Consider the following 144,179-nt stretch of genomic DNA (forward strand, 5'->3'; position numbering starts at 1 on the left):
CAAACCCTGAGGAAGACATACAACAAGCGAGTTAACCCTAGGAGTTTCCAACCTGGCGACTTAGTCTTGAAAAAGACTAAGGATGACTCAAAATTGGCACCAACTTGGGAAGACCCTTATATAGTGGAGTGAGTCATTGACAATGGAGCATATTGGATCAAAACCCAAGAGATAGGCACTTTCACGTCCTGGGAATACCTTCTTGTTAAAGAAATTTTATCAATAAAAAATTTCATTTCATGAGTTCTTACTCTGAGTATTTATACATATAGTTTTTATTTTTTGCATCAATGCGCTACAATCTCTCAATGTTGTCAAGTCGACGCACAGCTTGCTCTCTAAGAACAGAACGCGTACTCGAACTAAAATGCTCTCCAAAGCTTAAACGTTCTCTACATTAAAACGCTTACTCGAGCTCAGGGCTACATAGCTCACAGGCTACTTAGCCTTAACACTTCTCGCCAGTTGGAGACCTATATTTCTAGGGTCAACTAAGTGCAGAACGCTCTCTAAGAGCAAAACATTCAAACAAACTTAAACACTTTTCGAAGCTCAAACGTTCTGAATAACTAAACGCTCACTCGAGTTCAGGGCTACATAGCTCACAGGCTACTTAGCCTTAACACTTCTCGCTAGTTGGAGACCTATATTTCTAGGGTCAACTAAGTGCAGAACGCTCTCTAAAAGCAAAACATTCAAACGAAGTTAAACGCTTTCCGAAGCTCAAATGTTCTGAATAACTAAACGCTCACTTGAGCTCACCGGCTACTTAGCCTTAATTCTTCTCGGTAGTTGGAGACATATATTTCTTGGGTCAACTAAGTGCAGAACGCCCTCTAAAAATAACATGCTTACTTAAGCTACAACGCTCACTCAAGCTCAAAACGCTTCATAGTATCCTATGTCTTCCTAAGACAACGGGATTACATTTCTAGGTCAAATTCCCACGAAATTATATGCAACAAGCCTTTCAGACAAAAGTAAGATCATACTTCAAAGTATACATGCATTTCATAATTGCAAATACGAACTGCCTGAACACACTCAACACACTCAGGAAACCAGTTCTTTAAAGCTACCGAACTGCCACTTATGTGGAAACTAGTTCATCCCAACCTCAAAACTAAAGTGATAGATAAGCGAACTGCCCAGGTTTCCCTAGGTTCTCAGCTCTTAATGTATCTGGGCCGAGCCCCAAACATTTCAAGAAGCAAACTGCCCAGGCAGGCCCAGGAAACTAGTTTTATTGTTTTATAACCACTTACAAACTCTAAAATTAGAGAAACATTTAAAGAAACCTCACCAAGGAAGAAAAAATGCGGAAGCAATGGTCAAGCATCAGGAGTAACATGCTTATCTTCAACAAGCACAACAGCTTGATCAACAGGAGCAGTACTGGTAGACGGAGCGTTACTAGCATCTCTAGGTACAACAAGTGCACTCGTACCTAGAGCCCCGCGTTCACGCTCTCCTTTCAATTCAAAGTACGTCTCCTCCAACAACATATAATCTTGGCACACTCTGTCATATGCCTTTACAGCATGTCGAACAATAGACTTGCATTGCTTGGCGTACTCAGTTACTACTCCCAGTCTTTCTTGCACAACAACCATCGAACTAACCACTAACGACCTCTTGGACACAGCGTCCTGATGCAACTTCCGCAATTCAACCAATTCCTTCCTCTCAGCCTCTTGAGCTAGTTGCAAGCTCAATAGGTCCTGCTTTATCTTGCCCACATCATTTTCCATAGTTTCCATAACTCGGGCAGAGTGTTTCAACTTATGATACCCAGTAAGAAACTACAACAAAAACATACATGTTACTTTTGCCAATAAAAGAAAAAGGTATTAGAGAATAGTAAAAGCTTACCAAACAGCAAGCCATATCCATGGTCTCCATAGTCTTATCCAAATCTTGGTCTTCCAACATCTTCTTGTCACCCTCCAAGACAATACATTCTAGTAGACTAATAAGAGCCCAAAACTGTAGTTTTAACCCCTTAACAATATTACTTTTAGACCAATTATGTGATTAATAAATAAGAGTTAGTACTGTTTACGTGTTTTTATGTATTTCAGGCATTAGAGTCAAATATGTGAAGAAATGTATCCCTTTTACGAGATAATGGAGCAAAGGTTGGTTGCTAAGCAGTTCTATGATTAAAGGTCAAGATTCAAGGAGAAAAAGCCAAATCCCGGTCAATGTTGAAAAGTCAAAGTCAACGCAGGCAGAAACAGCGCATAAAAGTCAATAGAACTTTCGCAGGCTGTATCTTTGGACTCAGACCTCAAAATTGGGCCTACCATATGTCAAAACGACCGAATCGGAAAGAGCTTTCTAATGGTCTAAGCCTTAACCCAATCAGAGGAGCAGAAGTGGACGAAAAGGTTGTTGAAGTCATTTCCATCTGAAAACCCCTTTGTGGACTGAAATAATGAAGTTTTGGGCTCGATTTTCCGGCCCAAAATATGGCTCCAAGCCCATCCACGAAATTGTAGACCCAGCCTTTTCTATATAAAGAGGACTAAGGCCAAACTCTTAGGCTCTCCTAGATTAGATTCATAATATAGTTTAGACTTAATTAATTAGTCATTACTTAGTTTTATAATTCAGCAGTTAGTTATAATTCAGTTTTCAATACAGTTGAATCATTAGACTCTTTCCATTTTCAATTATCAATCCAAGTTATTATTCTTCATTATGTCTTCTTCTAAATTCTATATCAATGATAGTCTAATGACTTCTAGCTAAACCTCCATTAGAAGGGTTTGAGAAAGCTTGATGAAGACTTGATTGTGTTAGTATAGATATAGTTGTGATAGTCTATTCCACTCTAGAAAGTAATTATTTCACTATGAGAATAGATTTAATTGCTTCATATGCTAATTATTAGTTGGTAGGAATTTCCATGAATAATTAGGGATTAGAAATACCCAACCTTTATGTGAAAACGTAAAGTTTAGGATTACAACAATTCTATGCTAATTTATTAAGTCGAAATCTAAGTAGAATCAAATCCCCCAAATCTTCTTCTCCATATTCACATCTTGTATTTAATTGCTGTAGTTTAAATTATAACATCTTAATTAGTATTTTCACCATCGTAGTATAATTTTAATCTATTACTCTCATTGACTTTGATAGAACCGATAAACGTAATTAACGTTAATTCTAAAGAACTAGGAGTGGAACGAATTCTCTACTCCACATATTGCATTGATAACCGAGAGTAGATAACTTTGATATCAAGCAGTAAGTAGTTTTAGTTTTACTTATTCTTGAGTTTGATTAGTTAAGAGTAGGTAAAACTATTGTTTTACGTATTATCAAATGGCGCCGCTGCCATCTTAGTTCTGTTTAGAATTGTTTTTATTCGTATTGTTAGTCCTTCCAAAGTCCCATTACACCAACCCACCCTTGTTTGGTTCTAACTGTGATTGTTGGTTCAGAAATTAATTTTTTTTGCAGAAAAAGCCAGAGCACAACACGCACCCTACACAGGCAACTTTAGAGCGCACCCCGTGCTGAAGTGGCTGGACATCGAGTCAGGCAAGAGCACACCCTGCGCCCTTCCAAGGCAAATTCAAAGCGCACCCGTTGAAAGTGCTGGACATCGAAGTCGACAAGAGCACCTAGCGCCCTTTCCTAGGCAATTTCTCGAAAGCACCCGCGTGCCTCCTCGAGCGACCGATTTTCACAGGTTAGTACAAACTTCCATTTCTTCAAGTTATTCAGTGTTTCTAACTTATTAAATACATTGAGCTCGCGTATACAAGACGCTATTCATAAGCGAATCAAGGAGGCATTCAAGTACTTCTTTCTTCCACTCCTCGCATCTCCTGTCAGAGGAGTTTTTTTTCTAGCATATCAGGGTTGTGTTGATTGTTTATCGTGTTTAGTTAATATTAGTCTTAGCCTTGCATGAGATTAAGGTCCAGAAAGAAAAAACCGATTAACGTGATATATAGTAAACGTCAACGTACACACCTATCTAGAATACCACACACTACACCTGCATTAATGGCTGAACAAGCAGAGACTCCTCTCTCTGATTTTTATAAAGCCCTAAACGATAGCACTAAATCATGCATCGTTCTTGCAGACCCAGTGGGAGATTTTCAAATCCCCCCAAATATATTTAATTTGTTACTAGTTTTTCATGGGTTAAACCATGAGAAGCCTTATTAGCATATGCGTAGGATAGAACAAGTTCTTACAACATTTCATCATCCTACCGTAGGCACGGAACAAATTAAACTGAGAGTGTTTCCTTTCACCTTAGCCGATAAAGCGGCATCTTGGTTAACTGCCCAAGCGCCTAATTCTGTGGACTCATGGGCTAAACTTGTTCAATTATTTATGGAGCAGTTTTACCCACCCTTAAAGACAGATGAAATGATATCTAAGATTCATTTCTTCTACCAGAACCCTCATGAATCCTTTTCAGAGGCTTGGAATCATTTCACTGATCTTCTCAATGAGTGTCCACATCATAACCTTGCGAAAGACATGCTAGTTCGTGCCTTTTTTAAAGGGCTTTTACACCACCATAAGGAGGTTCTTGATATTATGAATGGGGGTAGTTTCCTTAGCAAAGGAGCCTCAAAGGCTTATAGGTTTTGAGAAGGATCAATCTAAGCGTAATAATAACTGGGGGGGTAGTAACGATATCCCCCGCTCCGCTAGTTCTTCTTCAACAGTTAAGGCTACCAGTATGTTTGAGGTTAAATCTGATTTAGAGCTTAAAACTTTAATCAAATCTCTCACTAAAAAGGTAGAAGCTATTTCTGTTTAACAAAAGCCTACCCCTGTCATGAATGTCAACTCTATTCCATGTAATTTATGTTTGAGTCCTGAGCTTCCCGACTCCTATTGTCCTCTCGCCTATGAACAACCACCATCACAGCAAGATAATGTTTGTTCCATAAATAGCTATCCTATTCCTAACGCCCCTTGGAGACAAAATCCCAACTTCAGTTGGAGAAATAATCAACAAGTTACACCTCCAGGGTTTAATAATCAAAATGTTAGGCTAGCAAACAATTACAACCAAGCTCCACCACGACAAGGACAAGGTCAGGGTACTTATAATAATTATAATAATAATAGAGGCCTCGTTCCGGTTAATAATAACTATCACAATCCACATGTAAATAATCAACGTGAGATAGTTCCTGTCACACCACCTGTGACTACTACACATCCATAACCGGATTATTTCGATGCCTTTATGCAAACTCAACAACAGATTTTACAGTCTATCTAACAATCCTTACAGCAGTTAACCCAAGAGAAAGTACAACCAAAAGGTGTGTTTCTAGGTCAAGTTATACCTAATCCTAAAACGCCAAACACAACCTTTGAAGTAACCGGTAATCCTAGTAATGATAATATAAATGTATGTGAGTTAAATGTCGTAACCGCTCTCCGTTCTGGCAGAGTGGTTGATAATGCCGTAACTATGCATGTTGTTACGCCACCCGTAGTCATAACAAATGAAAACTTACTAGATACCGAAATAGAATATGAAGATCCTACAACTGTAGTTAGACCACAACCTAAGAAACAAAAGGCCAAGGTTAAACATCCTATTGATCCATATGCTAAATATAGAGATAAACTACCGTTTCTACAAAGACTAGCGATGTTAAATAAGGATTCAAATTTCGACGAGATTAGAGAAGTTTTTAAGAATCTAACGATAAATCTATCTTTTCTTGAAGCTATAAAAAAGTTACCACAACATGCTAAGTTTCTTAAAGAGTTGTGCACCACTAGGCGTAAAATAAATATTCCAAAAGATGCCTTTCTAACTGAACAATTTCCAACTTTATCTGAACATAATGGAACCGTGAAGTACAAGGACCCTGGTCGTCCTACTGTACAATGCACCTTAGGGGATACTCACATGACCACTGCTTTATTAGACCTGGGGGCGAGTGTTAACTTACTCTCGTATTATCTATATAAAGAAATAGGTCTACAAGAGATGCAACCCACTAAAATGATGTTGCAATTAGCTGATTGGTCTATTAAGTATCCAAAGGGTGTGGTTGAAAATGTGATTGTTAAGGTTCAAGATTTTTACTATCCGGATGATTTCATTATTCTCGACACAAAAGTCGCTAACGACTCTGTTCCTATCATCTTAGGGCGTCCTTTCTTAGCAACTGCCAACATGCTTATAAATTATCGTGATGGTTCGATGTCCATGTCTTTTGGCCATCTTTCTGTTGAGGTAAATGTTTTTAAAATGATAAAACAGTTACCAGATTTGTCTATAAATGGGGAGGTTAGCATGATCGAGAGCTTAGCTCAAGACTATTTTAATAATACGTTTCCCAAAAATCAGATGCATAAATTCCTTTCCTTTGGAAGTTCAGATTTCACCGATGACTCATACTTAGAGGAAGTCAATGCCATTTTCGAGTCTACTCCTATCGTAGACCCTTCTGTTGCTCCATCTACTGAGTTTGAAGACCTGTAACCTAAATAAGTCTTCACTACTCAAGATGAGGACCCTCCAGAAGCCTTTATCGACATTCCTCCCACCCTTGTGCTTAAACCTCTTCCTTTTGAGTTGAAGTATATTCAACTTGATCCGGATGGTAGTCATCCGGTGATTGTATCTTCTCAGTTGTCTACTGATGAAGAGGCACATTTGATTAGGGTGATTCGGGAACATCGTTCTGCGATTGGTTGGTCCCTAAACGACATTAAGGGGATTGACCTTAATGTATGCACACATCGTATACATTTGGAGGATAATGCAAAGACTTCTCGCGAACCTCAGCGTTGCTTGAACCTTGCCATGAAAGAGGTGGTTAGGGAAGAAGTCTTATGGTTACTCAATGCGGGTATCATATATCCCATCTCTGATAGTGAATGGGTAAGTCCCATTCACGTAGTTCCTAAGAAATCGGGATTACCATTGTACGTAATGTTGCGGGTGAATATGTTTCCACACGAGTTCCTATGAAATGGAGGATCTATGTTGACTACAGATGCTTAAATGTCATGACACGAAAGGATTACTTTCCTTTACCTTTTATAGATAAGATGCTAGAATGTTTAGCTGGTCATGCTTTTTATTGTTTTTTAGATGGCTATTCTAGCTATTTTCGGATTATTATTGATATTGATGACCAAGAAAAGACTACCTTTACATGTCCTTTTGGAACATACGCTTATAAACGAATGCCTTTCGGCCTTTGTAATGCTCCTGGTACCTTCCAGAGGTGTATGCTTCATGTATTTAGTGACATGGTGGAGCGCTTCATGGAAGTTTTCATGGATAACTTTTCTATCTATGGAGACTCTTTTAGTGACTGCCTGTCTAACTTGTCTAAGGTGTTAACACGGTGTGAGGAGAAAAATCTGGTTTTAAATTGGGAAAAGTGTCATTTTATGGTTAAGAAAGGAATAGTGCTAGGTCATATTATATCTAGTGACGGCATAGAAGTACATAAGGCCAAATTAGATAAGATAGCGTCTCTAGCTATACCACGGACTGTCCATGACATTAGAGCCTTTTTAGGCCATGCAGGTTTCTATAGGCGTTTTATTAAGGATTTTTCGAAAATTGCTAGGCCTTTAACTAATCTGCTTTTAAAAGATGCCATTTTTTATTTCAATTATAACTGTAAACAGGCTTTTGAAACTTTAAAAGCTACTTTAACATTTGCAATGATTATACAACCTCCTGATTGGTCTAAATATTTTGAACTTATGTGTGATGCTAGTGATTATGTTGTTGGTGTTGTGTTAGGTTAGAAACTAGATAATAAGTCCACTGTTATTTATTATGCTACTAAATCTTTAAACGATGCTCAAAGGAATTATATAACTATGGAAAAAGAATTTTTAGCTGTCGTTTATGCTTTAGATAAGTTTCATCCTTATTTGGTTGGTACAAAAACCTTAGTTTATACGGACCATGCAACCTTTAGGTACCTTCTCGCAAAGAAGGATGCTAAACAGAGATTGATCCGATGGATCCTTCTCTTGCAAGAGTTCACCTTAGAAATTAAGGATAAAAGAGGGGTCAAAAATGTTGTTGCCAACCACTTATCTAGGCTGATTCTGAGTCTATACCTGATTCTTTTCCTGATGAGCATCTTTATGTTTTTTTTTTCTGCACCATGGTATGCTGACATTGTGAATTACTTAGCTTCTGATATTATTCCTGATGTTTGGTCAAGAAATGAACGTAAGAAATTTTTGGCCAGGGTTAAGTTATACTACTGGGATGAGCCCTACCTTTTTAAGTATTGTGCGGATCAGATTATTCGTCGTAGTATTCCCCAGTGGGAGTATAATGAGGTTCTATCTTTCTGCCATAACAAAGATTGTGGTGGCCATTTTAGTGGTATGAAAACGACAACTAAAATTCTGCAATGTGGTTTTTATTGGCTTACTCTTTTTAAAGATGCCCAGGTTCACATCAAGACATGTGTCCGCTGCCAACAACTTGGGCGTATCACTAAATGAAATATGATGCCATTAAATCCTATCATGGTAGTAGAAATTTTTGATGTAAGGGGTCATGGGTCCTTTTCCTATTTCCCACGGTTTTATTTATATTCTAGTTATCGTGGACTACGTGTTTAAATGGATAGAGATCATGGCTTGCCGTAGCAATGACCATAAGACAGTTGTGTTTTTTGTTAAGGAATACATTTTATATCGGTTTGGCATTCCTAAAGCCATCATTAGTGATGGAGGAACACATTTTTGCATCAGAGTTGTTGCTTCTCTAGTTAAAAAGTACGGAGTTACCCATAAAGTGGCAACTCCTTATCATCCACAAACTAGTGGCCAAGTAGAAGTCTCTAATAGGGAAATTAAAAATATATTAGAAACAATAGTGAATCCTGATAGGAAATATTGGTCTAAGCGTCTGACTGATACCTTATGGGCATATATGACTGCTTTTAAAACTCCTATAGGTATGTCTCCATTTAGACTTGTCTTTGGAAAACCTTGTCACTTGCCCATTGAGTTGGAGCACCGTGTTATGTGGGCTATAAAAAGCCTTAACTTCAATTTTGATGAGGCAGGTGTCAAACACAAATTGCAATTAAATGAGCTTGAAGAAATCCATAGCGATTCTTATGATCTCGCGAAAGATTATAAAGCTAACATGAAACGTGTTCATGATAAACAAATTTTGCGCAAAGGCAAAAGGTCTTGCTTTACAACTCCCGTTTGCATATTTTCATAGGTAAATTAAAAACTCGTTGGTCTGGTCATTTTCTGGTTACTGAAGTCACCCCTTACGGGGCAATCACCTTGGTAAATCCCAAGGACAACAGTACCTTTCAAGTCAATGGCCAACGGTTAAAACATTTTCATAAGTTAATGTCCCCAGATGTGCAAGATGTCCTTTTACAGGACCCTGTCTATAAGGACTGACCTTTGATGTTTGGTGTACTTCCTTTCATTTCCATATATTGGTAAGTGCACCATTAAGGTAACCGAGCCCTCCATTTGGAGTGTATGGATGTAAGTACCGGATCCTAAGTCCACGTTTAATGTAATTCAGGTTCTCCACTCTTGCGTGTTTTCTCAATTTTTGAGCCATGTTTCTCTATGGAGTGATTTACGTCTTTATTGCTTTATTGTTGTCCCTTATATTAAACATAATTCATAAAAAAAGATATTAAACCATAAAAATAGTAAGCTGGAAAGTCTCGAGAATCTGAATATAAAAGACCCACGTTTAAAACAAATTTTCTAAACTCTGTTGTCTAAAATTTGTTTGGGGGTGGGGTGTTTGGTCTTTCCTTCTTGATCTCTCAACTTTCTATTCTTGTTGTTTATGTCGTTTAGTTGTATTTTGATTCGGGTTAACACTTAAGTCAACCACGGTTATAATAGAGTGTTTTATGAATCATTGGATTGGAAATTCTCTGCTGATCGTTTTCATAGGTCATTCACAAAAATCGGACCATTAACGAATCAAGAATTTCAGTTTTACGTTTGCGCGCATAAGGACAAAATGGGCATTTTTTTCGAATTGTTTGGGCTTGGGGCCAATACCTCGTGGTCATGTGGTTCGCACGTGAGTGTCCAAAACAACCCAAAAACCCTTCGCGAGTTCTTCATCTTCCTCACGCCATCAGCCTCCATTAAACCATCGAAAAAAAAAAAAACGACCACAGTTTTTTTTCCACTCCAATCAAACCATCCACACCAAATTTAACCCTTACACCAATTCATCTCTACCACCTCCATTAAACCACCCAAAACATAAATATAAACCAAATTTTCTCTAAAATCGTACCAATCAAACCAACCAAATCAAACCACATTTCATCCCTTGATCAATTTACTCTCCCTCACCTTACCCTAACCCCATTTTTGAAATAAAAAATAATCAAATGGCCCAAAAACAAAAAATTCTCCCGGAACAAGTTTTCAAATCGGACCATTTTGCACCGTTTTACAATGACGAGATGAAACATAGGAATTGGCAAAGGTTGTGGTATAAGGAGAATGATTTTTACCATGAGGATTTGGTTTTGAATTTTTACAAGAAGTGGGAAATCGAGGGTAGGAAGATTTTAGTGAAGGTGAATGGTGCGAAGAGAGAAGTGAGTGCTTCGATATTGACTCACATTTTGGGGGTAGAGCCATTGATGAGAGAGACCGTGTTGGAAGGACAAGATAACGCGTGAAATCGCGGTCCGACAAAAATCTCGAGAACCAACCACCGGGTCAGAGCTCGATGGGTTGGTAAAAATGTCATTAGAAAAGAGAAGTTTAGTGACATCAGTATGAACTGTCTGCACGTGCTCTGGGTATTACAACGAAAGAGGTATGATTTTTGCATCATCGACTTCTTGTTAACTATGACTAGAGGAGTTGGAGTGAGTACCGCACCCTTTCCTGTTTTGATTACTAAGATTATGTTGTCTTTTGGAGATAAATTGAAATCTGAGCGGATTATGTTGAAGTTGCATGCAAATGCAATTGCTTATTGATAAGAGCCCAAACCTGTAGTTTTAACCTTTAACAATATTGTTTTTGACCAATTATGTGATTAATAAGTAAGAGTTAGTACTGCTATCGCGTTCTTATGTATTTCAGGCATTGGAGTCGAATTTGTCTAGAAATGTGCCCCTTTTGGGAGATAAAGGAGCAAGAGTTGGTTGCTAAGAAGTTTTGTGATTAAAGGCCAAGATTCAAGGAGAAAAAGCCTTTTTAAAGCCCGGTCAAAGCTAAAAAGTCAAAGTTAACGCGGGCAGAAACAGCGCACAAAAGTCAACAGAACTTCCAAAGGCCGTATATATAGACTCAGACCTCGGAATTGGGCCTACCTTATGTCAAAACGACCGGCTCGGAAAGATATTTCCAAAGGTCTAAGCTTTGATCCAATCAGAGGAGCAAAAGTGGACAAAAAGTCCATCGAAGTCAAATCTAGTTGAAAAGGCCTCTGTGGATTGAAGAAATTGGGTTTTGGAATCGATTTTCCGGTCCAAAATATGGCTCCTCAGCCCATGCACGAAAAAGTGGATCTGGTCTCCTCTATTTGTATGGAGAAGACTTAGCTCTTAAGAATACTTAGATCTATATTAGAAAATTAGGTTAGACTCCATTAATTAGTTATAATAGCTTGTTTTAGATCTAGTTTTTATCTTCAATTAATTAGTGTTAGAACAAAGTAGATTATTATTTAGAATCACTATTAGATTTATAATAAAGTATTAGTTTTCATTTCAATTTAGTTATTGATTAAATTCTTATTTAGTTTTAGTTGTTTTAAATTCATAAATTAGGTTGTCTTTATTTTGATTCTTAGACTATTGTTAAAATTAGATTTATAAAGTTTAAATTAGTTGTTAAATTATGACTTGTTATTATTGTTCTTGTGTTGGGAATGATAGTATAATGATATTAGGCTAAAACCTCCATTAGAGGAGGTTAAGGAAGCCATGTGAGGATGATTGCTTGTTAGAATATTTGTTATTTAGAATAGAAATTTCTAATCTCATTACTCTCACCATTGTTCTTTGTATTTGATTAATTGAATTCATTTATGTCTTGCTAGATTAAGAATGGAACGATTCCGTACTCTATATATTGTATGAATACATATGTGAGAGTATGAAATAAAATAATTGATACCGTAAGAAAGAGGTTAGAGTAAATCTAATTGAGTTTTTATGGGTTATCAAATGGCGCCGTTGCCATCTTAATCTCGTTCAAGACAAGAATTCAATTGCTTGAATTCAAGGGGCAATCCCCCATTCTCTACCCACCCTTTTAATTTTTCGTTCTTATTTCTTGAATTTTTGGAACTGTTCACTGTTTTAGGCATAAGGGCTGCGGATTCACAGAGGAAAACACTGAAGTAAAAGTATTTGTAAATTTCGAAAAATTCTGAAAATTTACAGGCGTAATTCTTAAGGTGTTATTGATTTACTGTAATTTTTTCAGATTTTTTCTAATTGTTTTACCTTGTGAACAAATACAATCTTTACAGTGCTGTATTTCAGTTTTCAAACCGTAAGTTCTTGAAAAACAGACGAGTAAGGTTACTAAGATAGTTCCAAAAATTTTAAACTTTTTACAGGAGTATATATCCTAAGTCAGGAGTTTTCAGTAAAAATTTGATGAGTTTTTGATTTGTTTTGACCTCCTAACTAGTGGAGTGTTTCCAGTGTGTTTCTGCTGTTTTGCAAACACTTAATTTCTGGAACAACAGCCGGTAAAGAGGGTTTGTAGAACTCCAATTGCTCTAAACGTTTTACAAGAATAGCCATGATCTATCAGGCGTCTCCAGTAAACTTTTGGAGATTTTTTTCTCTGTTTTGATTGGTTAACCTTTCAGTTGTTTGTATTATGTCCGAAACCTGTTTCACAAACTTTGAAGGGCAGTAGAAGGACTTTCATAGCTCCGATTGATTTGAAATTTTACTGGCTACTTGAAAGACGTCTTAGTAAACTACTATAAAAATTTCAAATTTTTTGGAGTGCGCCCTGCACCCTCGATAGCCTATTTCCAAGCACGCCCCGCGCTGCCTGGACATTGTGTCAAGCACGAGTGCGCCCCGCGCCCTAGATAGCCTATTTTCAAGCGCGCCTCATGCTCAACCGCCTGGTCATTGTGTCAAGCACGAGTGTGACCCGTGCCTTAGGTAGCCTATTTCCAAGCATGCCCCGCGCTCAACCACCTGGAACTTGAGTTAGACAGGAGCGCGACCCGCGCCATACCAAGGCCATTTCTGAGCGCGACCCGCACCCTCTTCTTGAGTAGCCCGATTTTCTCAGGTCAGTCCAAATTTTCATTTCTTCAAGTTATTCAGTGTTTCTAACATCATACAAACACTGAGATCGCGTATACAAGACGCTATTCAAACGCGTAGCAAGGAGGCATTCAGGTACTCCTTCTTCCACTCCTCGCCTCTTCTGTCAGAGGAGTTTTAATTTTAGTATAATCAGGCTTGTTTTTCGTAGACATAAATACCACACGCATATCTAGACTTTCACACACTACACCTGCATCAATGGCTAAAGAACAAGAGACTCCTCTCTCTGATTTTTATAAAGCCCTAAACGATGGCCCTAAGTCGTGCATCGTTCTTGCAGACCTAGTGGGGGATTTTCGAATTCCCCATAATATATTTAACTTGTTACCAGTTTTTCATGGTTTAGACCACGAGAAGCCTTACCATCATATGCGTAGGATAGACCAAGTTCTCACTACATTCCATCATCCTAGCGTAAGTCCGGATCAAGTTAAACTTAGTGTGTTTCCTTTCACCCTAGCCGACAAGGCGACATCTTGGTTAACTGCCAAAATGCCAAACTCTATGGACTCATGGGCTCAACTTGTTCAATTATTCATGGAACAGTTTTACCCACCACTGAAGACAGATGAAACGCTTCAAAAGATTCATTTCTTCCGCCAGAATCCTCATGAATCCTTTTCAGAGGTCTGGAATCGTTTCACTGATCTTCTCATTGAATTCCCGTATCATAATTTTGCGAAAGACACGCTTGTTCGTGCCTTCTTCAAGGGGCTTTTACATCGTCATAAGGAGGTTCTAGATATCATGACTTGGGGTAGTTTTCTTAGGGGAGCCTTGGACGCTTATACATTCTTAGAAGATCAATCTAAGAGGAACAACAATTGGGGAGGTAACAATTTTTTCCGCTCCACTCCTTCTTTTGAGGTTAAACCTAATTCCGAGTTTAAAACTTTTATCGATGCCCTCACTAAAAAGGTAGATGCCATCTCTGTTAAACAACAACCCACTCCTGTCATGAACATTAAATCTACTATTTGTAATGTTTGTTTTAGTCTTGAGAATTCCGACTTCTATTGTCCTCTTGTCTATGCACAACCACCACCACAACCATAAAATTTCTACCAATTAACTCAACATCAAGGACAAGGAAACTCAGGTAATCAGAATAGAGGTTTAGTACCCATGACCCAGAACTATCAACATCAAGACATGAACGCTCAACAAGCCTTAATTCCAGTCCAACCATCTACAGACAAAGTAGTAGTGACCTTGTTGGAGAAACAAAATCAAATTATTCAACAAAACTCCAACTTGATGAAAGATCAGCATGATCAAAACTCTAATATGATGAAACAAACGATGCAAATGATGCAATTTTTTTGCCAAAAGGTTATTGACATGTCTCCTAACCAAAATAATAACCAAACAGGCGTGTTTCCAGGTCAAGCAGTGCCTAATCCTAAGTCAACAAATACCGCTTTCGAAATAAAAAGTATTCAGTGTAATGGTAATATAACCCCAGGGGACCTACAGGCAGTCACTACCCTTCGTTCAGGGAGAGTAGTTGATAACAAAGTAGCTATGCCTAAAGACCACCCGCAAATAGAAACTAAAAATAAAACCACATCGAATACTGTCATAGAAATTGATGATCCTACACCTGTAGAGGTTTCAATATGGACACCTAGATGGAAAATGGCTAGAGATAAAGCAAAGACTAATAATATTGCTAAATATATAGATAAACTACCATATCCCCAGAGATTAGTTATGTCTAAAAAGGACGAAAATTTTGATGAGATTAGGGAAGTGTTTAAAAATCTGACTATAAACCTACCTTTTCTAGATCCTATAAAAAGTCTACCTAGACACGCTAAGTTTCTAAAAGAGTTGTGCACCAAGAAAAGGAAAACCAATATACCCCAAGAAGCATTTTTAACTGAACAATATCCCTCTTTATCTGAACATAATGGAATTATTAAGTACAAGGACCCTGGTCGTCCTACTGTACAATGCACCTTAGGTGATACCTTCATAACAACTGCTTTATTAGACCTGGGAGCGAGTGTTAACTCACTCCCTTTTTATTTATATAAACAACTAGGTCTAACAAAACTTCAACTAACCAAAATGACTTTACAGTTAGCTGATCGTTCTATTAAGTATCCCAAAGGCGTAGTTGAAAACATTCTCGTTAAAGTTCAAGATTTTTACTATCCAGCCGACTTTGTTATTCTCGACACAGAAGTTGCTCATGATTCCATTCCCATCATTTTAGGGCGTCCTTTCTTGGCAACCGCCAATGCCCAAATCAATTGTCGGGATGGCTCAATGACTCTTTTTTTTGGAAATCTTTCTGTTGAAGTTAACATGTTTAGACAAAAGCAGAGACAACTAGGTTTTCCTATAGAAGGTGAAGTTAAGTATATCACATTACTGCTTCCGACAATCTTGTCCCCACACTAGTAGATACTCCTCTTATGGAAGAAGACAAAGATCACAATTTTGACTCTTTGAACATAACTGAACTAGCGAAAGAATTTTCCACCCTACCTTCCGACACTACAAGAGATGGAGTAAATCTCATAATAGACGAGATAGATGAATTCCTCAAAGATGGAGATGAATACCAAAATTATATGGATGCGAACAACCTAGATGAGGAATTCGATGAGTTTCTAAGAGCCTGTGATGATCCACCCTCTCAAGAACTACCTAAAGAGCCACCTGATACCATCATTTTCAGATGTGTGCTAATACCAACCCATGCCACCAATAAGTTTTATGCTAAAACCACGCACTCATTTTTTCCATTCCTTCAATCTAAAACTTATCCACATTCCAAGTATCTTCCACAACCATCTATTTTCTCACGATCATTCACTTGGACATCTTTTCGTTCAAAGAAAAAGAAGAAACTTTATGTTCGATTAGGTTTTAAATCCATCAGAATTCACTCCCATTCTACTAAGCCATGCCATAGGAAATCTTGGTGTTTAATTCTGTTTAATGGTGCATCCCGTATTAACTATTTATGGAAAGATACACAATTATTTAGATTATTGATATATGGGAAACTGTATGTTAATACATATATATCACATTAAGTTTAGAGAATCTGACTTTAAAAGACCCAAGTTTTTGTACAATACCAACTTTCTGGAGTATAGGCCAAACAAAAATTTTCAAACTTAAAAAGAGTTTTCTAACTTTGTTTGGGGGTGGCGTATTTTGGTATTTTATTTCAAATCTTTTTGCCACCCTTTGCTTGTCATGTTTACTCCAGTAGAGTTTGTGTTAGTTCGTACGTAACAGTTTAATTATGCTTCATGTTATCATATCATTTTTACAATATTTCTGTTACAGGTATTGCCAATTTTTGCCACGTTTCTATGATAAATTATTTTCTTATCTTTTTACACTTTGAGGACAAAGCATTCGATTGTTTGGGGGTGGGATAGAAACATTTGCAAAAATTAGGCACTTTTAGGATGTAAATTACACACTTTTCTTTATATAAAAATTTTAAAAAAATTAAAAAATCATAAATATTGTTTATACTAGGCACTTAGTCATAATGGTATTGTTCCCTTCTCCATGATGATATTAGTCTATAAATCTCACGTAGTACTTGAATTAGGATTTAATTTTTGAAACACAGATTAATACGTAGGTAATAGTCATTGCATCTTTTCACGAACATCTTGCATGAGCATCTTTGATTGTACTTGGCAGTATTTTTCTGAGACCTAAGTTAGAGTACTTAATACATATCCTGTGAGCATCTAGCCTAAAAGCTTCATAAGAGTGAAATATCTGAGTGATGACACAAAAGAGAAGTAAATTCCGAGTAAAGAAATCACACATCCACTTGCTTGATCACCACACCATATCCTAAGCGAGAATTTAGGCCCTCTTTGGATTGATATAGCCAGAAATTCACACCTATATGAAATTTATTATCCGCTAGCTGCCCCACTGAGCTTTTCATTCGTCTTTTCACAAACCACAAATCCTTTACCCAATAAAACAAAAGAAAAAATAAAATCAGCCTACCTATCTAGATAAGTCTGAGAAATGGGATGAGTGAAGAAAAGAGAAGAGAAATGTAAACAAAAATTAGTTAGTTGCTTCAGAAAAGAAAAAAAATAAAATAAAAGAAGTTTTCATCCAAACAAAATAAAATAAAAACTCCAAAAATAGAATAAAATGAGTCAAAAAGCCAAAATAAAAAGGCTAAGGATGGAAACAAAGTGTAGAAGCAAAAGAACAAGGTTTTCTCTAGTTACATAATATGAAGACCCTACTTTCTCAGACTTGTCTTTTTGAATATCCATTTCCTTCCTTCTTTAACCAACACCTACGCCCCGTATCATATAATAAAGACCTCTATCTCAATTAGGAATAGGTTGGTGTGATAGTAAGTGGTAGATGTGTTTGATCGACCTCGGCTTCCTTGGATTGTCATTGAGATTGTGAGGAAACGTGTGCCTACTACACACTAGAGTTAGCAAACTTGAGTGGAAAAATCAGAGTGTTATGTGTTTTGACACATTCCTTGTAAGAACCTACTTAGGTATGCTACCCAAAAGTTTCAGAAACGGACCTGCCATTGCATTTCATATCATAGTTCATTGTATAGTTGTTTTTCTTAAGATGATTTGATTGTTATGCATGTATTAGTTTAAGTTTTAGAATGATCATTCTTGTTTAAATACTAGTGAGATGTATAGATCATTGAGACATAAATAAGGAAACAATAGTTTTATTTCTTAGTCGTTGTAGTATAGTGTCACAGCCCGATTTTCTAAACAATTAAAAAAAATGAATATTTGAAATATAAATATCTCAAGCATCACTATATTCAATTGTCTAAAAACCCAGGCTATGACGGGGGATACAACACATGTCAAAACCTAAAACCCACATCACAACAGGATCAACTTAACAACAAAATCTCCAAATTCCTCAACTATCACTTTATTAAAAACTTTCTTCCATCCTAATAAAATATCAAACAAACTTTACAAAACAGTTTTCAACATCGTATTCTCATGTCATATGCAAATGTAACCTACGTTATTACATCCTTCCAAAAGATCCGACCTAATCAACTAAACTCCCAGACTGCTCCAGGTGAGAATCCCAATCACACGCCATGGTTCCACTGCCTTCCACCTATGTTCCCAAGAACACACCCACGTTGCCAAAACAAAGCAAACATGGGTCAGCAAATTGAATTTGCTGGTATGAGTAGACTAAACACATATAAACAATTTTAAACTTTACTTATCCAACTAACATTTTAAATCTATCACAACCTAAACATTCTCAGCTTGGAAGACAAGTAGTTCCGTCATCTCAAACGGCATAGTTTCTTCCCAAGCAAAACTTCGAAATTTATTAACTTTCATCTTATTAACTCATTCTAATAACTCCTTTTAATATCTAAATAATTGAATTACACTTACCGATATCTGCCGCTGTATAAGGGTAGGACCGCGTCCCTGCACAAAATATTATTAAGTCCTACCCTCCCAAAAAAAGAAAGTTAGAACTTGTATATATAACATATGTAGATATTCTATATGTATTCAAAGGTAAACCCAAGCACACTCGTATAAACAAAACCATTTCTCTTATCAATTAATCAATTACTTTTCTTATACACCCACCCTTTAGTACCTACTCCACGATTTGCACTCCACGCATTTGCCAAATCACACATTCCTGTGTGCCTCTCTTCCACCGAATACCACAATATCATAGCCATCTCTGGGCTTTCATACACATATTTCACGACCTCTTTGGGCACAAAACTCGTGTCATTCATGACACATTCAATGAATACCTTAGGTCATTCCGCCACATTCAAGGAATACCTATCATATCACTAACGGGCCATTCATGGCACATTCAATGAATGCCCTGGGTCATTCCTGCCACATTCAAGGAATACCCAATCCTACATTCCCGTACATTCAAGGAATACAACTAACCCGCAAGGCGAATACCTTAGTTCCTCTTTAGGGCAGTCCACACAATCTGGTCATTCATGGCACATTCAATGAATACCCTTATATAACACTAACGGGCCATTTATGGCACATTCAATAAATGCCCACCTACATATGACTTCATCAGTCATAAACTAAATTCTAAAACTTGAGGCGTGGAGAGTTCTAAAAGGGTGCGGTAAGTTTTGTTTACGAATTATTGTATTTTATTGCATAGATTATTTCAGAGAACGTATGAAAATATTGATTCAATTATTTTTGGTTTACGCGTTATTAATTTTATGAATGTATAAGTGTCATAACGTTGTGTATCTCAAAAGACTGAAAAATCACCAAGCAGTAAATACACGTACACAAGTATATTTATAAATGTCCTAGCCTAAATCAAACATGCTAATAGTCCTAGACTTATTCTAATAGACCGAATCATAATTTTAGGAAAAAGTCAAATTTTCGGTCAATTTGGTCAAAGTCAACCACGGTCAAAGTCAACAAATCAACTCGGTCAAAGTCAAATCAACTCTGGTCAACCCGGCCTAAACTCCAAAAAAACCCAAAAGCCCAAATCCTAAGGCCCATAGTCTAAAAAGTCAAATTTTAAAATCCAAAACCAAAAGAGAATAGCCCACGATTTTTTTGGCCCAAGCCCAAAATCGTTTTTTAAAATCTTGTTCATCTCCTTCTTCAAACCAAACTTCCTCCACCACCGACCACCACACAGCCACCACCGCCACCCATAAGTAAAACAAACCCCGCGGTTTGGTTCCTCAAAAACCCCACCTACCCATACCAACAAAACCCGATTACATTTATCTTGAAAAAAGCGACCGACGCCATTAAAGCTCTCTGTAAAGCTCCAATGATCCACTCTCCAACACCCAATCCACCACCAACACCTCCATCTCAACCCAACAACAAATTCTCAACAAAACCCAACCAAAACACTGATCAAACAAGAAAAACGCAGGTTGATTTGAGGTCTTGGTCGAACGCCATTATGGTCGTTTCCAAGGCTTCCCTCACCCCATCAACCCAAACACCAATTCAATCATCATCCCTTCACTATCACAACCAAACATCATCACTAACATTCACAGTAACAATTCAACAATACAATTTAAAACCATACAAAAGAAAAAGACAAGGAACGGTTTTGATGCTCATTGATGGCGGCGCCATCGACCCTAGTGTCCGGACCGGCGGTTAAAGGCCAAAAGTCGCCCAAATTTTTCTATCTAGGGGTTCAAAATGGTGGCTAACCATTTACAGAGTTGACAAAAATATAAATTTGAGAAAGAACGGCATACTACGGTGGGTTTAAATCGAAAACAATAAAAATATGATATAGTATGACTACTCATTTGTTAAAATCGAGCGGACCGAACTCCCTCGAAATCGAAAACCTCCAAAGCCCTAAGTCGACAACGATCTTTCTTGTTCAAACCCTTTTTTTTTCTCTCAGTAAAACTCTCACCTTTTTTTTTTCTTTCCTCCAAACTCTACGTGAGAAACCCTTATTTTCTAGTTTTTTCAAACCTCTCCGAAAAACAAGGGTTTTAAACCTATCTACTTACTTACGGGCTTTTTTTTTCTAACAACTGGATATCCTATTTCTGTATTCTATTTACATTATTATTATTATTAATATTTATATTATTATAGGAAAAATGCAATTAAAAAGACGGGGTGTTATATATAGATAAAGTTTGTGAGTACCTTCACTGGGAAACTCTCACGAGGCTATAACTCGTCCACTAGGGAATTCCTAGTGGTTTAAGGCCTTGTTACATATGGTCAATGCAATCGAACTCGGCGAAACGAGATTAGTTAGAACTCCATTTTTGGTCACTTAATATAATTTCTCATATTTGCTTGAGGACAAGCAAAATGCTATTTGGGGGTGGTTTGATAAGAGCCCAAAACTGTAGTTTTATCCCCTTTAACAATATCGCTTTTGACCAATTATGTGATTAATAGTTAGTACTGCTATCGTGTTCTTATGTATTTTAGGTATTGGAGTCGAATATGTGTAGAAATGAGCCTCTTTTGTGAGATAAAGGAGCAAGGGTTGGTTGCTAAGAAGTTTTGTGATTAAAGGCCAAGATTCAAGGAGAAAAAGCCTTTTTAAAGCCCGGTCAAAATTGAAAAGTCAAAGTTAACGCAGGCAGAAACAGCGCACAAAAGTCAGCAGAACTTCATAAGGCCATATTTGTAGACTCAGACCTTGGAATTGGGCCTACTTTATGTCAAAACGATCGGCTCGGAAAGATCTTTCCAAGGGTCCAAGCCTGACCCAATCAGAGGAGCAGAAGTGGATGATAAGTCCATGGAAGTAAAATCCAGCTGAAAAGGCTTCTGTGGATTGAAGAAATTGGGTTTTGGGCTCGATTTTCCGGCCCAAAACATGGCTCCTCTGCCCATGCACAAAAAAGTGGATCTGGTCTCCTCCATTTGAATGGATAAGACTTAGCTCTTAAGAATACTTAGATCTAGATTAGAAAATTAGGTTAGACTCTATTAATTAGTTAGAATAGCTTGTTTTAGATCTAGTTTTTACCTTCAATTAATTAGTGTTAGAACAAAGTAGATTATTATTTAGAATCACTATTAGTTTTATAATAAAGTATTAGTTTTCATTTCAATTTAGTTATTGATTAAATTCTTATTTAGTTTTAGTTGTTTTAAATTCATAAATTAGGTTGTCTTCATTTTGATTCTTAGACTATTGTTAAAATTAGATTTATAAAGTTTAAATTAGTTATTAAATTATGACTTGTTATTATTGTTCTTGTGTTGGGAATGATAGTATAATGATATTAGGCTAAAACCTCCATTAGAGGAGATTAAGGAAGCCATGTGAGGATGATTGTTTGTTAAAATAGTTGTTATTTAGAATAGAAATTTCACATCTCATTACTCTCACCATTGTTCTTTGTATTTGATTAATTGAATTCATTTATGTCTTGCTAGATTAAGAGTGGAACGATTCTGTACTCTATATATTGCATGAATATATATGTGAGAGTAGGAAATAAAATAATTGATACCGTAAGAATGAGGTTAGAGTAATTTAGTTAAGTTTTTACAAGTTATCACTTATATGGAATGTATCCAGAAGACGTGGAGATTGCCGGAGGATAGGGTTGTTAATTCGGATGATGAGGAGGAGGACACGACATGTTTTGATGCCAATGCCTTGGAGAAGTGTAATTCTGATATAGAATGCATGTCAGTGCTGCATTGTGGCTTGCGTTCTCTGAACCATATTTGTGAAGACTTGCAGAATAGGCAGGTTGCCATTCATAATGAAAATGTTAACCTGCAGAAGACTGCGGAGAAAAACGTCCAGTGCGAGGATGAGCGTTGGGTAGGGATGAGGGTATTTATGGAGGCACAGCGCAGGTTCCGAATGGAAGTACTACAATGCATGCCACCCCATGAGGGTTCTTCTTCAGATGAGTCTGTGAGGCATGAGCGTCGTCTCAGAAGGCCGGATGACTCTAGCCCATCTTCATCTCATAGCCCTTCTTTATCTCGTGGCTAATGGTTTAGGAAATTTGTTGTTTTGATGTATTTTTATTGTTTTCAGTAGATTGGATGTTGAGTTGTTAATTTCAGTAGTTAAATTTGAATTCTGTAGTTAATTGTTATTTGAATTCCTAATTTAATTTATTTTGGTTTTTGTTCACGCGTGTGATATTTTTTTTCCATGAATTCCACCTTCCCGAATTGTTTGGGGGTGGTATTATTATTTTTAGCATTGCTTTTATCTTATCCACCGTTTTAGAAGTTAATATTGCAAACCTGTGAAAATATGAGTTATGTAAGAATGCTGCTAATTTTGGTGTGGCTAGAATAAGCTACTTTTGGTTTGTGCAACCTTAAGGTTTAGAAATAGGAAGTGTGCTATTTTAGTTTCAGCCAAGAATCTATTGGTTTGATTTTGGAATATGCACCTAACTTGTTTCCGTTTTGGTTTTAGAAATTTATGTTTCCATCATATCCTGCCTTAACAATTTGGGTAACTTGTGGATGTTAGATTAAGAAACTAGTTCCCTATAAATCCTTGGTTCACTCTAAACCTGTTCACACACCTCTCACCTTGCACTCTCACTCTCACTTTTCTTTTAGTTTTATCACTGCAGAGCACTCAAGGTATACGGAGCGCACCCTGCGCCCTTCACAGCCCAATTGTGAGCGCACCTTGCACTGAAGTGCCTTGAACTCAAGTTAGACAAGAGCGCGCCCTGTGCCCTTCATAGGCAAGTTGTGAGTGCACCCTACGCTGAAGTACCTAGATCTTGAGCAAGACAAGAGCGCACCCTGCGCCCTTCATAGGCAAATTCTGAGCGCACCCCACGCCTTGATCTCCACAGCCACTTCTAATTTTTTTTTCTATTTGGTTGATTCTTCTAAGCTTGATTTCAGGACTTCTAGATTGTATTTGTTGTGATGACATCCCTTCGTATCATACCGGAGCAATCTTTTGAAGATTTGTTCCAAAGTGACACCTATGGTGCGTGGTTTCGCGAGGTGATCATATACGTAGGCTGGGAACCGCTAATGGTAAGACCTGATGAACTTTATTCTCTCCTGCGCTTACATATTTTTTTTATGATAATTGTAAGTTCTTTGATAGACCGAATGGAGAACAAGTGTTCTCCATCACCATTGAGGATGAACCGATGGAAATTATCAGGTTCTTGTTAGCTTTTGCTCTCGGACTTGCTATGCCCGCTGAAATACAAGACTCATGGGCCTATTTGGTAGATAATATGTACCTCTATAACTATGAGAATTTGTATGAGAATTATGGGGAAGGAATCTTTAGGATAGAGGACCAAAGGGAATATAACGTCTCCGTTGGTAGCCTATCCATGAATGTGGGCACTGTTATATTTTGGATCATGCTAAACATTAGAGGGGAATGGCGTTATTCTTCTGCGAATGACGAAACTTGTGATATTTTCTTTGCTTTAGCTGGGGGACGTATGCTCTATGATATTCCCCAGACCTTAATATCTAGTTTAGCACAAGCCCATAGCATGAGGCATAAATACCTTCTTATGTTATGTTTCTTCCCTGTTTTTTGTACCCGTTTCACGGATTCGGTTGGGGTCGACATTGTGAGACCCACCAATTGTATTATTCGATCTTTCCGTACAATGACTTGGCAAGGGTGGAGGCTACAACCTTATCGGGTTGCACCTTACACCCCATCCGACCAAGTGGCGCTTGACAGGTTAGCTATAGTAGATGATAAATGGCGTGAAGCCTGGAAAATTATAATGGCATGGTAGGATGCGAAGGAACCTCACTTCTATATAGAAAAGGAGGATAACGCTTAATCGTGGAGATAAGGTAAGTTTTTAGTTTCAGTTAGTGTCTGCTTATGTCCCAAGCAATTTAATTTTTGTTATCCCCATAACGGGTGGAACTCATATAGAGTTGCGTCTGTTTTTATTTATCTATATTAGTATGTTTTAACTTTGTTTTACAGATGTCCTAAATTTCACACGTTTCCATGGTATTTTTCTACCCTTATTATTTTTATACTTTGAAGATAAAACATGCTTTTGTTTGGGGGGTGGCATAGAAATACGTGTAAATTAAGGCACCTATTATGATAGATATATGTATAATATGCACTTGTTTTCTAGTAAAAAATTCAAAAAAAAAATAAAAAATATAAATAAAAAGTTTATGCTATACACTTAGGAATATTGGTATTGTTTATTATTCTATGATGATAATTGTCTAGAAGTTTCACGATTAGCTTTGCATTAGAATAGTTTTTATATAAATATATATTGCATGAGCATCTATGTTTGCATTGACAGTAAGTTTTTGAAAACTAGGCTAGTTACTTATTCTACAAATCCGGTGAGAATACAGCCTAAAAGCCTTATGAGTGAAATATTTGAGTAATGACACAAGGGAGAAGTATATTCCGAATAGAGAAATCACACGTCCACTTGCTTGATCACTATACCATATCCTAAGAGAGAATTTATGCCTTTTTTGGATCGATATAGCCATAAATTCAAACCTATATGAAATTATTTTTCACTAGTCGCCCCTCTGAGCCTTTATTTAGCCTTTCATAAACCATAATTCCTTTATCCTTTTATAACAACAAAACAAAATAAAAAATCAACCTACCCATTTTTAAATGAGTCTGAGAATATAGATGAAGAAAAGAAAAGAGAAAGACCTGTGAAACCAAGAATTTGTTAGTTGCTTCAAATAAGAAAAGAAAGTTTCCATCCAAAGAAAATAAAATAAAATAAAATAAAAATAAAATAAAATAAAGAGTTAGAACTCCAAAAACAGAATCAAGGGAGTCAAAAGCCAAAAAAAAAGAAAAAAATGGCTAAGGATGGAAACAAAGTGTAGAAGCAAAGTAAGAATAAAGTTTTCTCTAGTTACATAATATGAAGACTCTATTATCCTCAGACTAGTTCTTTTCGAATATCCATTTCCTTCCTTCTTAAACCATCTCCTAATCCCCGCAACACCTAATAAAGACCTCTAACTCAATTAGGAATATGTTAGTGTGATAGTAAGTGACAGATAAGTTTGATCGACTTCGGTTTCCTTGTGTGTCATTGAGATTGTAAGGTAAAGTGTGCCCACTGCACATTGGAGTGAGCGAAACTTGAGTGGAAAAATCAGAGTGGCTTTTGTCTTGACATTTATGTGAGGACCTACTTAAGGACGCTATTCCAAAGTTTCAGAAACGAACCTGTTAGTGCATTTCATAGCATAGTTCATTATATATATGTTTATTCGTAGATGATTGATTATTATGCATATATTAGCTTAGGTTTCGACTTAATTATTTTTATTCATTGCTAGTGAGATGTATAGATATCTGAGGATAAATAAAGAAACAGTAGTTGTATTTCTTAGTTGTTGTAGTTGTATAACTCGTCCACTAGGGAATTCCTAGTAGTTTAAGGCCTTGTTGCATATGGTCAATGCAATCGCACTCGGCGGAACGAGATTAGTTAGAACTCCATTTTTGGTCACTTATTCTAATTTCTCATATTTGCTTGAGGACAAGCAAAATGCTGTTTGGGGGTGGTTTGATAAGAGCCCAAAACTGTAGTTTTAACCCTTTAACAATATTACTTTTAGATCAATTATATGATTAATAAATAAGAGTTAGTACTGTTTACGTGTTTTTATGTATTTCAGGCTTTGGAGTCGAATATGTGAAGAAATGTGTCCCTTTTGCGAGATAATGGAGCAAAGGTTGGTTGCTAAGAAATTCTATGATTAAAGGCCAAGATTCAAGAAGAAAAAGCCTTTTTAAAGCCCAGTCAATGCTGAAAAGTCAAAGTCAACGAGGGCAGAAAAAGCGCATAAAAGTTAACAGAATTTTTGTATGTCGTATCTTTGGACTCAAACCTCGAAATTGGGCCTACCATATGTCAAAACGGCCGGCTAGGAAAGAGCTTTCTAATGGTCCAAGCCTTGACCCAATCAGATGAGCAAAAGTGGACGAAAAAGGTGTTGAAGTCATTTTCAGTTGGAAACCCCTTTGTGGACTGAAGTAATGAAGTTTTGGGCTCGATTTTCCAGCCCAAAACATGGCGCCAAGCCCATGCACGAAATTGTAGACCTAGCCTCTTCTATATAAAGAGGACTAAGGCCAAACTCTTAGTCTCTCCTAGATTATATTCATATAGATAGTTTAGACTTAATTAATTAGTCATTACTTAGTTTTATAATTCAGCAGTTAGTTATAATTCAGTTTTCAATACAGTTGAATCATTTGACTCTTTCCATTTTCAATTATCAATCCAAGTTATTGTTCTTCATTATGTCTTCTTCTAAATTCTATATCAATGATAGTCTAATGACTTCTAGCTAAACCTCCATTAGAGGGGTTTGAGAAAGCTTGATGAAGACTTGATTGTGTTAGTATAGATATAGTTGTGATAGTCTCTTCCACTCTAGAAAGTAATTATTTTACCATGAGAATGGGTTTAATTGTTTCACATGCTAATTATTAGTTGGTAGAGATTGCCATAAATAGTTAGGGATTAGAAATACCCAACCTTTATGTGAAAACGTAAAGTTTAGGATTACAACAATTTTATGCTAATTTATTAAGTCGAAATCTAAGTAGAATCAAATCCCCCTAATCTTCTTCTCCATATTCACATCTCGTATTTAATTGTCGTAGTTTAAATTATAACATCTTAATTAGTATTTTAACCATCGTAGTATAATTTTAATCCATTACTCTCATTGACTTTGATAGAACCGATAAACGTAGTTAACGTTAATTCTAAAGAACTAGGAGTGGAACGAATTCTCTACTCCACATATTACATTGATAACCGAGAGTAGATAACTTTGATATTAAGCAGTAAGTAGTTTTAGTTTTACTTATTCTTGAGTTTGATTAGTTAAGAGTAGGTAAAACTATTGTTTTACGTATCATCATAGACAGTTAGCTATGGGTGCTAACCCGAGGCTGCAGTCAGATTGTTTTACTGCACGCCTCTTCCCCGTCTTCCTAGCGTAGACGAACTTTCTCCCCAGATTGCCATCCTGCCCCCTCAACTCACCAGCCCCAAAGCTCTCCCCAGCAATAGCTTTTCCCTTACCAGCCACAGCACAGTCGCGAGCACCCAGGTTGGCCCCACCCTTTGAACTCGGGTCCCTGAACACCACACCTCCAGTTCGCTTGCGTGAACCAGAGGTAGAGCGACCCATAGTTTTAGATCATTTCGTGGTCCTCGTTTTGGAAGAGATCACCTTCCACTTACCCAGATCGCGTGAACGGCGTGGCACGAATTCAATCTCCTCCAAGACGAGCGGAGAGGTCTCCCTCACCCGTCCCATTGGAGGGACCAAAGAGTCAAAATCATCGCCATCAGCCCTAGACATTCTACACTCCATTGAACAACAGAACTTTCAGCAAAAGACACACGTAAAGCTTACATATCACAAAAGAAGAGCAATAAGAAGAAGTCGGAAACTAACCTGAAGCACGCAACAGCTTTGTCAAAAACTTGGACAAGAACTTTGGCAAATGGCTTGAGGAAAGTGACGAACCAGTACCCCTAAACCTCTCACAAAAAGTCTTTTAAGGTAACCGTTCCACTTCCCAAGACATACCATAAATACATTGAAACCCTAACCGACGTGCCGCGCGTACCGCCATCCTTTCAAATTCTAAAAATCAGGGAGGCTACCATTTTTGGCTCTCTCAAACGATTCGCATCTTCACACGTGCCACACGCGTGCTAAGGCCCACTCTAACTAGAACGCTCTAACATGAAGGACGCTCACTTGAGCTTAAAGGCTACATAGCCTGGACTCTTCCTACTAATTGGAGCATGCAAAGCTATACAAATGCAACAACATCAGGCAATATACATGCAAGGCATCAAGAAACAGAGCAACAAGAAAGAGCATGCATTTCATAAAGGCAAAAGAACAAACTACTTGAACAGGCTTAGGAAACCAGTTCGTTTGCTAACCTAGTTGCTGGGACGTCCCAGAAAACCAACTCAGCTAACAAGCATTCATCACACAATGAACTACCCAGAACAAACCGGGACATCAGTTCGTTAAGTTCATCCTCAAACACTTCACAGAAGCGAACTGCCCAGGTTTCCCCAAGTTATCAGTTCTAATGTATCAGGCCCACAGCCAATTAAAGAAACTTAAACTTTTACAAAGGACGATTACTCTCATCAACTTGAAGCGGATCCGGTGAAGGTCCGGAGGCAACCTAGAACGAGCTCAAGATAGAGGGGACTTCAGAGTTTGCTCCCACCATAGCAAGAACGACACTAGCATCTGCGGTGGGAGCAACCTCCTTATCGCCCACAACTACACGAGCATACTCTTCCTTGAGCTGTTCATGCTCTATCCCCAGCTGCTCATGCATTTCCTCCAGCTCCTCTAATTCAGTGAACATACGCTCATACGCCTCCTTAACCTCTACTGCCACCCCCTTACACTTATCAGTGAAGTCATTTGCTATGGTCAACTTTCCTTCCAGCTCGGTCGCTCGGTTATCTACGATCATCCTCTGCAAGGACAGGTTAACGACTTGCCCTTTAAGCTCGTTCAACTCGTATTGTTCAGCCTGCTGCACCTCCCGAACACTGGCAAGCTCGTCCCTCAGCTTCTCCAGCTCGCTTTTCTCCATTTCAACAAACTGAACAGCAGTCTTCATCTTCTGGTACCCAGCTATAATCTGCAGCCAAGCAAACACGGTTAGAAGCACAAACAAAGCTCATACAAACAAAGCTTCATCTTCAGGCCAAGGTTTGGCACTTACCAAGAAGTGAGCCTAGTCGAATGCCCATAGGTTCTCAGCCAGATCCTTTGAATCCAGATCCTTCCAAAGAAGCAAGATCCCTTCCAAAGAAGCAAGGACTTATAACTATAACTTCTGATCCAACCTCTTTCACCTACCTCGACCCGATTGTGTGCTCGTTTACATAAATAAGGTTACACTCAAGGTCATCCCCACCATTACTAAGATGAACCTTCCCAACCTTCACATTAGGAGCTTTCTCCTTCACCTTCTCAGCAGCAGTACCAGCGTCCCCGAGACCCAGAATGCTAAAGTCTACCGAGGGCTTAGATCGGGAAGACCGAGATGTCTTCCCACCAATTCGCTCCCCACTAGTAGCACCAGAAATACCACCGAGGATGGCCTCAACCGCTCTAGTGACCTTCGCAGCCCTAGAAACAGGTTCTACAACCTTTCTTTTCAGCGAACTCTTTTGCTCATGCGGAACGAAAGAGATGTCCTCCGCATTAACGGGGAAGCTCTCCTGTCCCCTCCCCCTTCCACCAGTAACAGACCTATCCATTTTAGGTTGCATCCCGCTACTACCAGCACCTCCACTAGATCGCACTGACCCCCCACCAATTTTCTTCCTCTGTTCCCTACTTACTATCCCGTTATCTTCACGATTCATGCTTTGATCACTAGAAAGCCTCATAACGTCTTCACCCCTCGACCTTTTTTCTGTTCCCTCCTCTTCGCCCTGATCCAACGTCCTCCTCTTTCAACAAATTAGTTGGCCACTTCAGGCAACATCTTTCGCTTCTCAGCACGAGTCAGACAAGCAAACTTCTCTATCACACTGCGTCCTTTCTTTCTGGCAATAGCGACCTCTGCAACATAAAAAAGTCAAAGGTCTGTCTGTTATAACATATATTCATCAACATACAAAACAAAGGCAGGGTTAAACCATACAACCTAGTACGTACCAATAAAATTACAAATCCTAGTCTCCACACTAAACCCAAGGGTGCAAAAATTCCCAACTATCAGAAACGGCCTCTTCTCCCAGGGTTCGTTACTAACTCCATCCAGAACGCTAGACTTTCCAGTCAAAGTCTGTAAGCTAAAATTGTTAGCACTAATATCGTTTCACAACAAAGTGCTCAGCAATATCCACAACACCAATGTTGTATTCTCCACTCTCATTCAAAAGATCAAATACCCTAAGCAACCGCCATGTGTTCCCAACGAAATGACAGGGCGCTTTCTCACAAAAATTTAGAAACTCACACATCAATTGAGAAAACGGTAAACTCCCCACTCTCAGTTGCCCCTCGCAGATAACCACACCATAGTCACAAGGGACGAACGCGCTACTAAAAACGTCAGCGTCCTCACCCAGCTCGTGAATCTCTAGATCGCTACAATGAATATTATAAGTACGCCTCAAATCACCAAAACTTTTCAAAGCTCGCCTATCTACTACCCTAGGAGGCAACCCACTAGAGGATGATGCACTAAAACTGCTCGCCACCGCGACCACAGATTCAGAACCAACCTCCTCTATCTCCTTACTCAAATCAGCCTCCCTAACCTCCTCAGATCGGGTATCATCAGAATCAAACATTATTCTTCTTCTCTTCAAGCCCACAACAACTACTAAACCAAGACTAAAACCAGAAATCGAGCAAAAGTAAAGCGAGCAAAAAGGAAAATACAAGAAACAAAATGGAAGAAACTAACCTTAGCTCTCGTTCTCAAGGGAAGCAAATGAGGACTCTTCACCTCTCTAGGCATATATCACATGCCACCCACCGGTTCATTTTTCGAAAAAAACACCATCATTTTATTTAACCCTAGCATACCACGTATTCCCGCAAAACGAGGCGTCTCACCTGCGACCTTTCAAATCACACGTACCACGTGTCGCACACGCGCAAACTTTATACTCTCAGCAGATCTCTAACACGAGCTTAACGACCTACTGAGATGGGGCTGTGTGAGAGAGTAATATTCACATCCAATGAATATTAAGCACGTGTCCAGCACAGACATGAATTTAGATTGACCCTCGATCCTCATCCTCGTAGCTCGCTTCATAGTGACTCAACGATGGCAATCGATCTGACTAATCAGTAGTCAACCGACCTGAAGTCTTCGTCACACGAGTTCGTTTCATAGTGACTCGCTACACACGAACGACCTCTCTCGAACAGCGATCTCCCAGATTCTCGCTCACACCAACAGACAGTAACGTAAGTCTTAAATACCATCATCAAGATCGGAGCTTTGGGCACGCTTCACCATAAATATCCATAACTCGTCATTATGGCCTGAAGACCTGGATCTGACCGGATGCGAGACAGCCGAAGGCGCGGACCCCTTGCCTATATAAAGAGGATGAGGAACTACGTCTGACCCGATTCAAGTTTTCCCCCTAGAGAGAGAACTTGATATGTTGGCAGTTCGTCCATACGAACTCGGTCAAACCTAATCAACCAGTCTATCTCCTTCAAATTACCCACAATTGTAAGGTTAGACGAAAAATAACCTTTACATACATGTGTTTAACATCATGGAGCATTTCATCCAATAAGATACCGAACAAGGGAAGAAGGAATGGTTTTTAATTTCAAATAATAAAAAGTGTTGGAATAATATTGGTACCCCACTTTTTCATCAATCATCATGGTTGGTGTTGATTTCGAGTGTAGGTAATTGTATTTGTGTATTACTCTATTCGGTTTGCACCGAAGTACAGAACAGAACATAAATGAAATAGAGAAGGAATTTGTGGACAGACTTGTCCACAAACAACACATTTCTATTGGTTAAATCTATTTTCGGACAGTTTAACAGTTTTTTTGGGCATTAAAACAGTTTTTTCGGGCAGCCACTCCACCAATCAGCAGCTGAAGTCGTGTGGACAACAGTTGCATGTCCACAAACTTATTCTAAATGAAATAATATAAAATTGTGTCCTCTAAGTGTCACTACCGTCTACCGTACCGATAATCACCACCCAAGGTGACAATGTCTAATTTCAATTGTAGGAGTGAGAGATCGATGATGGAAATAAAAGTGAAGATTTTTGGACTCAGACACATAATAATTCTACACTGACACAGAAAATTGACACATTTATCCGACACAGTGACGTGGCGGATGATACAAGTTATATATCAACATGATATATAACATGTATCACCCTCTTACACAATGATACATGGTTTGTAGCACGATGATACAAGACATGTATCATCTGCTACATCACTGTGTCGGATAAATGTGTCAATTTCATATGTCAGTGTAGCAGCACTCCTAGGACACACTACATGTACACGTACACAGTTATGAGTGATAAAAGTCCAATGACAAAATGTGAATCACCATTCACAAATAGCCAACAGGCGAAACAGCAGTGGGATGCACTTCGAGACCTTGCACAGTTGCACCATCATGCAAGTGTACCTACCATTCGTCAAGGAAATCATTTCGTAGTAGTACTTTCTGAATCTAAATCAATTTTTTTCTGAAAAACATAGTCACATAGGACTGATGTTTGCAAATTTTCATGGCACGTTTTTCTTGGAGCTTTTTGTGAGTGACCATTCTTTTGGAAACTTTCATGTTGACTTCTATAGAACCTTCCTCATCTGAACTCATAGCAACACCACTAAAACATGTGATAAGCTTACAAGTGGTTCAGGCGAATTCATTTCTTTATAGTGTATCATCCTTAATCAGTATCGTCTTACTGTGAAAAGTATTTAAAAAGCTAGGAACAGAACAAACCCGAATCTACTCCTCATAATGAAGCTAAGAGCATCTCTAGGTGGACGCATTCGTGGTCGCATTCTTCAAATTTGAAGAAATGCGTCGGAATTTCCCGAAATTCCAACTCTAGGTGGACGCATTCGTGGTCGCATCACCTGCTTGTTCGCATTCTTGTTTGCAAATTTGGCAATTTGGATGCGGATGCGGCGTGACATTGGTAATGTCGCCCCACAACTTTTTTGACTTTGACCAGCACCACACGCCGGTTGCCAGATCGGCGCGCCACTCCTAATGTCGCGTAGGGGTTTTTTTTTCACTTGCGCGCCACTCCTAATGTCGCGTGGGTTGTTTTCAAATTGGTTGTTTTTTGGTAATCGAATTTGCAACCACCTAGAGTTGGTCGAAATTTGCGACCAACTTCTTTATTCACATTCTTCAAATATGAAGAGTATGCTACCACCACCTAGAGATGCTCTAATAGAGTATTGAATAAAATAAAATCCACTCATTGGCACGTATCACAAATCACAATTATTGAATTAAGAACATCAGCAATTCAGCATATGGTTGTCTACCTGTAAATACTAAAAACAGAAACGCTGTGACTTATTGTAATCGACCAACAAGTCAGTGGGTCACTGCCGAGAGAAAAGTAGTTTGTTTTTGGGTCCGGTTCCTGGACTCAAGAAATTTTGACTCAATTTTATGACTCTTGGATCATCTCAATCTAGTGGTTCTGAATTTTAGCATGAAAGCATCTCAAAGCATTACATCATCTGGATCCCATCAAAGACCATGAATACTGAGTAGTTGAGAATGCTCCTAGGAAGCCATGTCAGCTCTTGTTTTTTTTTCTGAGGTGGACAGCTCAGCTTTTCTAATAATTCGGCAGGAAAAAAGGAAATCTACTCCCTCTTTTCCCAATTTCAATTGTTCGCCGTTCTCACCCTATTAAAACCAATCAAAAAACAAAAACAGAAAACAAAATAAAAGTCCCGACTTCCCCCCCCCCCCCCCAAAACTTCATCTCATCTTTGTTCAGTGTTACTTCTTGACATTCCACAAAACTAAGTTACTTATTTGTTGATCAACATATTTCAAATCTCTCTCTCTCAAAATCTCTCTGAAGAAGAAAAATAGAAGAAGAATATAATGATCTAAAAAATGCCAGAAAAAAAAAGAAATGTATGATTTTGTTTCTATTGACAGAGATTTAGGTGTCATTGTTGTTGCTCAATTTCTGTGATGATTGATTAATTTGAGTACCATTGTTGTTGCTCAAAATTCCATCGCTTTCTTTCTTTAGAGCATACAATAAGCGATTTTTTTATAACCCATTTGCTTGGACTTGCTTGAATAATCTTTGAATTTTGGTTATTAGTGTCATTATGAATTTCTGATACATGATTGAGTCATTTATTTATTTTGTGAAGATAATGAATTTTTAGGTTAATTTGGTGTTGTATTCACTAGCCTTTAAATTCCATACTCTAGGAAGTTAAGTGATGAACCAGGCATTAATTAGAATTGGAGTTTTAATTGTTAAATTAATTATTTTAGTATCGTAGAATGTATACAAACCATTAAGCTGTACCGAATACAGTTGTATTGATATTAATTTTGTTATATCGTTGTTGCCTTTGATCGTGTACATGTACATATGAAAAGATGTTCGTATGCTTTACAGAGAATAGTGCATTATGTTCATGAAGATACTAGAGAGCGTCTTGATTACTATGGCGATAAAGCTAGACTGGGATTTGATGAGTCATTGATGGCAACAGTAGTGATGTATCTATCAAATGTCTCTCATGGTGGCAAGACTCTCTTCCGTAAATCAGAGGTATGTGATTGGAAGGATATTCCTCAACACTACTTCTATTTACTTATTGGCTATTATTCTAATTCTAATTTCTGAATGACACAATCCGTACATTCTGATGTCAGTCTAAAAACAACCAACCGAAGGAAGATACATGGTCTGAGTGTGTAAGGATAGGTTATGCCGTCAAACCACTTAAAGGGAATGCTCTTCTCTTCTTTAATGTGCAACCCAACACAGCACCGGATGAAAACATCTCAAATGCTAGATGCCCTATTCTTCAGGGTGAGAAGTGGTGTGCCACTAAATACTTCTACTTAAAGGTTATTAACATAATGAAGATCTCATTGAAATCAGACAGCGACGAATGCACTGATGAAGAAGATAGTTGTCCAGAGTGGGCTGCCCAAGGAGAATGCAATAGGAATCCCATCGGTTCTCAAGCCGATAGTGGTCACCAGCAGCAGCACAACTCTCAATTCCTTCCTTTGTCTCACCAAACTTCCTTTTACAGTCTCACCCTCGATGAGGTTCAAAACCAGTTATCGGGGAAACCCCTCGGGAGTATGAACCTTGACGAGCTTCTCAAGAATGTGTGCACTTCCGAAGACAACGACAATTCCACCTTCGCTCTCCACCATCAGCCCAGCCTCCGCAAAAAACCGTCGATGAGGTTTAGAGATATATTCAGCAAGGTCAAGACAACAACAATACTAGCAGTAATCAAGAGGATAAAGCTTAGGAGAGGCAACCCACTCTCGGTGAGATGACTCTCGAAGATTTCCTGGTCAAAGCAGGGATTGTCTCTCAAGGGTCTTCCGATGAAAAAGCCACAACACCTGATCTTATGATCTCAGCCCCGCAGGCCCAATGGTTGCAATACCAGCTCCCTTCTGTCCAACAACAACAACATCAACAGTCTCAACAACAAAATATGATGGGGGTTTTCATGCCCAGTCACCCAGTCCCACAACGTCTACCCGGAGTCCCAAACTCTCTTCTAGACACCAATTATCCTGAAAATCAATTGGCCATTTCATCTCCTTTGATGGGTACCTTATCAGATACACAAGCACCTAGCCGCAAACGAGGTGCCTCTGTAGAAATGATAGAGAAGACTATTAAGAGGAGGGAAAAGAGAATGATCAAGAACAGGGAGTTTACAGCTCGCTCGCGTGCCAGAAAATAGTTTTTTTTTTTTTTTTGGATTGTTGCTTGATAATATTGTCACCGTGTTGAATTTTGTTGACAAGCTTACACAAATGAGCTGGAGAACAAGGTATCACGTCTGGAAGAAGAGAACGCAAGGCTCAAGAAACAAAAGGTATGAGGTTTCTAGCCATATGTTTTGAACCTGTGTGACCTTCTATAAAGAAAAAAAAAATCATATTATCTTTTCTTAATTGGCATAATTCTGAGATAGGACTTTTGAGAAAGTGTTTTGTTGTATGCCAATCATGTCACTAACAAGATCGATGGTCATGGTGTAAAATCCCCCTTCCCCCACCACGAGCACATGAACACAAAGAAAACCAAATTTATAGAAACATGGAGAGATAGGGTGGAGAGATCGTAGTTTGAGCAGAGAGATTGTACTTCATTAGATGTCTTCACTTGCTAGAAAGGTCTGACCATGTATGTGTGGAAGGTGCAGTGTGCATTGAAGATCATGTTTTGCAAATGGAATCAATAAGGCACTAAGCCACTAAGGTCATTTACCAATTCAGCATATCCCAAAAATTATAACCACTTTGTTTGTTAGGCTCAAGTAGGTTGCGCACGAAAGAACGTATCAAACGGATTAAGACAAATTAAATAAATAAAACATACCTTCAGCCACATTAACAAACAAGGTTTGAAAAAAAACCCTGTTTAGTTTAATTTTAGAAACCGTGATTCTTCGTACTTTCCTTATGTTGTGCGTAGTGCTTAAACTAAGAGTAAGTACTCCATGTCTAATGACACTTTTTTGTCGAATAGCCCAAATTGATCACTGGGATTAAGGTGCTTTGAGGGTCTAGAGCATAAAGCATTTCCTTGATGCGTTAGATCTATCACGAATGTGTCAAAGTGCAATTATCAAATTGTCGGAAAGATAGTACGAAGTTCTAGGAAAATGCCTCGATGGGTTGCATCTTTGCTAACACAGGTAAGTTTGTATATTTATCCTTTCAAACAATGATTTCCAATTTTATAATATCATAATTTAAATGCCAATAGCTCACATAATAGGCATGGAAAACTAAACTATGAATTGAAAATCCAAGTAGCTCACATAATAGGCATGGACGAATTAAACTTTGAATTGAAAATCCATTTTTATAAACATGCTAGAAATTTTGTATAGTACACTAATAACATCAATAGTCAATAGACAATTCGGTTTAATATAAAAAAAAAATTATGAAATAAGATTTATGTATTATCTTATTCCTTCACAACAAGTATGGACCCCAAGGATAGAAACACTCCATTCGTTTAATCACAGTTAGCTCGATAGATAAGTTGTCTCGAAACCACATCCCCAAGTGTACCTTCGAGGGAGCTGATCCTATTAGGGCTGAAAGATAGAGGTGGTTCTTTTTCATGGACTTGACTTTCCATCTTAAAAGGTTCTTTTTCAGGTTGTGGTTATCATTAATCTATAAATATTCATATTCATCCATAATTTACACAAGATTAATCCTTCTCCAGAATATCCCTATGAAGCAACATAAGCCACACTATTTTCAGTTCTTAGTTACAAGAAGAGCTGAAGAACAATACAATTACCATGGTAAAGCATAATTAGGATTGGACTCTTAATAAAATCTACTTTTCAAAGGAGATTTTGGGCATGCCTCTATAGCCATTGGTGCTACCTAAGAACGGGGACTGTACTAATACTACTATAATAGTATACGAACTTAATTCATTATTGCGAGATAAAGGTGTGGAACGAAAAAAAAAGGGCCCCTGTGATGCAAAAAATAGCAGTTTATTTCTGGACAAAAAATATTTCTTCTTTTTTTATTTACCTTTTGCTTTGAAAGAAAAGATTAAAAAAATATATATGATTCAATATAATAGCAGTCTCTTTTCGGGCTCATTGGGGTTGTCCATGTTAGCAGGGGGATTAAGAAAAAATTGCCGATAAAAAAGAGAAAAAATAGGAGAAAAAACTGGCCAAGGGATTAAGTCCCACGGGTGTTACGAAAAGTTAGGAGGAAAAAAAAATGGAAAGATGCAATATTAAACAAAAGTAATAACCCACGAAAGTTAAACCCTGAAGGTTTCCTAATCTAAATCATACGCTTCATCAAAAAACCCTTCGTTCTATTAGACTCACACGGTCACCTTCTAGACTCAAGAGTCTACAACGTAGCTCCTCAACTCATTCAAACTACTTCACTTCCAATGTTCTCCACTTTGTCGTCACTGGTGTTTCTGAGGTACCCACTCTTTCTTTTTTATATATTTTCTTTAAAACTTTTGTTATTATTAATAAGTTTCGTTCAACTTCTTTAGAACAACTTTTTGTGAAACTGAAAGTGGCTAGGGTTCCAAATCCCCCTCCCAAACCTTCATCCATGAAGTTGAGGCCCAGCTAATTCTATAGAGAGCTAACTCATTATTAGTAGATAACAATAACATAATTAGTTTGTGTGTTATTAGATTGATGAGGAAGCAAAAAAGAATTTCCAGCAAGCAAACAAACTAACTAAGAATTTAGAAAGGTGGCAGATATTGCGAGATTGGTTTGATGCCAGTTGTGTTTTTATTAGTTTTTGCCTTTTTGGTCATCTCAATGTATAGTCGAGAGTTTTAGACTCTAATTTATTGATGTTTATCTACAGTTTGCCAATCTAATTGAACTAATTGAGAAGAGGATGAGAAATGTGGAAGACAACATTAAGGTAATTCACATTTTTAGCATAAAAGAATTACTGTCTCAGTTTGCTTTCATATTTAGATTACGTCAAATGTTTGGATACTGTTTTCTTGCAAGTCTTTGTTACAAGTTGCCTCATGCATGAAGTCTGTTTATGTAGTAATTGAATTTGTTTGCAGAAAGATTGGCATTTGGTTAAGCAAATGGGTGAACAATGTACTATTTTCTTCTCTCCCATTTCTCTCAAGTAAAGTAGTAAGGAACATTGAGTTTCTCTCACCATTGAATTCGGTTTGAAAGCATATCGCATTGCTTATTCCGTGCTTTCTCAGGTATATCGTACACTGTATCTCAATTAGGCCGAAAATAATTCTCACATTTTGTCTTCACTGATTAAATCTATCTATCAAAACTATTATGTATTTACTTTGTGAGGCTTTGTAACTTAATTTCAAAAGATTGGTACTAATTTAGGTGAAGTAATTAAATTAAAGTTTGGCACATGTAGTTGTTTAATACATTATCTACCCCATCTATTTTCGTTTGCTAGATAATGAAAGAAGACATGGGCAGGGCTCCGTGAAGCATGTCGATTGCACACATTGAAGGTACAAAGAAATTTTTGAACTACTTCGATCTCCTTTTTTTATTTGCAAGTGGTCCCATTGTATAATAAACGGTCTGGCCTAAAATGCAGTCTTTCAATTCCGTAGGTATGACACATTTGATTCTTACTTAACGACTCTAAACAATGCACATTTCTCTATCACTTCTCAACTCATAGTGTTTAATTATGCAGTTTACATTGTCTTAACACTTTTAATGGTCTTGGTTGCTTTGTTGTTGAGTTATAATTGGCCGGTTTTGTTGCATGCTATCGCATTGTGGTTTGTGTGACTTCCATTTATTTCTTAATATCTACGAGTTACCTTTTAGATTCATAACAATGTGAAATGATATGTTCAACCCTTCACATTGTGTATAAGAAGTTTAGAGTGCGTTTAATTCACTACAACTTCATCCAAATTAGTTTTAGTTAACATTTTCCATTTAAACCCAATAATAGTAGTCATTATAAATTTATACAACAATCAAATAAGTTGAGGGTCTTCTTATTTACTTCTTAATAGTGTAGAACATATTTTGTTTGTGCAAATAATACAATTTGACATGAATTTGCATCTTTTTGGTGGGCTATTTTTCTCATTTTTGTTATGCTGGGATCATACTCTCAAGAGGAAACTGTTGATTCCTTCGTATCTAACTCTTAAGGTTTAATGGGATGAGGTCCATTGATGAGGAAACCATGACCAGCAAGGATGTTGTAAACGGATCTTATTATGAGGAGTTGAAGTCTAGGCATGGAGGTATGTCCATTTAATTGCACTTGAGATTTTTTAAACACTTTATTTTGTATCATTTGGGATATGATATTATTATGAGGATAATCCGCTTTGGTTCTACAATATTTTTTTCAGCTTATTCTCGGTTTCAATTGAAGTGATCCAATTTTAGAAACACCATGGATAACCATTTAATATCTCTTTGTAATGCACTTTATAAGTCCCAGTGACAACAACCATATTTTACAGGTTTTAGGTTCTTCTTTATTAATACATTTCAGCCAGACTAACATGGAATCTCATTATTAGCTAATTAAATATGGTTATACATTTCCAAGGAATGGGGTACTTGCTTTGCTGCAACATGATTATGTTGTTTTTGCTATATAATTTTAATTGATGTAGGCTTACTATTTTAAGTGTATTATATATTTACATACACATTAATTGAGTGATCCAAGTAAATGCAAAATGATTGATATGCCCTTGATTCAAGTGACATGATACTGGAATAGCATTGTTGTAATGCCTCAACCACAATGGTGTAGGATTAGAAATTAATTGTGAGAATTCTAAAAACCATCGAACAATAGAAACGCCTTCAATTCTCCATTTGAGAGTAGCATGGTGCTTGAATGGTGCTTGAATGGTGCTAGAATTTTGTATCATGGTGCTTGAATGGTGGTACCATCATGAGATGGGGTTACTGCTAGAGATTGGACTGTTTTAATGTTGAACAACTGTTTCACTTTTTATTTTTTAATTTATTTTACTTTTTTTCGGGAATACAACTGTTGAACCTTGACATCCACTTACTTACTTTGACATCTGACTATCAAGAGTGAATCAGCATGTATGTTTTAACTAGGGAATCGAAGATATCTCATGTCAAGTAAATTAATGAAAATAATCGATACGGAGATTTTTATTGCTTACACGCATTTTTGGTGTATCATGCATGTGACAGGAAATGAAAGGGGAGTTAGCATCTAATGTGGCCCTCTATGATGACCTTAGCTAAATAGTGTATGTATGTGTTGCTCTCTATGACTTATCATTTTGTTAGAAAAGTCATAGTATATTTTGTAAAAACTAAGCCATTCCACAAATATCTATGTTTCTATACTATTAACCTATCAATGAGCTAAATAGCAGGTTTACATTATTTACTGCACTTAAGATTTCAGAAGATTTTCATGCTACATACTTGAATAATTAGAGTCTAATGTCTGACTTCATAGTTCATACATATACTTATCATGTTGTATGCATATTAGGTAGATTAACCGTAAGGAAATAAGGCATGGAATTTAGATCATTGGTATCTTCATGCTTCAGGGACATTGTATTTTCATTGATTGCACCCACACATTAGAACTACAATATCTTGGCCTAAATGCGTTTTTCCTTTCAAATTCATTGCTTCAAGTTGCGATTAATGTGCATGAGTGACAATCCCATATCCATATCAGTTTGAAATTCAGTTAAACTTTGGTTCCATGACTAAAATTATTTGTAATGATATCAATTAAAAGTTTGTTTCTTCGACGAAATGCACATTCACTTGGGTAGCCTTTGACTTTTGCATATCTAAATTAGACTTGCATAATAGAAACTATTTGCATTTGGTATGCCATCTTTTTCTTTTTCTTCTTAATTATTATTAGATTTTTTGTGTGATTTTGATGTGGTACATTATTGTCTATACAAATAACTTATTAAAGAGGGTGTATACCTATAAGTCGCTACTAGCCAAGATTATAACACTGTTATCCTTGCTATAATGTTGTCTTTGTGGTAGACTGACCAACATTGACTGTACTTGATGCAGCTAAACTTCTTATCTTGAATATTTAGGTGTGGGTGGTTGGGATGGTGCTTTCACAAACAATATGTTCTTTCCTTTCTAAGGTTTCATGGACACATGCTTTGCTTTTCCCAGTATTGTCATTATTGCTCTTCTGGAGCAGTATTTAATGTAGTGTTTTCTTTTTTTCCATCTATAACGTTGGTAACATCAACCTTTTATGGATAGGATTTAATTTGTTTTGTAGCATAGGATGGGGATTTTCAAGTTCGGTTTTAAGCGTGTGGTCTTTACTGGATTGTGAGCAAAGGTAGAATGCCTTGGAATTGCTTTTATAGAGTATTTAGGTATATTTATGTGGGTTTTTGAGATCAGATTTTGGATATTGAGTTATGGCCATCTTAGTTTTTCGTCTACTTATTGGAGTTTGAGAGGAGTTGTTGACAAGTGATTGAGTCTCTTACATGTTCTCTCCTTTTTGCACAATGAGTTGAATGTGACTATATGTTTTGTTGTATAGCACAACACATGAAATTATTTGGTCCAATGTAACTTTTGGATTTAGTTAATTCCATATTCTTTCTTTTTGTGGCAATTTCATTTGAATCTAGGTAATCGTGCAGGCTATTCTTCAAGCATGACATGGACATATTCATCTTAGATGGAATGTTAAGGTAGTAGTAGAACCACTATACCACACGTTGAAGAGGCTTACAGAGGCATTGTCTATGGTAATAGATTTCCTCGAGACGAGGATAATCTTATGTACAATTAATGTCTTGGGTGGATATATAGTTTTTGTTGACGGTAAATACACCTATAAAATTTGACTACATCTGAAGTGTATATAGTTTTTAAATTTCATATTGATTCCTTTAGGTTTGAATGACTTGATATTGTGCTCTCCATATGCTTATGTTGTGTTCTTTAATTTGCTTATCTATTTGTTGATAAATAATCATAAAACCCCATAGAGAATGTTGGCAGAACGGCAAGGAAACTGCACTATTGCCCATAAGCAAATTTGGATGCGGAATGGGGGGAAAAAATACTGCTAGATTGCAACTACATTTACAATCCATAAGGTAAGAAATTATGTACATGTGCACATATGGATATCGAAATGCATGGTTTGCGAGCAAACTATCTTAGGTTTGGAGATCACTTTGAAGTACATGTACTTCACTATTTAGTATTAGCTCCTTTGTATTTCCTTCACTTTATTTATAATTTTTTTTAAATTCAAGAGAAAATAGAATATCATTAGTGCCTTCCATTGCAAATGTAGTTGAATGAAATGAGATATTACTATAGTATTATCTCTTAAGAAGTATTATATTCCTTCTTTTTTATGTTTTCCTCTCTTGGTAATAGTTCCTGAGTACTGTTTCTAAAAAAAAATCCTTCAATGCAGGTCTCCCAAAGGATGTGCTGATTACACTAGTGCAATGCAATGCTTTGTGGAGGCAGTTCAAAGCTGAAATCAACTTAACAAAATAGCTCGCTTTCCTGACTCGCGGCTGGGATTCAATCTAAGGGTGGATAAATCGACGGTCGGGATGGGTGCCACGATGGCAGCATAAATTAATTAAATCATTAATTCTAAAATTAAACAAAAAAACCCTTCGTTTCTCCATACTTAAACCACAATTGGGAGACTCGGAGACCGTGTTTTGTGGGATTAGAAAACCATTGAAAACCTTTTGGTTCTCTTCGTTCTCTCTCCCTCTACAACTTCATCTAACAAAAAAAAAACACTTTTTTCCTTGAGCGCTCGGTACTCTCACAACTCACATGTAAGTTTCTCAATTTTTCATTTTTTGTTTTTTTTTAAAGTGGTATGAACCAGTTTCACTTCTTCTTCTTCTTGATTGATTGCATATGACTTAGAATTGGAGTCTTTGAGAATTTCATTTCCAGTCATGGCTTTATGGCACACATATGGCCAACAATTAACGAGTCTTTTTCAGAAAAAAGTAGTACTTGGTGACAATGGGTGACTGTAATAAAGTGTTAGTGATAATTTGCAGAGAGAAGTTTGTGTTATATTAAAACGTTTCTTTTGTGGTCTTACGTATTGTTAGTGATTTGGTATTAGTATAAGTATGGTCAGTTTTAAAAACAAGTGATTGATGCTGTTGAACTGTAGTGTTGTCCGAATGGCATTATATGTTTTCTACTCTGTGTTTGCTGTTACTAGATTTTTTTACTTATCAGAGTATTTTCTTTTTGTGTTGAGTTTACAGGCAGGCCTCTTTGGAGGCACTTGCAAAAGGTGCAATGAGATTTTCTAGACAATTTACTATTCAAGAACAGAACCGGTGGCTTGCTCTTCTTTATGATCCGGATACTTCTGGACCAGCTTCGGCTTCCATGGTTGAGCTTGAATTTTCTGTATCCGATCAGTCATCAGAATCTAACAAATTGTGCGATTTTAAAGGAAATGGAACTCCTGTGAAAAGGAAAGAAAGCGTTCATAGCCACTATTATGCAATGAGGAAACGAATTCGTAATGAACCTTTCAGCAATGTTGATTTAAGCTTTCTTCATACCTGCTCTGGTACTGAAGGTGGATGCGGGGATCAGGTAACAGTTGACGATCATTTTGGAGATTGCATGGTGGGAGCCCATGTTGACGATCATTTTGATCTTCATGATACAAACTTTGATATACTTGATCATGGTTACCAACAAGTTGTAAGGCCCGACAATGCAGCAGAGAGTGATCAAGGTGATGCCCATGCATTTCATAGTGGACACCAGGACTTGCATGTAGGCGAGATTCCAGCTGGAATAATGGATAGGAACTGCTTATACGAATTTGCGGATAATGTACCCATGTCTCAGGTAATGAAGCCATTGGATGCAACGTGTCACATTCTTTTGAGCATGGAAATATGCATAATAATTATATGAATATTCTTGGAGAGAATTTGTCTATTTTCGAGACTATCTCACACGTTCAGGAAATAGGACCACCTCAGCTACTCCCAGGGAGCAACCTCTTTGAAAATGCTGATCCAACTACAAAATCGTCGTCTGAATTTAATCCAGTAAGTGACAACCCTATACTTGCTAGATTTGTCCAAAGTTAGGGCTTCAGTTCACCAATTTCAGATTGTATCGCTACATTTCACCAGATGGAATTTTCATCTCCAATTCCTACAATGCCCATCTGGAGAACAATGGACAACATTTCCATGCCATCAATTATGACTAATGACAACCTTGATGACAAAGATAATGGGTGCAGGAGCCACAAACCCACAATAGTATTCTCTGTTGACAATGCTAAGCAGGTAAGTTCGTCTAGATACGGTGTTGTCCACCAAGATGCCCACTTGGAAGAAAGAATGTTTGATGATGGACTGAAGAATTCAAGAATAATGTCTGAAGGTGACTTCATGGATTATTCAGATTCTCTCTTGAACTTCACAAATGAGGAGGTACTTCTCTTCATAAATGATGATGGGAAGGACATCATGGATAGGTCTTGCCTTGATGGTCTAAGTTCGATTTTGCTTAATTCACACATCGATGTTCATCAAGAAGATATTCCTGGCATCACTCAAACTCAAGCATCTGTAGTTCTAGAATCAGGTCTAGTGATTCCTAACATTCCATGTTCTGGAGAATTAACAAAACAACTCGGTTTCCTAAGGTTGGGATTAAGTCTAACGGTGGATAAATCGTCACAATGCCTCAGGCAATAAATAAAATTCTTAATTGTGAAAACCCTTCGTGTGCAAAACCTCTCCAACTTGGTCTCGCCATTAAATGTCAGTCACAATTAGAATTAAAGTTACAAAACCTTCGTCGCTCTAAAAAAAGAAAAAGAAGCAAGCAACTCCTCATCTCTCAATTATGATTAAGAGTAATCCAGGTTGATCCCATCGGTCTTCTTCTCTTTTCTTTGACAAATTTTTTCCATTAACGATCGGCGGGCTAGCTCAAGGTAATTTTCCTATTTCATTTTTGGTTTTATGTATTTTGACAATGTCAATCATCTATGCCGAATCGCTTTGAGTCGTCCTATGGTATGTTCTTTGGCCATTTAGAATTCTTTGAGCAATCGATTTTTTCTATCATATTAAGTGTGGCGACTCGAGATACAAATACTTCTAGAGATAAAAATACTTTAGACCCAATATCAATTTAGGCCTATATCCAAGTTCTGAACAGTCCTTTTTTATGCAATTGATCTGGCATTTGATTGATTCATTTGTTGATTTTTTTTATTTTCACCGAATAACTAGAAAATAAAATTATAGTCCTCACTCATGCAAAAGACGAGGGTGTTTGCATCCAGGTACTATGATAAATGAATATTATTTTCCATTGTTTTTTTTTTGTTTGTGGTGTGTTAGTACGTACATGATTTGGACATTTTTTACTTTTATGTAGTTCTTATTTATATTGTTCTATCTAGCATTTTAGACCGTTGAAGTGTGAGTTTATTCACACTTACATTATTAAATATATTGCTTAGTCGATCTCCGATCTCCTATTAATTGACATTGTTAACACTTGAAGTCCCTAATAGGATGATGAAGAGACGCGCTTAAATGCCTTGATTACAGTGTGTGTAGGATTAGAAAACTAAAGAATTAATGAGTAATTAATTAGGACATAATGATCCGATCTCTTATTAATTGACATTGTTAACACTTGAAGTCCCTAATAGGATGATTAAGAGACGCACTTAAATGCCTTGATTACAGTGTGTGCGCTTAAATGCCTTGATTACAGTGTGTGTAGGATTAGAAAATTAAAGAATTAATGAGTGTGTGCAGGATTAGAAAACTAAAGAATTAACGAGTGTGTGCAGGATTAGAAACCTAAAGAATTAATGAGTAATTAATTAGGACATAACGAGGATTAAAAATTTCAAAACCTTTCATTTCCAAGTATTACAACCCTTTAAGTTCTCCAAATCACCTTCTTTATCTGTCTTCATGAAACCTGTTCGCTTCTTCACTAAAGCATCTAACCAAGAAGAAATCTATGAAATTGGAGATTTATCAGGTAGTTTAACCCATTGCTTTCTCTATCTTCCTCTGGGTCACCAATGATTTGGTTCTCAAACCCCTTCCCCTTCATCATTTTATATTTGTCATGTTTCCCCGTTAACTTATGTAGGCAGATAGATAATCGATGGACTTTGTTCAGTCAAGTATAAATTCGGAGGACATTTCTACAGACTTCAATGGGTTCTTTTTAGAGCAAATATTTATGTTTGATTCCGCCTCCAAGTAAGTTTATTCAACCTTTTTATTCAAACTTTTCTTTTGATTATTTGATTGGGTTGCACACTAATTTACTTTTTAATTCTTACTTTTGGCAATCCAGTGCAGGTTAATGAGTTTGGGAACATGGTACAATCTTATTCTACATTTGATAGTGGTTACTTTGATTTTGTATTATGCCTTCTACTTTTGTATATAATTATGGTTTGCATCTCTCAATGTTTTTTTTGAATTTGCGTTAAATTGTTCTCAGTGTCTACAAAAGTTTTCTTCAATGCATTTTTCAACATCCTTTAATACTTCGATTTGTTTCATTGTCACACTGCTATAGGTCTAATTTTAAATATTTTTTATGGATACAAATTACTAAGGCAGTTGGATTTGATGTGTTATCTTTACCTCAGAAAAATTAGTAAGATCGTTTGTGTACTTGCGTTCTTGGCTATATTTGTATTGTAAATGAATCGCAATATCTATCTAATATAAATCAGTGGTCCAATATCAAATTCCTTCAAATACTCATTTATCCAATTTATTTGTTGAAGGCTGCTCATCTGCCTATTGTGCAAGTTGATTGGAGATAATAGATGAAAGTGCAAACATAGATGAAATTGGAAGTAAGGTATTAACCGTGGAAGCTTCTTTTGGTCACTGCTCATTTCCTTATTTAGACATTACACGCTAGCTAAACGTAGATAAAAAAGCAATATATAGCTAATTTTTTGAATTTTAAAGCTCATTATTTTAATTTCAGGGAGTTGCATGTACGTTTTGTGATTCAAGTAAGCCTGTAGAAAAAGTTTGAAACATTTATTACTCTCTGAGAGTTTGACCACCGTTTAGTTGTTTCTCAATGTATTTTTTCATTCCTCAATGATCGTTGTAAACCTCAAATGGAGGCCGAACAAATTCATATCTGAGCTCATCACCTAAAAAATATTTGCTTACCTATAAAAAAAAAATGTAAGCCTCAAATGTGTTCATATTTGACCTTATGGATCTTGATTTGGAATTGTCAAATATCAAAGGAATGAACTAAAGTAATACCCTAGACATGTAGACAATGAAGGCATTCGTGGTTCAGTCCTCTTCTATTTAGAAAAGCAATTGGGTGTGCATCGCATAAAAAGAATTCACTATTATATTTTTCATTATTACTTAAATTCCCGATTTCATGTGTTCTAGAAGTGATCGATTACTACATTATTTTATTTTAGAATGAATGTGGTAATACTGTACTTTCACAAGTTCTTCCTTTGATTAAATGCTCAACTTAGGAATTCAAAATAGGTGTATGAGCATTTAAAATTGGCATATTTAACCAGTATGTGTTATCTAAGCATAAAGTGCACTCCTTTGGTTTTTCCCCATCCCTCCTAACACAACTTATTGTCTTTACACTTGAAGAAGAGATTTAAGTTATATCACTTTAAACATCAGCCATAGACTTTGTTCATAGTAAAATTTGCCATTGCCACTGCAACCCTATTGAGCTACACCACATTATATATATTTTGAGCAGCGTTGCTATGCATGGGTTACAACCATGGGCAGACCCAATGTATAGGCAGGGCATTCAAGTGAATACCCTCAAGTTTCTCCCAAAAAATAAAAATAAAAATAGTAGGCTTAAATGTTTAATATTTAACTTAATCTATTAGTATTTAGCCAAAAAAAAGAACTTGGCTCATTAGTTAATGATTTTTAACATTTTAGATTATGAACTCTGTAAGACTGTAACGTAGGCCAAGTCCACACTTTTACTTTTACTCCAATGAGTAATTCATTTCGTTTTTTTTTCTAGTAAACTTCTTAAATGTTCTCGATTTCTCAATCACCTTCTCTATTATTTGGACATTTTCTTGGATTCATTTATCAAACCATCTCGAATTCTCAATTCAATTTCTCGCGGGTATCATTTTGCTTTTTGAAATCATATGTTTATACTCGTTAATTTTTATTTATTTATTTATTTTACATAACACTAAAGAAAATTTTTGTTGTTGAATTTCCGACTTAGCTTTAATACCCCTAATTTAAACTCCACGGTCCATACAGTTCTTGCTAATGAAATAAATGTCTAGACTTATGTCATTGCACACTGTGCAATGTGTATGTAGGTTTTGCATACTTAGGTCATTGCGTAATTTAATGTATATGTAGATGCTAGATGGTATTGCATACTATAATATATTCAATTGATTTTCTAACAACTTCCTACTTCATTTGCCTTTATGTGTGTTCAAATGCAACCATTTTCTTTTAGATTGTTCTTCTCACCTTTACTATTAGTCCAGTAATTTTTTAGTGATATACGTATGGTCCTGGAAAATCAATGGTTTTGAGGTGAGGTTCCCCTATATCATTGCAATGTGTGGTTCGTTTGCCAAATTAGGTTATTAATGCAATATCAACTAGCGCAACGTGATAGGTCTAATATTCCTTTAGATTAATGCAGGTTTAGATGGCAGTGGGTCTTGAAGGTTTTGATGTACATGTTGTTTGTTCATTGCGCAATGATTGGTAAGATTGACCTCATATTTGCATTGTATTTTTGTTGTATTTGTCAAGTCAATTCAAATTCATTGAAATCTTGAACACATACTAATATAATTGAGATTAACTTGGATGGTAGAACTATTGCTTATAGTGTTCCAGTGATAGAGTATCAAATTTCTTCTAATACACTGTTCATCAAATTTCTTCTAATACACTATTTCTTATTGCGTGAACTTGAAATATAACATGTAATAAGTTGGGTGTAAACCCGTGGCAACATCTGTTGGCCTTGAAAGCCAATATAGCTACTACTAAAGATTTCTTAGGGGATTTCCTGACTTGCGGCTAGGATTCGATTTCAAAGGGTATAAATCGAGAGTCACCATACCACCACGTTGGATTAGGAATTAATTAAATGTCTTAATTGTGAAAACCTTCATGTGCAAACCCTTGGTTATCACTTTCTCCATTAAGGCAGTTACTTCTCCCCAGCGGTGGATTAGATATTAATTACCAATCAAACACATCGAATAATCTATAACAAGACACTAACAAGTAACTACATCTGTTGGCCGTGGCAACATCTGTTGGGTCAACTCCCACTTCAAAAGATGGACGCCTAGGTGTCGAGATAGTTGTTTCGCTATTGGCCGAATGTTTTTTGAAAAACCTAATGCCGGGGAGCATTTTTATCTACGCATGCTGTTAACCGTTGTTAAAGGGCCCACATCATTCGAGTCACTTAAATTGGTGGACAATGTTCTGTACGGTACATTTAAGGCAGCATGTATTGCATGAGGTCTATTGGAAGATGATGAAAAGTGGAACCAATGTTTGCAGGAGGCATCTTGCATGCGGACTGGGTATCAGCTGCGCCGATTGTTCAACATTATCCTAACAAAGTGCTCTCCAACGCGTCCAGAAGTATTATGGAATAGATTTGCAGTTAATATATGTGACGACCTTCCGCACAAGATGAAAACTAAGTTTCTTATAGAGATTCCATCTGAGGCCCGAGTTACAGACTACGGTTTGTTTCTCTTCACTATCAACTTATTCAGTCAAGGGGTAGAGAATGTCATGGCATAATAATTCTTAAGTTAATTAAAAAAACCATAATATTGAGTTTAATATGATCACCAAGTAAGAATGATAAAATAGTAAACTGAATCTCTGTAGTCAATTTTATGCAAATCGTCACGAATACTGCTATTTTTTATTGTGTTTTGGCCTTTTGGTTCCAAGGTATAGCAAACTCTGAAAGCGATTCAGCAGCCAATCTATGAGGAGTTCTTCTAAAATAACAGTTTTCATAAGGTTCGCAATCTACTGTACTCTGTAGTAGTTGCATTTTATCTAATATCTCTTCACTATAGTAATGAGCATTCAACATTTTTTTTTTTATCTTAAGTTAATTATTTGATTTGGCTTGATATCCAAAAACACAACGTGAGTAAAAACACACTTATGGGGATTTCAAAATCTCAGAAAGTTTAATTTTGAGATTGAGCTTAAACTACGCCTACACATGACAATTGGCTTTTGCAGTTTCATGTTTTCTATTTGTTATTTGGAAGCAAATTGAATTTAATCTTTCAGAGACGTGAAAGAGTAGGTATGCCATTGATTCCTTGCGTCTTACCGACCAATTCAAGCTGGTTGGTGGGGACATCTTTATTGCTGGCTGGTGGGAACATCTTTCTCACTTTCAAGCTTGAATTGTATAACAAAATTATAAATGACCTTTTCCGGTAAGCTTTTCAAAGTTTGTTTTGATCCAACTTTAGCATTCACTCGCGAATATTCAACATGTATCTATTTTTTGCTAGACAAATTTATACTTCTTTATAACAATGCTGCCACATAATCGTCACCCTAAAATCTGTCCCAAAAAATGAGAGTTTTATTCGACTACCAGTATTTAATTGGACTATGAGAGTTCGATTCACAGGGCTGATTTTATACCTAACGGCTGGGATTTGATATGAGGGGTTATAAATCGAGGGTCAGGACGAGTGCCACGATGACATCCCGTGAGTTAGATTAGCAATTAATTGTGAAATTAAACAAAAAAAAACCCTTCGTTTCTCCAAACTTCCGTCTCCCTCTCAATTCTCCACTGTCACCATGCCGGCCATGTTGAATTAGGAATTAATTAAAGGTCTTAATTGCGAAAACCCTTTGTGTGCAAGCCCTTGGTTCTCACTTTCACCATTATAACAGTTACTTCTCCCCAGTGGTGGAATCATGTAATTCCCATTTATGATTAATCCAAGTTTATCCCATCGGTCTTCTTCTCTTTTTCTTTGACAAATATGTTCCATCATCCCATCGGTCTTCTCCTTTTCTCTTTGAGAAATATGTTCCATTAAGTGGCAGCGACTCCTGTTCTTCTACATAGCCTACGGCTGGGATTCCATCTAACAGTGGATAAATCGAGGGTCGGGATAGTGTGTGCAAGATTAGAAAATGTGAGTCGATAAATTAGCACGATAAGTGTTCATTACCCTTAATAAAGTTTATTAATTATTATTGTTATCCCAAGATCCAAAACCCTCTGTCTCCTCACTCCTAACCACTCTCTCTCGAATCAACATTAGTTTGTCTCTCTATAATCCACTCAGGTATTGTTTTTCTTTCTTCATCGTTATCGTTTTCAGTTGTGAACCCCTCCTCTTTCAAGTAATTTCTCTTTCTCTCCTCGGTCTAATGTTTTCTAATTTTCTTTTTTACTTTCATTGGTTTATTGGCCAACGAACTAAGAATGGCAAAAAATTAGAAATGTCAATGATACTCAAATGGATTCATTTTGTCGATTGGTGGCTAAGTTAATTCTTCATAAACTAGATAGAAATTTTATTTGCCTGTTCTTGGTGTTTGCTCAAGGTACACAATTCTCTTTAGTCATCCCCAACTTAAATTAGGCAAGTCATCTCCCTCACAGGTTCAGCACCAGCTCAGGTAATTTTTACATGACTGACCACATCTCCTGTTTGGTTGAAGCTGCCCAAAGAAATGAAGCATTGCTCTGTTTGTTAGTGCATTTCGTCATTTGTTAGTCAATTTTTTTCTATGTTATGCATACACCTATAATATGTTACTCGGCAAGATGAGATTTGTTGTAGACGCGAATCTTGAATCCAGTTTGTTCAAGGTGTTTCATGTAATTCAATGTTTTTTATTTTAAAAAAGAAAAAAAAAAAAAAAAAGTTAATGCATTAATGCATTCACTATTGTGCTGACATTGCTTCTTTTAGTAATCCATATAGCAAGAAGCGAGACAAAAAAATTCTCAACAGACTTACACCTTTTTTTTATCTATAGGGGTTGCTCTTACGCGTTTACCACTATTTTCATGGACGGGAAAGGCCATTCAAGTTGTTATAGTTCTACAGTAAGTAGTATCATTAAAGATGAATTCGTTGAAGTATTTTCATGTTTTTTTTCCTTCATGACCTTAAAGTCATTGCATAAATGAGTTCATGCTCTCTACTATATGCACATCATAAAGAAAAACATTTGCACATGTTAAGATTTGCTAGGACGATGTCTGCTCTTAAGCAATTTGCTTTCAATGTCCCTTCGGTGGTAAAGTTGAAAATGTAGGAAGTATAGTTTTAAAATGAAGTGTGAATACATACCTTAGCTTTTAAAGGACTTTGGAACGTCTATGACCAAGCTTATAGTTCAATATGCCTCGCCTTCTAGCCTCGACAATCTCCACTCTCTCCGTTCGTCATCAACAATATTAACGTGTATATCGAACCAGTTCTCAAGGTAAGAGCAGAACTCCTCGAAGCAGTTACATCCCTTTTTTCTCCTCTTATGCAGTCATCACTCTCAATGTTGTACTACGCTCTCAAATCTTAAGTGTTGAAATTGATCATGAACTTAATCTTTATGATATTGTGTTGTTTTGATATGTTATTTTCAAAGGGGTTGTGTGAATTATCTATACTTTCTATTGTGTAGTAGAAGATTTTGAGTTTTACTTATAAGCTTACTTCAGATTTGATATCCAGTATTAAGTTGTTAACTCACTCGTCCAGCCAATTTAGTTTTTTACTTGACTTTATTATCCATTTTATTTTATTTTTTGTTTTTATGAATTCTTTAATTTAAATGTATATTCACTCTCTTTCAGTGTATTTCCTGGCTATTATGGTACTTCGTAAGGTCATACTATCGTAAGTAGTGTCTATAAAAAAACATATGGTGCTTGTTATTGAAAATGGCGTCTGTGGTGCATATAGTTGTCATTACTTTAGGCTGTTTTATCCTATGCTTCTCCAAAGTTCTCGGGATATTTAATTTTAAACTTCGATTTTTTTAATTTTATTTTTGAATCCCGTTATGCACAAGGTTAGAGTTCTCCTTTGTTTTATTTGATGCAAGCTTCTGTTAGCAAGCTACTGTTTGTGTGGATTGTCGATTTATTAACCAGAAAAACCATGAAGACCTCGAAATTAATTAAGTATTGGCTAGATCAAATTTTGCTGCGGCGGATGATCATGTAAGAGTATTATCTATGTCATTTGAGAAGTAAAAGTTTTACATGTTTGTATTTCATATCATACAAAGTCCTTTAAATGTCTTTAATGTTAGCTTCTAGAATTGTTTACGCTATTTACTCAAGCCTTCCGTCCGATTTCTTTCTCATCTCTTTTTTGGTTTAATTTCTTGATATTCCAAAAAAATTAGTTCTAATTTCGAAACTTCTATTTTGTTAATGCACAAGGTTAAAACACTCTAATTATTTAGTTGCTTCAAGTTTCTGTGTGTAAGGTACTACTTATGTAGATATCTTTTTACATTGAATGACCATGTTTTGCAAGGTTTTCCTATTTTTTATTTACTGCTCTATGCATTTATTATCTACTTTACGCTTTTAATCTGATTTATCTTCAGCTCATTACTTAGCATAAACAGGATTAATAATTTTCTCTGACCGCTATGAATGTTGCCTTAGGTTTTTTTTTTTAAATCATGTCAATTACCAAGTGCTAAATGTTGAAGTTGTTGGGTTTCATTTTTTTCTTTTCTATTTCGTACTGCAGTTGTCAAAGAAGAATAATGACCATGGCCTCGCAATTGAATGCAGAAAATATGCCCCATCTATTGCATGAGTGAACGAGTGGTGTTAACTCTAGCATAGAGGCATCATCTAAGTATATTTTGTATTGGCGGGGGAGGATTACAGGGCAATTAAGCGCAAAGGTTTTGATAGGAAGGATTCTAGAAACAAATAGCCATTGGATCATCTTATATTTGTATGAAAATTGGATGTGTATAGTATAACACCTGAAGGTTGTCTTAGTTGGTTATGATTGTGTAATTAAGTTCTTGCAATTTGTAATTTGATTTTTAATGACATTTCATGAACTCTTTTTTCAGCTTGAACTTTAATCAATTGTTATTCTTCCTAAAATGATTTTGTTATGAAGTGCAGATTGAGTGCGGTTAGGTTTTTCAAATCCAAAATTTACCAAATTTCATAGGCATGCTATTGAAAGCGATACAATTTCATGATGGAATGACTGGGCAATAACTAGATAAAAATTGTTGTATTCAAAATTATCATTTAAGCTAAAATCACATTATCTGATTGGATGGGCATAAATCACATTATCAATGATGCTATATTATGGAATCCGTGCCAAAGGCACCGGCATTAACTAGTTGTATATACAAAACATATGGTGCACACTACTTTTTTTGTTTGGAAAAAAAAAAATGAAATGATAATCCTTTATTAAAAATTTGATTGTCAATAGTACTTTTACTCTATAAATCAATTTCAAGGAGGAAGCATATTTTCAGGTAGCAACGGCAGTACCAGCCCCAACACAAACACTACTTCCAATGCCGATTCCAATACCTCTATCACCAAACTTGATGGCAATGTGAGAGGTGTAACAGTCCAGTGAATATATTTGATAATAATATGCCAAAGTACTGAAGTCCGAACCATCCACCACCAAAATCAAAATAGACAACTCCTAAACATACACAATAAATGCATCATTTTAGACTGTTAGATGAAAACAATATATGCACTAAGTAGCAGTCAAAGGTCTAACATATATAAATTTATTAATTGTGCCTATATTTCTAGCAGAACTACATTGAATTAGCTTCAAAGAATAATTAACTGAAAATTAGAAAATTGATGCAAATGCATTGAATTAACCTCGAATAATAATTAACGAGAAATTCTTGATGTAACTGCATAGAACAAATCTCAAAAAATAATTAACGAGAAATCAAAAAATGAATACAAATGTATCGAACTAATATAAACTAATAATTAACAGGATTTGGAAACAGGATGCAAATGCAACAAACTAATATCTAAGAATAATTAACGGAAAATCAAAAATTGGATACAACAACATCGAACTAACCTTAAAAATTAATTAATGGGAAATCGAAAACTAGATGCAAAGACATCGAACTAACCTCAAAGAATAATTAAGGGGAAATCGGCAGCTGGAAGCAAATGCATTAAACTAACCTCAATGAATAATTAACGGAAAATCGACAACTGGATGCAAATGCATCAAACTAGTCACAAAGAATAATTAATTATAAATCGGAAACTAGGTGCAACTGCATTGAACTAACCTCAAAGAAATGGAGTGGGTTTGGGTCAAATTCGCACTCAAAACTCTTTACCATATCCGGATTCGGATATCCATATCCATTAGAAAACACCAAAAAATATATTATTTTAATAATTTTCATATATAAATGTAAGATATAAATTAATTTTTAAGCTTCAAAATATGAATTTTGTTAAAATGGTTTGGGTTTACGGATATTCGGGTCGGATAAATTAGATTCGAATATGGGTTTTGCCGTAATTTCTGTGTCATGGCATTTTGCTTGCAAAGCACTTTGACATTGAAAATTCTTATATGCAGCCTTCCATCAGCATTTGTCAATGAACAAGACTCTTATGCTATAAAAAGGTTTTGAAAGTAACCCGGCCTAAAACAACAAGTGCAACAACACATTGAAAACAATTAACAGTATCTTTGACAAAAATAACTGTGAATTCAGACATACTATTCTTTCTGCAAGCAGCCAACAAACTAATTCTAAAGCCTAATACACTTAAACTAATATTTTTCTTTTAAAACATTTGTCATCAACTATTAATGTAGCATGCCCGGCAATGGCCGGGCTAATTAGCTAGTATCACTTAATAACTCAATTTTTTTCTCCACTTTTCTGATTCTCTCTTATTAATCTCTTTCTTATTCATCCTACTATCTCTTTCTTCCACGCTAAAACTCTTTTCATCCCTTCATTGGTTCTTCGAAGAAAAAAATATTGTCTCGTGATTTTTACATTTTTTTTAATTTCAATTTATTGAAATCAAGTGAGCAACTTAATATTCAAAGCACAAATCTGTTGAAAATTCACTCTTAAAAAAATTTTAAAAAAAAAAAAAAAAATAAACTGGGTTTGATCTCATTTAAATTGGAGACGCGGTAGCATCAAAGACCAACATATAACATACCCAATTGCTAGAAGTTATGGCAAACGTGGCCAATTTCACCACAATTGATTGAAAAATAAAAATCAATCAACACAAACGCTTAACTCCATACTAACTGTTTATTTCTTGATACCTCACTTTAATGGCAATAACTATACACCCAATTGGTTTGTTCAATCCCTAATTCTCAATCCCAATCCAATTTTAAATCCCTAATTCAAATCAATTTCAATCACTAATCCAATTTTTAATCCAATTAAATTCTCACTACTATCCCTAATCCAATCTCTAATCCAATTTCAACCTAATTTAACTCTAATCCAATTTTAAGCTTAATATCTAATTCACTATCAGTTTCAATTCAAACCAGTCTACTCCTTCTAATTTTAAACCAACTTTTTTAATTATTCATCACAGGCCCATTTTCAATAATAACCCAATATTGCATCAGGCCTTTACTTTCTGGTAAAATCCTACAATGTAAACATTGTTAGTTCATAAAATAAAGCATCTAGGTGGCTGTTCGAACATCTTCTTTATATTGCTTGCTGGGGCTATGGATTAAGTCTCGAGGTCTATTCATCAAAATATCAGTTTTTGCATGTGGGATCAGAACTCTAATTGGGGGTTTACTTCTTTTTAGATACTGTTCTTCTTTTCTAACTTCAGCTGATACTTGAATTGTATTACACGGTTAGTATGTGGAGATAAATTTCCTGGGTATCGTGCTTTCTACTGAGATTGGTATCAAATCTTGATAATGTCTAAACATGATTTAGGCAAAGATTACATGTTATGATGGATGCCTTAATCTAGACTCTTTTCAGTCTTAGTGAAGGTTGAGAGATCAATGGGCAATGATGGTCTGAGTGAAGAGGTTGCCATTTGGCGGATTAGTTCTATAACAAAGAGATGATGGATAGATTATTGGGTTTTCTTCACACAGATGGACTTGTATGAATGGGTAAGAAATGAGGTTGAATTGAGACTACTTGAATGTGGCTGGAATGCTGGAGAGTTTGGGCTATATAAGGGGTTACTGGCAGCTCAGTGGTTCTTCACAGTTCTTCAAACCAAGTTATTTCAATTCCTTCTTTACATGAGCCCTAACACAAACAAGTTTCTGTCTCCCTCCAAAAAACCCAATTCTATTGAACTTCTAGCTATGGATTTTGAGGCCAAAATCAAGATGCCTTATACAAATCCTCCTATGATCACCAGCTCTGCGAAAATGAAGAGTAAATATGTGGGCTACAATAAGATGTCTTTGTTTGGTCGTGTTCTGGATGGAAGGCTGAATCAGAGCACAATCAAATCAGCTCTTGAAAAAGCATGGTACCCTTTTAAGATTGAAGACATGGTTTTGTACAAAGGTGAAATATTTCAAATCAGGATGGAGTCTTAGGAACAGTGGCTGCACTTCTGCTGGGGCAGCCTTGGATTGTAGCTCAACACATTTTTCAGATTATTCCATGGATGGAATTTTATAAAACTAAGGAGTTAGATTTCTCAAAGTTTTATGTTTGGATGCATTTAAATAACTATCCTGATGTTTATTTGGATAAGGAAATTATTGAGGGCAACCTGGTTGAATCTGGTTATTTTGATATGTCTAATCTAAATTTTTTAGAGATTTATCCTAAGACTGAAACACAACCTAGTTGTGTTCGAGTTAAAGTGTTGCTTGATGTTCATGAACCAATTCCTCTAGGCTTTCTTCTACCGGAATCCATTGATGGGGTCGACTAGATATCTTTTGTCTTTGAGTATTTGCCAGTTTTTTGCTTTAAGTGTGGCTTTATAGGGCATCATTTCGCAGCTTGTAATGTAACAGAAGAAGGTCATGGGAATGAAGTTAGAGTTTCACCAGGAGGACAAAGGTTTCAGTTTTACTCGTCTAAAACTCGTGTTGTTCCAAAACCCATTGGAGACCGATTTGTATTTGGGTTCTCGCTGTTGTTTGGTATTGATCTTAACCAACCACTTCTTCTGTTGCTAACAAATGTGGGTGATTCTTCAATGACTTCGAAGCGAATAAATACAACTGTTGAACCATTAAAAGGACACATGATCATTGATATCTCATCACCTCAAATGAATGTGACTGTTGGTCCAAGCAATGACCATGGATGGCAAAATGCACAAGATCAGTTACCTCTATCTGTGGAAGCGCACAACCCTAGACAGATGGGGTTTTCAACTCAAATGGATTTCCAAAATTTTCATCCCTTACATGAACTGGAATGCCCTCCAGGATTTGCCCAAATTTCTAATGATCCTAAGAAGCTCCATTTTATAGATTTGTCGTAGTTACAAGATCATGTTGTCCAGCAAGAGGGTTACTCTTATAAAAGGCAGGAAATATTGCAAGGGTTAGCAGCCAAAGAATCGATGAAACAAGACAAGGAGAATTTCAATGAAATGGTGGAAAGTTTCTTTAAGGAAGATCGAGAAGCAAGAAGAAAAACTCCTAACTTTCTACAGAAGAATTCAGCTGGAAAAGGAAAAAAACATCAGTCGATTAAGGGTTCTGGCCGTAAGTAGACCCCAAGGATTCCATGAGTCTACTATCTTGGAACAGTCGAGGGAGTGGCCGACCTTCGATGATGGAGGAGCTGAAAAAAAAATCAAGGATGTCAGGCCTATATTTATGTTTGTTATGGAAACTAAGTGTTCTATAAATAAAGGAGTCAGTTTAATTAAAAGATTAGGGGATTTCGAGTCTTTTGTAGTACCAAGTCAAGGTTTGTCTAGTGGCTTGTGGATCTTTTGGGAAAGAAGTGTGGTTGTCGAACTGATTATGTCCGACTCATGGTTCATTCACTGTAAAATCTCTGTACATAAAAGTGAATGGAGTAAACGAATGTTTCATTTTGTCATGTGTGTATGGCAACTCTAAGTCTTGCATTCGGCGATTATAGTGGTTTGTTCTTACTATGTTTAAACCCACAAATGATGAATCATGGTTGCTCATGGGAGATTTTCATGAAATAACATGTCCAAAAGAAAAGTGTGGGGGAAAACCTTTTAATTATTCCAAAGTTAGGACTTTCTTGGATATGATTGATGATTGTGAGTTGTTTGATTTGGGGTTTGTGGGTAGTATTTACACCTGGACGAATAGTCAAAATGGTCGTCACATAATATGGGAATGAATTGATAGAATGATGGCAAATGAAGTTTGGTGTTCAAGATTCTCTGACTGTAGAGTTCGGCATGAGTTGGCCACCAGTTTTGATCATAAGTTTATGATTTTAAAGTTGATTCAAGACAGGGTAACGGTTCGACGGCCTTTTAGGTTTGAAATTATGTGGGCGCAACATGGAGGATGTCAGGACCAGATAAAAGATGCTTTTCAGAATGAATTGCGGGGTTCTCCTTCTTTTGTTTTATGTAAGAAGCTTCAAAGCTGCCAAAAAAATTTAAGATGGTGGAACAAGCATGTGTTTGGTGAGGTTGAACATAAGTTGGAGGTTGTTATACAGAGACTGAGTGAGATTCAAAGTTTAATAGAGAATGACAATGAGACAGAGGAGTTATTTATGGTAGAGAATGAATTGATACTTGAACATAATGATATCCTTGTGCAGCAAGCAAATCATTGGGGGCAAAAAGCTTGTCTAGATTGGTCCCAATTTGGAGAGCAGAATACAAGGTTCTACCATAACATGGTAAACTGTCAAAGACAGAGAAATTACATACACTCAATCAGAGATAGAAATGGTGGAATTTTAACTGAAAGGAGACAGATAGGTGATAGGCTCAATGAATTTTTTGAGGAGACAATGACTACTTCGGAACCTGATCTTATGTCGCAGATTTTCAATGTTCAAGCTCCATGTCTTGATGAAGGTGAAAAATTAAAATTATTAAGTGGAGTTGATAATGACGAGATTGTGGCTGCTCTGAAGCATATGAAGCCCTTTAAATCTCCAGGACCGGATGGTTATCAGGCCTTCTTTTTTCAGCATTTCTGGAATTTGGTGGGTGATCAAGTAAGTGCGACAGTCAAGTCTTTTTTCCTTTCTGGCTCTTTCTCCCTATAGCTAAATCATTCCTTCATTGCCTTAATTCCAAAAATCATGAATCCATCACTCCCGGAACATTTTCGCCCAATCAGTTTGACAAATGTGGTTTACAAAATTATCTCCAAGATTATTGTAAATAGATTGAGGCCTATCATCAGAGAGACTTATTATTGGTCCATTTGGATTTGCCTTTTACCCAAGAGAAGTATTCATGATAATGTTTTGCTTGCAAATGAGTTTTATCACAAGATAAGAGGACATGGGAATAGGAAAGCTAAATATTTTGCTTTAAAGATTGATATGCAGAAAGCCTATGAAAAAATCAAATGGAGTTTTCTAAGAGTGATGCTGACCAAGTTTGAGTTTCCGGTGGACTGGATTAACAAGATAATGTTTTGTGTTCAGAATGTCTCTTACTATGTGCTACTAAATGGTGCTGCATATCGTTTTTTTAAACCTTCGAGAAGGTTAAGACAGGGTGATCCCCTTTCTCCCTATCTTTTTATATTGTGTTTAGAGCTTCTATCTTTGAATTTCTTGAAACTGAATAGAGAGGGGCTCATTCATGGTTGCAAATTTGGGAGATATTGTCAACCAGTGTCTCATTTAATGTATGCTGATGATCTTTTAGTGCTGGGTAAGTGTGGATTTGATGAGCAGCATCAATTGAACAATCTGCTAAAGGAGTATTGCAGAGTGTCAGGCCAGACTATCAACAGAACCAAGTCTCAAATTATTCATCACCCCAAACTGCATCGGAGGTTTATTTACTTTTTGCGAAGATGTTTCAGAATGCCTTCTACTTCTGTCATGCCAGTGTACTTGGGAGTACCTAATTTAACTGGGAAGGGTAGAGTTCAGAAGTTCAGTCCTCTACTGGAAAGATTTCAAAGAAAACTTGCAGGATGGAAAGCAAATTGTTTATCCAAGGCAGGCCGGCTCACTTTGGTTAATTCAGTTTTATCTTCGCTGCCAACTCATGCTATGTCCTGTTCAATTTTACCTACACAGATATTGGATCGAATGGAGATTATAAGAAGATCTTTTTTATGGAGCCATACACCATCAACAAGGAAGCTTCATTATTTCCCTTGGAAATTAGCATGTATGTCAAAGAATAATGGTGGGCTGGGTATAAAGGAACTGCAGTTACAAAATTATGTTTTACTGGCAAAGAAAGGATGGGATTTATTGAATCCAACATCATTATGGGCTCTTCAAATGAAACAGAGGTACTTTCATAACTCAAGTTTTTTGAAGGCGGAAGTTAAATCTACTTCTTCAGTAATGTGGAAAAGGATTTGCGAAACACGAAGCATTATTAATGCTGGATCGGTTTGGAAGCTTGGGACTTGTACTTCTATTAACGCATGGGAAGAAAAATGGATTCCACATTCTGAGGATTTACAGGAACTTAATGGGAAACCACCTGACTGTCATTTTCACTTTGTTTCTGATTTCATTGACATGGATACCAATACCTGGGATTGGGATAGGCTAAATGAATTTTGGCCTGTAGAATATGTGGAGAGAATTGTTTCTATGAGTATTACACCAAATGAGGAGGATACTTTGATCTGGAAATGGGAGGAAAATGGAGAATATTCGGTGAAGTCTGTATACAATGGCTGCATTCAGTTGATTACTGAAACAAATACATCGGTTCAGGATAACAATGTATACAAACATGTTTGGAAGATGAAAGTCTCGTTCAAGCAAAGATTTTTCGTATGGCAATGCTTGCAAGGTGTCGTCCTAACATCGGATATTTTGGCATCTCATCATTTTTATGTTTATCCTGAATGCACCCTGTGTGAGAGATTTCCTGAAACACAAATTCATGTTTTCTTTGACTGTTCTTTTTCTAGAGCTATTTGGTGCGGAACAAATTTGAGCGGACTTGTTGATCGGAGGAATATGATTAATGGAGGACCAATTATCGGGCTTAATAAAAGATATAAGGACAATGCAAAATGGCGATGTGCAGTGCTGCTACTTTGTTGGGTCTTGTGGAATATTTGGATGGCCAGAAATGACACAAGGTTTCAAGCTAAAAGTCCTCATCCAGTTAGATACATCAAAAGAGCTTTGAAACATATTCAGCTGGTCAAGGAAGGCACGTCCCATCAGATGCATAGAGAAAAAATGCTGGTTTATGTTAAATGGTTCCCACCCAAAGATGGCTTTGTTAAACTGAATATTGATGGGGCTTCTATTGGAAATCCAGGATATGCAGGTGGAGGATGTATTCTAAGGGATTTAACAGGTAATTTTATAATGGGAGCAGCTATTCCGATTTTTTTCGCAACCAACAATGAATCGGAATTCTTAGCTCTTTTATATGGACTTCAAATTGTGGCAGAAACAGGATATATGAAGGTCGAGGTAGAGACAGATTCACAATTGTTGTTTAAGGTTTTAACTGATGAAAACTTAAAATGCCATTGGTTATTAGCTAGAATTGTTACTCAGATTAAGCTATTGCTGAATAAATTTCAAGCAGTACACTTCAGTTGGTGTTATCGAGAAGCAAATGGTGCTGCAGATGCTCTAGCTTCACATGCTGCTACTCAAATCAAGAACTTCCGATTGTTGGGGCAATCAAATGTTCACTTATCAACTAGCCCTGTTGGAGACTTGTCTTTCCTCCCACCTTTTTCTTCTGTATGGTGGCATCAGGCTTCAATGGTTGTAAATATGCATGTTCTCTATGATGTCCTGGGCGTATGTAAATATCGTTTGGCTTAACAAAAGTTTTAGTTTTAAATCAAAAAAAAAGATAGGGGTGTACTTTATTTTGCCAATGGGATGGAGGTATGGGGGGAATGAATGGTGTTGCACTGCTGGTGGAAAGACCTCAATGGGAAGAAAGTCATGGAAAGAAAGCAGAGCACAATGGGTGAGAGAAAAAATATGGGAAAACAAAATATTAAAAAGTTAATTAAATCATGTGGGTTCTACACGAAGTCATAAAAAAGAGAATTTAATTTGGCTCATTAAGTTAAATAGGAACTATTAGATTGAGGTGATCCAAGAGTCATAAAATTGAGTCAAAATTTCTTGAGTCCCGGATCCTGACCCTTTATTTTTTTCGTAACTGAGAGAAAAGTCGTTGAAGACCATTAGTTTGCCCAATAAAACAAATGCAAATTTCCTAGTAAATTGTGAGCTTGAACAGGTGAGCAGGCGAGGACTCAATAATTGTTTAACCCCAAAAGCTAGTAAAAACTTTGCTTCCGCTTGAAAATTGCATAGCTGATTATCTACAGTTCTACTCAACGACCCATTGATGATTTGCACTAAAGGCTCAAGTATCTTTTGTGAAATTTTTTGCATTACTTGTTCAAGGCTTGAGAAGCGCAATTTAAAAGTTAAAAACTTTGAGAAAAAAAAATTACCAAAAAGGAAAGAGAAGGAAAATGATTCTTTGGGCTGACGCCAAGTTATGACCTTTTAGAAGCAATTTCCCAGACGACATTCTAACAAACTTCCTCTTCCATTCACAAGCAAAAAACATATTATACGGAGTTGTGGCCTGTGGGCATATACAAACAAACTTACAAAGGAATTATAACTCCAGAAGCTCGACATGTTTCCTTTTGTATAAGAAATACAATCCATCCATATAGAACTAATGCCCTGGCAAAGCGAGGACCGAGTTAATGTTCGTTCTTAACTTTAACATCTCCATTTGGTAAACTAGTCTGTGCTTGTGCAAGCCTCTTTGATTCCTGCATGAGATTTCAGAAATTAACCTTTTGTTCTAATTGGTTAGTTACAATAAACTAGAACTAACGAGAATGTCAGCAATAAGCATTTTGTGGATCTAAAAAGTTTACACTGGTTGTAATTGAAATGAGATTTTGTGCATGCAATGCGATGTTTCATATTCAGCAAAATTATTAACAGCTCAACAATTTGTTTTGGTATTAAATGATTTTTACAGTTTTGTTTTTTTTTTTTTTTATCAGCAAAACAATATTTTATTAATAATAATAGTGATGTAGTGTGAGAGATTCACACTACCCAAAATACAAGCATACAAAAGCTAAGCCTCAATCACGGCATCCCATCTAAATATAAGATCCTCCAATTTTAATCCCCTACACATCGGTAAATACGACACCCAATCCCACGAGTAGCTTGCATCTAACTATGAGCTGCTGGGCATCCCTAGACTGGTCATCAAAAGTTCTACGATTTCGCTCAAACCATAACGACCAAGTGACTGCGTGAGCAACAATCAAAGAGAGGAGATGACCCATCCTTGAAATCTGACCTGTGGCTGACAATTGAATCTACCCATAATCCCTTGTGATAGATCATCCTGACACTTGAGAGACTGCATGAAGTAATCCCATACCACTTGCGCCACTTCACAGTCCAAAAATAAATGTTGAATTGTTTCCTCATCCTTCATGCACATTATACACCTGTTAACAAGAATCTTACTCCTCTTTCTTAGATTATCCGAAGTCAGAGTCCTACCCCAACATAAAGCCCACACAAAGAAACAAACCTTTGTAGGGACTCTTTTGTTCCATACTTTTTCCCACGGGAAGTTCAGACCACTCAAATGCAACGCTTGAATTCTCCTCTCCTCAATCAGTTCGTACAAAGACTTTGAAGTGAACGATTGCACCTTTCCCAACCACTTCCATGTATCATTTTCTGCGTTTACTCTTTGATTAGCTAGCAAATTTAGGAATTCACTAATCAAATTCAGCTCTCTTTCAAACAAATTCCTTCTGAAGTTTAGATCCCATGACTGAACCCCATTCTCCCATACAACATGTTGTTCAACGGTACCATGCTTATTTTCTGATATGGCATACAACTCCTTATAGCAGATTTTTAATGGGGTTGTTGAGCACCACCTGTCTTCCCAAAAAAGAATTATATTCCCTCTTCCCAACTTAAAAGAGAATTCATTCTCCACCAAATCTTTATGATTCATGATCCCATTCCAAAGACTGCACCCATATGTACTACTAACCTTCTTAGTGAACCCGCCCATTCCGTCTAACCTATACTTGTCTCTAATCACATCTTTCCACAAACCACATTCTTCATTACCAAATAGTCAAATCCACTTGGATAACAGAGAAGAATTAATATCTCTAATGTGTCGAAAGCCAAGCTATCGAATGATAACGCTTGGCATCATTTATCGTACCCCATAAAAAGTCTCATCATTTTCTCGAGAACATTCGCCACTAAAACTGGTATTATCAGCTGTGCTATTAAATCGGCGAGTACTCGCCGAGTAATCGATGAGTACTCTCTACTCGGTACCTAGCCGATCCGACCAACATATTACTCCCCATGACTGATCGGGGTCCAAAAATCGCTGAGTAATCGGCCGAGTTGCCGATTAATAAGGGATCGGGATCGGGATCGGGATCGGGCGACGAGCAAGTGGATTTCACTAACAAGTAGTGAAAAAAACAAAGAGAAAAAATAGCAACAGGTCATGAAACTTGAGTAAAGAAGAAAGAAGCAGAGAGAAGAAAAAAGAGAAAAACTCAGAAGATCATAAAAGCTTGCCAGGTAAGTCTGAAAATTCTCTTTCTTTTTCGATCTACTTCTACTTCTTCTTCTCCTTCTTCTTCTACTTCTAATTCCCCTTCAATTTCTATTTCTTCTGATTCCCCTTCAGTCTCCATTCCCTTCTTCTCTTTTCTGGTTCGGTCTAAAATCTAGAGTTAAACACCTCCTCCTCCTTTCTGGTTCGGTTTGGAATTCAAACTCCATTTTGTTTTTCTTTCTTACGAGGGTTATATGGACCAACCCCACCCAGACCAGCCCAGCCCAGCCCAACCTGGGTCGCATCCATATTTCCAAAAATTAGACCACTTTCATTGAAATTTCAGCATTTTTATGAAATTTTGACCAATATCACAACAGCATTCCGAAATTTTGAGAATTTGAATGAAGTAAATGAATAGATCTCTGAAGAAATTACAATAATATATAATCTTTTCGATTCAATAGCATTACGAGTTTACAACACTATTTTTCTTTCAATAACTCTATGTGCCTATGTCCACAATGTGTCCACAACTCTTCAAGTGCTGTGCAAATAAGAAAAAACAAGTGATTAGTAATGTGCAATTAATTAGCTGATAAGGGTAATAGTTATTAATTTGTTATATTAGGTTAGTATTTCAATGTTAATTACATTTAACAGGTATTTATAAAAGAATATAGTGTTATGAAAAATTGCCCGAGTAATCCCGATTACTCCCCGACCGACTAGACCTACTCGCTCCTCCACCGAGTAGCGGTTTAAAAAATCGCCCGAGTAATCCCAATTAATCCCCGACCGAGTAGGTCTACTCGCATCTCCACCGAGTAGCGATTTAACTGCCCAGATTATCAGCAAGGAGAGAAAGTAAATAGGCATACTTGCAAGTGTGGATTTGATGAGAGTAATCCCCCCTTCGATAGATCGCGGCGCTTCCATATGCCTAGGCGTTTTGTGCATCTTTCAATAACCAGATTCCACACTCTTGACCCTGTAATCAGAAGCAAAAGGCAGAAAAAGATACGAAGATGGGAGCGTACCAGTTTGACATCCCAATGTCAAAGCCAGTGAGGCTAAGTTGGGGATATCATTCACAGCAAACAACTGAGTTCTGTTCAGGTTAACATGTAAGCCTAAAACCGCTTCAAACCACATTAGAATCACCTTCAAATTGATCACTTGATTTGTCTTAGCTTCAAGGAAAAAGATGGTATCATCTGCATATTGTAAAATGGGGATAGATGGACTTGTAGATCCTGCAGTAAAACCAGAAATCAGACCATTGTCTTGAGCTCTGAATACCATTCTCGTTAAGGACTCTGCAACAAGCACGAACAGGAGTGGGGATAGTGGGTCTCCCTGACGCAAACCTTTCGTACTAGTGAAGAAACCTTGTGGACATCCATTAACCATGACCGAGAAATGTGCAGTAGATAAACATGCTTTTATCCATCGCCTCCACTTGGACCCAAACCCGAATCTGCCCAACAGATAATCAATGAAGGACCAACTAACACTGTCAAAAGCCTTTGCAAAATCAATCTTACAAACCATCCCCTGAAAACCATTTCTTCTTCGAGTATCAATCAGTTCATTTGCAACTAGTACTTCATCTTGAACTTGCCGCCCCTCTAAAGATGAGCCCTGGTATGCACCACTAGTTGATGCATCACTGTCTTCAGTCTCGCGTTAGCACCTTAGCCACTATTTTATACACTCCCCCAAGAAGACTAAAAGGTCTGAATTCACCCACCGTTGCTGCCCCATCCACTTTTGGTGCCAAAGTAATAAATGTCGTGTTGAACCTCCAATTGATGTATGAGTTATCCTGCAGTTCACGAATCACCTCCATAATAGAAATCTTCATAAAGTGCCAGCAACGCTTGTATACCACCATTGCAAATCTGTCCGGTCCCGGAGATTTTTCACCTGCCAATGAGTCTAGAGCACTTTTAACTTCGTCCTCTTCGAAGTTCCTTTCCAAACATACGGCTATTTCTTCCCCAATACATGGAAACTCAAGCCCATCAAGTGTAGGTCGATCATAATCCTCTTCTTTGTACAGTAGTGTAGTAATCAACGATATGTTTTTTAATAACAGCTTGATCTTTTTCCCACTGACCATCAATTTTCAGTTTGGAAATGGAATTGCTATGAAAGCGAGCATTAGCAATCCGGTGGAAATAGCCTGTACACCTCTCTCCCTCTTTGTTCCATTTAGTCTTAGCTCTTGAAAACCAATAAGTTTCTTCCAGATTTAGCTGGTGTTGCAAATTCTGCTTAGTTTCCTCTTTCAAATCCAGTTCTTGACTTGAAAGATCAACCTGTTCCTCCTTTTGTTCCAGCTCACCTAGAATCTTTTGATAATCCTTGATTTTCAGATCAAATCCTTTTAGTTTCTTGTTGAAGGCGAATCCCGGTTTTCCACTAGCATCAATCTCATTCCACCAATTCTCCATCAGCCCTATCAGTTCTTGTTTCTCCAACCACAGTAACTCAAATTTAAATGGATGAGGAGCTCCTTCGGAACAACACTTTTCCAAAAGAAGCACCCGATGATCGGACATGTTGTATCTTAATGCCTGCTCACTATGTTCATCAAACTGTTCAATCCAAGATGAAGTCACCAAAAATCTATCAATTCTGCTCATCTTTGGACATTGTTGATGATCTGAGTATGTGTATTTAGCGCCCGAAAGATTAAAATCCATCAATCCAAAACTATCAATAAAGTCATTGAAAGTTCTCATGTCTTTAGAAATTCTGCCACCCCTCCTGTGAATCTAACACTGTTAAAGTCACCACCTAAACACCATGGAAGATTCCACAACCCACTCACATCAGCTAACTCGTTCCAAAATTGTTCCTTATCTGCTTGATCAACTGGTCCATATAGTGAACACCCACTTTATTCCTATCCCATTTGAAGAGCAAATAATTGATAATGAGAATGCCCCTTTGAGAGACTCCTCAACAGCCAATCTATCAGTATCCCATATCACCAATTGAACCCCTGACCTGCCAAAACTTCCAGTAGAACGAATGAAATCCCACGCATGTGCGCTTCTTCCCCACAAATGAGTGATAAAATTATCATTGCACTTTTCCTTTTTTGTTTCTTGCAGTGCTACAATCATCGGGCCTATGTTTACGAATCAGTCTCCTTAATCTACGAGCCTTTTCTTTGTTCGTAGATCCCCTCATGTTCCATGTCGTAATGTTAGTCGACATTAGAAACTGATTTACCCTTCACGTTTACCTCCCTGTTCTTCATGAGAACATGAAGTTCTTTCCCACTCCTGTTATTGATAGCTTTTAACTTATCTCCTGCATTTTTGCAACCTGTGGAGACACCAAGTACTGTTCCCAACGGAACCACTGTATCATCAACCCACTTATCAGATAATTGCGTCTCATCCACATGAGAAACATGAGCTGATCCAGTCGAACCATCCTGAGTCTGTAATGATTCAATGAGAAGTTCTTCATTCTCAGAATTGTCATCCTCCACCTCACCCGACGATGTAGAAGATGCCGATCCCCAGTCGCCTTCATCATCCTCAACAATCTTATCAGATTCTGCGCTCCTACCTTCAGTGGCTGTATCGTGCACCAACTCCTGATTTGGGTTATTAGAAGAACATACCACGAGACTTCTCACGCGGAATTGAGTGGGTGGTGGTGATCCCTGATTTGAGTTAGGTCCCGTGGTAACCTTGTCCATAATTCCAGAGAAAGTATCAGGAACATAGAGCCCATTTAGATCCTGGGCCTGCCCGCTAGACCTTTCAACCCTATTCTCACTATGGGCTTGGGTATGTAGGCTTCCTTCAGCACCTCTATTTTCATATGAATTCAAATTCAAATTCAAATTTTGAACTTGCTGTTGACTTGTTACATGAGGAATGATTGTATGGTCACGTATGCTTCTACTAGTCTGACTTGCTCTACCATTTGTAGCCACCTCAGCATAGGAACGGGTTCGAGATGCCCCATGAGTCGACTCAGTGTTCAACTCATCATCTTCTCCTCCTAGTTTCCCAAAGTGAAGATCATCAATTTCAGGCAAAACTCGAATCGGATAAGTTATACCTTCATCAATCAACAGCAAGATGTTGGGAATTTTGAGCAAATCACAATCGTCCACCAAAATCTTCACACGTGTAACTTCTCTGTATTCCCCAACCTCTTCTTTGACCTTGTAAAACCTCCCAAAGCTGGAACACAATTTTCTGAACACTTGCAATGACCATAGGTGTAGAGGAACTCCAAGAAACTCTATCCATCTTTTACGTTTGCAAAGCCATGAGGGATCAATTGTTTCAGCTGTCAGACTCAACCTTCTTAGATTAAGCTTGGCATGATGATACTCAATGCGCGGAGCTTTAAGCAATCTCCCAACTTCATCTTTTGTAGACAATTTCATCAGTGCTTTACGATTGTTAACACATGTTAGCTGAGGTAGTTTAGTTAAATTAAATATATCCTTTAATAAACCAGGAATTTCAGACCAGTTAACATCTTTTTTCTTAGACTCCACCATGAGTGCACAGTTCCTCGATCTCTCGGCTCTATCTGCATATCCATGTCTCACCACAACTCTAGACGCACCTCCTGCCTTCTGAACTAACACATCCGTTGCCGTAACACGCTGAATACCATGATTGGGGGAAGATTTGCAGAAAAGGAGTAGTGCTTCTTTGAAAGTTAACAGACCCATCTTGTTCTCTCCTATTGGACAGCAGACCGTCACCACTCCTTTGTTGAACCTTTTCGAAATAAAGAGAAGAGAGATGAATAATCCAGATCTATTATTTTTTATCTCTATAAAGATATCAGTATCATCAAATCTCTTCTTTCCTACAATACCCACTCTGATCTCCTTGTTATCAAAAGCCGCAAGCTTTTCTGCAATCCAAGCCCCAGAGACTGTTAAAAGTTCAACCTTAGTAGTGAAACCCCTTGCTCTCTCCACCACACTAATCATCCTCTCATTGCTTTTCTTGAATTCAAAGGTTTTCCATTCGATCAAAACGATTTTCCTTAGTCGCGAGTCCTTAGCAGCATACAGAACATTTTTCCTTGGTAAGAGATATTATTGTCTTCTCATAAAGCATTGTATCCTCAACTTAGTCATCTAACCAAAGTACAGAACTTAGGACCTTATCAAATGTAATGTAATAGCAAATGAAAAGGAGAACATACATCCTAGCTTCTCTTCAGCTTCCGTATGTGTAAGTAGATCCCCAGTTTCAATCCAATGCAGAAACGCAATCAACGAAACACCCGTCTGCGTTTCACTTCTCCAATCACCATGATACCTATAATATTGTCCAGGACAATCTTTAAGTATTTCCACTAACCGACCATAAAGCTCATTCAAAACATCAATCTGAACTTTACCCTTCTCTAACACTTGGGATGGGACGAGATTGATGTACGAGGAGTAAACCAGATTGCATGATTTTTACAGTTCTTTAGTTTAAATCTTATAAAGTTACTTGATCTTAATCAATGAGGTGATAACTCTTAATTCTCAAATCACAAGAACAAAATAAACCATGCACAGTAGCGCACAATATGATAGAAAGTAGGGTTCAACTTACAGCAGCAGAAGTTGCACGTATCTCCCTATAAGCTTCTACTTCATTAGGGAATGCTTGATCTAGTTCCTCCAAAAGATACCGGCGCAGACTCTGAGGAATTTAGGTAAAGGAGAAGTGAAAGTGGTTATTAAAACTGGGAGAAATCAGTCTATGGAATCAACTGACAGTCATCATGGACAAGAAATTTAAGTACGAAGCATTCATAACAAATCAACAATTCTTAGTGCTTTTAGAACCACTCCTAACAAACAGCAATTAATTAATTAATTAATTAAACAAACGCATTTCCCAAGTGCTACATAAAGCAGATGAAAAGAATGAATGCTTATGACATCAAATTAGTTTTCACTAAAAAACTGTGTCTGTTATCCAATGTCACCAAGCATGAGCCACCAAATTCTGAGGCAAGGCCCCCTGCCCAACTGATTGAGCATGGACTTCTCAACCTACCTGAGTTGCACCCTAGATTTAGTTGATACATGTGCTCTTGCTCTTCCATATCCCTTTTACGTTTTTTTTTATAGATAAATTAGCATTGACAAGTCATAGCCTTTTCAGAACCACTTCCAAAGCAATGAACAAGGAAACAACAAAAACACTTCGGAAAGCCATAATTCATTGCAAATAAATATAAGACAATCAGTTGCATACCATATCAGACCTAAAACTTTTACTTCGTCACCAAATATCTACAAGGATGACAAGGAAAAACAAATTTGATCATATATATAGGGCATGCCTACATGTGTTGAACACTGAAATAAAAGAGACGGGAGGGGGGGAATACTTCTTATTTCTTAAGGGAAGGAATAATTCTTTGGAGGAAATCCCGTTCGAGATGTTTGCTTCCTGCTGGAGTTGTTGGATATCTCCCTCTCTCTCTGAGTGAGTGTGTGTGTGTGTGTGGTTCCTTTCCTGCTCTGGTGGGGGACTCAAACAAACATAGCAAAGACTACAAACTACATGATATTTCATGAAGCCTTAAATGCATGTATGTAATTATCATCACATATTAATAATGGCGTGTGACATACATTGCATGAGTTGGACTTTTGGGAGGATATTTGACATTTGAGAGAAAGTGTGCTTTGCAGTGAGTTCTCGTTGCTTTACATCTCCTCAGGGTGGAAAAATAAATGCACTATTATAGACTAATCGGTTGAGAGTGATGGCAAAAGACCTTGTGTCCATTGGCTATGGATGTGACCTGAATGATTTGGAATGAATGATAGGCTAGGGTTTCCTCAGAATTGAAAGCAATTAAATCCACTTAAAATGCATATGGAGGATTGGAGTGTCAACATTCCATCCAAAGTATCTGCCTTTGCTTCTAAGCATTGATAAAATATTACAACATGCAAAATTTCTTTAATGTCTGCCCCTCCTACAAAGTTACGGGTGAATCTATCTCCCATGTTCACAGCAATTACTAGCATTGCTTGGAGCGTCTTCAGATTTCAAAAGAAACTTTTATCCTCCTTCTTGTGGGACCTATCCCCTGATAGAAAAACTCAGGGGTGGCATTCCGGATGCAATTTTGTGGGAAATTAGCTAGATATAAAGAGACATTTCTCTGGTCATTCGAGCAATTCATAACTAAATGTCATAAACAGTAACAGAACCCAATTTTGTGACCTGAGTAGTGAAGAAAGATTGAGAGAGTGGGAATGACCCAAATTCTAGTGGATAAGGAACTCTACATTGAGTAGCTATATGCATTGTCATCTGGATTTTCCTTTTCTTGTCTCCTTTCCTTGCCTTTGTTTTTGGCAACAGGCTCTCCCTTTATACTATCATATTCACTTTTTCATCAACAATATTGGCTTAGTTTAGAAAGAGAGGCTGAGAGGGTCCTAATTACAACGGCACAAGGAAAATATTCAGAAGCACAACGGCAGCAAAGTTGCTACTCTGAGAATGACTTGTACAGTGTCGTACAGGGACACGAACATTTGCTACAGAGAATCAATAGTGTATCTAAACAGATAGAAAGCAAAAGTGACAAATGAGTAGGGTTTAAATGGATAAGTTAGATGTCACCTCTATCAACTGAAACCACAAATATACTAAGGAAACAATTGTGCACCAAAATATTTAGTTCCCACTAACATCATTAAATATCAAGTACAAACATTTTAGATCTGATAATACCTCCTACGATTTTGGTAATACCTCCTACTTCTCATATATCCCATCAACTCTTCTGCTAAAAGCACATCTGGAGGATCAAGGTTCCCTCAAATGTTTCTCCTCCTCTGCTCCCCTCAAATCTACTTCAGCATGAATATAATCAGTAATCCCTATGTCAGGTGCACATCCTTTGAACTTCTTCATGTAAGAAAATTCACTAGTAGGGAAGAGAAACATTTTTGTGTTAAACTGTTGATTCAAACAGTTTACAATATAAACGTCATAGATAGTAACAGGAATTTGAACTTTACGATGTAATGGGTTGGGTTTGAGCCAATTTCATCCAGATGAGGATACTCTACATTTGTCATTAAATTGTATCATTTTCTTCTCTTTTTCTTGATATTAGACCAGTTGCACTTCCCACCACTAAGAGGAAGGTCCATCAGCTCACATCTATTCACAAAATCCTCAAAACTTATCTTATTACTAATACGTCTCCCACCTTTTCTATCATGAGAAAATCTTAGAACATTGAAATCCCCACCTATGCACCAAGGCAAACCACTGGCAAAAGCAAAAATATCATCAAGTTACCATTAAGAGGAAGGTCCATCAGCTCACATCTATTCACACAATCCTCAAAACTTCTCATCTTATTAATACGTCTCCCACCTTTTCTATCATGAGAAAATTTCAGAACATTGAAATCCCCTCCTATGCACCAAGGCAAACCACTGACAAAAGCAAAAAATACCATCAAATTGTTCACCCCCAAAGCTATCTAAATTTCTACCATAAGGAGCACGATAAACACCGGTAAAACCCTTCAAAGAGTCTCTCCATTTAAAGCACACAAAATAGTTACAGAGAAAGAGGCAACTTCAGACTCAAACATTGGCACCTTGTCCTTGTCCGGAAGGACACAAATCCCCCTAAAAGTACCTATGGAAGGAAGGAAAACCCAATCCACATTAGGAGGCCCTCAAATATCATTATCCAAGTGAGAATAGATGGATTCCAACTTAGTTTCTTGAATGATGACCACACTAACCCAAAAACAACGAATACAATCCTTGATAGAAGGATGTTTAGATTTCGTACCAAGACACAATCCTTGATAGAAGGAAGTTTAGGACTCTCTCTCTTTCTAGAATCGTTGTGCTTGTGCAGTAAGTAATCTCCCACACTCTCTCCTCACAACCTCTCTATAATTAATCCTTCACACTCTTAAGCCAAAACCCTCTTCTGTTTCTAGTACACGCCTCGTTTTCCTACTTCCTTCTTCCCACAAACCCTCACTTTCTCTCATGGAATAGGGTTTTTTATAAAAGGACAAAAGAAGTTGGGTTTTGAGAGGTTGGCTTGTTGTGTCGTTAACAATGATGCTAGTAAGCGTTTAATCTTTTGGGTGATGATGATCAAGATGATATAGCACCGTTGATGAAGATACATGAAGAGAGAGCGAAAAAGAAAGCTAGGAAGAAAACGCAGCAAGAAAAGCTGCGAAAGATACTGCTTTGAAGGAGAAAGAAGCGAAAAGAGTCCTTAATGAAACTAATGAGATTGAAGTTTATTGGGGTGTTCCTAAGACTGATGCACTCTGTGGAAAGCAAAGTTGGTTTCGTCATATTATGGTAAAAATGAACATGGTTACAAGACTTGCAAATACAAGTGGCATCAATTATCAACTGAGTAGTGGTATTTTGAGGGTAGCAGAGTTGCAAATGTGGTTAATGGCTTGTTTGTGTTTTCAAGGACATGAACATTGGTTTTAACCTGTGAAAAGGTTATAAAGAATCAATAGGGCATGTAGAAACAAAGACAACGCTGGGGAGCTTAGTTTTTCTTTAATGGTGGCAAAATAAGGGTGATTAACTTTCGTAGGGGTACCTCTGTAACTTTACCAAAAGTTATGGAAAAACATAACATTGTTCACGTCTTAGGGCAAAAAGAGGCTGAAAACCCTAAAACACCAACTAGGGTTTGTGACACACAAGATGATACTGATCAACAAGCACCAGCAAGCAATGAGGAGAGTGACTTAGACATCATTAAGACTGTTCTAATGAAGAAATTTGGGGTTGGTTCATTAGAGAGATTTAGGAAGAGGCTGGAAATTGATACAACCGAAACTGCTGGAGAGGATGCATGTGATCATGAAGGGCGTCAATATGAATCCATTATTGATTCGGTGCTGCAAGGGAGTGGAATTACAGGAGAGGAAGCTAGGGTGGTGGACTCTACAGATCTGATTCCAAAAACGCAGCAAGATGGAGTCTCTCTCTCCAACAAAGCAAGTGCTCAACCTGGAGAAGGAAAGCATGCGGAAACGGGAACTACTAATCCTATTAGGAGTACAAAAGAGAAACCGGATTTGAATAGGGTTATTAGTTCGGATCAAGCAAAGGATGATAAAAGCACTAAAACTGGTCAAGTTGGAGAACTTCAAGAAGAGAAACAACTGCAAGGTCCTAAAAGCTCATGGGCAGAAGGTCTTGGCATGAAGTCAGTCGGGAAGGAAGAACTGACTTACATACCACCTACGGTGGAGAATGGGAAACCAGTTATACATGTCAAAAGCTCACAATTCACTGAGTTTAACAAGAAGTTTGAAAATTTAATTGTGGGTTCCTTTGTCGGGAAGAGACTGAATTATAATTTTGTCAAGGAGATAGTGGCTAGAACATGGGGAATCAAGAGATTCATTATGATGACATATGGAGACACAATGTACACCTTCCAGTTTGAAAGAGAAGAAGAACGACGGGAAGTACTAGACATGGGATCTTTCCACATATCAAGCAAGCTGTTCGTGGTAAGGCCATGGAAATTATTCATTGAAACTGAGGCTCGAGAACTGAAGACAATACCCTTGTGGGTAATCATCAAAGGAATGCCAATGGAGTTGTGGAACAAGGCAGGCTTTAGTCAAGTTGCGAGTGCTGTGGCAATACCTATGTTCACTGATAGGTTAACTGAGAACATGACAAGAACCTCATATGCACGAGTATGTGTGGAGGTAGACACCAAGTGCGACAGAGAGTATACCAGTAGTGTTAGACCAAAGGAAAGCTTATAAGGTGGCTTTTGAATACAACTGGAAACCCCCAAGGTGTGCAACATGTGACACTTTTGGTCACTCTGATCAAACTGGTCCAAAGAGGGTGATTGAGACAAAAACAGATATGAAGGCAGTATGGTTAAAGAAAAAAGTAACAACTGGGAAAGGAGAGGAGCAGAAACAGGAGAAGGTACAAGAGAAGCCAATAAAGAACAAAGAGGCCAAGAGAGAAGTGCAAGAAGTTCAGACTGTACAAGATGAAGAAGGATGGCAATCGCCGAGTAAGAAACATAGCTGTAGGCAGAGACAAAATCTGAATGGAGGAACAAGTACAAGTACTAGCTCTACTGAACCTAGCAAAGAGGACAGCGTGAAGGGTAAGAAGCGTACAGATGGAGTGAGTAATGCAAAAACTAAAGAAGGTACAGAGGGAAGAGTGGAAGAAATACGACCAAAAGAACTCATGCAAGAAACTGGTAAGATTAGAAGTCGAGAAAGCCCCACAAAAGAAAATAAAGAGGAGCCAAGACCCTCAGTTAGAGGTAGATTTAGTGTTGTTACTATTAAAAGTAGCAGACCAGGTATCCACCCGCATTTATTTAAATGATTAATATGGGCTGCTGGAATATGAGGGGACTGAATAAGAAGTTTAAGCAGGTTGAGGTAAGGGAACTGATAAGAAAAAACGATATAAGCATGATGGGGTTGGTAGAGACGAAAGTTAAGGAAAAGAAGAAGGATTATGTATTGAGGAACTGCTGCCATGGTTGGAATATAGAGCATAACTATGAGTTCAATGAGTTGGGAAGGGTATGGGTCTACTGGAACCCAAGGGTGTGCAATGCAACAATCATGCATAAAGAAGAACAAAGCATAACTATGGAGGTTACTACAGTTACAAATAAGAACTTTAAAGTTACCTTTGTGTACGCACATACTGAGATGATTGCGAGAAAAACTGTATGGAGAAGTATTGCTGACTTGTCACTTACCATACATAAACCCTGGCTTGTCCTTGGGGACTTTAACTCGGTGTTGAACCCATTAGAAAAAGTGGGGGGAAGTGTATTGAGGCATCCAAACGATACTGAGTTTGTAAACTGTGTAACAGTAGCAGGTTTGACTGATATGAGATTTAAAGGAAATGTATTCACATGGAATAACAGACAAGAAAACAGAATCAACTGCAAGTTGGATAGAGTTATGTGCAACTCAGAATGGATAGGTTCTTCAACTTCTGGGTAAGAGAAGAGGAGTTCATGTTAGTGGTTCAAGGACTCAAGGTGCATGGTCAAATCAGGTGGTGGGGAATCCAATGTATAGGTTTATGAAGAGACTGAAGCTTACAAAGGCAGCACTCATTGAATGGAATAAACATACAATAGGGGATGTGACCCAGAGCTACAGAATGAACCACTCAATATCGCACTCATCACGAAGGAGAGACTGATAGTGCGACAACATGTACAAGCAGCTAAGTCTGAGGAGGAATTATAGGCAGAAATCAAGAGACCAATCAATTTGTTTGGGGGATAGTAATACAACGTACTTCTTTAAGTCAGTGCAAGCCAAGAGAAACACAAACAAGCTCACATGTCTTCTTAACGCAGATGGCTCTATAGTAGAGGATCTGAATGTGATAGGGGAAAGATGCATTGAGCTTTACAAAGACCTATACAGCCCAGAACAGAGGGAGGAACTTGACTTCTCAATATTTGAAGGGTTATCACTGAAGCAACATATTAGCCTCGAACAGCAAGAAAATTTACAAGGGGAGGTTACTAGAGATGAGATAATAGAGGCATTGTCTAATATTGATAGTGATAAAGCTCCAGGGAAGGATGGGTTCTCATCTTTTTTCTTCAAAAGCACATGGAGAATCATTGGAGATGAATTTGTTAAAGCAGTGCAGAATTTCTTCAGGTCAGGTATGATGCTTGGTGAGGTTAATGACACATGCATTACTTTAGTCCCAAAGATTACAAGCCCTATTTCATTAGGAGACTATAGGCTGTGGTGTTATGTACAAATGCATTACTAAAGTCTTAACCGCTAGAATGAAGCATCTTATAACCAAAGTGGTGGCACCCAATCAATCTGCATTCATCCCAGGAAGAAGTATACAAGACAACATTCTGTTATCTCATGAGTTGCTACACAATTACCATAGAGATGTAGCACCCCCTAGATGTGCTGCAAAAATTGATCGAAGGCTTATGACTCCGTTAGATGGGAAGCTGTGGTTTTTGCTCTCCAAAGGATAGGGACTCCAGAAAGGTTTATACAATGGATTAAAGTATGTGTACAGACACCAACTTACTCTATCATGATCAATGGGGCTCCATATGGCTACTTCAGAGGGAAGAGAGGTATAAGGCAAGGTGACCCCATGTCACCTTACCTTTTTGTCCTAGTCATGGATCTATTTACTGAACTTATGATGCATTCTGTGAGTAGTGGACAATTTAAACTCCATTATAAGTGCAATGATCCCATTATAACCCATCTATCCTTTGCGGATGACCTGATCACGTTCATGTATGGAGAGGTTGATACAGTTACACGTTTGAAAGATAACTTATTATTGTTCAAAAGGTGTACAGGGCTAGAGGTGAATATGCAAAAAAGTCAGATGTTCTGTACTGGTATGGCCCCAAACATCATAACAGAAGTGCAGGACATTATCCATTTCCAAGAAGGCAAGCTTCCAGTCAAGTATCTTGGGTTACCACTCATTACCACAACGCTGAAATCTTCTGATTGCACACCACTGATTACAAGGCTCACTGATAGAGTTCAAAGTTGGAAAGGATGCTTCCTATCTTATGCAGGAAGGGTGCAGCTTATTAAATCAGTTCTCAACAGAATATGCAGAAACTTCCTCTGGAATGGCACGGATTGTTCATTATCACATGCGTTGATAGGATGGGAGGAGATCTGCCACCCCTATGATGAAGGAGGACTGGCAATCCGAGACTTGGCAAGGGAAAATCAAGCAGCTACAATGAAGCATCTCTGGCATATTGTAAGTGATAAAGACAGTTTATGGGTACAATGGGTGAAGAAAAAGCTTATCAGAGGGAGAAACTTCTGGCACATCAAGGTTCCCAATGACTGCTCGTGGGTCTGGCGAAACATACTAAAGCTTCGAAAGGATGCATCATTCTTTGATATGCATTTAATTGGAGACGGAAAAGAGACAAGCTTCTGGATGGATCCATGGCACCCAGCTGGCATACTCAAAGAATACTTCCCACAGGAACTTCTATACAGATCAACTTGTAACATGAACGGAAAGGTGTCAGAACTGATAGAAAATGGGGAGTGGAGGGTACCTAATCATGTTCATCTCTCAGGCATTATCACAGAGATGCTAGAAGAAGTTAAAATCTCAGAGGGACATGATAAGATAGTGTGGACAGTCTGGACACCATCACTGTCAGGAGATTACAAGCTAAAGGAAACTTACGATAGTGTACGAGGTACAAAAGTCCCGGTGGAATGGCACAGCACTGTATGGTTTTCAAACCGTATTCCAAGACACTCATTCATCACATGGATGGCATTAAAGGAAGGAATGAAGACACTACAAAAGCTGAAAGAATGGAAGACAGTACCCGATGATACATGTGTACTGTGCTGGAGAGAGACGGAGACCAAATGTCATCTGTTCTTTGATTGTGTATATGCACAATATGTATGGACAGAGCTATTAGTGAAAGGTGGATATGCAAGAAGACAATCAGGTACATGGCATGAGGAGATACAGTGGGCTGAAAAGGCCACAGCAGGATGAGGAGTTAAACAAGATGCCCTAAGATTATCATTCACAGGCTTCCATTATTGGGTATGGAGAGAGCGGAACAATAGAATCTTTAATAACACGAGTTTAATAGCAGCCCAAGCTGTTAAACTTGCTGTTAAAGATGTTCAAACGAAGCTTATATCTCTACACTTGCAGATGGAGGGAGGGCCCGAAAGAGAAAGGTTCATGCACTTGTGGAATATGGAAGTACAAGAAAAGAGGATCAGAAGCATCAAATGCAAGTGGGAACGAGCACCGACGGGAGCTCATAACCTGAATTCAGATGGAACTTTGAAGAACAATGAAGGGGGATGGGCTGCTGCAATCAAAAACGATCAAGACGAAGTGATAAGTGTTGCGCATGGCAAGTCGGAGTACAATGCAATAGGGAAAGAGTATGTGAGAGAATGTAATTGGTACTAAGCTTTATACTTTTATTATGAATAAAATAGTATGCGAGAGAATGTAATTGGTACTAAGCTTTATACTTTTATTATGAATAAAATAGGGGTAAGGGACCTCTCAAAAACCCTGCTTTCTGATTTTTTAAAAAAAATAGGACATGTAGAAAGAAAACACCAGGGCGGATCGTTACAACATGATGCCAATCACGAGTGGGAGTTGACATGGATAACTCAAATGTCAACTCCATCAACAAAAACTGACGAATTGACTATACAAACAGTTATATCCCAAAGTAATATTTTCCACTAACATCATTACATAGCAATTACAGACAACCGAGATTCACCCAATTTCTGAGCAATCAATACGAGAACAATGAAATAAATGAACAAGTGTAATACAATGTAGCAAAAACTACCTTGAACGTGTCGGTTTTGCCTTTAGTAATCTGATTCTTGGCAATGCAACTATTGATAACATCCCTATTAAACTCATCTGGATTCTTCCCATCATCAATCAAACTATACATGAAAACAAATCACAGAAGAAGAAAAAAAATAAAACAAACACCCAAACAGAAAAAAAAAAAAAAAGGTTTTAACGAAATAAAACTCACTTAACAATCTCCATAGGAACTTGAATATTACAGTTCTCCGATAACCTCTGCATCGTATCGAGTTCCGTAACAAGAGCATTTCTGCCAAAACAATAAAGTTTCAAGCTTGACTAGTTAGAAACAAAATTGAACGTTAAATTTACATACACACGTTGGAGAAGAGGGAGTTGAGAAGCAACGTTGAAAGAAGAAACAGTGAGGTGAAGTTGGTGAAGAAGGCCAAGGGTTTTGTCAATGGAATTAATAACGTTGTTAAGATTCGTCTTGTTGTTCATTGGGTTGTTGTGTGATTCCGCCATTTGCGTTTGCGTTTGCGTTTGCTGTTGTTGCTGATGATGACGATGAGTTTTGAGTTAAATCCATTTTTTTTTTGTTGGAAAATGTTTTTCTGTAAACTTACTAACTAATGTTTTAATGTTTTATTGGCACAAAATACCGTGAAATATCGTGAAAAGTTTGATATATGTCTTGGGAGGCAGCAGCACCATCATTATTCATACCAAGAAAGAAATCAGGCTCACCTCTCTCATTCAGACCCGTTACACTAAACCATCCTCAAACCCCTCTTTTCAAACCATATATAACCTCAAATCCATATATAACCTCCCTGTTTTTGTAAAAATAACTAAACCCAGCAAGAAATGAGGCTCAACCCCTTGGTTCTAACTCAGTTTAGTATAAACTCCCTCCCATCGACCCATATCACCTAACCTCCCTATTATTTAGGTCTCGTTAAATAACATTTCTGTTTTCCAAAAAATAGATAAAATATGGTCTGTTTTTATTTCTCATTTTATCTTATTTCTTTTTTTTATCCTTTTGGGATTGAAAATTTCCCGACTATATGTAAATGTATTTTTACGTAGTCATATATATATGTAAAACTATATTTGCATAGTCATTGGAGCTATAAAAACTTAAATTTACATAGTAACTTTTGGAATTGAAAATTTCCCGACACCTGATAGAATATATGTAAATGTATTTTTACATAGTCATATATATGTAAAACTATATTTATATAGTCATTGGAGCTATGAAAACTTAAATTTACATAGTAACTTTTGGAATTGAAAATTTTCCGACGATACCAGACAAAATATAAATATAAATTTTCTTATGAAAAAAAATTTCATATGAAAATTTAAATTTAAATAGGTTAAGAAGACTGTGTAATTTTATATTGTCATATGTAAATACAAATTTACATAGGATGACGTCAACCCGGTTTGTCCTTAAGCCGAAATTATAAGTAAAGATTGATAACGTCAGCCCGATTTTCACAGGGGTATTTTGGTCTATTTTGGCTTTGATGTTATGTTTTAAATAATAGGAAGATTTTATGCATTTGTTCGCTTACAGGGGGTTTTTGTGCAACCATTTAAGTACCAGGGAGATTAAACTCATTGTCTGCTAAACCCAATCTAACTTTAATCTCCTCATCAAAATTGTTTCCTTTTCTACCCTTTCATATATGGGGGGAATACGAAAATAGATATTTAAGATTGAAGAACACCGAGGATTACGAGAAAAAAATAAAAATGAAGAGCACCGATTGAATAACATTGAAATAGTAATGTTCTTGTTTCGCCATTGAAGAAACAAGTTTCCACTTTCAATTTCTCTCTCAATCACCTTCGATTTTTATCAATAATCAATTTCGATAGGTTTGGTTTGATCTCTCTCTCAATCACCTTCAATTTTTTTCTAGACAGGAGCTTGGTTTGTTTGAAAGATTTGATTTTGAATCTATTAACTAATGTTTTTCAATTGTTTTAGATCTTCTTCAATTTCATCTTATTATTGGGTCTCAATCTTCTTCAAATTAATTGAATAGACTTGATGATGTCATCTCAACTTGTGGGTTTGAACAAATAGTTCCATTTTTTTCTTCTTCTATCGTTTTTTCCTTTCTTCCTTCAATTTTTCAGTGTGCAAATGTATTCTCATTATAAATTATACTATGTAGATATATTTTTACATATGAGTTTTCATATATAAATTTATTTTTGCATTCCGGTCTATTTTTTATTTCCCGTTTTATCTTATTTCTTTTTTTACCCTTTTGGGTTTGAAAATTTCCGACACCTCACTGAATATATGTAAATGTATTTTTACATAGTCATATATATATGTAAAACTATATTTACATTGTCATTGGGCTATGAAGACTTAAATTTACATAGTAACTTTTGGGATTGAAAATTTTCTGACACATGACGGAATATATGTAAATGTATTTTTACAATCATATATATGTAAAACTATATTTACATAGTCACTGAAGCTATGAAAACTTAAATTTACATAGTAACTTGATCTATAAAAATTTAAATTTAGAAGAGTTTGTTTACAAGTTTGCAAACAAATAAGAAACTATGCATGATAAATTGTTTTCACACAACATTTATTTGAAATTGACCAATCTAACGTCTGACAGAACGAACTCATGTAATTTTATACAGCCAGTTAAAATGTATTTTTATACGATACAGAAAAAGAAATTTACTTTATTGTTGTGCTTAGTGGATTGTGAAACAAGTAATTGTGCTGAGAGCCTAATTTTCTAAAAAAAATCACCCCAAGTCCACTTTGAATTTTAATTTCGAATTTAAAGAAAAAACACGGGCTCACGTCAACAATGCACGTAAATATAAATTTACATTTTCATATGAAAATTTAATTTTACATATGTAAATTTTACTTTTAATATGTAAAAATACTATGTAATGTTTAAATAGGTTAAGAAAACTGTGTAATTTTATATTGTCATATGTAAATACAAATTTACATAGGATGGTGTCAGCCCGAATTGTCCTTAAGCCGAAATTATAAGTAAAGATGGATGACGTCAGCCCGGTTTTCTTTAAATTTGAAATAGAAATTTAGAGTTTACAGTGGTATTTTGGCCTGTTTTGGCTTTGAAGTTATGTTTTAAATAATATGGAGGTTTTATGCATTTGTTCGCTTCCGGGGGTTTTTTGTGCAACCATTTAAGTACCAGGGAGATTAAACCCGTTGCCTGTTATTCATACCCCGCATGAATACAAACATTTTGATCCGTAACGAAACACACGAGGGCTATTGGCAAAATGGCAGTTTTCACCCATGAATTTGTCGCATTTTACCACTTACCCCCAAACTTCACTTTAGCCCCATACCTCTGGTATCATCACCCAAAGGTTTGGCACCTGCAACAATTTTAATCTTGGACTTGTAAAACGTATCCAACTCCATTTTTCTAGTTCATTTCTGGCACCTGAAGAGTGACGTGGAGTGATGTGGAATTATGTTTTCTTACATGACAAAATTAGAATGTGAATCATGGCAAAATTAGAAATTTCCACGTAAGAAAACATAATTCTACGTCACTCCACGTCACTCTTCAAGTGTCGGAAATGAATTGGAAAAATGGAGTTGGATATGTTTTACAAGTCTAGGATTAAAATTGCCTAAAGTGAAGTTTGGGAGATAAGTGGTAAAACGAAACAAGTTCGAGGGTGAAAACTGCCTTTTTGCCAAGTGATAAGCACAAAAAACTATAATATGAAACCCCATTAAGACATATAAATTTGGTTAATTATGTGTTTAATAATCATAAAATAAATATATTTTCGTACTTTTGTAGGTATTCGCAGTAAACATGAAAATATTGGTTAAACCTGCGTTAAAGCACGGGGAACGACGTATATATGAATTCTTTCAAATCAGCCATGTAAAGCCCAACAAATCCGCACATAAGCATCAAACTTCCGAAGCTCCTACCTCTTGAACAAGAACTCCGAATGCGACAAGTGAGCTGCTCAGACAATCAGAGCGATGAACTCTACGCATAGGCGGAAAGTTGTAAAATTGCCAAAAGACCGAACCGCCACTGGACTGTACGTAGACCCACTATACGGGCCCGCAAGATTTGATGAGTCATCAATCATGGAGCATGTCAAGACAAAAATGTCAAATTATTGGTGCAAAGTTGACACCTTGCATGTAATTAATTAGTTTAGGTGTTAATAGTGAAAAAAAGAGGCAAGGTGTCACTTTGTTTTAATGTGGTGGATAAAAATGAACTAAATGTGGTTTGGTGTTTCACGTGGGAGGAAATGAGATTTCTCTCAAATGGAGAAGAAAACAAAACAAGTGGGGGGGACAATCCATTTACTCCCTTGACTTCTTTTCCTTTACCATGTATTATTTTAGTTCCTTAGCTTTAGTATTTTTTTAGTTTTTGGTTTTGGAAAAAAAAGCTTGTAATAGTTTTAATGGAGGAAACCTTGTGTTCCTCTTGAAAAATTCTCACTTCTTCATGCAAGTGAGTTTATAAATAGATAGTTTCTTCTTTTTGTTATCTCTCTCTCTTTTTACATTCCACACTTGTTTTAGTTTTAGCTCAAGGATCATGAGCTAAACCTTCCCTTTGTGGGGAGTTAATAACACTCATGTGAGGGAAAAGTCTTGTTATTTGGTTTAGTAGGTGTTTAGGAAGAACAACTAGGCCTACATCCTATCCCAAAATGATAGTTGGTGTAGAGTCTAGTTAGGGATCAAGTGATGAGCTTAGAGATAAATCATTGCTTGGTTCCACATGCTAGTAGAACTTGTCTATGAGTTATAGGAAGATTTTAATGCACTTATAAAAATCAAATAACAAAAGTAATCTTCACATGAGGAGAATTAACTCTCCGCTTTTGTTTTAGTAAAATTTTATTGTGTCTTAGTTGCATAATTTCGTAACTTAATGTTTTTAATTTTTGTGTAGTAAAAAAACCAAATATTTAGTATTAATATAATCATATTTAAACTTACTCACTAGTTCCCTAAAAGAGTAAAAACCAAGTTGTAAGTGGTCATAGAATTTAGGTTGGTTCGAATCCTTACTCCAAACTATATGAACACGAAGATCGTGAGTAAGAAAAATCTTTGAATTCGCACTTTCGCCAAAAAAGAGATTCAAATCTCTAACAAAGCAAAAGGCAAAAATTTGAATATCAAAATGGCACCGCTGCCATTCTAAAGACTAAGGGCTTATGCTACAGACTGGAAATTGCTCTAAGGGGAACCCCCACTCTCATTTTTCTTTCCTTTTCGTTTCTTTTTTACGTTTTTGTTTTATTTTCATTATTTTTGTCTCGCAAAAGACCTGACCTCTCTCTAATTTTTTGTTGTACTTCCAAGGACAAAAAGTTAGGACCGGGAAAGTAAACTACACAAGATTCTAAGGTTGCTGTGAAAATTTGAACTCATTGTGGCATAATCGACACGCGTCTTGTGATCTTTGGACTTCAGCGTCCGCAGGTGTATTTTCTCTTTTGCTGCTCCTGTTCTACCTCCAGCATCCACTGATAAATCCTGATCCATATCCAGGCCTAACTCTCTGGAACTATGGAAAAAAAAATCAAATATCTTATGGGATTAATTATGTCGACGGATTGAAACGTCTGTTTCATTTCTTTGGCAGACTTGCGGGAAGCAACAGGTTCCAAATTTTTACTGTTTTTGCATGAATGCCATGTACGTAGTTATTATGTGCTAACTTATAGATTATTATTTACGTGTTAGCCTAGAAATATGCATGAATCATGTTCATATACCTATAAATATTTATATATGATTAACTGAGCATGAATTGCATCTTAATGTATATATACATATAAATGGTACTGTTTTGCATGGTTATCTGTCTTTCTACGTATAAGTGTCTATTGTTGCATGTTTAGTATTTCTCTACGTATAAGTACACGTATTGTATAATACTTCGATTTTGTCAAGAAAAAGGAGAACATTCCAACGAGGGTTAAAATCTGAGTTGGGTAAGTTATTTCTAAACCTTACGGGGTGAAGCTGCTCTCTATATGACACTCGCAATCTCAATGAGTATTGCCGAAATCGATTTCTTATGCAATACAAGAGTCGTATTTTAGTTTATGTATAATACGTTGTATGTTTAGTTTTAGCATTGTCGTATTTATATGCGTACGTATACTATATTCGCATGTTACTGTATTTAGATACGTATGAGTGATTCAAATTTTTGCGTTACTATTGATATACGTCTACGTAATATCGATCTACAAATTAGCGTATATATACGTATTACTGATGTATATTTGCCTGTACATATAGAAGTATTTATCGATGATACAACCTTGCCTATTCGTATAGCTATACGTATGAGTAGAGTATCTTCACATGCTACTGCATCTAGTATCGTATGAGTAGATCGTATTTGCATGCTTGTAATTTCACCCTTGCATAAATCTTAAAATAATAATAATAATAATAATAATAATAATAATAATAATTAAGAACGACCTTGCATAAATTTTAATTCCATAAATCTTAATCATATTCTAACGGTGTCTAGGAAACTTGAAAGATTGAGGTTACTTAATTAGAACCGTGCTTGCACGGAAAGCCTCCCTCATATCGCTCTTGTAACCTGGCCGTTGGTTTACACACACGTATTCCTTGCTTCACTGCTACATTAGAAGCAACTTAGGCCTACGTTGTTCAACTCCAAAATCTTTAAGAGAATCATAAAATTCAAGTAATAATAAGTTCTTTCTGTCAATTAGATCTAATTTTATGCTTGCATGAGATTAAGGTCTGGTTCCACTAAAGAATTTGAACATACCTATCGTCGAAAAAAATACGATAAGCAACTGCGTAAGTTCTCACCTAAAAATTGTTCTTACGTTAATTACCTTCATCAAGTTCTTTTCGTTGCCATTAACTTCTCGCAATTATGGTCGACAATCCTCCACTAGCCGGAAGCCCCCGTCGGACTTCTATATCTTTGCATTCTGGAAGGACCTTCTTCCTCGTGATCAAACTTCGAGGACATTGTCGGTGATTTTTGTATCCCACCAAACATTTTTAGTTTGTTACCCGTGTATCATGGTTTGGATCACGAAAAACCGCATAATCATCTTCGTGAGGGCTTCAACAAGTAGCCACAACATTTCACCATCCAAATTGTCTCTAAGGAACAACTCTTGCTTCGGCTATTTCCATTCACCTTAGCGAAAAAAGTGTCAATTTGGTTTTGCGGGACAACAGCCACAATCCATAGACACATGGAATAAACTTGTTCAAGTTTTCATGCTTCAATTTTACACTCAAAAGAAAAACTCTTGAAATGCTTGAGAAAATTCAATTCTTTTCGTCAAAATCCTCATGAATCGCTTTTACGGAAGCATGGAGTCGCTTTATCGATCTTCTTTTAGAATGTCCTCATCACCAACTAGACAAAGTCGTCCTTGTTCGTTCCTTCTTTAATGGACTTTCTGATCATCAAAAAGAAACTCTTGATATAATGAACGGCGGTTGCTTCATGGACAAAGGAGCTACTGAAGCATATACTTTTCTTGAAAAACAAGCGAAAAAAGGTACACACTGGGGTAACACTGAGCCGTCTAGATCATCAAAGGATACTGTAACAAAGGCTACATCTATTTTGGAGGTAAAACCTGATCCCGAATTAAAAAATTTGATAGAATCCCTAACTAAAAAAGTAGATGCCCTTGCAGTTCAAGTAAAAGATCAACTCCCAAAATAGGTCATGAACGTTGACACATCCCCATGTGTTCTTTGTCTCAGTCCTGACCATCCTGATGCTTATTGTCCCTTGTTATATGTCTCCCCTTCTCAACCATCAGAAGAGGCATGTGCAATCAACATTCCTAATGCACCTTGGCGACAAAGATCCAGATTTCACTTGGTGCGGAATAACCCCGCGGTAGGGGCTCCTCCAGGTTTTGCTAATCCACCTGTTCGACCAACCAACAACTTTATTCCATACCGCCAAGGCAATAATCAACAATACCAACAAAGTCAAAATCAATTTCAAAATACTTTGGATGCTAGCTATCAAACCAACCATAGCCTTGTTCCAGCCAATCCAAATCCCAACTATAATCAACAACTTCTCAGCAATAATCATGACCTAGTACCTGTTGCACAACCTGCGCCACTCGTTATGGATAGGACAAGTGAGACTTTCTTAGCTTACATGAACCAACAATCTCAAATTTTAACGTCTATCCAACAATCACTTCAACAATTGGTGCAAGAAAAAAGTCAGAAAGGCGTGTTTCCTGGACAAGCAGTTCCAAACCCTAAGCCCGAAGAAAACCGCGTCTTTGAACTCACCAATGCACCGGTACAAGTACTCCCAACCAAGGTGAGGTGCACGCAATCACTACTCTTCGATCCGGAAAAGCGTAGACAATCAAATACATATGCGGATGATCACCAAAGGAATCCGACGGTTCAAATGAATCTATTTCCAATAATGAACCTACGGAGGATTCACCAAATACAACAAAGTCAACATCTCAGAATTTTGGAAACAAGCAAGCGAACCCCTTTGCCAAATTCCGCCCTAAGGCACCGTTTCCTGCACGCTTGGCAAAGAATAAACCTGATGAGAATTTTGTTGAAATTCAAGAGACTTTTCAGAATTTGGCAATCAACTTACCTTTTCTCGATGCCTTAAAGCTATTACCAAAACATGCAAAATTTCTAAAAGATATGTGCACCACAAAAAGGAGAACTAATGTTCCTCAACAAGCGTTCCTCACTGAACAGTTTCCATTAATCACCGAACACAATGATATAGTCAAATACAAGGACCCTGGTAGACCAACGGTTCCATGCACCTTAGGTGACAAATATATGGCTACTGCACTACTAGACCTAAGAGCTAGTGTGAACTTACTTCCATATTACTTATTTAAACAACTAGGTATGCATGAGTTGAAACCCACCACCATGACTCTATAGTTAGCCGATCGTTCCATTAAGTATCCAAAAGGAATTGTGGAAAACGTCCTTGTAAAAGTCCAAAACTTTTTCTATCCTGTCGACTTTGTTATTTTAAATACTGAAGTTGCATGTGATTCCATTCCTATCATCTTAGGACGTCCGTTCCTAGCAACTGCTAATACTCTTATTAACTGTAGGGATGGTTCCATGACCATGTCCTTCGAAAATCTTTTGGTTGAGGTAAATGTGTTTAAGATGATGAAACAAATTCCATAGCCTGACATTGATGGTGAGATGAACAGGGTTGATAACATTGTGCAAGAGTATTTAACAAACACTTTTCCTGAAGATGAAGTATACCAATTTCTTTCCTTTAGCGATTCTGAATTTGAGGACGATGATTATACACAAGAAGTAAACGAATTATTAGAGTCAATACCATTATTTGACCCTACGACTGTGAGGTCTAGCGATTTGGAGGAACATTAATCTGTTTACTTTATGGAAGACGATTTTTCTCAAGAATCTTTAATACCTACTCCACCCGCCCCTGACTTAAAACCTCTTCCTTCAGAATTAAAATACGTACATCTTGATCTAGATAGTAGTCATCCAATTATTATATCATCTCAATTGACTGATGATCAAGAATCTCGTTTAATAGATGTCATTCAACAACACCGTTCTGCTATTGGATGGTCCCTCGATGACATTAAGGGCATTGACCCTAATGTATGCACCCATCGCATACATCTTGAAGAAAATACTAAGACGTCGCGTGAACCGCAGCATCGTCTAAACCCAATCATGAAAAATGTGGTACGGGAGGAAGTTTTAAGATTACTCGATGTAGGTATTATTTACCCTATATCTGATAGTATTTGGGTGAGTCCAGTACACGTTGTTCCAAAGAAATCTAGAACAATGATAAAGATGAATGCATCTCCGCTCGTATTCCAATGAAATGGCGAATATGCATTGACTATCGCAAACTTAATGCAGTAACTCGTAAGGATCACTTTCCACTACCCTTCATCGATCAAATGCTTGAACGGTTAGCCGGTCATGCGTATTATTGTTTTCTTGATGGTTATTCAGGATATTTTCAGATAGTCATAGATCCTGCTGATCAAGAAAAGACTACGTTCACCTGTCCTTTTGGTACATTTGCATATAAACGAATGTCGTTCGGCCTTTGCAATGCACCTGGTACTTTCCAACGCTGCATGCTTCATATTTTCAGTGATATGGTTAAACGTTTTATGGAAGTATTCATGGACGACTTCTCAATATATGGAGATTCTTTCGATAGCTGTCTATTAATTCTTGAAAAGGTCTTTACACGTTGTGAAGAGAAAAACCTTGTTCTTAATTGGGAAAAATGTCATTTCATGGTTAAAAAAGGAATAGTTTTAGGACATATCGTTTCAAAAGACGGAATCGAAATCGACAAAGCTAAGATAGAAAAAATTGCTTCACTTCCTATACCAAAAACAGTTCGCGACATTCACGCATTTTTAGGACACGCAGGTTTCTATAGGAGATTTATTCAAGATTTCTCAAAGGTTGCTCGACCTTTAACCAATCTCTTGCTTAAAGATGTCGTTTTTTACTTCAGTTTCAATTGCAAACAAGCTTTTGAGACTTTAAAATCCGCCTTAACTACTGCTCCCATAATTCAACCACTTGATTGGTCTAAATCTTTTGAATTAATGTGTGATGCGAGTGACTATGAAATTGGAGCTGTACTAGGGCAACGCCGAGAAGATAAGCCAATTATCATTTACTACGCGAGTAAAACCCTTAATGAAGCTCAACGTAACTATACAACCACTGAGAAAGAGTTTCTCGCCATTGTATATGCCTTGGATAAGTTTCGTCCTTACCTAGTGGGTTCTTCCATAATTGTCTACACTGACCATGTGACGCTTCGTTACCTATTAGCGAAAAAAGATGCAAAACAGAGGCTAATCCGATGGATTCTCCTTTTGCAAGAGTTTACTCTAGAAATTATAGATAAAAAAGGTTGCAAAAATGTGGTTGCAGACCATTTATCAAGACTTATCAGTGATGTTAATACTGATACAGAACCTATCTATGATTCCTTTCCGGATGAACACTTATATTCCATTTTTTCGTCCCCCTGGTACGCTGACATAGTAAATTACTTAGTTACCGAGGAAGTTCTTTCATCTTAGTCTCGTAATGACCGAAAAAAGTTCTTATCCACTGTGAAATTTTATTTCTGGGATGATCCCTACCTCTTCAAGTATTGTTCTGACTAACTAATCCGTCGTTGCATTCCAGACTGGGAACACACTGACGTGTTATCCTTCTGCCATGAACAATCTTGTAGTGGTCATTTTAGTGGTAAGAAAACAGTGGCTAAGGTTCTACAATGTGGATTTTATTGGCCAACACTGTTTAGAGATGCACATGAGCATTGCAAAGCATGCAACGCTGCCAGCAGCTAGGACGCATTACTCAACGCAATATGATGCCCTTAAATCCCATTTTAATTATGGAAATCTTTGATGTATGGGGCATCGACTTCATGGGTCCCTTTCCAAATTCTCATGGTTTCCTTTACATACTGGTAGCAGTTGACTACGTGTCAAAATGGATTGAGGCATTGGCATGTCGTGCTAATGATCATAAAACGGTCATTTTGTTCGTAAAAGAAAATATTTTCGCTCGATTTGGTGTTCCAAAAGCTATTATTAGTGATGGGGGAAAACATTTTTGTAATAAATTTTTTGAATCATTAGTAAAGAAATATGGAGTCACGCACAAAGTGGCAACTCCGTATCATCCTCAAACCAGTGGCCAAGTAGAAGTTTCTAATAGAGAGATCAAATCCATTTTGGAAATAGCTGTTAATCCATCTAGAAAAGAGTGGTCTCTACGATTATCTGATGCCTTGTGGGCATACAGAACAGCTTTTAAGACACCTATAGGGATGTCTCCTTATCGCCTCATTTTTAGAAAACCTTGTCACCTGCCGGTTGAACTTAAGTATCGTGCTCTATGGGCCATCAAAAGCCTCAATTATAATACTAATGCGGCAGGCGCAAAGAGAAAATTGCAGTTAAATGAGCTCGAGGAAATTCGGAGTGATGCCTATGATCTCTCGAAATCTTATAAAGCCAACATGAAAAGAGTGCATGACAAGCACATATTGAGAAAAGATTTCAAAGTTGGTCAAAATGTTTTGTTGTACAACTCAAGATTACACATTTTTCCAGAAAAATTAAAAACTCGATGGTATGGTCCTTTCATTGTCTCTGTTGTCACCCCTTATGGGACTATATATTTGAAAAACGTAAATGATGAAAGCGAATTTCAAGTAAATGGCCAACGCGTAAAACATTATCATGAGTTGCGCTCTCCAGATGTCGAAGAGACTCTTCTCAAAGATCCAGTCTACACAGACTAATAGATTCACTGGTGTACTTCTTTCCATGTGATATAAATAGGGAAAGTATGCCATTAGGGTAACCGGGCCCTCTTCTATTTTCTTTTCTAAAAATCCCTAGAGTGTGTGGTTGCAAGCGCCGGAACCTTAGTTCACAAAAACTCTACTTCAGAACTGAGTATAAATGTCTTCTGTTAATCGAGCAAACGTGCCTTCTGGTAAACAATGGGTACCAAAAATTTCAACTCCTTCCTTATCTTCCCTTTTCTATTCTCTTCCTCGCGAACTTCAGCTCATCATTTGGTGTAAATCTCACCCATCTCAAATAGGTAATGGTCGTAGTACTTTTGCTCGAAAGCAACAGGCGAAAAGAATGGGGTGGTGTATGAATTGTCAAACACCTTTCTGTCCAGGTCTTGATCTACTATCCGATATGAGCTGGTATAAGGTATATTATTGTCTGACACCAGCTCAGCAGGATAAACTTCGTCGTCGTCCTGTTGCTCCCACAGGTTGGGATTTGTCTTGAGGATCTGACGTTAAAAGACTCACATTCGTCTTGAGGATCTGACGTTAAAAGTCTCACATTCGTCTTGAGGGAGAGTACAATAATTGCTCGAATTGCGTGTACCAGCACTTACTCAGACGAAACCAACTAGCCGTCACTCAGTGGCTGCCTTACAACGTCATTGGAACTTCTAAGACGTCTGACGTGAACAAGACATTTTTGCACCTGCGGTGGATCCTCCAGGATAATAAGAACACTATCTGTATGGTCCATTTCCTGGACCATGTTCTTACGACTGCGTCAAACAGGTCAGCTCCTCTTGCTGTACTTGTTACTCAGCTTATGCTTAACTTAGGATTCCAGTCTGCTACTTCTTTCATTCCAACAAGGTCTTTCGAGAATTTTGGAATTTTTGAGACTTGTGTTCTGGACCACTGGGACCTAGTAGCTAGAGATGATATTAAGCGTGATAACGTACCTCCTCCTCCTCTTTCACCACCCAACTGTTTTAATGAGGATATCATGCACCGAATCAGCACTCCCATGGAAGCTTTGAGACATATGAACACTAGCATGCGCAGGATGTTTCTTCGTCAGGAAGAGATGCTTACTTCCCAAAATGACTTCCAGCAAGAAATGCGTAATTGCCAAGGCCGTTTCCAAAGAATGATGATGGCAAATCAGCAGCAATTCCAAGATCAACTGCTAGAGTCTTTGGGCTACATTCCAGACCAGTCAGCTCAGCCAGGAGTTCGTCGTAGCCAACGAAGTAGAAACCCTGGTTCATCCTCTGCTAACCCTGAGGATTCCTAGTAGTTGTTTATTTTCCTTGGTTTAGAATTGACTATGTCATTTATTTCCCTTATGCATTGTATTTTTATTTTTCTAGTGATAAAAAAAAAATTATGTATCATTTGATTTTTCATAATTTTGTATCTCCAGACGGTTTGAATGAGAAATTGTTTATGATATGAAATTGAGGCTTTCTTCAATGCGCATTTCATTCAGTGGGCTCAATGCGCACAGATCTCTGCCACTCGTTTTTCAGTTTTTCCATCTTAAAGAAAAAAATAAATAAATAACCGAATTGTTTACCGAAGGAACTGGTATAAAAAATACTCAAAAACATTTGTACCAGATTTGTCCTCCGTATTATCCACCGTTTTTTTCTCCAACTGACTCGCCAACTTCTTCTTCGCTCTACTCTCAACGCTCTACTCTCAACGGAACAGAAAGGCGACTTCATATCATCTCTTCTTGGCTCCTCTCTCAAATTTGCATATTGTTTCTCCTGGTATCTCTCCCGCACTCCACTCATTCTCTTTTTTTTCAATTTTTTATCTTTTCAAGTGCATGGGTATGATCTTCTTCCTCTATTGTTTTTTTATTTCGATTTAATTTCTGTTTCTTAGGATTTTAGAAGCCCATTTTTTTCACCCAATATATTTTGTATGAATTTAATCTTCATTTAGTTTGTTTCTATTATATCTAGTTGAGCATTTGCTTTGGACTTTAGTTAATTCATCTAACCCATGTTGTTTGAGATTCGGATAGTTGGTATAAATAACCAATTAGTTAGAAGTTATTGTTGTATGGTTTTCATGTAAAGTTCACCACCTCTTATTAAACTATGTTTGGTTTGAGGTTGGTGAAATTAGTTGAAACGGCACATATGTTATATTAGTTTGAGTTCAAGGACTTCTTGTTTACTTCTCTTATATGATTTACTTGGTTCTCTTACTCCTTGCAATTGGGAAGGTCTATAGTAGTAGGGAACCAGATTAAATATTTGGCATCCATTCTGACCTTAGTTTAAATATTGCATACTTGTTTAGAATTGTGAGAACCCTTGACCGATTGATTGCCCTGCTACCCTGATTTTGAGCAATCTTATCATAGTTAGAGTTAGTATTGGGTCGGGACAAACTACATAAAAAGATAGTAATTTGTGTCTATTTTCTTATAAATCATGTTTCATTGCATTTGGACATCGAGTTAGAAGCTATGCTTGGTCAAAAATGGGCTAGTCAAAACATTTTTTTTTAATAGTGAATTATGGTGTATCGCGGATGAAGTCGCATTGATATTAAAAGATGAATACTATATTGATATTTTTCTAAAATCAGGTGATCTATGTCTACTTGTCAGAGCATCATTAGTAATTTGTTCTGAGAGTATCTACTTATAGAATTTTATAATATTCCTTTAATTGTTGCATTGATTAGGTGATGATGTCTACCTTTAATGAAGATGATGAGTGGGTTAGAAATGTTCGTCTTGATGCGTGCCCTGACGAGGAAAGTAATTGTTTCGACATCAAACAGATATTTGTGTGGAGCCAGTCATTGTAAACTTAGAAAACATAGATACATCGGATGGCGAAAGTGAAGGAGAAGATGAACCTTTTGAAGAAGGGGATAAAAATGAAAGAGAAGAGGTAGGAGGATGTGATAAAGAGGATATGAATTCTTTTAATCAACCCGGTGCAAGGGAAAATGGAGAAGGTACAGATTGTGAAGACGAGAATGCAATCATGTTCTCTATGCGTTTTAAAACTAGTGACGAGGCTTATGACTTCTACAATGAGTATGCCAAATTTGTTGGATTTAGTGTTCGTAGGGGTATCCGTAGATTTAATAAAGATGTTGAGCATAAGCGAAGATTTCTGTGTTCATGTGAAGGTAAGAGAGATAAGAAATATTTTGTCCTAACCCCACGCAAAAAAAAACCACGGAGGGAGACTCGATGTGGGTGCCTTGCTCATTTTGAAGTGATTTTAGATGTTAAATCCAAAATGTGGGTTGTTAGTGGTTTTTTTGGAGAACACACTCATCCGCTTGCGTCCTATCCAAGCTCAATGTTTGGCCGATCACATAGAAATGTGGGTAATGAGGATGCAGCATTAGCTACAACTCTAAAAAAATGTGGGCATAAGAACCTGTCAAGTGATGGATTTTTTTGTGAGTAAGGCTGGTGCTTTTTGGAAAGTTGGATATATAAGAAAAGACCTTTATAATCGGATCGATAGAATGAGGAGAATTCAGTATATAAATGGGGATGCCAGCACACTTCTTATCAACATGAAGAATAAGTCGAAGATTGATCCATCATTTTTCTACGATCACGAGGTAAATGTGCATGGTCAGTTGATTAGATTGTTTTGGGCTGATTCGACGTGTCGCTCAGATTATTGTTGCTTTGGTGATGTGTTATTGTTTGATTCGACATACCGGACAAATCATTACAAAATGCCAGTTGTTGTGTTTGCTGGAGTGAATAACCATAGACAAACTATAGTTTTTGGTTTTGCAGTTATGACGAGTGAATTAAAGGAGTCTTACATCTGGGCTTTAAAGTGCTTTCTACAAGCTATGGGCAATAAGCCACCAATGTCGGTCATAACTGATGGTGACCATGCAATTCGCAAGGCTATCAAAGTTTGCTTACCTAGTGCCAAACATCGCTTATGTGCGTGGCACATTCTTAAAAATTCCATTAGCAATGTCCGTGTCTCTGGGTTTCAAAAAGACTTTTGTTCTCTTATGTTTATGAAGTGTTCTCAAGAAGTGTTTGAGCAAAAATGGAAGGATTTGTTAGAAGCACACGAAGTCAATGACTACGAGTGGGTGAAGAAGATATACAGGAAAAAGATTATGTGGGCAGAGGCATATCTCCATGGCACGTTCTTTGGTGGTTGTAGAACCACCCAACGTTGTGAAAGCATAAACTCTGTTATACGGCGTCACGTGAAGCCCGGTATGAGAATGGTTGAACTCTATAATAAATTGGAATTAGCACTTGAAAATATTCGTCACCGTGAGCATGAAGAAGAAGTGATTTCTTTGACAACCAAGCCAGTAATTGAGACCCACTTGATGGGCTATTCAAATCAGGCAGAATCAGTCTACACACGGGCGGCTTTTGATGTGTTTAATAAGCAATTGCAGCAGGAAGCGATGTACATTGTAGATTCGAAAAGGGATCAAGGTGACAATATTCTTTCCTACACTTTGCGTCGTCATTTGAGTAGGGGACGCAAGTCAATTGTGCAGTTCAATGTTGTTGATCAAAGCACCAAATGTTCTTGTGGTCTATTTGAATCTTGGGGTTTTCCATGCAGACACATCATCTCTGTTTTAAAAAATGAAGATGTCTGCAAAATGCCCTCTAGTTGCATATTAAGGAGGTGGACGCAACATGTGAAATCGGCTATTCCAGTTGTTCTTCCTAATATTGTGCACAGGGTAGCTGCTTATGCCATGCGTTACAGTGAGCTTATGGGGATTTGCAAGAGCATATGTATGGGGGCTGCCGAATCTGAAGGTGCTAGTGGAGAATTTAAAGATTTCCTAGCTGCTTATATTATGTCGAAGGAGACCCCATTAAGTGGTGAAAGAAACACTCAAGTTCCTATTCAGGAGCCATTAAATACTTCGGGAGATACCACCCATTTTGATCTGATTCGGGATCCACCCCATGTAGCACCCAAGGGTCGACAGAAGAAAAGACTTAAAGCGCACAATGAAACAACAGAGAAAACTTGTGGCCTTTGTGGAGTTAAAGGGCATACAAGGCTCACATGCCCAGAAGTTGGGGGTAAACATCACTTTAATTTTTTCAATACTACTATCTATATACTCATAAACTCTAGCTGTAAATGTGTTGCACTCATAGTATTAAAAAATTCTTGATTTTATTAACTGCAATTTCATCTGTGTATGTACAGGTCCTAGTATAAACTTAAACCATTTGGGGAAATGTGCTCGAACAGCCGATTTGAGCGAAGAAGAGGAGATACATTCTACGAGTGGTAAGTACTGTCTTTTTCTCAATTTTGGTTTCCAGTACATTAATTCTCAAATTTGTTCTAATATAGATGCATGTGGTTTTGTTGCTACGGAGAATTCTGATAAAAGGAAAGGGCGATCTCGAATCAACAGGTGTGGAAACTGTCAAGAAGCAGGGCATACGAAGCCTAAGTGTCCATGGCCTATACCTAAATCACAAGGTGGTTGTTTTTCCTTACTAACCTTGATTGTACTGGCCCACTCCTTGTTATTTTTCGTTCAGTTGGTTGTGACCATTTAAACTTTCCTTTTTCTCGTGATCACACCACTATTTTTGCATTTCCTATGTTCATGGCTTTTGTTTATTTTATCATTTTTGTGTCTTTTTTGCAAATGTATGACAAAAACGAAATTTTGCAGCTGCACCAGAAGTTTCCATTACTACACTTGATATACGTGTTGGCATAATTACAGACGTTAAGAAGCATCCAGATGTTGATTCTCTTTATGTGCAAGAAATAGATGTGGCTGAAGAAACCCCAAGGACGGTTGTTAGCAGCCTTGTCAAATATATCCCTCTGGAGGAAATGCAAGTATGTCTGTTTAAGATATAATTATATTTTCATTGTTATTGCATTTAAAATAAAAATATGAATCAGAAATTAGAGACATTACACTTTCTCATTTGCAGAATCGGAAGGTTTGCGTTCTTTGTAATCTAAAACCAGTGAAAATGAGGGGCATTCAGTCACATGCAATGGTTTTAGCTACTTCCAACGATGATCATACTAAAGTAAGCACTATTTCATCTAGTATAGAATTACTTGTAACATTGATATCCTGATTTTCTCTAGTGACGTGCTAATTGTCTAAAAGGAGATAAATACAAGAATGGTGTTTCCAACACAGCAAAGCATTTGGTTTCACGATAATTACCGGATACTGCTCGATCAAACTATTAATGAGCATCCATCTGTTTCAGGTTGAATTAGTTGATCCACCCTATTCTGTTCCTGTGGGGGAGCGCGTAAAGTTTCCTGGGTTTCAAGGTGAACCTATTAATGGCTATGTCAACCTGAATGTTTTTGAAAAGTTGCAAGCAGATCTCCACACAGACATGGAGCTAGTAGCTTGCTATAAAGATGCGCCCTTCACCACATCTACTGGTGTATGCAAAGTTTTGTCCATTTGTTCCGGAGCTATAAGGTAGATAAGACCCACAAGATCTGCTACCATTTCACCTAAGCTAGCAGAAGGATTCTGGTTCAAGTTCATTGACTTCTCTAATGAAAGACTTGTAATTTTGCTGCATTGTAGTCGTTGTACTAGTATTTTTTTTTCAGTTAGGACGTTATTTGCTATGTTTGCTCGTGTTTTGGTCAGTTCAACGAATAAATTTATTCTTATATTCTTGTGTTGTTGTTTCGGTTAGTTCAGCTGAAAGAATCAAGTGAACTTGGTAATTGTTAAATACCATCATGCAAAGCAGAATACGGAATATCTTAAGAACCACTATATTTCCATTAGTTTATGATGATACATCAACATATGACTTACTAACATTTATCACACTCTGAAAGTAATTTATATCTCCTGTTCACTTAGCTGTTTGTAGGACTGTTCATTCTTGTATATGAAGAGACAAGATGTGCATTTGACAAATCTGAAAAACATAAATTTGCTTGGCAAGTCCTTGTCGCTATCTGCCAGCCAAAGAAAGTAGTATAATGTACTCGTTTCATTCTCTTACTTCTACAGATTGGAGTCATGGTGATGACAAAAGTTTGGTTCTTCCACCTAAAGTGGCATCCATCCAAGTTATTGTGGTTCTTGTTCCTTACGAAGATGCTGATATGCAAGTCATCTTTGATGTGTGCTCTGCCACTGTGGAAACATTGAGCAATGCTGGTGTCCGCGCTGAGAAAGATATAGAAGAGGATTCACCTAGTTGGAAATACTCACAGTGGGAAATGAAAGGTGTTCCTTAAAGGATTGAGATTGGGCCAAAAGACATGGCTAATAATCAAGTAAGCTGCAGGCTGAACTATTATCTTTGGAAATACATCTAGTTATGTACTTGTTTCCATTTTTCATTTGTTTGAGTTCGATCTGTCTTAAAGTGTGTCTTGCTGCTAAATCTTGTGTCCCTTAGAATCATCTTTCAGATTATAGATCTCCCTTTTACAAGGTGAAAGTGAACCAATGCTTTCATCATAAGACAGAAAGCAGCATCATCACTTCCAACTGTTTATCTAGCTGACCCCCACTTGGCACGATGATAACCATCAGTCTTAAAAATGTAGTTTGAATTTACTAGTTATGTACTAATAAAGAAGGTCGAGGCGATACTAGTGTTTGGAGAGATACTCCCGAGGACAAAACCCAGAAAGCAAAAATGAAGTAAGTACATTTCTTGGTGCTGATTGTGTTAATATCCTGTGGTTCTTTACTTTAACATGTTCTAAAAGTTGTTAGTAAATACATCTATTTCTGTATTGCAGCTATTTAGAGGCTTACAATGAAGCCGCAGCACTTGCTTCCAATGAGGAAAAGAAAAGAACTAGTTCTGATGCAGATTTGGTGGACAAATACAATATCACCAAAAGTTCTAAATCATTGGTGGAGAAGCACCAAGAAGAGTCAGCTAACCGCCGAAAAAGAAAGTCCAAACAGGAGAAAACGAAGGAAAAAGACTTAAAAGAGCAAAAAGAGGAAGAATGGGTAGGGAAACACCCTTGGAAGCCTTGGGATCGTGAGAAGGATCTGACAGCAGGTCGACAGAACGTCAATCTTGATTCAGAGAATATGGTCAAAGGATTATCTTCACGATTCTCAGGATGGAATGTACAGAGAAATTTCTTGTAGGTGAGGAGGATGACTTTTGTGCTTTATGGTTAAGGCACTTCAGGACATGCAATGTTGGACTTCACCAGCATGTCTCGCAATCAGCCTCAACTGTGTTTCGTAAGGAAAGGAAAGAAATAATGCCAATTCGTTAAATTATGTATACTATGTACTAATCTGATGTTGTAGACATTTCAATTCAGTGTAAAATCAAGTTTTGCAGTGAAGATATTTAGTACTCAGCCATGCTTCTATATCCATTGCGGGTCTGAAGATTATAGTGTTGGAAGGTTGACTTCATTGATAATATTGAGTTATGTTCTTTTTACACACAAATTGTGCAATTCAAATTTCATACTTTACAAGAATGAACTTTATGTTTTTGGTTTGGAAAGACAATCTGTGACATTATATGTAGCCTACTACCCGTCTACCTGCCTACCACATCATGCCAAGAATTCTCTGTCATTGAAAGTGCTGTCAGCTGCGAAAGTCAAGTATATCTGCCTGGATGCCACGCGAGTTAGCCATTCCTCCTCTAGTGATGCTTAAAAAATCACTTTTCTCTATTCTAGATACTGGTGCAAGTCTTCCCCTTCTAACTTGGCTGCTGCCCTGAAAGAACTAAGATCACAATAAAAACATATCAATAAACAAAATGATCTAATGCTCAAAATAGAGCTATATGCTAGTGAAAATAATAATGAACGACACACTTCACCTGATCGAGAGTATCATTCTTCTGCTGTTGCAACAAGAAATTTGAGCATTTGCCGCCATTGTAAGGGATAGAACCAGAAGCAAGTAGCTGGGAGGCGTTGCTCAATCTCTTACTTATTTGTGATTCAAAGCCTATTCACTGCATTGATAAATAAACCAAAAAATCCTCCCCACAAAACATGCAAAAGTGTACAAACATAAGATATCATCACATCTTCAATCTTCATACATTTTCACAATCTCATTCACCAAAAACTTAAAGAGCTAATAAATGAAACTTACCCTGCACATCACTTTGCCTTGTACAAGAGCATAAGGAACAGGCCCAAAGTAACGTGAGTCAACTGAAGCATATACGTACATTATCCCCTTGCACCCATACATGTCCCTTTGGTACCTATGAACCATGCAACCTCAACATCAAACTACACTTGTCCATTAAAAAAAACGTAAAATAAAATAGGACATTACTCATTTTATTACCACAAGAGACTTGGTATGTTCACTATGAGCCGGGTCAACAAGAAAAGAGGCACAGTCACCTTCCATACCCAAAACACGCTTGGTAATAGATAATTGCCACAGATTTTGTACCATCTGGGGAGCAAACTAATAGTTACATTCCAAAGAAAGATAATTACCACAGATTTTTGTACCATCAGGGGAGCAAACATGGAGTGTATTAGATTGTGCAGGTTTCCAAAAGATGTTTTGCAATACACAAGGAGTATGCAGTTTTGGATAATCTTCTGAAGAAGAGTTTCCAAGTTCAGAGTCAACCACCTAAACTATTGTTGTCAAATTCTAGCAATGACTATACTATTTATATATCATATGGATTAGAGACATATTGTTCCATTACCGGTAGTATGCCATAGCCATATACTTTAGCAGAACAAACTTTCATCAGCAAAAGAACGTAAATGAGAAAAAGAAAATTAAAAAAAGGACGACAAAATAAGTATACATTGTGTGGCAGGCATGATAGAGTAGATACTGTTACGGCAGTATGCTGAACAACATTCTCCAAGACACTGTGAAGCTCTCTCTCTTTCTGCAGCTCTTCTCTCAATCTTTGGACCTGTTGCGGCATGACTTACATTAGGGAATATATAGTACTACTTCACATTTCCATTTGCAATAAACATAAAATGCTAAAGATATGAGAGACGACAAAGGTAATTGATAGAAATATAGTTATGGATCGTAGTAGAGTCGATCTTCTTTTGATGTTGGGGGAGGAGGTCACTTTCAAGGAAATTCAAAATTTCAATGTGAAGCCAACACTTCAAGTCTGAGTTTCATTTTTCTGTTAGGTAGCTAGTGAGTTTTTGGTCCAATGGATGAAGGTGAACATTCCTCTTACTCCTAAGCTCAGACACTTTTTTTCTGTTGGTAATCTAAACTCAGAGACTTAATGCATGTAAGTATACTACTCGACAATACAAAAGATAAAATGTTCGAGAAAGAAAATTTGTGAGTGACACCATCTTGCTGTAATGTAGGAGGGTCACTTCTTTGACAAGCTGTCCAATTCTATTCATACCGCTGGAAGGTCTGTAACTGTGTTCACCACCTCAGGTCCTCAGTAATATCACAGAACTTTGTTTACTATTGGTAGATATAATTGTGCCAAAGTGTGACATGAGTTGTGTTGTATATGGGAGCTGCTATCCATAATTTAGAATATTGTTATACTCATGACTTCGTGATTTTCTACTCCAAACTTTAACCAAATCATATAAACCACAATAAGGGCAAATTTGGTTGAAAATCTAATTCTTGGATACCAAAAGGTAAAATAGACGCTAATTATTTCATTTTAGCCATACGAGCAGCAATCAGAGACAAATTTTTATATGGTCTCAATGGAGATCAGGAGGAAAGTAAACTTACATCTTGTTCAAGGTACTCTTTTATTGCATACAAATTCATCTTCAGACCAGCCACCTCCTCCTCTAGTCGATCCATTGGAACTTGGAAATCTAAGAGAAAAAATAAATAAAGAAACATTTAGACCTAGGACAATATCAGCATTGCATATACTATCTAGCGAATTTTTAGCACTGTAAAATAGTTAACTAGTTACTATATTTTCATACCTTATTGAAATTTTCACGGGAATAGTGAGCTAAGCATAGTCTATCTTTCACTCTTAGAATAGATTAGTTATGTCAGGGACGAACATACACCGCACTGAGTTGCTTGATTTCTAGTCAGCTTTTTTAGTCTCAAATCATGCTTACTGAAAACAACCTTCCATCCAAATGTAAATTCAGGACTTGTTTAAAAGTGAGACAGTATGTAAACATAAATAAAGGCTCTCTTTAAACAAATTACAAGAGTCCTACTCACATTCTCTCAAATCAATAACTGAAAGGAACAAGATTCACAATAACATCATTACTGTACAGGGCAGTGAATTCCCAAGGGTTCATTGACATAAGATCAGTTCCCAGACTAGAGACTACAACATATAAAACTCAACTCAAAAGCATATGAACCAATTACCATGGTCAACGTCTCTTGTCAAATTGGTCACTATAACATAGACAACAAACTAAAAAAACCACTTACAGAACTAGATTACATTTTTGGGTAATATGCTATGGTCTTACATGCATGAATATCAGAATAATTGCAGAGAATAATTGATAAAAGGTGTTCATTAACTAAACATGAAAAACTAAAGCATAAAACATATAGAACATAGAAAATATTACCTTTTAGTGTTGACACGCGAGCTGAAAAAGAAACAGAGAACAACTGTTGACTGTTGATGGTTGATGTCTCTAATTGGGAGGGAGGTAATAAATGGAGCGGAAATAGAGAATGTGCAGTGGAGATCCATTCGAAAGTGGAGGGGAGAACATGGTGATCGTGGGGTTTGGACGGGGTGTGTGCGGTGGGTTTGGACGTGGTGGGGTGTGGGGAAGCCGCGAAAATAAATTATCGAATTTTTTTGAAGTTTTGAAATTTTGAAAATTCCGATAAACTAAAACAAAATTGAAAATTGCACTTCATCCGAAATGTGGGTAACGGGGCAAATCCATATGGCCCAATTTTTCCATATCTGTGGATCTCTAAAGCACGGACGCACTAACCCATGTGTTGTTGTGTCCACGCCGGACGCCGACATGGGACATGGACGGACGGGTCAACGGATCGTCGTCAAGACGCGGTCAACTAAAGCTGGGCGCAGTCAAGACGCGATCCGGTGTGGTCAACATGGTCAGGACGCGGATTTTGACCCAAACAAATAAAAAACAAATCAAAATAATATTAAAAAACTACATTTTTTTTCATTTTTGTTTTATTAAGACTTATGACATGTTTTTAAAGTTTAATTAGGAAATATTAAACTTAATTTTGTGGCTATTTATCTTTAATAGTTTTGAATTTATAAATGTTGATACATTTAATTTAGTTTTTAATGTTCAATTTATATAAAATAAAATTATTAATATTAATTAATTTCCGCGTCTTTTGCTGCGTCTGCGTCCTACAGATTTGAGATATAACCGAGTCGCCTAGTCTGTGTCCGCGTCTGCGTCAATGTCCGTGTCCGCGTCGGTGCAACATAGCTCCACACACACCCAAAACCGAAATATAACGGTCTATATCGATATTTCAGAGATTCCAGCTTTTTTGAAATAGTTAAAATTTTAATATATATCATTATATATATGATATATCGCTGATATATAACGACATATGTTAGAATTATCTATCAACAGTAAATATAATCGGTCAAACAGTCAACAAGTCAATCGATATATATCAAATATATCATATATATTGCTAATATATATCGATCCAAGTCAATCGATATACATTATTTCCATATCGTGTACCCATATTTCGATATATTGATATATCAGACGATATTTTCGACCTTGGTTGAAGAGAAAAATAACTAAGTTAGGGGTTCAATAACGTCTTTATTTGACAATTTTTGGTTTAGGAGGGAAGTAAAATCAACTTATGTGTTTGCTCAATAACCCCAAATAGATATGAATAATGATGGTCAATATAAATAGTGATTGCTCATAACTTATGTTAAGGTATGAGGAGTGATTATTCATACTCATATTGAGGTATGAACACTCATTATTCATACCTAAAATAGGTATAAACAATGAGTCTTCATATAAACAATGATTATTCATAGCTCAGGTTGAGTTATGACCCCCCTCCCCCCCATCCCCCAAATAGGTATTAACAATCATTATAGGTAGGAACAGTCATTGTTCATATTCATAGTTTATGTTGATGTATAGTATGAACAATGAGTGTTCACAACTCATTTCGTCCTTAAACTAGAATTTAACCCGTGGCTACGCCACTCGAGTCATAATTAAATGAATACATGTAAATTTAATTTTTACAACAGAATTACCTTTTTTTTTTCTTTGACATTTAAATTGAACTTGTTAGTGTCATTGTGATACCCTTAATTGAATATGCCTTAGAAAATCTTCCTGGCCGAGAATATGTATTGAGAACAATTTGTTCATCCAGAAGCTAGCGGAGTGTACGTAGACTTGTTCCAATTCCTCATTCATATCGTGGATGCCACTTTGAAAACATTGATCTTCTAATAAGTTCAATTGTGGTTCTACTTCAATGTGTTTTGATATTGGCGTTCATGCATTGGCACTGAGAAACCACTTAATAGAGAATATGCAAGTTACATGATTCCTTATATATGAGCATGCTTCTAGGAGCAACTTTAGAAATACCATGAATCCATGATTATATTCCTTGATATGTACTTTGGACGTTGAACACCAGTGATGGAGAAAAGGTGAGTTGAAATCCTTGATCTAATTAGGCAAATTCAGTCAAAAGGAAAACATATATACCTTAATTATAAACGATTTTGTTTTTGAAATGAAAATCAAATATACCTTAATCAAGTTTCAAACTGAAATTGCATAAGTTAATGTATACCATGTTTAGTCATCTTTCATAAAAATAAAAAAAATGAAAAAGAAAACTTGCTTTATTAGTGTGGCCTTTGTCAATATCATTATATAGCTTCATTGCCCAACCTATAGTGAACTTCTCTAACCATGGTCATCGATGGAAATCTCATCTTATAATCCCACAATTTATTCGACCATATCTTCAATGTATAATATGAATTAACTTGAGATAGTATGCGTGCGGTGCAAGCTCGGGCCCATTACCTTGATACCTTGAAGGCCTTGAATAGTTGAACTCTGATCTTACTTTAAATGTTGAAATGTTGAATAATTTGTTTACCCAAAGGAAAAAAAACCATCTCAAAGGCACACGCATACATGCAACACACCTCATCTATTATTGGACATCCTTTGTTTTTGACCTTCTTCAATATAGATTCCAGAGCAACTTTAGTAGCATTCTGTTCTGCCTCTTTCTTATGTAGAAATGTCTCAACTGACATATAATTTCCCCCATCAACAGAAACAGAATATCTAAATTGTGGCACAGTTCCAAAGCATTCAGTAGTATAGGTTAGAAGTGGCAGTTTGGATTTCTGAGCATACTCTTGCAATCGGTTCTTATGCATCATGACTTCAATTAGACCACGGGGGTGTTGTTAATTAGACAAAAAATAAAATCCATGTCAACAACTTTTTTGCACTGAGTTAAAAAGTATCTAGACAAAAATATAATTTTAAGTCAGAAGGGAAAAAGCAAAAAACCACTATATAACTCATATATATGAACATGCAAACTATAAACTATAATAGTCAGAGTTTGTATATTAACCCTCTAACTATAAACATGCAGACACATGAACCACCTCAAACACAACCAAACTTAACTAAAAAATCACAAGCTAATCTATCTTATCAAAACAAATATATCTTTCTAGAGGTCTTTCTATCTTATGCTCAAGGGGGGCAAGGTATCACATTTTATCATTGGGGGAGCATATTTGATGTTTCCGGGTATTAGTATACCTGCTGAAGGAGTTCTTCATTTTCAAGCTGGGCAACCATGGGCAGTAACAATCCCTAACAATGTAGCTCCAATTGCAGTAAGCGATTATTCCATGGACTTCTTTTCTTATTTCTTCCCTGTACTGTAAATAATGATTATTTTGGTGGAGTTGTCTATTGAATACTACTGGAATGTTTGACACGTCGGGACGACCACTATGAGTAGCACCGAAGCACTGAAAGCCGGTTTGCGTGTAAAGGCTTTGCAAATAATCCACTGTTACTGAGATTCACTCTGGCAAGTATACTGAGCAAAATTAATTGTTTTTCCAACTTGGTCTAGGCCGTATATGGTTTATTTATGGAGGGACTTTTGTACAGGGAATCTGTAGAAGGTTATTACGTTCCCAACCGCTGGGTTCAATAGGGTGGCGAGTGATGGCCGGTGGTGGCTGTGGTGGTGGAGGCGCTATGACTCTGTGAGGGGAAGAAGATGACCAGCGTTTTCCTTGTATGTTGGGCTTGGGCCGAACCATTTCTAGTGTGGGTTGGGTAGAACCAACTCATGATGAGTGAAGGAGATGAACAGTGAGCTGGTGGAGGTGTTGTGAGGAAGGAGATGAACAGTAAAATTCGATTTGGGCTTGGGCCAAATCGTGGGTGGGCTTATGTGTTGTAATTTTTTTGATTTTATTTTGATTTTTAGTTTTAGACTTTGGGCTTTGACTTTGGGCTTTTGGGTTAGAGGAGTTTGGGGCGGTTGACCACCTTGATTTTGGGTTGGTTGACTCTTGTTGACTATTGGTAGGTGACTTTATTTCATTGACCGAGTTGACTTTGACCGTTGACTAGAGTTGACTTTGATTAGTTGACCAGAGTTGACTTTTAACTCGGATTATGATTCGGTCTATTAAGATAGGTCTAGGACTATTAGCATGCTTGACTACGTTGGTTAGAACTTTTTAGTTTGTCATTTTATTTTTCTTTTTGTTCCTTGGTTTTGTTACTTAGTTTCATTATGTCTCCCAAGTAGTAATTTTTGTTTTTGTTCAGATAATACCCGTACCTTCTTCTTAAGAAGTAATAGAAGTAATAGAAGTTTGACTGTTTTCTAAATTTTGCTATGTTAGTTCTCATATATTCGTATACTGCACAGTCTCGTTTGTGAGTCAAAATGAACGTTTAAAGAATATTAAGGGTCAATTGTTATGCTCGACTAAAGTTATCAATATGTCGTTGAAGCCTCAAATATTAATGTTTATTTATTTAGTTTTGATTTTCAGGTTCCAATGGAAAAACTACATAAGGAGGTGGTTGGCGTGAAGCTAGATTTAAGTGCAATGAAATCGTATCTTGATGAGAGTTTTAAAGGTTTAGAGTCCCATGCCAACCAAATTGAGGATAGAGTTAAGTTGGAAATATCAGCAAAGAAATGGGAGAATGATCCTGAGATGAGACGTTTCGAAGCAGCTTTAGTGGAACTAGAGAATACTCCTGCGCCAATTATTAGATATAAAGATGCTTTACCTATTACTCCTGAGCTGATGAAGGAGACAATGAAAGCGAAACGGAAGGTAAATTCATGTTATGTTAAGGATTTTATGATTAAGTAGAAACTATATTAATAAAAAGAAAAATAGTTGCATAATGAGATGTTGTTATACCCTTGAAACGGTGTGTGCTAGAGATTCTTTAGACAATACATACCCCCATTGTAACAACGAAAAAAGTGCATTCACATAATACTCATTCTACTTGTTACAAGTATGAAGATAATCATTTGTTATTGTTTTAGGTTGAGTTTGGTAAGGATATGGGTGATTGCTCATTCTATCGCTATCTGGATTACTTCCCAGACATTCTACAACCTTTAATTTTGGATATTGAAGATCCAAAGGGTGACGACAACTGTGGATTTAGGGCCTTGGCCATGGCATTGGGGTATGGCGAGGAGGGTTGGGTCAAAGTACGAGTTAATCTGATTTCAGAGTTGCGCGCAAGTAAGGAAGAGTACATACGGATGTTCGGTCATGAAAACGTGACTCGTTGTGAGGGAAGTCTATTACACTTTAAGGGTGATGCTCCTGAAGAGAAATGGATGTTGCTACCTGAACATGGGTATCTTGCAGCGTCAAAGTATAGCATTGCGATTGTGTATTTCTCAATGGCAGGCTGTCACACTTTTCTACCGTTAAAGTCAGCATTCAATGAGAATGACTATAAAGTCATTGGTATTGGGCGTGTTCCAAACCACTTTTTAAAGTTGAATTTGGAAGCAAATTGTCCAATGCCAAAGATCGCGACGTTTTGGGAAAAACATCATTGTGAAATCGCAAATGAGTGGAAATCATATTTCATGTCTCGCTTTGATGCATTTCCACTTGTCTCTTGCAGAGACGATCATTTGGGTGACCATGTGATTCTGAGTGATTCTGACTGACTTGGTAGGAGGCTCCTACATTGTGCGATATTTAAAATTTTCTTTTTTCATTCTACTTTTTGCGCATCCAACTTTATGACTTCTTTCCACTTATTTTGAACTAATATGGTTTTTGTGTAAACCTGCAGGAAGACATTTCACATATTATTTAGGCGCCATCTCGTAGTAAGGATGGTTCGTCATCCCAGCGACGTGACAAACATTCTCTTATTGATATTTTCAATTAGTATTAAGAAAATGTTTTTCGTTATTGAGTAGAAGTGTATGCTTTTGTTTTCTGGATTAGACTATTGACAAACGTTCTCTTGTTGATGTTGTTAGTTAGTGCAATGAAATTGAATTTTCTATCTGGTTGTTATTGTGATGTACTTAAGTTAAAATCTTAATATTTCTTATGCCTAAGTTGATATCCTATCAAGTTCTAAATTGATGGTGGTCAAATAATGGTATTTGATACGAGGGAAGGATAAAATATAGACATACGGTGCTAGTGCTCCAAGTTTGTCATAACTGTGTTTTACATTGGATGCAAATAAGTTTCTTTCTTTATTCATTTTTGTGTTTCCATTGCTATTCTGCGGCAAGTGTTTTCCTTCAACTCAATTTGGTCATTTAAATGATCTTTTGTTGCATATGTTGTTGATTTAGTCTGGTTGACAAAAAGGTAATCCACCTGAAATATTTCTTCATAATACTGGATAATGCAGTGAAGGAGAAGTATCCAGTTGTGATCATTGCAGAAGGCATCGAGAAGGATGCTCTCACTCCACTAATTAGGAACAAACTCGGGGGCTCAAGGAAGGTTGCTATAAAAGCTCCAGCATTTGGAGAGAGAAAGAGCCATTACTTAGATGACATTGCTATCTTGACAGGAGGTAATGGAATTGTTGGTGAGAGAAATATATCATAGTGTCTTCAGAAGTTGAATGAGAAATACATCACTCACCAATTTCCGTACTATAAAGGTTTTTCCATTAATTATGATTTGGTAAATGCAACGGAGCTAATCTTAATTATTGACCATTGGAACGTCTGGTTTCCATTTTTCAGGTTCTGTCTTGTGACGATGTGAATTATGGATATAATGCTGCAAAAGACTGTTACGAGGATTTAATGGCTGCAAAAGACTAAGGTGGTTGTATGTGGTCACTGTTTTCTATACACCACAATGGTAAGTTCTCTTTTATTGGAACTCATCAATCAGTAGATGTAGTTCTTATTTTAGAAATTTACATTTTTTTCTATGCCATAGGCAGTTAGACGATATCTCTTTAACGCATTTTTTTACCAATCTGTAAAAGTTTGCATATTTATTCCTTAACTTATGCACTGGACAAGAAATATCTCAAGTTGAAAGCATGCATTATTGAATATGCATTTGCATTCTCTCATTTCATTGAACACAAGGATCACGATTGATATTTGCATTTTTTTTTATAGTAGCAACAAAGGCCAGGAAAAGCAGTGCGCCCACACACACACACTCCTGAAGAACACTTATTTTCTATCAGTTGTTAAAAATCAAATGACTTTGATATAGGTGTTGGGCCTATTGGTATCTAGTTACCTGGAGTGAGTTAGATGGTTCAAACTCTCATTTCATGGCTGCTTCCAAACTCAAAAGACTTTCACGTGCAGCAAAAGAGGACATCGAGTGTGTTAGAGGGATAGTTATAGATCATTTACATCTCATTAGACGGATGGTCCTATTATGTTAAAAAGGAATTTCATTCTTCTAATATGTGCAGGAACTCCGATGAAGATTAGTGGAGAGAGTAAGCTGCTTGATAAGGTGTGAGGCAAAGCTTTGGTCACAGTTTTGAGTAGGTAAGCAGAGGAAAGCTGCAAAGCAAGCTATATAGCAGGAATACTTCTTGTATTAAGGAAAAATGTACAATTGATGTATCATTGTAATTGTTTATGCTTTTTGATTCTCGCACTTTCGGTTGCTATCCTATCGGTGAAGTTGTGTATGTATGTCCATGTGTGAACACTAATGGCAATCAAAGTTTCGATGTTAGATTAGTAATGTCTTGCTTTTTATGTAGCTTCTATTTTGAACTTCAAAATTTTAAGACTATATCTCTTACATTGTTTTCTGTTTCTCTGTTGTATGGTTACTTCTAACCGATAGAACCCGGACTAGTGGTTATCCGAAGTTTGTAAAATTTCCACCAATATGTTTCTTCAAATTTGTTGCTAGATATTCGTTCAAGATACCATGCTGGTTTCATTTACCAATGACTTGTCCCGTGGTCTTATAAATAGAATGCTAAAACTAAGGCTAGTATTGCCAATTCAATCGCATATAGAAAATGCTGGGACTGGGTTATAGTTCCAGAAATTATACTAAAAATTCACAAAAAGAGCACCCATCATGATTTTCAGAACTGTACGTTACTGATAATGTGATAAGAATCGGTTTGTACTCCATGAGCGCATCTTAGGCCCCATGACTTTCCCGGGGTCATCTTTTGATTGGGAGATAAAAATTTGCTTCAAAAACATCACTTCCTTTTTTCCTCCTATCCATTTCCCTTTCTCTGTGCTTATCCCTATCGTGTCCGTCTCTTTCTCTGCTTCCTCTCTTCTTACTCTCACTTCCCCTCTGTCTTTCTAGCTCATGAGAGTTGTCTCTATCACGGCGTCTCTCCCGACTCCAGTCCACATCAGTGTCCTTATCCTTGTGTCTGATTGATGACTTACGTTTGGGAATCGGCTTTGGGGATCGCGACACGTTTTCTCGAAGAATCACGAGATTCATCTCGTCTCTCTAATCTCCGAGATGGCATCCCCGCAAGATAAAGCACATAATGAATAACACCGACAAATTCAGGTGAAAAAAATCTTGTCACACTAATTGCATATGTGGTGTTATTCATCCACCTTTAAAATGAAAGTAAGACTTTAACATGATCTGAGTTATTCAAACAATAAAATATTGCATAAAATTGTACAACAGACTCAATACCCATGTCATACATTAACATGCAGGTTCTTCTCTTAAGTACAAGTTAAGTCAATTGAGAGAAATTCTAAACTTGGATTCACCTAACAAATTTATTTTTTTCAATTTTCGGGATTGTCGGACAAAGGAGACGAAATTATCCCTATAATGTTGTAAAACCATCTTTGTCCATTATAGGAGTTCTACAATTCAAATTGTTAGGGATAATATTGGCTTTTAACATTTGAGACAAAAGATCTTACTTCTCCCCAAGACGTCTTCATTGGGATCTGATATTCCAAATTCAGATTGTAGTCTTCTTCGCTGATAAGCAACTTTCCTCTCTATTTCCTCTAGGCTCTTCATTCCTCTGTCTTCAAGAGACTCACGGTATTCCATCACAAAGAACTTCAAGGCGCCTCAACTTTTGCCTACAAAGATACAACATGGTATGAAAGTGTAAATTTTACAGATCGCATAAATTTTACATGGTATGTACAAATTGAAAGTCAGTTGCCAATACAATATTGTAACACCTTTGCCCTTCATTCATGCCCTTTGTCGGGTTGTGACAATGTGCCAACTTCAGTTGTAACCTCCACATCATCACCCTTATTAAGACCACTTGTACCAATTTCACTTCGGAAGATGAATAACTTAATGCCAAACCCTGGGCACTCCTCTTTTATTTTCTTCATCACTACCATCATCCTCTCGAGCCCACTTAGAGACAGGCAAGACAGGATCAGATTTTCCTTTTAATGTAAAGGCTTTCAGTTCAGGCTGTGGAATAGGCAATGTTGGGGCCAAGGAAGCAGAACTTTTACCTTGCAACCCCTTTGCATCAACCCCATTACCATTCCATCCAGAGGACATCAATGGCTCAATCCCATGGTTTGCATCTCTATCACTGATGTCACTTGCGCTCCAGCCACTAGCATCCTTCAAATGACAAGGGAAGATTTGACAACTCCTTCATGGCGGCTCCCTTTCCCATTGCCAATGCATAATCTTGGTCGAGCTTAACCCCTTCAGTGATATCTCCAGAGCTTGACCGGTTTTCAATTTCCTGTGCATCCCCACATATAGAATGGAAAGGGGTCACACGAGCTTCAGATCGAAGAAAAGTAGCTCAGTAGCCCATTCACATATGCATCGAAAACGAAACCAATCTGCCCATACTTGGAGAACCTTCAGAACCCATTCCTGAAAGCATCCAAATTAAGATCATGTCAAGGCGGGTTCAAATGTTCACAGAGAGGAGTCTAGCAGGAAAACCAAAGATATCTTACCTTGAGGGCTTGGGCAGTGATCCTTCTAGCGACACTACAGTACAAGTCATTGAAGCTCTCCATACGTAAAATAGCGACACTACTAAGTCTACTACTAAATGATGAACAGTTTCTTCATATCTACGGCATTGCTGTATAAAAGGTCTTAAAAAATAGAAACCCTTTGTTTTGCTATAAGAAATGGACAAGGTACATTATGAGAAATGGTTCTTATGTGTAGCCTTCATATTCTCCTGATGCCAGTATAGATCCTTGAATTCATCAAACCAGAGCTCCTTATATTTGTACTTTCTTCTAGAAAATATTTACCTATTTGAGCCTTGGGATTTTACATTTCAAACAACGAAGTTACGAAGGCTTTAGGATGACGTATCATTGATCTACCTTATAATTCTCTAGGTATTCGTTTCATGAAACTAATAATTCTTAACCCCAATTCAATATTGTCTTAAAAGATTTGACTCCTTATGGTCTATACATTCTAGCGCTTAAACTTTGTTATAACTCGTAATCTATAATTAGGTAGTGCAAGCAAGTGAAGAGAACAGAAAACTGATCTTCTCTGAAAGAGAAGCCGTTTGGTCAAAATTCTCTGGGAAAATTAAAACAGGGGATATTTTCAGTGCTAGAGTAGGTACTTTAGAAGACTATGGAGCCTTTGTGCACTTGCGTTTCCCTGATGGTACATATTAACTTTATACACAATTTCCCTTTCTTTTTCATTTTTTTTTCCTGATGAAACTACTTCTTGTTGTAATTACAGCCACCTATTTCTTCATTCCAACCAAAAAAGAAAAGAAATTCCTAGTTCTCAATCCGATATTCTGACACAATTTTACAAAGAGAAGAATGTGAATTATCTAAATTTAATATCACTTTGGTGGAATCATCTACATCACTACCATAATAGTATAATTATCTAAGAAAATTTTATGAACCTAGCTCCTTAGAAACTTTGGCTTTCAGTATCAGTATTAAATCAAAATTAAAACAAGGCTAAAGCTCAAAAGTCAAAACTCATTAAAAAAAGACAGACTTACTCAGTCCCTTTTTCCCTCAAAATCCGAAATTGCTCTGGAGACAAAATAGCCCACCCACTCTGCTTCAATTGTAGGTAGAATTGAAGAAATCGACAAGAGATGAAACTAAAATTGAGAAGAAATCAAAGTGAAGGTTTGAGAGAGAATGAGTACCTATCAAAGAACTCGTGCCTTCCTAATCAATCTAAAAGGGCATGGCGATGGAGGATGAGAATAAAATCAGGAAACACGTAGTGTTTTTTATTTATTTCTTTTTGTTTCGAGAAATCAGAAAACACGTAGAGATTTATCACTTGATAGAGATTTATGACTTGTTGCAGCAAGTTAAACAACTGATCTACCGGTTTTACCCTTATTTAATTTTGATTAGAGATTGGAAATCAATGGTCCAGAATACGTGCACATTTAGTGCATTATACTTCTGCGCATTGAAGAAAAAGTCTATGAAATTATTGTACTTCGTAATATTTTAGTTGTTCCTTGATGCACTGGGCCTACTCTCAAAGCCCAACGGTCAAAACCCAACGGACTAATGCAAACGGTCAGATGCCCAACGGTCAGATTTCTAATTATAAATCCAACTCTCCTCTTCCACATTCACTCATCCCTTTCTCTCACTCTTCACAAATTCTCATTTTCTTCAACATAATGAATCAATTTGAGCGATGGGAAAAGGAGTAACGCGAATGGGCTGTAACAATATTCGGGATAACTGTGTTTATCATTATTCTACTGTCGCTTATGCATAACATGCTCTAGAATATCTAGATCTATGTAACCGACATCTTTCTTTCCCTTTGTCGCTTTGTATATTACTATGGTGTGTTAAATAATTCTCCACCATTTGTACGGGTTACGTATTAAATGGATAAGTCCGTATTAAATATTTGTGTGTATTAGTTGTATTTTTACCTATTAAAAAAAAAAAAAAACAACAACAACAACAACAACTAAGAAAACCATAACAAAGAAATTACCATCTAATCCTATCTCTACTCATGGTGTTCAGAGAAGATCGCGCATGCTACACGGTACGCATAACACTTGTCACACACGCAACTCGATTATTCTATCCATATTTTATTACTGTGGCATGATCATAAATTCTGAAATTATAGGTAGGTCTAACTGCCATGTGAAACCTTCCCCCATACTTTCTATCATTTTAACATCTCATTAATTGTTTGTGGAAATCTGATATGAAAAGAGTTACTATGGATACCCATTGTTGCTGTTCATAAAGGTCGGTGTCACAACAACACATGAGTCACTTGTGTTTTCATATATTAATTTTGGATTTACCTAAACTTGGAATCCTGATTGGTATAGACTCATAGATTGCCTATAAATCTCTTCTTTTCAGCCATTCTCTTTCAAGCATTCTTCACTATACTTCCTTCCATAATACTTCCAAATGTATCAACCAAGAAAAAATAACGCCTGAGAAAGACTACTTGAATTTTTTTTTTGAAGATGGCCGGTTTTCTCCTTATTTTGACACTGAAATTGTACGTCGAGGATGGACGCCTCTTCTATATCATTCAGCAGCTGGTTATTCCCAAGAATTGGTTATGATGTTCTACCAATTTAGCGGAACTGAAAATGGAAAATGCTATTTCAATGCCTATGGACAATGATTGGAATTGACTAGGGAAATTATCTCCGACATACTTCAAATCCCAATGAATGCCCAGGAGTTCCTTTTTCCAGAGTCATCATTTGATTTCGTCAAAACTTTACTACGAGCTACCGTATCCCATGGTGAAGTCAGAAATAGACATCACGTTGTTCTTCAACGCTCTTTGAAACAGAATCAACAAGTTGTACTCTACTGGTTGGGACACAATGTGGTAGGTACATCATACCAATCAAAAGTCACAAAGTCTCAACTTCACCTACTTTGGGTTTTGTAGACTCAAAGGGATGATTTTTGTCTAATACAACACCTCTGGAACGAGATCACTAGGAAAACAAAAAGGTCAGCACCTCTACCTACTTTAGTCACGCAGATTATGATGCGTTGGGGTTGTCCAATAATTTCTCCAGAGACACCCCTTCAAAGAGCAAATATTAGTGTGCTCCAAATAGACTACTCCGTTGGTTTTTGGACTCCTGACACTCTGACAGATGAACAGAACGACCCAAGCTCAAACTCTGAACTTTTCTTTGATGAAAATGCCATGATAAACATTTTTAATCCCATGGAAGGCATTCAATTTTTCATCACGACATGCGGGAACTATACGCTCGTCAGAATATCATCATTACAACTCTTAAGGAATTCCAAGAACGTCAAGCAATGCATGATGTTGAACAGGAGGAAATCTTGGAAAATCATTCTCAGTCCTTGCAAAATCACGCTCTCCTAATGAAAAATCAAACTACACTCTCTGCCAGCCAAGGGGACATTCAGATGCAGCTCAGACAACAAATTGAAGAACTAAACACTATGGTGCACAATATGCGTCTCTAGTAGCATCATAATCCATGATTTTCTTATTGAATAAAAATGGAATAATAATACTAAGTGAATAAATAAATAATTGTATATATTATTACGTTTTTCGTCGTATTATTAATTTTGTTCTTATCTTTGTGTCTTCTTTTATAAGAAATGCTTGCTAGAATTATTTACGTTGTGACTAACTAATTTTAACATGTGATTTTCAATGTCATTACAGGAGGGTTTATTTTCTTCCATACTCATTTATCCATCCAGTTACCTTTCTCATTGCCCATTTCTTTACTTCATCCACCATGACATCTTCATCAAACATTGCATCTTCATCAAACATGACACCTCCAAAACTCATTCCTGAGCAATCTTTTCTGTTTATGATGGATTCCAATACTTATGACCATCTCTTCCGTGACTACATCACTAACATTGGGTGGTCTTCCCTAGTTCTTCAACCTGACCAAACTTATTCTCCGAGTTTGGCCGCATACTTTTATGCTAATATGGAGGATACACCAGCATTCAATCATGCACATGGCTTCTACTTAGACGGGTTCACAATCCTAGTTGGTGACACACATCATATTTTTTCTGAACAATAGCTTGCCCTAACTTTGGATCTTCCATATCACGAACCGGCCGCATCATGGCATTACATCTATCATAATTCTTACCGTTCCTTTTAGTGGCAAGTGTTTCGCGAAACTTACGGTGATGGTCTTGAGATTAAACGAGAAGGAGCTGGCTATGTGCCATGGCGCGACATCACCATTCCCTTAGCAAGCATGACCATGAACATGGGGACTGCGATGTTGTTTGTACTCCTGAACATCATGGGAGATTGACATTTTTCTACTGCCAATGAGGCTGCCTGCGTAGTATTCAGTTCACTGGCTCAATGTCATACATTATTTAACGTCTTAGGTTGTGTTATCTCAAACCTGAAACGAGCTCGCACTTTTCAGGATTTCAGTATATTCTTTTACCTGTAATCGCTTGCCGAATTATGAAGACACATTTCCTACAGTTTGCAGCTACTTTTCATGACTGGGTCAAGGTAGATTCTATGTGCCCAACAAACAAAATCATTCGTTCATTAAGGTTTAGGCAATGGAAGCGTCCTGCTCGATACCTGAGGCATGTTCGTTGTTACCTGACGAATGAAAATATGAAGAAACATTTGAGGAAATCCGGAGACAAAGAATGGGCAAAAATTTGGCAGACTATTATCTTTTGGCGCGATGTTAAAGAAATGTATTTCCTTATTGAGGACGCCATACCTATACATCCCGCTGGATGGTAAATTTGAGCTTTTCATTGTACATATATCTAGCTAAAAATTATGTTTCGTGTGCTATTGTCTTTTATTATTCCGTGTGCTATGTTTAGTGTGCTATATTTCGTGTGCTATTGAACATTTTATTGTTTCTTTCTGAATAATATATTATGTTATCCAACCTTTCTGTTCCAGCAATCTAGCCCTAATTTTACTCATGGTTCTCAGGTAATTTCTCTCTTTATTTATTGATACTTCGAGGACTAAGCATCATTCAGTTTGGGGTTGTTTTTAAACCTGTAGCAAAAATTAGGCATATTGTACACTGTATATAGTTTTTATTTTCTTGTTAATAATTGTACTTAGTGACAAAGTCTGGTTTCCTTCTCAATGATGAAAATTGTCTAGAAATCTCACATTAGTATCCGAATTAGGATTTGTTTTAAGAAACTTAAGATAATACGTATGCAATAGTTTATACATCTTTTCATGAACATTCATGCACTGAGTATCATCGATTGTACATAGCAGTAAGTTTCTGGAACCAACGGTTAGTTATTTAAACTATAAATCCTGTGAGAATCTAACCAAAAGCCTTGACATGAGTGATTTGTGTGTGATGACACAGAGGAGTAGTTTTTCCGATTAGAGAAAATCACGTGTCTACTTACTTGATCACCACCCCAACCCTAGGCGAGAATTTAGGCCTTCTTTGGATCGACATAGCTAAAAATTCTTACTTGTTACAAATTTTACTGCTAGTCACTCCACTGAACCTTTCATCAAACCTTTCAGTTTTACCAAAAATTCCTTACCCATCTATTAAACCAAATAAAAGAACCTACCTAAGTGATGAGTATGAGAAATAGGATGAAATGTGGAAAAATAAAGAGAAAGACTTGTCCCAAATAAAAGTCAGTTACTTGCTTCAGGAAAGAAAAATAGAATCATGTTCTTAAGCAATCTATAAAAAAAAAATAATAAAAAAAAAAACAGTATCAAGAGGCTTAAGAACAAGGTTGGAAAACTCAGTTAGAAGAAGGAAAGAAAACAAGGAATTCTCTAGTATAAATATCTTAAAGACCCTATTCTCTCATACTCGTAAATTTTGATTATCCATTTCCATTTTCTTATACACCATCACCTAAACCCCACAATACCTAATAAAGACCTCTAGCTCAATTAGGAGTAGGGTGATGTGATAATAAGTAGTAGACGTGATTGATCGACATCGGCTCCTCTGACTGTCATTGAGATGTGAGGAAACGTGTGCCTACTACACACTAGAGTTAACAAAACCTGAGTGGTAAAATTTTGAGTGGAATTGTGTTTCGACACATACCTGTGAGAACCCATTTAGGTACGCTCTCCAAAGGATTCAGAAACGACCCTGCTAGTACATTTCAATGCAAAGTTCATTGTATGCATTATCATATGTAGATGTTTTAATTATTGAATGCATATTAACTTGAGTTTCAAAGAAATCAATCCTCGTTCCCTGCTAAGGAGATGTATGGATATCTGAGATTAATTTAGGAAACGAGTTTTTGTCACTGAGTCGTTGTAGTATAAATGAAGTTTGTGAGTATCTTCTCTGGAAAACTCTCACGAGGCTATAACTCGTCCACTAGGGAATTCCTAGTGGTTTGAGGCCTTGTTGCATATGGTCAATGCAACCGCACTCTGCGAAACGAGAATTAGTTAGGACTACACATTTTATCTGTTTTAATGTCTCTTCTTTGCTTGAGGACAAGCAAAGTGCTGTTTGGGGGTAGTGTGATAAGCACCCAAAACTGTAATATGAAACCCCATTGAGACATATAAATTTGGTTAATTATGTGTTTAATAATAATGAAATAAATATATTTTCGTACTTTTGCAGGTATTCACAGTAAACATGAAAATATTGGTTAAACCTCCATTAAAGCACGGGGAACGACGTATATATGAATTCTTTCAAATCAGCCATGTAAAGCCCAACAAATCTGCACAGAAGCATCAAACTTCCGAAGCTCCTACCTCTTGAACCAGGACTCCGAATGCGATAAGTGAGCTGCTCAGATAATCAGAGCGATGAACTCTACGCATAGGCGGGAAGTTGTAAAATTGCCAAAAGACCCGAGCGCCATTTGGATCTGTGACGTGGACCCACTATACGGGCCCGCAAGATTTGATGAGTCATCAATCATGGAGCATGTCAAGACAAAAATGCCAAATTATTGGTGCAAAGTTGACACCTTACATGTAATTAATTAGATTAGGTGTTAATAGTGAAAAAAATAGGCAAGGTGTCACTTTGTTTTAATGTGGTGGATAAAAATAAAGTAAATATGATTTGGTGTTTCACGTGGGAGGAAATGAGATTTCTCTCAAATGGAGAAGAAAACAAAACAAAGGGGACAATCCATTTACTCCCTTGACTTTTTTTTCCTTTACCATGTATTATTTTAGTTCCTTAGCTTTAGTATTTTTTTAGTTTTTGGTTTTGGAAAAAAAAAACTTGTAATAGTTTTAATGGAGGAAACCTTGTGTTCCTCTTGAAAAATTCTCACTTCTTCATGCAAATGAGTTTATAAATAGATAGTTTCTTCTTTTTGTTATCTCTCTCTCTTTTTACATTCCACACTTGTTTTAGTTTTAGCTCAAGGATCATGAGCTAAACCTTCCCTTTGTAGGGAGTTAATAACACTCATGTGAGGGAAAAGTCTTATTATTTGGTTTAGTAGGTGTTTAGGAAGAACAACTAGGCCTACATCATATCCCAAAATGATAGTTGGTGTAGAGTCTAGTTAGGGATCAAGTGATGAGCTTAGAGATAAGTCATTGTTTGGTTCCACATGCTAGCATGTATGAGCTTAGAGATGAGTCATATTTGTTAGGGATCAAGTTTTCTTTTAGTAGAACTTGTCTATGAGTTATAGGAAGATTTTAATGCACTTATAAAAATCAAATAACAAAAGTAATCTTCACATGAGGAGAATTAACTCTCCGCTTTTGTTTTAGTAAAATTTTATTGTGTCTTAGTTGCATGATTTCGTAGCTTAATGTTTTTAATTTTTGTGTAGTAAAGAAACCAAATATTTAGTATTAATATAATCATATTTAAACTTACTCACTAGTTCCCTAAAAGAGTAAAAACCAAGTTGTAAGTGGTCCTAGAATTTAGGTTGGTTCGAATCCTTACTCCAAACTATATGAACACGAAGATCGTGAGTAAGAAAAATCTTTGAATACGCACTTTCGCCAAAGAAGAGATTCAAATCTCTAACAAAGCAAAAGACAAAAATTTAAATATCACCAAGGCTATTATTTAAACTAATTCCTTACTCCTCCGTATTTAATGGTGTAATCCGAGCTAATCAAGCCGAGTTTTACTATGCTCAAGCTTGGCTCGTTGATTAAACGAGTTTTTAAATAAGCTCAAACTTGGCTCATATATAATATTATATGAACCAACCCGAGCTGAGCCTTAAATGGAAGAATTTTGTTCTCCATCACATTGAAAAAATATTGAAGAAATTGTATCACGTTAGTTCTATTTTCAATACAATATGTACCACTTTGCCCAAACTTGTTCTTATCCACATTAGAGTTTTTAAGATTTTGAACCCAAATATTTTGGCTGAAGATGCGTTATCTGAAGGTCCTGGCATATATTTACATATATTTAAATGTTCCATTTCAAAAATATACCCACTTAATAGGATTGACAATTTGACATCCCTTTTAAATATTCCCCGGTAATGGCACCCTTCCATTAGCCAATAGTTCTGCAGTACACCCTTTCTAAATCTATTATTGCACAGTGGGCGAAAATGCTCATAACCAATTTCAGAGTGCCACATCAGCAACATTTTTAAGTACCGACGCATTCTTAATTACAATCAAGGACATGTTCTTCATTTATTACAAATTGGTCCCTAAGGTGAATTATATTAGACAGGATCATCTCCAGATTCTCAAGATCTAATCGAGATACAAATAATCAATAAAATATCAATTACACACCCAATCTTTTAACCAATTCACAATAACTACGAATCATACAAACACAAAACTTGAATCTAAAAAAAAAAAAAAAAACCTTCGACTTCGACTTGCAACTACAACTCCTAATAAAACAAAAAAAATCTTCCAATTACAATAAAAAAAACTTCGACTTCTTATGTCAAACTACCATAAACCTAACAATCAAACTTATGAATTTTAACATAAAAGTTTAAGAAATCCTTGTAAGAGCTTCGATCTCCTCAAACCTATCATCAAACTTCAAGAACTTCCTCTAAGTTTTTTTTCTTTTGACAACTTCAATTACTCGTTCAAAGAGCCAGTCTATCAGCAACCATACAAGTACATCCCATATTCTTGTAAGTTTTTATTTAACAACTTCCTTCAGTTTATGATAGATCATCAACCAACTTTCAACCAATCAATGTGAAAAAACTAATTATGATCAATATGAAAAAAAAAAAACTCTTAAAAGCTTTTTTGGTTAGAATCAACATTGTCATTGTCAGCAAAGTAGCCCTTAAAAGCTCCACCCCTAAAATAGTCACCTTTACTTTGTAAAGCTAGCTTAGGTCAAAGAAAATAATCAGCTTCCAATAGTTAACAAGTTAGCATATTGTTAGAAACTCAATCCTTGAAGAAATTAATTATAATCATGTATCAACAAGTCTTAGTGGTACGTATGTAGTAGGTGACTTACACTATGCAGTTGGTGTTGGAATCAACATACTAAACCAAGTAGGCCTTAAAAGTCCCACCTATACTTTCAAGAACTAACTTGGATCAAAGAAAATACTCAAGCATGTTGGTATATGAAGTACACTTAAATTACACTGAAGATTTGATTGTCAGCAAAGTAGCCCTCACCTTTACCTAGAGCTAGCTTAGGTCGAATAAAATAATCAGGTTCCAAAAGATTAGAATACCAGAGTTAGCCCTTGAAAGTAATTTAAAGCTGATTATGATGCACATTGGACAAGAAAATAGAGAATTGCGAACAACACTTAGCTTGCTAATGTTGTAACAAAAAATAGAGAATTGCTAACAACATTTCTAATGTTGAAACAATCAACATAGCACAAGTGATGACGAAGAGAATCGAATGGACGTGACAACTACTGAAGATTCTGACATAATCAACATTAGCGATGATGAATAGAATACAATTATATGGAATTATCAGTTCTTTTAAGAGTTCAAGTTTTATTAGGAATGTTCAGGTATATATGTTTATTTGTTTAGCAGAATTTGAACCTTCACTTAGCAGTTTTTGAACCTTCTTTGATTCTTATTTAAAAATAATTGTTAAACTTTAACATCTCTTTATGTCTTGACAATGCTAGCAATGTTTATTGTACTATAGTAAAATTGTATATGAACTGAACAAAATATGGATTAGAAAATTAGGTGATGATGATTAAGATGATATAGCACCGTTGATGAAGATACATGAAGAGAGACCGAAAAAGAAAGTTGAGGAAGAAACGCGGCAAGAAAAGATGCGAAAGATATTGCTTTGAAGGAGAAAGAAGTGAAAAGAGTCCTTAATGAAACTAATGAGATTGAAGCTTATTGTGGTGTTCCTAAGACTAATGCACTCCGTGAAAAGCATAAGTTGGTTTCATCGTATTACAGTAAAAATGAACATGGTTACAGGTATCGCAAATACAAGTGGCGTCAATTATCAACTGAGCAGTGGTATTTTGAGGGTAGCAGAGTTGCAAATATGGTTAATGGCTTGTATGTGTTTTCAAGGACATGAACATTGGTTTTAACCTGTGAAAAAGTTATAAAGAATCAATAGGGTATGTACAAAGAAAGCACTAGGGCGGATCGTTACAACATGATGCCAATCACAAGTGGGAGTTGGCATGGATAACTCCAATCATCAAAATTTCAACTCCATCAACAAAACCGACGAATTAACTATACAAACAGTTATATGCCAAAGTAATATTTTCCACTAACATCATTACATAGCAATTACAGACAATCAATACGAGAACAATTCCATCAACAAAACCGACGAAATGACTATACAAACAGTTATATGCCAAAGTAATATTTTCCACTAACATCATTACAAAGCAATTACAGACAATCAATACGAGAACAATGAAATGAACAAAGTGTAATACAATGTAGCAAAAACTACCTTGAACCCGTCGGTTTTGCCTTTAGTAATATGATTTTTGGCAATGCCACTATTGATAACGTCCCTATTAAACTCATCTGGATTCTTCCCATCATCAATCAAACTATACATGAAAACAAATCACAAAATAAACAAACACCCAAATATGCAACAAAAACCACAAAAACAAAATGTTTCAAAGAAATAAAACTCACGTAACAATCTCCATATGAACTTGAATAATATTACAAATCTCTGATAACCTCTGCATCGTATTGAGTTCCGTAACAAGAGCATTTTTGCCAAAAACAATAAAGTTTCAAACTTGGCTAGTTAGAAATAAAATTAAACAAAATTGACAATACGAGCTTACGTTAAATTGAATTTTAAGTTACGTTTACATACACACATTGGAGAAGAGAGAGTTGAGAAGCAACGTTGAAAGAAGAAACAATAAGGTGAAGTTGGTGAAAAAGGCCAAGGGATATATCTGTAATTGGATTATTAAATTATCAATCCTAAGTATCAAAGTGTATGTCATTAGATTCATCAGTTCCAAGCCATGGTGAAAAGGCAAACACCTAAATTCTATCCACACCATATTCATATACACCGAAGTCATCTGAACTAAGCAAAGCAAAGTAAATGTCTCCAGAAACTCATCACAGGCTCATCATCGGAATCTAAAAGTTAATTTTTTTTTATAGATCTAAATGTTCAAAGAAACAAATGAATTATAAATTACATTTAAAAAAAAGGGTTAAACTTCATACATATTCAAACTAACTCCACTTGCGGACTTCATATAGAGTGAAAATGTGAGATGTCCCATAATTAACCATAAAAAAAAAAATGGTAATGATAGACCAAATGTGGTGGTCTCTCTATTCAACCTCTTACTACGACTGTTTAATAGAGATTAGTCCTCTCATCTACTTAGAATTACTATGGTAATAAAATTTAGGAATTATGTCAGTCTAATAGAAAATGGGGACTAACAACGATGAAACAATACTAAACCAATCAGTAAATTACAAAAGCCTTCATAGTAGACGAAGCATTGTCATTAGAATAATAGGGACGACAAAATAAACACGTAAAGGAAGATATAACTCATTGTCTCTTAAATCTATTACTCTGAAGGACATGCTCTTTCATAGATTAAAGTGGTGTTTACTTCACATGTTTCTCCTAATAATCATATTTCTTGAATCAGATAAAATCATACGTATGGGCATGAGGCACTCATCAAAAACAAAAAATCAAAGGAAGATGGATACAATAGGTTTTAAAACACTCACACCGAAAATTCTAGCTTTGGCTCATAGATATCCATCAAGAAATATTGAAAACAAATAATACCATCTGCCTAAATAGTGAAGATGATATTTATACTTCACATTGTGTGTTTCCTTTATTAGACATTGTTACTCACCAATTGACTAAGAGAAAGTGTAAAAAACTGAAGTACTGTTAAGAAATTTAACTTTTGTTTACATAAATGTTTATTCAGTGTAATACCATCCAAAAAGAAAGAAAAATGTAGGGCATTATCTCCATTTTTATGGAGATTATTGTTTTTATATAGAGGATCCATCTAAGCATACAACTATCTTTCTAAGCATGCAAGCTATCTACCTAAAATAAAAAGGGTGAATTATCCCTATGCGTGCTCATACTCTAATAAAAGTTTTTAGCCATGGTACATTGGAAAAAAATTGATGGACATTTGATATGGTCTTGCACTCACTGAAATTCAACATTGTTGACGGCCAATGTCTCTTTCGGTTCCCATTGTTTAAGGTCTTCAAACTTTTTTCCAGATTAGTAATATGGAGTATTTTGTTGTAAAAAAAGAACACTAAAATCAAACTGTTCAATAACATTTTAACATTCATTGATACGTAACCATACTACCATCTAATCAAGTTGATTTTGGAGTAGCTAAGTTCAGGTGGTATCCAAGAACATAGATTGGCTGCACTTGTTCTTCGATCTAATGCTTGTCCCTAAAATTAGAATTTATTTCTCATAACTTTACCCCCTAAGTTACTCACTGCTTCTTGCTTAAATTCAAATTCTAGTTGCTATGTAGGTATTCATGGTACACTACCTGATCAATAGTGTAATCTATAAAATTTTAGATTGCTAAAGGAAAATCCAATTAAAATAAACAATTATCCATAGCTACTGATCATAACAATACACTATACTTTAATGGGTTTTTTAGACTTTGGTACCACTTTTTAGACCGATATTAGGAAATAGTACCAAATTTTAAAAAAAAAAGGAAATAATACCACTTGACCGAGTTGACCGAAGTCAAACTGTTTCAATATATTTAAATTTTCACTAGCATCATGCACGTGCGATGCACGTGAAAACTTGTGAAGGTTATCAGCAGTCCAACAAAGAAGTTTTCTAACAACTTCACATTCCATTGGATGCTTGTAAAACCAATTTATTCATGTCCCAATAAGTTATATTAGTAAAAGGAATATGTTTACCCTAACAATGGGTTTTTTAGAAACTCTTGTTGCACAAAATTATGCTAGATGAGAATAAACATCATTGAACTTCAAAACACATACACACACCGTTGATAGAAAATAACTTGTTGCCCTTGTTCTTATAGAAGTTTAAATAATCTGACATCTACAGACCATGGTCAAAACTCAAGGACCAACAAAAAAAAAACTCATTGAAACATAAAAAAAAAAAACTCCAACTAAGTAAAAATTCACCACCATGACCACCACCACAATGGTAAGGACTAACGACTTCCTACCCTTTCTACGCATACTGTTGGTAGACATAGGAGTAACATTCTTAATGCGACCAATTTTCATCCCAAACCTAGAAAGGGCACGCAGTGCAGACTGAACGCCTGGACCAAAGGTCTTTGTATTGTTCCCTCTAGTGGCACGAAGCTTGATATGCAAAGCTGTAATACCGAGTTCCTTGCATCGTGCTGCAACAAACTGTGCAGCAAGCACAACAACATATGGCAAAGATTTGTCTCCATCAGCTTTAACATTAATTCCACCAGCAATCCGAACCATGAACCCATTCCAGACAAATCAGTGACATAAATGAAGGTGTCTTTTAACGATGCAAAAATATGGGCCACACCAAAAACATACTCCCCATCTCGTACAACAGGTCCAAGACTTATCACGTACGTTCTCCTCCTTGGGCTCTCTGGTCTTCCTCCTCGACATGGTTTCAAAGACGATGACGTTTGGGGAATACAATTTTTGTTACAAAGTCGTCTCGCTATTGAGATACGTGTGAGATATATCCCTCAACACTATTAGATCACTGTTTTGCAGTCCTTATCATAATTTACATAAGAGCTGATTTCATTTCTTCTATCCATGCCTTAAAAGGAACAGAGCCAAACACAACAACAAAAACAAAACCATGAAAATGGAATTATTAGTTTACACAATGTTATCATAAAATCTATTACAATTCGCGCGCAATTCCTAAAAGTGATAGAAGCATAAAGAGTGATAGAAGCATAAAGAGTTACATGTTTATGACATTCGCTCTTCTTATCTCTTACACAACCAATGATAAAAGTTCGTTTTGCCCTCTCTATCACATGTCTTATACTAATATGTAGAAGTAGGTCAAATAAAAAGTTGGAAAATTGAACAGAAAATACACAGATTTCCAAAGTGAGAATTATGTATTACCAAAATTTCAAAAATTAAGTTATGAGACATACTTCAGACCACAATCAAACATAATAAACATAAATAATTGTAAGTGTCTCAAGTGAATAAAACTAAGTACCTCTTCGCATTGAGAACTGAAAACTGATATCGGCACATATATATAACAACATTGCTTGAATCCTTTTATAGGGAGTGCAACCATGAAGAGCAAAATCCTTCTAAGCACTTCTTACTACATGCTATCAATACTCAAAATGCCAACATCATTTGAAGCTTTTCCACTATGGTAGTATGGTTCAATAAGTTTTGTTGGGTAAACTATCACAATTCAGGGAGAAAAGCGGTCATGAACCGAATATCAAGTTATCAACTGCTACCAGTTACCATAGTAGAGATGAATCAGACAAACTTTGTAATGTTGATATATCTGAAGAAAGATCAAAAGTAACAAAAAAGGATCACAAACTCGATCCAACTTTATAAGCTTGGTATAAATAAAACTCACATGGCATAAGATCTCAACATTCTTCTGATTTTCCCATGAAAAAAAAAAACAATAAGTACAGCAACTCCATGCTCATCAAATTCGATAATCAATATCTAAATAGATTTTCCCGACATACCGGATAGGCAAATATATTTAACTATTCATATACATTCATATACTGATATACATGTAATTGTAATTCGTAAGTTATTCAAAATAGAACTTCCATTTGATGGACAACTAAACCCTTACATCTATTGGTTCAAACATGGCTTTATTGACTCTATTTTGGTGCACCGTACCAACAATGTTATATCATTAATTGTTGTGCACTTGTTGTGCACACATATACATATTGACAAACAAAAACATGAAAAGAGAACAAAAACCTGGTTTAGGATATAAGAAAAACATCTAGTCCACAGTCTACACCCTCTCATGCCCCACTTGCTTTCAATTGAAAAACCATATGTAATCTCTTGCATTTGAATCTAAAAGCACTTCTCTGGCAAGACATTATGTTTTCGCAGAAACGCTAAACACACACAAACCCAGCTTAAAGTCTAGCCAATGGCTTTAAATAGGTTATTATCAACTAATAGGAACCAAGCGATATTGTATTTCATTAGATGTCTTTCATTGCCTGAAAGGTCTTACCATGTATGTGTGGAAGGTGCAGTGTGTCCTAAAGAATGTGATTTGCGTCAAGGCACTAAGCCACTAAGGTCATTTACCATTTCAGCATACACCAAAAAGCATAACCACTTCATTTGTTATGCTCAAGTAGGTTGCACACGAAATAACATATCAAACGGAATTAAGACAAATCAAACAAACAAAGCATACCTTCAACCACATTAACAATCAAAGTATCAAATTGAAATAGCAAATATATCTATTTTTTGGTAAACCATTCTTGGTTATTTCTATTAAATCAAGTTCATATTTGATGAAAGAAGAAGAAAAAGACTGTTAGGCATCAACAAATAACACACTTGTTTTGTAGTTTTGGTTTTGAAGTCCAAGATGATCAAGAGCTCTTTTGATCGCCAAGGAGTGCAATGTCTGATCCACAGAACCCTTCTCGTGCTTAATTATTCTGATTCAAAATACAGTGCTAGTACTCTCTAAAGAGTCATAAAAATGCAAAAATATCCACAAATGTACTTGGCGGAGGTTGGTGTCTTTCGTGACATTGATTCCTACCTCAACTTTATCCCAACCTCCTTTTGATTCATGTCATAAGGTTGGTAATGAGTACTGAGATCCTATTGTTCTTTGCATGTCCACCAAAGTAGCACGCAATTGGCGTTGATATGAAAACTGAATTCAACTAACTTCATAACGCGGATAGTAAAAACACATGATTTAAACCTTTGATGAATTAGGCGCCTCTTCCTTGTTGGATGGCTTTTCCACGATTACTCCATCATAGACCACCACCTCCGGATCAAATTAAGCGTAAGCAATAAAATCGGGGAAAAATACAAACAACACAAAAGATTCAATTTTGATACACACACAAAATAACTAAGATTACCAAGTAAGCATTGTCGTTGATACTGGTGAGAACCAAATTACCAATGTGCATGGATTTAAAATTGTTTATCTATGCAACCAATTAATATCAACTACTTTTAACCAATTCTTATAAAGCGAGGGTGTGAATCTATCACCAAATCTGAACAGGAGAAAGATAGAAAACTACACCAATTATTAACACGAGAAAAGTCTTGCCCAATAACAAATTTTTTACGAAGTTGACAAAATGTAAAGATCGAGTACAAATAATCGAGCAATAATAGAACAATCCAATCAATATTACACAAAATTCAAACTTACCAAACATTATCTCATTTCTTGCTTGGGTTTTGTGAAGATCAATCAACTTAAGAGCATTGATTGCTTCTTTGGAGTTTTAGAAGATGGGTTTGGTTTGATTGGAGTTTTGTAGAGGCGGAAAAGAGACGAAGAAGGACTGTAGGAGACGGTAGAGAGAGAGAGAGAGAAGAATGATCGAGAATTGCAGAGACAATTTTTTCGATGGTGAAACGACCAAACTACCCCCACAATTGGTAATGAAAGACCGTTTTGCCCCTGTGACGTACGTGAAAACACTGTTCATCGACCCCCAGATTTTTCTATATAGTAAGATAATGTCCACAATACCCTTAATGGGAACCACGTGAGTAGGGATAAAACCGTTGGAAAACACAACAACACGTGTCAATAGAAGCACCTAAACAAGCTTTTGGATTCTAAACACAAATGGTTAATAGAAGCACAGCGGATAATGTTGAAGAAGTTGCCATGAAAATAGACAGAGAACCATCAGAATCCAAGAGATTCCTACAGCTTGCCACTACACAGAGGATGAACACATATGGCAAGAAAGCAATCTTCTGTGTCTTAATGGGTGGGGAGGACTAACTAGATGCTTTTGAGCAAGCTTTTGAAGTTGGATTATGACGGGGCCAACAAGCGAAGGGATAATTTGTTGTGAATACATCTTATGCTCGAGAATGACAACAATACGATCCCGTCTTAACTTGACTGCATGAACCTCAAATCTAAAAGGGAATTTGCCAATACAACGGCTTTGATGATCATCCCATATCATGACTTTGTTTGGGGGATACTGGGGATTCAGGTCGGCCCCAACAAGAGCGAGAATATTGCACCTAAACAACATTTCAACAATATCAAACCCAAAGCCAGTTTTCAAATCCCTTCTAAAAGTTTCCTTGAAAGGATCGCAGTTGTAGATGCGAAAACCGCAAGTGGTTCCAGCAGCAAAGCATCTGTAATCTTGATTCGAGGACACCGATAATAGGTCTGATTCATTAAAATCTGGATCAGATTGAGCAAATGGAGCTGAAGATTGAGATTGGGTTGGAAAAATTCCTATCCTCTCTGACGACGAATGAATTGCTCCTCCTCGTGATGTTGAAACAGTTGAACTCATCAAGCCAAGCAGTAGCAAATAATTCAAAGTTAATCTTGAAACAATTTCTTGAGCTGTGGTGGGTCAAGTCTATCCAACCAAACAATTCGTTTGTGTCATCTTTAATATTTTGGTCTCCAAAATGAGTTATGCACTTTCGGATGCTTTTCGAGGCTATCTTTAAAAATCCAGAAGCTACTATTTGGAATATTTTCACACGTGTCGGTGTTACCCCTGAGCTTGAACCTTTACGGAATGGTCTTCAGTTCTTCATTAAGCAGGATGTTGTGAATGTTCTTCATCAAGTGTGGTGTAAAAGTTTTAATTGAAGAGAGAGAGAGAGAGAATTATGTGGGGGAGTTTCCCTCATTTCACCAATTTCATCGGGATTAGTGAATTAAAAGATTAACGGCAAAGATTAGATTAGATTGCACATACTACTAAAATGGTAACACGTAGTGTTTGTGACAACTTAAAAATTGGTACCAAAACCTAACTACCTAAAACACGTGAGAGGCACGAGAGGGGTAATGTCGCCATATTGAAAATACTACCAGATTGACTATGGTCAACTCGGTCAACTGACGGTCAAGCAAAAAAATGGTACTATATCCTAATTTTTTTGAAATTTGGTGCTATTTCCTAATATCAGTCTAAAAAGTGGTACCAAAGTCTAAAAAACCCTACTTTAATAAATCAATACCTTAATACCTCAAATGCAGATCAATTATGCAAGCAATTAATTAGAAGCAAGCTAAAATTATCAATATATAATTATCTAGAAATTGGTTTCTATTGAGTTCATCTTGTCTATAGTATTATCTTTGAGATACTTTAACATTAGGGAAATAATCTATCCATTCAGTTGTATAAAAAATCCTATCAATAATCCACCCTTTGATATTAGATCTTCCCCATGCACCCACCTACTATTGGACCAAGTAAACTTTAGTCTAATATAACCCAAATCAGCATGTTTAAGGTCATTGATAAGATCTTGGAACTCTTCAATAGCTTTTAAATTCAAAACAACACCACCACATTTTTCATCAGCACTAAGAAGTAAGAATTGCATTAAAATACCCCCATAACACCCAAGGATCAACAACAGTATTTCCTACAATTCTAAATTGATCCCAACAGTATTGGACTAAGGATCAACAACAATATTTCCTACAATAGTATTTTCTCCTAGATGCAACTGGATTACCATACACTCATGAAATGAACCAATCATCATTATTTAGGAAGTTATGAAACTTACCAGTAATAACATTATAAGATGTTCCCATAATTTCCAGATTAATATTGTCTTTGAATAACAACGCCAAGCCTCCAGAGCTTCCAACTGAGTCAACCACCACCATAGTTGGATATTTTAGCACTCTTTATTCTTTCCATCTTCATTTTGACAGCCTTTGTTTCTGATAAAATCAGCACATCTGGATTAAAGTCTCAAATTAGGCCCGTTAATGTCTGAATCATAGAGCAGGCAGTGCTCCTACAATTCCAATAAATCATCATTGTTTGAGCCTTCTTTGTAAATCTTGATAATGAAATCATGGTCATCTCAAACAGTGTTTTTCTATTATGATGCAAAGAAAAATAATGTTAATTGAAAAATGGAGGCGAACTCAGGAGGTTTTCCTCATGGAGAGTTTTGGGGTTTTATTTTATTTTGTGGTTTTCATAATTGTTAGAATTTCAATTTATCCTCCCTGTACACCTAGAAGATTTATAAGGAGATGTGAGAATCACTTGCGTCCATGATAAAGTTGTTTATCGTAGACATAGAAATGAGAAAGTAAAAGTGTAAAACGCAGTAAGTGGTAAGTACAGCCATAAGAAACCTATGGATATGAAAAAACTAAATGACAATACCCCTTAACTAAATGACTGGAGTTGTTAGCAATATCCCTTGAGTTCCAGAACAATACCCTCATTGGGCATTATTTTGTTAGCGGCAATATATGACCGTATGCGTAGGGTGTCGATCATTTTTGTCGAGCTTCCACTTAACAAGATGTTGGTTATTTTAATCGTTTTGGTATGTTTACAAACAAAAAAAAAGAAAAAAAGAAAAGAAAACGTTTTTGCTTTGGCTGTAAGTCCGTAACCGACACTTTAGTTTGGAACGTTACTTTTTATTTTGTAATGTTGAGAGCTGACCAAATGTTGAGAGCGAACGTTACACTCTCTCAGTCCTATAAAAACAAGGCTTTACAGCAGACCAAACACACCAGTTTTTCGTATCTTTCCTCTCTTGAAGAAAAACTTCTCTCCCTGATAATGGCAGTAGACTGTTAGTTCTTGTTCTCTCTTCCATTTTGGTTTTCTTTGTGCGTTGATCATCAAGACATTTCTGAGAGGTTTGTTGTATCATGGAGGTTTCAGCGTCGCAATGCGCACCGGGAGGAACGGACCATAATACCTTAAAGAGAGCGACCTAGTCCGCGCCTCAGCTTCCAATTTCATTGTTAATCCTGTTTTTGCAGATTGTTTTCCAACAATTTTAAGGTAGTGTTTGTCTGTTTAACAATGGAACACGAGGAAGGAAGCCAGTTCAAAAACGACAACAACAATAATCGCCCTTTCAAGTTTGCCGGTCAAAACTTCAAACGGTGGAAAGCAAAGATGACATTTTATCTGATCTTGGTGAAGGTTGATAATGTTCTGACAGAGAAACGACCTACGGCGGAAGATCTGTTGGAACCTGCTCTTACTGTTGCTGTCAACAAATGGAATGCTGAGGATTTCAAGTGCAAGAACTATATCCTGAATGCACTTCGGCGACGACTTTATGCGACTTGTCTTGCTATCTTCCAACCGCCGATGTGTGGGATGCCCCTGCAGAAGAAATATGACACCGAGGAGGTCTTTCGAAAAAGTCTGGCTGTAAGTCGTTACCTTAAATTCGGATGGAAGATGACAAGTCGGTTGTGACTCGATGTCACGCGACCTACAAATAATTGTTCATGAAATACTTTCTGAGGGAATGAAGATTGACGAGCAATTTCAAGTTGCAGTCGTCATTGATAAGCTTCCTCCCTCATGGAAGGATTTTAGAAACATTCTTAGACATAAATCCAAGGAGTTTTCGATGGAGAGTCTCATTATGAGACTCCGGATTGAAGAAGAATCCCGAAAACAGGACCACAATGAGGAAGTGGCTATGTCATCTGCTAAGGCTAAAGTTAATATCATAAATCAGCATGCTAATAAAATCAATTCTAATCTGAAACCTAATAAAAAGGCAATGAAGAACAAACCGAATAATAACAAGAAAGCTCCATATAAAAACCAGAACCAGGTTAATATGAACCAAAGGCCACCAGTAGACATGACAGAAGTTGTATGTTATACATGCAAAAAAAGGGACACTATGCTCGTAACTGCAAAAACAGAAATGAGGCTAATGTCACTGAGGACACTTTTGTGGCAATGATAACTGAAGTTAATTCTGTCAATGTCTCTGAGGGATGGTGGGCTGATACTGGTGCTTCTAGGCATGTCTGTTTTGATAGAAACTGGTTCAAGAGTTATACTACAACTGTGAACCAAGAAGTTCTATTAGGCGACAACCATACTATCAAGGTTGTAGGTTCTGGTGATGTGGAGTTGGTGTTTACTTTTGGGAAGAAACTGGTTTTGAAGGATGTTCTTCATACACCTGATATTAGGAAGAATTTAGTTTCTGGTTTTATTTTGAACAAGGCTGGTTTTCAGCAAGTGATAGGTAGTGATCAGTATGTGATCACTAAGTCTGGAATTTTTGTTGGCAAGGGATATGCATGTAATGGGATGTTTAAATTGAATGTTGCTGACATGAATAAAACTTCTACTTCTGCTTACATGATTGCTTATTCTGTTAATGTTTGGCATGGTAGATTATGTCATATTAATAGGAAGTATGTTAAGAACATGAGCACATTGGGTTTAATTCCTATCTTGAAGAATGATGATTTTGTACACTGTGGATCATGCACCAAGGCCAAAATCACTAAGAAACCTCACAAGTCAGTTGAGAGAAGTACAAATCTGCTAGCATTAGTACATTATGATATTTGTGAACTTGAAGGTGTTCTAACTAGAGGTGGTAAAAGATATTTTATTACCTTCATTGATGATTTCTCAAAATTTACCTATGTTTATTTGTTGAAGAATAAGAGTGATGCTTTAAATGCTTTTAAAGCTTATGTGATTGAGGTTCAAAATCAACATGATAGAAACATAAAAGTAATTCGAAGTGATAGAGGTACTGAGTATGATTCTACTGATTTTAATCTTTTCTTACAATCACATGGTATAATTCACGAGACGACAACTCCTTATTCACCGAAATGAATGGAGTATTTGAGCGTAAGAACGAGAACACTTAAGGAATTAACTGTTGCTATGTTGCTTTAGTTCGAGCATCCTCAAGTTTATGGGGTGAAATTTGTTTTAACAGTATGCTATGTTTTGTTTTGAATAGAATTGCTAGTTCTAAGACTAAGGTTACACCTTATGAGCTATGGAAAAATAGAAAGCCCAACTTGAGTTATTTCAGGACATGGGGTTGTCTGGCCTTTGTAAGGAAGCATGACCCCAAAATCTCTAAGCTTGATAGTAAGGCCTATGAGTGTGTCTTTTTAGGCTATGCTATGAATAGTAAGGCCTATAGATTTCTGGATATGAAAAGTAATGTTATTATTGAATCATCCGATGTCGAGTTTTTAGAAGATAGTTTTCCTTATTTATCTAGAAATAGTGGGGGTGCATCTTCCTCTAAGACCCCTACCAAAGATGTTTATGCTTCTGATGTATCTAGATTGCATGATAGGGACACAGACACTGTAACTGAACCAAGAAGAAGTAAAAGAGCTAGGGTCGCTAAAGATCTAGGATATGATTTTGTGACATTTTCTTTGGAAGGAGATCCCTCCTCCATAGAAGAAGCTCTTGCCTCTTCTGACTCTGAGTTTTGGAGAGAAGCTATTCAAAGTGAGATAGATTCTCTCATGGAAAACAAGACTTGGGAGTTAGTGGATTTGCCTCCTGGTTGTAAAACTATAGGAAGCAAATGGGTTTTAAAAAGAAAGTTTAAAACCGATGGTTCAATAGAAAAGTTTAAGGCCAGACTAGTTGTCAAAGGTTTTCGACAAAAGGAGAACTTTGACTTCTTTGATACATATTCACCGGTTACTAGGATAACTTCAATCGAGTATTATTATCTATTATTCTCGCTGTTCATAATCTAGTTGTTCATCGGATGGATGTTAAGACGACCTTTCTAAACGGGGATTTAGAAGAAAAGATTTACATGGAACAACCAACCAGTTATGTGGAACAAGGTAATAGTAAAAGGTATGCAAGTTAGCGAAGAAGTCACTTTATGGTTTAAAACAGCAATCAAACAATGGCATGAAAAATTTGATAATTTTATGATTGCTAATGGTTTCTACATAAACGAAAGTGACAAATGCATATACTATAAGTACTATGATGGAATATGTGTTATAATATGCTTATATGTTGATGATCTACTTATTTTTGGGTCTAATTTGCAAGCGGTAAAAGAGACCAAAGACTTGTTGTCTTCTAACTTTGATATGAAAAACTTAGGAGAAGCAGAAGTAATTTTAGGGATTAAAATTACAAGATCATTAGATGGCATATGGTTAGATCAGTCACACTACGTTGAGAAAGTGTTAAAGAAGTAAAACTACTTCGATTGTAAGCCTGTTTGCTCACCTTTTGATTCAAGTGTTAAATTGTTTATTAATAATGGTGAACCTGTGAATCAGAAGGAATATGCTAGTATCATTGGTAGTTTAAGATATGCTACAGATTGTACAAGACCTGACATTGCCTATGCAGTAGGTGTTTTGTGCAGGTACACTAGTAACCCTAGTGTTGAACATTGGCAAGCAATAGGCAGGTTAATGAGATACCTAAAGAGAACAATCAATTTGGGTATTCATTATTAGAGATTTCCTGCTATTCTTGAAGGGTACACTGATGCTGAATGGAATACTCTTTCAGAAGACTCTAAGGCTACTAGTGGATATGTGTTCTGCATTGGTGGAGGTGCTGTATCTTGGAAGTCCAAGAAACAAACTATTATAGCACAATCTACTATGGAGTCTGAGTTGATTGCTTTGGCTAGTGCAAGTGAGGAGGCTGGTTGGTTACGGGACCTACTCACTCACATACCGGTTTGGCATAGACCGGTACCAGCTACCTTGATACATTGTGATAGCACTGCGGCTATCGGGAGAGTCCACAACAAGTTTTATAATGGTAAATCACGACAGATACGTCGTAAGCATAGTACTGTACGGGATTACATATCCAAGGGTGCAGTGACTATTGATTTTGTGAGATCCGGTGATAATCTTGCAGATCCATTTACTAAAGCTCTGGCCAGAGAAAAAGTGTGGACTACTGCCAGAAGTATGGGACTGAAGCCTATTGTAAGATAAATGTATATGACGGTAACCCAACCTAGGGACTGGAGATCCCAAGAACTAGGTTCAAAGGGAAGAACAAGTCATAGAATGTTTGAGTATAAGACATACAATGATACTTATCTGTCCCGAATTTTAGATAAGTAAATTGTATGTGATCCTGAAGCGATTAGAGGTTGTGGTTTTCTGGGAAAACTCTTAATGAAGTTCTATGGTCCTTATGGACGGAGTGCCTAAGCTATAGGAGCACTCTTGATAGAACTCACCTAGTGAATGTGAAAGTACAGGCCGCTTTCTATGAGAATGAAGGCTGATTCTTTAGATCATTCACGAATCCAGGATGGAAGCACAGGGCCTTTAATGTGCGAGTTTGGAAAGAGAACAATGAGTATGTTATGCGTGATGATAACTCATTGTATACACAAGACCTAAGTTCAAGACTTCGTCACTTATGGATCTTATACTTTGAGTAGTCTTCACTACGTAAAGGTTTAAGTCTTGAACACCTTTATCTATGCTTGATATATTGGAACTAATAGTGACTACCATATTTCTTTATTTTGATTTATGTTATTAAAATAAGTGGGGGATTGTTGGTTATTTTAATTGTTTTGGTATGCTTACAAACAAAAAAAAAAGAAAAAAAAAGAAAAGAAAACGTTTTTGCTTTGGCTGTAAGTCCGTAACCGACACTTTAGTTTGGAACGTTACTTTTTATTTTGTAACGTTGAGAGTTGACCAAACGTTGAGAGCGAACGTTATACTCTCTCAGTCCTATAAAAACAAGGCTTTACAGCAGACCAAACACACCAGTTTTTCGTATATTTCCTCTTTTGAAGAAAAACTTCTCTCCCTGATAATGGTAGTAGACTGTTAGTTCTTGTTCTCTCTTCCAGTTTTGGTTTTTGCTGTGCAGTGATCATCAAGACATTTACAGAGGCTGTTGTATCCTGGAGGTTCCGCGTCTGTCTGCACCAAGAGGAACAGACCCGCAATACCTTAAAGAGAGCGACCTAGTCCGCGCCTCAGCTTCCAATTTCATTGTTAATCCTGTTTTTGCAGATTGTTTTCCAACACAAGATACATCGCCTAGAGTTTTAGTAACATTGGGTGATCGCATGAGAGCTACCATTTAAGTGTGTAACATTGTTTTACTACCACTACTGTTCATAGTATACCATCTTCAGCATGGCGGGTTTCGTCATTTGAAAGTTAATCATCATGTCTTGGCCCTTGTTGAGTAATAACCACATGTCCAACAAATCCTAATAACTAACCTGGATTTGGTTATCCATCGCTTGCTCCAAATTTTAGACAAAACATAGTATATATATCACTAACAGGTTAAATAATTTTAAGATCTCAATTATTAAAATTTGTATTCGAAGCAGGTAAAAAATCGATAAAATATCGGAAAAAAATAGCTTGATTAATTAAAATAATATCAATTTATACAATTAAGAAAAATATTATCAAATCATGAGATGAGCATCTAAAATTTTAAGTTTACTGAAGAAATTTATACAACACATCCAACAAATAGAAAGAGAGAGAATAGTAACCTGAACAAATCCACATTGACACTCATATTCCATGTAGGTTGTTGATGCCTTGACAGTAACCTATCGGAAATGATTGGCTTGGACACCCGATCTCAATTCTACTTATTAGTCCATCATGTAGACTTAGGCACTGGACATTCTAACATCTTGCTATTGGGCATTGCCAAGCATTCAATTGAATTCGTATACTGAAGGCGGAACCCAACATATTAATCTGATTCACGTACTTATGGATAAAAACCCATGTCACTTGATTACATCAATTTGCATAGAAAAAAGTTGTATAACAAAATTGAAAAAAGAGAGCGTATCCCAACAACACAGGTTTGAAAGTGCATAAACCCAATTCTTAGAATCAATAAACTACTAATCACTACTCACGCTGAACAAAAGCGCGAAACAATACCTGTCATGCCAGTAGCTAGTAATCCAAAGTACTTAGTAATTAGGAAAAGATGAGTCACACTCGTTTGATCCAGAAGCTTGTCCTGAAAAAACACACAGACACATTCCAATAAACTCAGCCCATTCAAATTAATAACACAATCAATCAAACAAATAATACTTTATTTTGAGTGATAACACATACGAAATTCTTCCCTTGAACACTAATCGAAGTTATACTAGCCGACTTTACCGCCTTAAATGCATACTCTGATCGATTCAAATTGTGAAGTCGTGAAGAATGGAGGCGATAAATTTTTTGAATACTTGAATTTGAGAGGAAGGGAAGATGTGGATTAACTTTTTCTACCTAAAAAGCAACTTGGATTTGAGATGAGGAGAAGATGTACCAGAAAATGAACTGAGAGGAAGAAGACCAAAACAGGTTGCTCCCACTTTGAGTCTCTGTGAGAAAAGCTTCTAACGACTTTGGGTGTGATATTGTAATTAGATGTTTTTTTTTTTCTTTTAGAGAGTTTGGGGTTTTGGGGTGGATGGCGAACAATTGAAAAAGACTTTTACTTTGTATTTAACACCATAATAATGTGATAGCACAAAATTTTCACCAAGATAGCATGATGGCAGATTCTAAGGGATGGAATAGAAGAAATGAAACACTGACGAATCGAAAACAAAGTTGAAAAATTCAAAAAAACTAACTTATTTCTTAGCATTCTTCTATGATGTCCCTTGTTTTATACCCATATATGTAGACCATCAAATTCAGGTATTTTGTTGAGAAGTGTGACCAAACCTTACCATAACCCTATACTTGTAAGAATGTACGATTTTCTAGGAATTATTTTATAGGCTTACTAGTGTTTGATCAACATCATCATATTTGTTGGCAAAATAAACGACTTACTCTTTCATGCTGTTTGCTAACTGAATGTCAAAAAGCTGGTCATTCTCTCCCCAGAGCAGATGTATCCTCTGCAAATAACCATATCATAATGGAAGTCAGCAAAACAACCTAAATTGTTTCATGTGGTTAGTACCATGTACAAATAATTATACCTGTGAAAAATTGGCCCTGTTGCTGACGATCAAAGCTTCTAGGAGTGAACATCACCTAAGACCATTTATTCATTCACACAGAAAACAAAAAGATCACGATTAGACATTAGGGAATAGAACACATCTTACACTCAAATGCTCGAAACGAAGTCGCTCAACATTGAAAGTGTGATCTATGAATCAGCATACCTTGCAGGTTTTTGGAGTTCTCCTCGATATATAGAGAGTTGAAAATCTTCCAATTTTTTGGGTTGAACAGAGGTACTCAATTCATCAATCTCTGCTCCTTCCAATTGAGAGGGTTTAAAAAAAAAAGAATTGAGAAGAGTCTTTTGCTATGGGTTTTGTTTTTTTATCTTTTGTTTGGGTTTAGGTTACGAACAATTGAAATTGGGAAACTTTTTTTTTGCCTAATTATTGTAAAAGCTGAGGTGT

General features: G+C 36.8%; 3 protein-coding genes, 3 long non-coding RNA genes and 3 pseudogenes across 9 annotated transcripts; 4 read left to right on the forward strand and 5 right to left on the reverse strand.

Annotated features, from left to right (window-relative positions):
* The first annotated feature begins 60,579 nt into the window (after positions 1-60,579).
* LOC147488631 (uncharacterized) lies at positions 60,580-61,458 on the forward strand. Its single transcript, XM_086574439.1, has one exon. It carries the CDS (start codon positions 60,580-60,582, stop codon positions 61,456-61,458), a length of 879 nt encoding a protein of 292 aa, XP_086430565.1.
* A 3,391-nt stretch (positions 61,459-64,849) lies between these two features.
* On the reverse strand, positions 64,850-82,979 carry LOC147488632 (mediator of RNA polymerase II transcription subunit 10b-like; annotated as a pseudogene). Its single transcript, XR_015200972.1, has 5 exons — positions 82,741-82,979; positions 82,594-82,674; positions 82,396-82,498; positions 72,574-72,663; positions 64,850-65,171 (listed from the first exon to the last, which is right to left on the reverse strand). The product of XR_015200972.1 is annotated as a mediator of RNA polymerase II transcription subunit 10b-like (transcript).
* On the reverse strand, positions 67,367-68,148 carry LOC147488633 (uncharacterized). The gene is made up of 2 exons (XR_015200973.1): positions 68,008-68,148; positions 67,367-67,514 (listed from the first exon to the last, which is right to left on the reverse strand). It is a non-coding gene; the product is annotated as an uncharacterized LOC147488633 (long non-coding RNA).
* A 13,405-nt stretch (positions 82,980-96,384) lies between the features above and the next one.
* LOC147488634 (protein FAR1-RELATED SEQUENCE 5-like) lies at positions 96,385-101,472 on the forward strand. Its single transcript, XM_086571383.1, has 7 exons — positions 96,385-96,573; positions 97,505-99,875; positions 100,006-100,089; positions 100,156-100,287; positions 100,487-100,659; positions 100,758-100,859; positions 101,049-101,472. The coding sequence occupies exons 2-7, from the start codon at positions 98,228-98,230 to the stop codon at positions 101,274-101,276; spliced, it is 2,367 nt and encodes a 788-aa protein (XP_086427509.1). The 5' UTR covers positions 96,385-96,573; positions 97,505-98,227; the 3' UTR covers positions 101,277-101,472.
* Positions 101,473-101,824: 352 nt separating this feature from the next.
* LOC147488635 (uncharacterized) lies at positions 101,825-102,766 on the forward strand. The gene is made up of 3 exons (XR_015201335.1): positions 101,825-102,093; positions 102,219-102,466; positions 102,568-102,766. It is a non-coding gene; the product is annotated as an uncharacterized LOC147488635 (long non-coding RNA).
* Positions 102,767-103,760: 994 nt separating this feature from the next.
* On the reverse strand, positions 103,761-106,474 carry LOC147488636 (uncharacterized; annotated as a pseudogene). The gene is made up of 5 exons (XR_015201334.1): positions 106,354-106,474; positions 105,527-105,615; positions 104,598-104,711; positions 104,114-104,227; positions 103,761-104,027 (listed from the first exon to the last, which is right to left on the reverse strand). The product of XR_015201334.1 is annotated as an uncharacterized LOC147488636 (transcript).
* A 3,495-nt stretch (positions 106,475-109,969) lies between these two features.
* Positions 109,970-112,352, forward strand: LOC147488637 (uncharacterized). Its single transcript, XM_086571324.1, has 3 exons — positions 109,970-111,137; positions 111,359-112,007; positions 112,132-112,352. Exons 1-2 carry the CDS (start codon positions 110,853-110,855, stop codon positions 112,001-112,003), a joined length of 930 nt encoding a protein of 309 aa, XP_086427450.1. The 5' UTR covers positions 109,970-110,852; the 3' UTR covers positions 112,004-112,007; positions 112,132-112,352.
* A 3,734-nt stretch (positions 112,353-116,086) lies between these two features.
* On the reverse strand, positions 116,087-117,718 carry LOC147488638 (uncharacterized). The gene is made up of 3 exons (XR_015201725.1): positions 117,283-117,718; positions 116,243-116,276; positions 116,087-116,156 (listed from the first exon to the last, which is right to left on the reverse strand). It is a non-coding gene; the product is annotated as an uncharacterized LOC147488638 (long non-coding RNA).
* A 12,011-nt stretch (positions 117,719-129,729) lies between these two features.
* Positions 129,730-131,139, reverse strand: LOC147488639 (small ribosomal subunit protein uS11z pseudogene; annotated as a pseudogene). Its single transcript, XR_015201291.1, has 2 exons — positions 130,960-131,139; positions 129,730-130,539 (listed from the first exon to the last, which is right to left on the reverse strand). The product of XR_015201291.1 is annotated as a small ribosomal subunit protein uS11z pseudogene (transcript).
* Between the last annotated feature and the right edge of the window lie 13,040 nt (positions 131,140-144,179).

Source organism: Coptis chinensis, chromosome 7 (assembly GCF_015680905.1).
Source record: "Coptis chinensis isolate HL-2020 chromosome 7, ASM1568090v1, whole genome shotgun sequence".
Lineage (NCBI taxonomy): Eukaryota > Viridiplantae > Streptophyta > Magnoliopsida > Ranunculales > Ranunculaceae > Coptis > Coptis chinensis.

Excerpts from the sequence above, each read along its gene's own strand:
- LOC147488631 (XM_086574439.1), top strand. The coding sequence starts at position 60,580 with ATGGCAAATGAAGTTTGGTGTTCAAGATTCTCTGACTGTAGAGTTCGG.
- LOC147488634 (XM_086571383.1), top strand. The coding sequence starts at position 98,228 with ATGGATTTTTTTGTGAGTAAGGCTGGTGCTTTTTGGAAAGTTGGATAT. Across the intron at positions 99,876-100,005 it reads CACATGCCCAGAAGTTGGGG|GTCCTAGTATAAACTTAAAC; the intron begins GTAAACATCACT and ends GTGTATGTACAG. Across the intron at positions 100,860-101,048 it reads CCAACGATGATCATACTAAA|GTTGAATTAGTTGATCCACC; the intron begins GTAAGCACTATT and ends CATCTGTTTCAG.
- LOC147488637 (XM_086571324.1), top strand. The coding sequence starts at position 110,853 with ATGGAAAAACTACATAAGGAGGTGGTTGGCGTGAAGCTAGATTTAAGT. Across the intron at positions 111,138-111,358 it reads CAATGAAAGCGAAACGGAAG|GTTGAGTTTGGTAAGGATAT; the intron begins GTAAATTCATGT and ends TTATTGTTTTAG.